The sequence below is a fragment of the Podarcis tiliguerta genome (genome assembly GCF_965153285.1).
Source record: "Podarcis tiliguerta genome assembly, chromosome: 2".
NCBI lineage: Eukaryota > Metazoa > Chordata > Lepidosauria > Squamata > Lacertidae > Podarcis > Podarcis tiliguerta.
In genome coordinates, this window is record NC_139535.1 from 58,943,129 (window position 1) to 59,065,024 (window position 121,896).

General features: G+C 42.0%; 3 protein-coding genes and 1 long non-coding RNA gene across 8 annotated transcripts; 2 read left to right on the forward strand and 2 right to left on the reverse strand.

The window, feature by feature from the left end:
- Positions 1–71,278: 71,278 nt before the first annotated feature.
- MRPL22 (mitochondrial ribosomal protein L22) lies at positions 71,279–82,651 on the reverse strand. The gene is made up of 7 exons (XM_083424047.1): positions 82,568–82,651; positions 82,382–82,427; positions 78,647–78,782; positions 75,520–75,585; positions 74,474–74,551; positions 73,710–73,779; positions 71,279–71,555 (listed from the first exon to the last, which is right to left on the reverse strand). Exons 1-7 carry the CDS (start codon positions 82,590–82,592, stop codon positions 71,344–71,346), a joined length of 633 nt encoding a protein of 210 aa, XP_083280173.1. The 5' UTR covers positions 82,593–82,651; the 3' UTR covers positions 71,279–71,343.
- Positions 82,652–82,685: 34 nt separating this feature from the next.
- On the forward strand, positions 82,686–110,039 carry GEMIN5 (gem nuclear organelle associated protein 5; the record flags this gene model as incomplete). Of its 2 annotated transcripts, none has more annotated exons than XM_083422521.1 (28): positions 82,686–82,998; positions 83,769–83,923; positions 84,093–84,274; positions 85,052–85,203; positions 85,363–85,476; positions 86,115–86,247; positions 86,498–86,660; positions 87,630–87,842; positions 88,183–88,268; positions 88,896–88,978; positions 89,771–89,907; positions 93,826–93,899; positions 94,205–94,386; positions 95,804–95,943; positions 96,625–96,796; positions 97,125–97,352; positions 99,376–99,483; positions 99,764–99,892; positions 100,340–100,435; positions 100,837–100,974; positions 101,249–101,396; positions 102,155–102,274; positions 104,116–104,326; positions 105,221–105,478; positions 106,509–106,671; positions 107,765–108,278; positions 108,825–108,921; positions 109,637–110,039. In XM_083422521.1, the coding sequence occupies 28 exons, from the start codon at positions 82,701–82,703 to the stop codon at positions 109,838–109,840; spliced, it is 4,698 nt and encodes a 1,565-aa protein (XP_083278647.1). In that variant the 3' UTR covers positions 109,841–110,039. The 2 variants fall into 2 exon arrangements, with proteins under 2 accessions (XP_083278647.1, XP_083278648.1); XM_083422522.1 differs by having other exon boundaries at positions 82,701–82,998; positions 85,366–85,476.
- A 763-nt stretch (positions 110,040–110,802) lies between these two features.
- CNOT8 (CCR4-NOT transcription complex subunit 8) lies at positions 110,803–120,978 on the reverse strand. 4 transcript variants are annotated; one of them, XM_083423844.1, is made up of 8 exons: positions 120,798–120,977; positions 118,245–118,441; positions 117,171–117,352; positions 115,815–116,008; positions 114,499–114,660; positions 113,641–113,785; positions 112,105–112,215; positions 110,803–111,928 (listed from the first exon to the last, which is right to left on the reverse strand). In XM_083423844.1, exons 3-8 carry the CDS (start codon positions 117,285–117,287, stop codon positions 111,779–111,781), a joined length of 879 nt encoding a protein of 292 aa, XP_083279970.1. In that variant the 5' UTR covers positions 117,288–117,352; positions 118,245–118,441; positions 120,798–120,977; the 3' UTR covers positions 110,803–111,778. The 4 variants fall into 4 exon arrangements, with proteins under 4 accessions (XP_083279970.1, XP_083279971.1, XP_083279972.1 ...); XM_083423845.1 differs by lacking the exon at positions 120,798–120,977 and adding an exon at positions 120,574–120,717; XM_083423846.1 differs by lacking the exon at positions 118,245–118,441 and having other exon boundaries at positions 120,798–120,978.
- LOC310669842 lies at positions 117,327–117,921 on the forward strand. Its single transcript, XR_014507416.1, has 2 exons — positions 117,327–117,466; positions 117,714–117,921. It is a non-coding gene; the product is annotated as an uncharacterized lncRNA (long non-coding RNA).
- Positions 120,979–121,896: the final 918 nt, after the last annotated feature.

Here is a 121,896-nt window from a genome sequence, read left to right on the forward strand (position 1 = left end):
TTTTTTCCTCATCTGTAATGAATGTATATTTGGTGCTCCACTGACATTTCCAGGGGATTCAGTTGTCTTTCCTCAAAGCACATTCTAGAGTTTCTGGTGTGGGAATATTACTTTTTTCCCAGATCCCAGAGCAATATTTTGTGTTTGGGGAAATACACTCTTCCCTCCTACATATTTGTTGCTCTACCACCGAGACCCTGGAGACTGATGTGGAATGTGGTTTTGCAAGAGTTAAAGGCTGCTACTGGACAACATCCATGACATCATCACTGTAGTAGTACATACCCTCCAACATGTTGAGTCCCAAAACCAGGACTTCGCATCTGTGCTCCCATGTGATTCATGTGACCTGCACAAGATCGCAACCCTGAAATCATGTGAGATCATAATGCCCCAAATAGCTGCTGTGCTCTTGGAGGAGAAAACAAGATGTTCTGTTTTTTCTGGGACACTTGCAGGGCATGGTAGTATGTCATAAATCTCCTCCTTGTAGCTATACTATTTTGTGAAAATTAAATTTTATACTAGGAGACATATTTGGGATTCCTCACATAGCTCTTTGGAAGATAGGTTTGGGATTACTCACATAGCTCTTTAAAAAGGATGAAGGTTTTCCCTTTCTCCTTTATATTAATTCCTCATCATCTTATTTATTTTTAAAAATATCACTTTTACTTAGCTCTTTGAATACATGGAATTCTTCACCCACCCATTCCTCCAGGACTAGCTGCATAATTCTCAGTTTCTAAAAGCAGCTAATTAGAGTATAGGTATATCTCTGCAGCAGAAGTGCCCTGCCTTTTGTTAAGATTATGCTGCTCTCCTTTAAACAGGGGTGGGTTTTGTATGGTCTTTGATCATGATCCAGAGAGGTCACACAACTACTGTACATGTTTGCACTTGGGGATTTGTCTATAGTCTCCCTCAACAAATGCTTACAATCCCACCATCCCAATTGTAAAAAAGGCTTTTTGATATGCCAAGAAAGTATGCATGATAAAACAGAGGAGAAAGCCTGTTTAGACAGTTAGATCAAAATAATTTACATACGCTATTGGTTATATATAGTTGACATAGCCCATTTGGTTGGGGTTTCTCAAGTCTTTTGTGTCTGTTTTGCTGCTTGGGCTGTATCAATACAAATCCAGAACTTGAAGTACTGCTCACACGTACCTGAACAGTGAGCCTTAAAGGCCTGTTTTTAAAGGCTTACAGGAGCGGTAACTTAATCCATAAGGAAAACCTCACAGAATCTCTCCAACCCAACTGAACAAATGCTTAGGTACCCTACCCGACTAAGTCCTCATCAGGCTTTTGACCAGGACAGAGGATAGGGCTAACAGTAGTCGTGTGGGATTGGAGGATTCACTTTAAACATACAGTATTTACTGTGTGTCACACAATCCAACCCCATGCTACAACTTTTCTCTCCCCACAGTAATGGCAAAGGAAAGAAATGCTCCTTGAATTTTTCTGCACATCCACTTCCCTGACGGCCGCCTTGCCACCTCACTGAATGACTGACTGGCTGATTTGGAAGAATAAACACAAGCAACATCTGCTCTGTTTTCTAAGTGCCCTCACTTCAGAATATGGAGACAGCTGTTTATGAGAAGACAATGTGCGCTTCATTCCCAGATGCAGGTTTTTCATCCCCATTTTACTGTTTTAAACAGCATCAAAGAAGCTACACGCTAACAAAACTTGACATAACAGATAGACAAGGAAAGGGAAACATTCGTGAAAGAACAGGCATATTGAACTCTGAGATGAATTGAAATAAACTATGGTTGAACTTGTCCTTAGTTTCCAGGAGAAAGGTTAGACATCAGTGTTTTTACGTTCATTGTTGATCCAGAATAAATCCAGAATTCAACCCACCACCTGAAAGGTTCTTCTGAAAGTGTACATAACAAAGAATGAAAGAGAGAGGTTGGAAGTACAGCATACTTTGTCTTACTGAAGGCCTGCTCTAAGATATGTATCAATATTCAATGTATCAATACTCAATGACTGGACATTCATCTTTCTTAGGTAATGAAGGGCTTCCCTTAGTTAATTTTCTTCACAGTATCCCCACAAGGTGAGAGGCAATCTTTTAAACACCTATTTTGAAAGGAGGGAACTGAACCATGTAATGTCTAAAACCTCATAAACACAACCAGTATTTTATTTTGCGAGTGATACTACACTACACTCTGAAAAAATCCTTTGTGTGTTAAAAATTCAGCCATCAGAAACCTGTATGTACTAATCTCTTTTATTTGTCCATTAGCTTCTTATCACATCTAGAACTATTTTTTTTTTTTTGTTTACTGTTCTTCTTCATATGTTTTCTCATAATAGCTATGCCATCCATTTGTGTGCTCTCTAGACGATATGAACATATCTAGTTTCTTCCTTCTTCCATTTTCATTTCCATCTCTTCTGCCATGGTGTTCTCCATGCCTTGAAAAACTTTCCTTTTGTTATTTAAGGCACTTACTTCTCCTCTATTTAGTGATAATGTATCGTACACATTCAGATAGAAACGCTTGTTATAGTTCATTTAGGAATCTACCACCAGAACAAATGTGGAGGATCACATGACTTAATCCTTACAAACTTCAAAAAATCCCTACCCCTGCCTAGTATGCTGGAATAATTCTAGTCTAGCCATTTGTTCTGCATTCTGAATTGGTACAGTCCAAAGATGTTTATTTCACATACTTTTTTCTGAGGGTGCAGATCAGGTCCAGAGTTCACTTAAGGAAATACCCTCCTGAAAACTTGTGCACCTTAAATGCAAGGCAAAATATTACAAAAAATAGAATAGTGTTTTTCACTTGAATGTATGTTGGTCAAGGCTATGCCTTTTTTAAAAAAAGAAAGAAAAAAGAAAAAGTAACCGTTTAATGATAGGCACCATTTCAGACTCAAGATAACATTTTCACACTCTCTTTCTCTCACACACACACAGAGCCAAAGCCAACAGATCTGTTAGAATAGGTGTAATTAGTTAGCACCCAAAACAAATAAATGGCATCAATCAAAGTCAGTAGCCAAAATTAGAAAGAAAGCTTGCTCAGATAGGAACCATTCTCTAAAATAGAGAAGTCCAAAATGAATGTGTTTCCACCAAATAGAAGAGCCGAATATCTGATCTGCTTGACTGAGAGGATAACAGACACTGTCATGTCCCTGAGCTAAAGAAGAAAAAAATAGCCTAATTATTGTCTTAACACAACAGTTTCGTTTTAAATCAATATCTTGAGGAAAGAGCAACAACTTCAATCAAAAATAAGGAAAAGTCAGTAATGGAACAGATTCCTAAAACTTTTCCTTGTTAAAAAGCAAGGTAAAGAAAAGATTGTCTTCGAAACTAAGTTTAGATCAGTGAGGGTTACTTCTGAAACCTTTGATTAAAGCACATTGTTAAGAACCTCAAGATTGCAGTGAATTTATTTGGTATCATTTAAGAGCAAGCTTAATGTGATCTGTTTCTCAGAATTACATACATCACCAGTCAAAATAAGATTCTGCTTTCATTAGAATCTTGAATGTGAATCTGACAGAATTTTTGCAATTGCATATTAGTACTAAAATACGATACTCATTTGCCAGAATTTATTTTAGGTATTTTTACCATCCACCATTTTCTGAAGGTGCAACCTAGTTGTTACCCTAAAAAACTAAAAGCATTGTAGAAAGAGGTCTGACTTCATTGAATTTCCTCTATCTAACTCCTGTGTCAAGCTAGCCATATGTAGAGATCACTTAAATAAGAAGAGCCCTCTTGGGTCAGACCAAAAGCCTATCTAGTCCAGCATTTTGGGGCCTCTGAACAGAGACTGAATATGAATAGCATGGAGGTGCTGTTGGGTAGGTACTTCCCATTTTTGAGAATGAGGAAGATGATAAATCTTGGGGGGAACTTCACTCCCTCTGACGGAAAAGATTCATATAGGAAGAAAAAAGAACCACTGAATTCAAAGAAGTGCAGCCAATCAATTTTTTATTATTTCCTCCTGCATTTCTGTTCTGTGCTACTGTTTTGCAATTTTGCTGTTTTATTTTATTATGTTAATGTAAATTGTACTTGTTTTAATTCAAACATTTAGTAAAAGACAGGTTATAAATACAAATAATAAATGAATCAAATCAAGGTTTTTGAACACCAGCCTCCTAAGCCTGATATTCTATCCTCAAGCTCAGAGTGGCTCTTGAGTAAACAGTTCTATGAAAGTTTCAGCAAAAAGTTGGCTGTTAAACATAATATAATAAGGCCTATTCTTTCATTAATTGCTTAATCCCTAAATGATTAACCTCTAATTATGCTTTTATTACATTAGCAACATATCCTCTGTTCTTTCCATTCAGAAAAATGGCACTGGTGGGTGGGAATTTACCTCAGAGACAAGGAAGGAAGACATTTGGTTTTCAGAGTTTAGTATTCTCCAGAGGATTCTTTACTCAAAGAATGGATCCGGATATGTGGTAGTAAATGAAAGCACAATGTGCAATTAAGATTTAAAATGCAACTTCATATTGTTTGTGGGGGTGGGCGACAAGTTCAGCATTTATTCTCCAGTTTGTTTGGATGGAAGGGGTAAAACCTGTAATTTAAACAGACCTTTCTGCATGTCAGTTAGATTGATTACAGTTTCCTGGGAACAATACTCTTTAAACAGATCTTTATAAGGTTTATATTACTCCCAACATCTTTTCCCCATTATATGAAAAACCCTTTGCTAACAAATGCAATCACATTTCTATTCAGTGCCTTTCAAAAGTCTCCATCCTTCATTGTCTGTGGCCACCTGTTAGCGCTTCCTTTTCTGTTTTTAGCTCCATTTGCTTTGCACTGTAACCTTTCCCTTCTGGTCTCCTGCCGTTGTTAGCCTAATTTTGTTCTCACTACAATAAAACTATGGACTGGTTTATCCTTCATCCAGTCAGAGAAACATTATTTAAAAGTGTCCCTTCCTTTTGTCAAATTGGTTTCCCTCAAGCCTTAAATGGCAGCCTGCCCTCTGCAAAGAACTCACAGGCTAACTAGAGACACACTTTTATCCTTCTTTATTTTGAGCTCTTGTCCAGCCTATGCTCATAGGCTACATTTCTAAGATCTTGAAACAACCATTGTATCTTTTAAGATCACATCTTCTCTGTCCATAGTGCTTTATAGCACTCATTGCTGTGGTGCCCCTATCACTCACAAGTGTATCTTCTTTTCTTTAAAACTCTCCTGTAAGGCCTGGAAGGTGAGAAAATAAGAGTACTACCATTGTTTGCTTGTTACATTTTATCCTGCTATGTTACATTTTATTTCTTCAAGACTCAAAGCGCTTTATGTTGATTGGGAAAGAAAAATAGGTATATCAAAAGAGAATTCCTGTGTGCCTAGATCCAAGTTTGGGGCAAGTACTCTTTGGGGAGAGAACCCAAGCAGAGATTTAAAATCACAAATTATGCAGCAAAGCATAAAAAATATAAGCCGTTAGACCTTTACAATATCCCCTTCTAAGTAGCTTCCAAAGTCCTCCTCTTCCCTCAGCATAGAAAGAGACCATACATTTCTTAAGTTAAAAATGGTTTCCTTACAAACTCTTCAAAGCTCATGTTCATGTGCTTTTTCCACACAGCAGTCAGAGAAACACAGGCAATAAAACTTAGGTTCCAAAGTGGTGAATGTTTCTAAATTATTTGTATAGAATTGTTTGTTCTGAGCTTGGAGCAACCAGTTCAGACCTCTTTACTGGTAGAGGTCACAAGGCGGAATGGAAGAACAAAAGCATGGTAACCCTTCTTCCCAAGGTGAGGGGGAGTGACCTAGCTACGTTTGGCAGGATAGCTTCCTCTATGGGCTCAACCCCTTCATGCATTACTTAGGCTTAAGCATGTTAGTTATATAAGACTGATTATCCCACATAGTACCCATTTTATACTCACAACTACTCCGTGAGGTAGGTGAACCTAGAGTTGGCAACTGGTCCAAGTGAGCTTCATGGCTGAGTGGGAATTTGAACCTTGCTCTCCACAGGCTGACACTCTACATCACAACTTTCTCATGTAAATAATTCCTACTGGGGAGGAAACAAGGCACTGAAAGATTTCACATTCCCTTGCTGATTGTATTTCTTACTGTCTACTTCAGTAAGGACAGGCAGGCCTGCATATCACTATGTGTAACAGACTGGGGAGGGAATGCATGTGTGACAAACACTATATTCTGAGCAGAGCAACAGTACCTCCTAAAGCATCTGTGATCAGACCACTTCTCTGGAAACCCTCCACAGACAAATCTCTTGCGTTTTGTTTCGGAAGGCACACTTTTAGCTTAATCCCTTTTCCACACTGCCTCAGCTAGCTGAAAACTGTCCAGTTATTTATATGAGAGCAAAATCATTACAGTGGTAGACCTGGCCTCTAAATAAATTCTCATGGCAGTGAGAGACAGTCACGCCAGATGGTTGAGAACTGCAAAAATCCAGCAAATTTAATTAGTAAGTTCAGTGCTTGAGAACCAGTAATGGCAGCACTTGATGGGACAAAGTTATCAGTCTAAAAGAGTGATGAGAATTGACTCCTGATTTCTGGCTCTTCTGGAAAGTCGCATGTCTGGAATTGCTTTCATTGCCTGTTTTCACCCAGAATAATGTCATGGTAAGTTGCATAGTAACTTAAAATAAGGCACTTTTTAGTCCAAAAGATGACTAAACAGAGAGAGTGGTGAAAGGTTCACCCATTCTTACATCATTTTTTAAATGAAATATGAGCTGTTACCAAATCTAATTGAATGGAGCTGACATAGAAATTCAACTGCTATTATTGAGCTAAGACTAGATTATTTATAGCCGGGAGGAAGAATGGACTTGTTTTCAGACTGCATTCCTAGTGAATCTCCTCAGAGGTTTTGAGAAAGGAAGCAGATTGGTGAAGATTAATGACGCTAAGACTGTTTTGATGTATGGAAGTGATGTTATATGGAAAACGTCTGGATATGGCTACTGGATAAAAAAAATAATATCCACGCAGGATTACAAACTGTTCTAACCAGCTTGCGGAGACTATCAGAGGTCACAAAGAGAAAGGAAAAATATATGAAAATAACAACAAGAGATGTGGAAAAATAATAAGAAGGACTGGATAGTACTGTGAACATCATAAGGTTAGATTTGTGGACATTAAAACAGCAGTAAGAAGCAAGAAGTTAATTGGATCCCTTCGGAACTTGAAATATGGGTACCCCCAACAAAAATTTAAAATTTGGCTGTGTAATTTGGAATTTATGTAATTTGGTTTGATTTGATGTGTTAATAAAAAATTATTCTAAAAAAAAAAGACTAGATTATTAATTTATTTATTTTTATCTCTTTGGAATGAAATCTCAACAATTTATCAGTCTTACATACCTCCTGTAAGATAAGGTGATGTACAGTGGTACCTTGGGTTAAGAATTTAATTCGTTCCGGAGGTCCATTCTTAACCTGAAACTGTTCTTAACCTGAGGTACCACTTTAGCTAATGGGGCCTCCCGCTGCCACTGCGCCGCCAACCCCGCTATTTCTGTTCTCATCCTGTAGCAAAGTTCTTAACCTGAAGCACTATTTCTGGGTTAGCGGAGTCTGTAACCTGAAGCGTCTGTAACCTGAGGTACCACTGAATATCAATTAAAATATTAATATGATATAAATAATTCCATAACTCAAAGATACAATAGGAAAAGGCAGTATTACACTACTCTATCACTTCCATATGAATCTAACTGTTGGCAATCAAGAAACAACCCTCATCTTATCCTTCCTTCAAAAGCCTGCCAAAAATGATTCACCCCAACCTGCTTCTTGAAAGAATGTAATGAAGGTGCAGATACATGTCAGAGGGCATGGAATTCTACAGACACAGGGCCAACACCAAAAAGGCATTGCCTAGCCCTCCCTCATAGTATGCTATATGCTTCACCTCTAAACACACCATAACATGTCCACAGGAGCTTGGGAAGCATATCGATTGATGGGAAGGTAAGATTCTTAGGCTAAGATCATTTTTCAACATGTTTCTTGGAGCATAACATGGTTATTATATATATATTTGTTTGTTTTGTCACTCTGTTGAAGTTGAAAGAGCACTAGAGCCCCAGCTCAGTTCTTGGCCATAGTGATTTACTGGAGCATTTATAGTTATCAAGATCAGTGGTTGGATGGATGCTCTACTAGTTGCCTGCAACTCTCTAGGGTTGGATGGCCAGTTGGCAGATTTAAACATAGGGAGCTGATCAGATATTCAATGTATTGTTCAGGGGGAAAGAAAGAAAAGTGTATGCAGAATGAATAAGACCCTGAGCAGCTCTGACTTTAGGACAAAGCCATTCTAATAGGAGAATTTTGTCAGCTGCCATTTCTCATCAAGGGTAATAAATGGTGGAGCGCATTTATGCCACTGAATGATGAATATGTTGCTCTAAATCATTTCACTTTGTTTGTCATCGTCTCCATTCCTTGTGGCATCTTCATCTAAGTTAACGGTATGAAATGGAACTTTTGTCTTCAAGGCTTAGAAAACCCGTTATCAAAGATGGTGAGGTTATTTATTAATTTATTCATTATTAGTCATTTCATTTCTATATCGCTTTATATTTTCAAGGGGGAAATATCTTAAAGTGGTTTACATTAAAACAAATAGAAGATGTACCGAAAATATATGTCCCGTGCAGTTGTTCATTTTTTATTATATGCTAGAAAGAAAAGAGATAGGGGTGGTTTCCCACCCATTATCTGTTGCCTGATAAAAAATAAATAATGCACAGGACGTTTTACATGAATTTGGGTATATATGCATAGGTCCCTTTGTAAATGGCACCTTGAACACGTGTAGACCAGGGGAAGAACCAGTGATGGAATGATTGACTGCTCAGGGCTATGGTTTTGAAATGGCAGCAACTGGGTTTTTAAGAGACATTCAAAGCATCCAACCAATGGGACCTTTCTGGGTGGCACTGGGAATTTTTATTTTTTCAAACCCTTAATATTAATTGCTATGTTAGACAAAAGTTGGATTTCAAAAGGATCGGAAGTGGCCTTTATGTAGTTATGAGATTTCTGAGAAATTGAGAATGAGAGGCAATATGATAGGTGTGATACTGAAGTCCTACATTGCCATAATGTCTTTTTGTAAATAGTTGGGGTGGGTTACAATGTATGAGTATTATGGGTGATATCCAGTGGTAATTGTGCACAAGCAGAACAGAATTCCACTCACACAGCAGAACATCACCTCCCTCTTCTCCCATTGCAAGCCCCTCACATTATCCCCAAATTTGCTCCATAGGGCTGAAGGATCCTTCAGAGCAGATTTGGGAATGGGGGAAGGAGAGGAAGTGGATGTACTGTTGAGCAAGCCGGAGTTCACTCTCACAACACTGATTTCACCCCAATTATAATGTGACTATAAAAAAGGAGGGACTATCTAGTTTCTAAAAGTGGACACTCATTTATTGTGTAGAATGTTCCCCTATAGTTATTGGTTCTTCTGTTGTGATATAAGGGAGCATTTATGGGAAATACTTTTAAGGCATGGGAAGAGAAGTGCCACAAAAGTGTCGAAACTGTCCAGGCTTGCTAACCCCCTGGTCAAATTAGCCAGTATCAATTACATACCACTGCCATGACATTGTCAATTTTCATGCTTCCCCCCACGCTGCAGCTGTCAAAGTGGGAAGGGACACAGAAACTTCCTGTACAATGGTGTCAATTATCTGGATTGGAAGTCATTCCAAACATTAAAAGACAGGGTACGAATAGCTCACCACTTCCCAAACAGTGAGAGCAATGTGAGTGGCAACTCTTTGCAGGTTGGACTGAAGCAGGTCATGGCACTTTGTGTATGTGCCTAACATGAAGAGCCATGCTCTTTGGGTTCTATGCCTGCCTTTAACAACAACAAAAACGAAAACCCTTCTGATTCCTTTATCGTTCACAGTCCGATTGATGTTTTCCGTGAGAAATGAATACAGATTATTCAGATCATCCAAACAGCCTATGCTCTATGCTGACTTCTATTCTGTGGAGTGAGTGACAGAAAATGTGTTTCCCCCTCTTCTCCCTCCACCCCTTCTATTAAACAGTTTCTAAGGTGAGTCCTTTGTAAAGGTCTTTGCCTTGGCAAAAGGCTGTTTGTTAATTCCAAGTGCATTCAGGCACATTCTGTAGTTTGATGTGACCCTATGTCACCAAGCGTGACACAGAGCAGCAACTTGGGCAACAGGGAAGGATAATCAAGATCCAGCCCTACATGGAAGGAATTTTATTAGCAGCAATCTGGATCATTTCAAGACTAGTTAATGTGTACGCTTGAGATAACATCACTGTGCTCACACAAGGAAAGATAACATCACTATGCTCACACAACTGCCAAATTCCTTTTGCATGTCATGTTTGCTGTCTTACTAATCTAAAACACATTTTGCCAACTTTTAACTGTTACACAACAATTATAAACCTTCCTGGAAAGTACAGAGCCTTGTTGAAAATCTAAGTATGGGTCAAATTCCAATCCCTGGCAAGTGGTAGCAAGATTCCAGGAGTTGCCCATACTGTTTCTTCGTTCCCCAACACAAAAGTATTTCCCATGTAAAACCTGAATATTGTCATCCTATGTAGAGCTGATGATACTGATGATAAATGGTGGCATTTTCTGTAAATCTGACGTGTTGCCAGGCCATGTCCAAGGTCTTGTTACTGGAATGGATACAAGGTTACCTGTAATTCATGGTTGGCATCCGTCTGTCTCAAGAGGCAATGGAAGAGTGCACCTTTGGGGGTGAAATTAAACCATAAGAGGGTTACAGCGCCTGCTGTGGCTGTAAAGACCAATATGGAAGAGACATGCTTTGTTGCAGGTGTGGCAGCTGAAGGTGTCCATTGTGCTGATGCAGGTGTACCATGAATTTCTTCTTTCTGCACTCCTGTCTACAGATTTTTAAAATATTAAGTGGTTTAGAAATGCTTTTAAATAAATAGTAATAATCCATGTATTAACTGTTTTATACAGGCAGAAATAATTAAGACCGGAAACTACAGTGCGTGGCATGAAAGGCCGCTTCTTTAGCACACTTGTCTATTTTTTTAAAAAAAGTGTGCAAATCAGCCCTGCCAGTTGCACCTTCAGTTTGCTGCTCTAACTTCAGAGGGAGGAAGAATGCTTCTATTCAAAGAAGTCCCTCCAATTCACTCACTTTTGCAGCAGGTACAAGTAGAGAAGGCATTTTTATTGCACCCAGACTACCTGGCATGACAGCAGACGTTGGTTTAATTTCCTTCTTGTTTCTGCTCGAAGCCAAAATGAGTCATCTTCCCCATGAAATACAAATTTGTACACAATGCTGGCTGTTAATTACATTCCCTGTCTCCATTAAAGAGTGAAGTGACAATTTCAACCTGTCCCTGGGTGGCCGTTGTGTGTATGCTTGCTCACTTTCTCTCTCCTACCACGAAAGCTGCTGTTGTAACTCAAGTGCCACTTGGAATAATCAAACTAGCATTTCAGAAGGCACATCACAGCCAGCAAGCTGACAACGCGAAGGCATTGCCGGGTAAGCACAAACCATTTATCCTTCCAGCATGAAACAAATGTTGAGGCAATCTAGATAGATCTTTCTGCACCTCCCTGCTTTCCCCTAGGAGCTAACCACTTCCCCTGGTCTACATGGAGCTCATCAGCCATGCACCATAGCATTTTAGGAGAGGGTAGCTGCTGTGAGCACTTGAAAACGCAGAGATAATGAACTGCAAGCTCTTGAAGAGACCTGAGTGAGGGAGGTAGTATAGTCCTTCCACCATAAGCTACATAAAAAACCCACATGTCCTAAAAGTTGTGATGGTGTTTGATGGATGTTTAGAGATTGCCAGTTGGCTCTAATGGGAACAGGGGAAGTTGTAGCATATAGTGTTTATAGCCCATATTTTTCTCCAAGGAGCTCAGTATGATGTACCCCTCCTCATTTAATCCCCTGTGAGGTAGGTTGGACTGAGAGGCAGTGACTGGCCTAAGGTCATCCACTGTGAGCTTGTGCCTTAGTCGAGATTTGAACCCTAGTCTCCCAGGTCATGGTCCACCATTGGCTCTGTTTGCTCAAGTGGCATTGCAAAAGGAAATGTTTTAAGACTCGAGCGGGGAGAAAGAGTGGCAGCTCTCATGCAAAGGTTCTTTTGTGCAGAAAATACATTGCTCTGCTACAATCAACTGGACTATTACAATCAACTAAGTCTATTACTGCAGTTCCATGTGGCACCCCCACAACCCCACCCCCTGGACAGTAAAATAATTGATTAATAAAATAAAATGCACAAATGATAGCAGATGGTGGTGGTGGAGTGGGGGCTATATACATGCATACATTCAGACATATACTGTACATATACATATATATTCTAGATGCTTGGTAATACCCCATAGACAATAACAGAAGTAAACATATACACAAAGATTTGAGCTGCAGCTGTATTAACATTGCCTACTGCATTCGAGGCATTTGGAGAAGTCATGTTAGGGTAGAAGAGAGCAGGTGGGCTATGAGCTGGCTTTCCCCACAGTGAAGGGAAAGGTATAAGCCTGGAGGGAGGAAGATGTCTGGTGAGAAGGGTCGAGGTTCACAAATGGGCTGGAGAGGTTTTGGTAATATTTTGCAACGTTATGGATGGTTGCAGGGTTTGATTGCAGCATTTATATGGGGCCAGAAATGGGAGCTAAAATACATGAGTACATATTCCATTGGTATGCTGCCTCAACATATGACCGAAGGAGTTCACAACATCTAAAATCATTTTAAAACCACATCTGAAACATTAAAATGGTCTTGGATTCCCTATCTTCCAGCTTGGCAGGGGAGCTGTCCAGCACAGTGAGGAGCTGGTGTCAGAACCAGGCTGCAGAAAACAGCTGAGGAGCTGTCCAGGAAGGTAACTTAAGAGCTGGAGTCTCATGACAAGAAGCCGGTTAGAAAAGATGTTGCCTTGTTTTCTGCACGAGCTAACTATGATTAGCCGTATATCTGTGCCAGGTTGAATGCTTACAAGAATGAACTTTAAAGCACCATTTGAGAGCCATTTCAAACTATGGTTTGAAGCTATGGCTTGAAATGGTTTTTTAAAGCTAACTCTCATTGTGGGTGTGATGCTAAGCAATAAAACACACATTGCATGAAATTGGAAGGTTTTGTGCCTACTCCTGCTCACACACCTACCTATGCATACACAATGTTGTACAGAAATGCGCATTGATGCATATGCATAGATGTTGGGGCCCAGCAAATTCAGAGGCAAATGGTGTGATCAAGTTCTGAAACAGGCAAGCAACGATTCAGAGGACCAGAGGCAGATGTTGTTGCCAAAGAAGGGTTGTGGGTCTAGTTCCTCAGCAGGCCAGGCAAGGTATGGCATGGCAAATCTGTTTAGCACATTATCTCATCAACATATTTATCAGACTGAGGAATCAGGTCAGGTGCAATAGTTATACAGGGACAGCAAAACATTTATTTAGAATATGGCTGGGCTGACAAAACCATGGTACTGTCTCTGGCCATTAGAGGAGAGACACTGAAGTGAGGTCCTCTAGAGCTACCTAGGTGACACAAAGTGTAAGGCAAGGAGTAAAGAATTCAGGGTCCTCCACTTGAGACCTAGTGCCTTACAATAGACTCTTTCACAGATCATGCTGAATGTGTATATGTGAGGGAACCCCTGTGTGTGTTCAGCATAATGTGTAAAGAGTCCTAAGGTTAGTGCTGAAAAGGGAAGCAAGACGAAGTTCAACACTGAGAGGAAAAGAGAGGGAAAGCAATATGTATCACTTCCTTTCATGCTGATAGTCCCTTCTTTCTTCACAAAATACAGTTACAAACCCAGCATAAGGTTCTACTACTGTATGGAACAAGGCTGAGGTGTCCTAATGGCTGTGCATTCAGAGTAAAAGGAGCAGCTGTCTTTGGTGTCTCCAGATGACTTAAAACCTGGTCCAAGCGAGATGCTCCAAATTCACAACCCTCCATCTTATGAGCTGGCCAAGTTGAGCTTTCCAACTTCTCTAAAACAGTATCAATAATGCATCGGGACTGTTGGCTGGATGTGCTCATGAGCCAAGGCTTCCAAACCAAACAGATGCTTTGTCATAAGCTGCATTAGGAATTGCTTAATCACCATGTGCAATAACTCTGCTGTGAGCTTTGAGCAATGCATTTGTCACTGGATGTTCTCCATTGCGTCCGTGTGAGTTGCAGAGGCAGTATGTTACGCACCAACTGTGACCTATTTAAAATGGCTATTGTTAAACTGACCACTCAGCCTGAGTGAAGGGAAATTCAAGCATATCTCTCTGCACACCCAGATGTAGGTTGCATTAAGTCAGGCTGTCCATGAGGCAAAATGTGTAAGCCAAATGGATCCTGCAAAACTTGAATGCTGTGAGTCAGGAGAGAGAACACCCCCAAACTGTCTCAGAAAGCTCAAATAAGCAAAAGTCAAAGAGGTGAAAGTCATATCTGTTCGAGCCAGTATCAAGATATTCAGAAAATTGGATGGGTTTTTAAAACTCTGTGCTGTGGGCAAAGGAAGTGATTGGCTCAAAACAGGCTGGGTGATAGCAGCCTCAGGTGCTCTGTATTGTAACTCTGCTAGAATAATTACTTTTAAGGTCTCTGACCTTCAATAGTTTGCACCACAAAAGCAGTAGCAGAGGATATACAAGTGGTTAGTGCATTTTTGTCCTACACTTCTGGTGTCTCCTGTGAAAAAGAAAGTTTCCACTCGCAAGGTAAGCCATGCAGTTTCTCCATGTGGCCTAAGGGAGTCAAGATATCTTGATTTCCCACCAGGTTTCAGTCAGAAATATTATAGCAGTTCTTTGTTCACTGCCAATGTGCAATAAAATTATTATTATGTACAGAACACCTAAGAATTAGCTAGGGGGTCGACATGATTTAAAAAGTTAAGACAGTTCCCTGCATTGTAAAGGAAGAAAAGGAGAGGAAGGAAGGAAGGAAAGAAAGAACGAAAGCAATGAGGATTATTATTTCAAAAAAGTTGGAGAGAGAGAAAAGGGATTCTTAAGAAGAGGCAAAGCAGAGATCTGGTGACAGAGAATTATAATGACAGTGAGAAGCTAGAGAAAAGGGACAGAGGTGAGAGATGGCAAAAATAATTCTGGATTTCACAATGAAATTGGTACCAGTGGATTGAAAGGTACTTAAAGAACAAGGGGGAAAGAAGCAGAGTGAATGGAGACATTCGTGTGTCTTGAAGAAGAGAAAAGAAGAAGTCAGGGGAGAAAGAGCATAAAAGAGAAATAACGCAATTAGTCTGACAAATGGTAAAAATTAAGCAGAGTTAAGAAGTAAAGAAAGCGTGGGGAAACCGGGGCCAAAGAGTAGGCAGCCACAAAAGTCAAGACCATGCACAATGGCAAAGTAAATTACACTCTGGTGATATAAAAAGGAATGGAATTCTGGGAATACTGAGAAGTGTTGGGATTTAGTTAGCAACAGACTGAGTGTTAATGGGAAAGTAGAAATATGGGAGCAGGGCTACAGCTTTTTCTTTAACACATGGTAGGAAGGGAGAGGAACAGACAAGTTCTCCTTCTCAGAAGCCACTCACAAAGGATTGCTGCACTGGAAAATGAGAGGATTCAATCCTGCAGAATGCTGTCATTCTGCAGGTTGAAGCAGCAACCAGCACTATAGAGGATCAAATATTCCCACTTACGAGAGGATTAGATCCTGTACAATCCTGCTTCAGTGAACAGTAAGGAGAGGTCAAGTAAGGAAAGATACTAATCCTTACCTTCTCCCATGAGGCTGCAGCTGCCCAGTAGGTCCATCTTTTTTGCAGTTTCTCCTTCTTCCTGCTTATGCCCACCTCTCCTTCCTGTCTGACATCCTGCCCACTTGCAGCCCCAGTGCACTCTGGGCCACCCAACCTGACCTGTAGAAAACTGGTGTCTCAACCTGACTTGACTGATGCTCAGATCCCTCCAGAGAGGCCTCATTTGGTTTACTACTCAGCAGAATCTGGTACACAGCCCTGCTAGAAAGCATATTACGAAGCCACTGCCCGTGAATGTAGTGATAGCCATATTAAGGAGAAATAGATTGCTCAAATAGAATCCTGGCAAGATGATTCTGCCTAATAACTAATGACTACTGCCCTTGTGTGTATTCTGTGATGCAGAGCAAGTCGGGAGACAACTGAGCTTGGTAAAGCAGGCTTGTAGTAATCTCTACAGCAGAAACCCACTTATTAGTCAATGATTCATAGCTTACTTTGCACTTGAGATGTTCTCAGGAGCTCTAATGCTTGAGGGCAGGACTGAGAGAATGCCTTGTAACTGTCACGTTTGGCTCTAGTGGCACCATCCGGTTGATGTGCCCTCTTGTAAGTGTCACATTCACTTTGAGAACCTGCCATTTTCACCATCATTTGATTCTGGATGAAGCGAGCAAGGCTTTTGCTTCCAGCTTGGTGTGACAGAAACAGTGATCTTATTCCTATATAGTAGAAGTAAGCAGCAGAGGCCGTTCTGCAAAAGAGATTCAGGAAGGAGGAAGGGGAAAGTGCTTCCATGTAACACTAATTAGCAATTCTTTTTTATTTAATATTGTTGCTCCCGATTTCTAGTTATTCTGGAAAGAAAATGATACAGAGACACAGCTGCTCCATGTTCTCATGTAGATGAACATTGATTTCCACAGCAAGGAAGAACACACATACTGCATGAGCATTTCGTGAAACTGAAGTCTACTGAAAAATACTGTTGCCCTGCTCTCACCACAGTGGGAAGGAGGGAGCAGAATTGTGAAGCTCTACAAAGTCAGTAAAAGGTCTGAACAGAGCCTGGGTGTGTGTACACGTTCTCTCTCCAAGGGGGCAGTCTCTGATTAGGTGTGCAGGACTTATGCTCATGCATAGGCTCAGTTCAGAACTTTGGCTGCATGCCTGGGGGTTGGGAGTGGTGACAGTGATCCCCCTCCCCCTCCATACATTCAGTGGTAGAATCATAAAATCATAGAATCATAGAGTTGGAAGAGACCACAAGGGCCATCGAGTCCAACCCCCTGCCAAGCAGGAAACACCACCAGAGCATTCCTGACATATGGTTGTCAAGCCTCTGCTTAAAGACCTCCAAAGAAGGAGACTCCACCACACTCCTTGGCAGCAAATTCCACTGTCGAACAGCTCTTACTGTCAGGAAGTTCTTCCTAATGTTTAGGTGGAATCTTCTTTCTTGTAGTTTGGATCCATTGCTCCGTGTCCGCTTCTCTGGAGCAGCAGAAAACAACCTTTCTCCCTCCTCTATGTGACATCCTTTTATATGTTTGAACATGGCTATCATATCACCCCTTAACCTCCTCTTCTCCAGGCTAAACATGCCCAGCTCCCTTAGCCGTTCCTCATACGGCATCGTTTCCAGGCCTTTGACCATTTTGGTTGCCCTCCTCTGGACACGTTCCAGTTTGTCAGTGTCCTTCTTGAACTGTGGTGCCCAGAACTGGACACAGTACTCCAGGTGAGGTCTGACCAGAGCAGAATACAGTGGCACCATTACTTCCCTTGATCTAGATGCTATACTCCTATTGATGCAGCCCAGAATTGCATTGGCTTTCTTAGCTGCCGCGTCACACTGTTGGCTGGCTCATGTCAAGTTTGTGGTCAACCAAGACTCCTAGATCCTTTTCACATGTACTGCTCTCAAGCCAGGTGTCACCTATCTTGTATTTGTGCCTCTCATTTTTTTTGCCCAAGTGCAATACTTTACATTTCTCCCTGTTAAAGTTCATCTTGTTTGTTTTGGCCCAGTTCTCTAATCCTTCAAGGTCGTTTTGAAGAGTGATCCTGCCTGTCCTCTGGGGTGTTAGCCACCCCTCCCAGTTTGGTGTCGTCTGCAAATTTGATCAGGATGCCCTTGAGTCTATCATCATGGTAGAACTGACAACAGGTGGGGAGCATTGGTTTGGTTTCTTTGTTACGTATTTTTGTGTTTTTATACTGTAAACTGCCCTGATATCCTTGGATACAGGGTGGCATATGAATTTAGTAATAAATAAATAGCTAGAACGGCTGGCAGTGGAGTCAGCTCTTAGGCTATTGTATCCACTGCTACAATCCATTCCTCTCTTGCCTACTGAATCCAGTCCAGGGGCCAACACATACCTGTGCACATATGCTACGTTTCCTCTCACACACAAAGATGGAAATAGCTGCATGTGAGGGGACCTGGGTTATACCCTTTATCTTTACCCTGTCTTTTGACACCTGAGATATTTATTTTTTAGGAAAGTAGAGAATGGTATGTGGACCTATGCCAGTCACTTCTGACCGGCACCTGCTACACACTGGAATGGGGAGCCAGAGAAGTGAGGTGTTGAGGCCAGTGCAGTGAAAATGCATGGGCAAGAGGCTTCATTTTGAAACAAAAAAATGGCATCCCCCCCCACCCCCACCCCCTACCTTTGCCCCTGATAATCACCTACTGGCATGTCATCAAGTGACAACAATGTGGCACTAACAGCCCACATAAGACTTGTTCAGCTGACACTTCTGCCAATAAATGAGAGTGACACAGCAACCTGGCAAGTCACTTAGAGAATTAAATCATGGCCGGGACAAGCAGAACCGCTGCCGAAGCCATCGTGTGTCCGTATTACCTTGTTTGACAAGAAGCAGCTTTCTGTGGCTGTTGCATCTTTAATGTAGCAAGAATGCTGTTAGCACTTTCTCCTGAAACCTTTGCTCTCTGAGAAACACACAACAGCAGAGATCACATTACCAGGGGTAATGGAGTAAAGATATGTGGGAGGGGAGTATTGTTTTGTTGTTTTTGTTTTAACTATTCACTTGGTTTTTACCTTGTATTTTTACCCTGTGAACTGCCCTGAGATCTTGAGATGAAGGGTGGTATATTAATCTAATAGATGATGATGATGATGATGATGATGATGATGGAGTTTTCCCTGTGAATTGCTGCTTCTGCCCTGTTGTCCTTCTGTACATATTATGAAGAGGAGCTTCTCCTAGAACAACTTTCAGTCGAAATTGTTGTTGATATTACAACCGCTCTATCATCATCTATCATCTTCGTTACCCATGGCTTGGGTGCCCTTTTGCAAGGAGAAAGACTCTTACGCTCATTGAAAATGTTGTTTATGGCACAGAGAGTGACATGGAAAAAACATGCATTTTTATACAACACGTAGTCCTTATTAAAATATTATGCAATTCAGAAATGCCTTTGATTAAAATTAGAATCAGGATAAAGATTCTGATGCGCTCAGGCCACCTGCACTCATTTTACACCATGAAGCATGGTGGCCACATTTTCCTCTCTGGTGGCCAAGGCTCCGCTGTGAATGGTTGCCTCCTCATTTCCAGCATCTTCCTCCTGTAAATCACACCCCAGAGCAATGCTTAAGAGGAGACACCTAAATCACAAAATAAAACAGGTCAAAGTTGCAATTATGATCAGCGAAGCAGGCACCAGTATGTTGTGCATAATTAAAATGACTGTAGGTCTTCCCCATAAATTTCAGCCAGAAAAAAGTGCCTCTTCATACGTTGGAATAATAACAAGATGTGGAGGGAAGTGTCTTACTCCACTTCATGACTTTGGAAGAACTTTGTTGCCTCTGTGGCAGACTAAGCTCCCATTTGTTAACATCTTAGAGGACATTCCTCTTCTGACCGGGTTGAAAGGGGGCTCAGAACAGTAACTATTGCATAACTCTGAACCTGGGAAGAAGGATCTGGAAGGTGTTCCCATTTTTGAAGAGCTATTCATCTAAAGTGACATGCTTAGGAGCTAAGATGCCATACTGGCCCTTCATAACTCCCAAGCTAGATCTGATAGGGAAACATGTCAGAATGAGAAATTAGACTCCAAGTAAACTCTCATCTTAATGCTAAATATATTTGAAACTAGTTTACTGAGTACTGGTACACAACTTACACTGGTAGTATTTACTCATTGTCAAAATACCTGAATATTAACCACAAATATCCCAGCCCTTAATTGTATTAAATATAAACATATTGCAGCTTTAAGTTCCAGGTTAAAGTGAGGATAACCCCAGAATTCAAGAAAAAGTCTCAAGTTTTAAAAAGGAAGGAAATTACCAAGCATGCACAAAACCATTATGTCACAGAAGAGCCCAAAGTGAAGGAAATAATTTCCAGGGGAGGGTTAATTGAATTTGCATTCCGCCCTTCAGTCCTAAGGCTCCCAGAATGGTACATAACAATATATTAAGAGATACAAACAAATACATAAATAAAAGCAACACTGTAAACAAATATAAGAACACAAAATATGCACACACAAAAATAACACCAAAGTTTGGGCTTTGGGCATTTCACAAGCAACACTTAAGGCTGAAAAATTATGATCCCTATGATAAAGTTAACTGACTTTTAACTGAAAAGCAGCTTTGAAATTGTATTTCAAAATTTTAAAGAGGGAGAGAAAACTCTGTGACATTTGCATTGTTGGCGTGCAGGGTTATTATTTTTTACACGCTTATCTTACATTTGAAGTGGATGGTGTATATTTCATTTCTACAAATAATCTTATGAATGGGCTGTACTCTGCAGTCTTCCTGGGTGCTCACACTACAATCAAAGCCCTGGAAAAGACTTCATGAGGTAACTCCTCCTATGGATAAGGAAGCATGGAGAGCCAAGAAATGGAAGCCTCCCATGCTAAGAAAGAAAGCTCTCCAGAGTCTGGAAGACAGGTTTTGGCATAGCACTAGTTCAAAGGATCTGAATACTAGGTCCTGGGGACAAATAACAGAGGGTAGCTGTTACTTCAATGACCTCCTCATCACCTCCCCAGAGGCATCCAGCTCTTCACTATTGGAAACAGAATACTGTATTTGACTGGCTGGCTATTGGTATCACCCAGCAAAGAAATTCTTATATTCTCATGATTTATTAGGTTACTTAACATATATTTGATGAGATGCTAAACTGCATAAAGAAAAAAGTGTGAAAGACCTTTCAAAAGTGGTTGGGTTCATTTTACACAACTCAACAGTAAGATTACAAGGTTTATATCTTTACTGGACATAAAGAATAGTGGTGCACCTAACACAACTATCCACTGAAAGCAGATGTAGTGGGCATTAAATTCTACAAGCATATATAACACATGATTTATTAGTGCTGCATGTGTAGGTCAACATCTCTTTTTTAGGTGTTACATAGCTAAAGCTTCTGCTGGGAATCCTTCCCAATAAATTCAGTTTTATGTTCCTTTTTCAATCCTAGCACAAAGCGAATTTATGATAACAGAGTTTGGAAAATCCATGTAATGGAGCTGTAATCTCTATCAGAAGATACAGTTGGCGGGTCAAGGCTGTGAGAGACCACCTCCTACCTTGAAGAGTTGCACAAGAAAGGAAATTTCCACCAAGTACAGGTTCTTCCAACAGTATAGTAATACGATGAGAAAAATCACAACTGCCAAAAAATTCCCTTCCATTTCTTGTTAAGAAATGAATCTTGAAACTCAAAAGGAAAAAAAAGTCAATAGGATTATCCAAGTGTAGCAGGGATGCCATTGTGTAATTGGCCTCCGTTTAGATTTCAGCCCTTGATTCCTGATCTGAAAAAGCCCCATAAGAGGAGAGCTCCATGTGGGATTCTGTATGGTCCCCCAATCAGTGATCTGATGTAGGTCATGGTGCTATCAGGATGCTGATTCAGGTGTTGTAGAAGGTGTCTTGGAGTCAGTATGGACTGATTGTAGGCTAAAAATCTGAAACTCAGTGCAGGGAAGATGGAGGTGGTGATGGTGTTCAAGCATTACTTTAATAGGTCTGTACTTTACCTTAAGTTTCAGGTTTTACTGTCGAGAGATGCTGTTAGACCCAGCTGTTCCCAACTGATGCCATAACCAAAAGTGCCTTTTATCAAGTCTGGCTGGTAGCAATGGTGGCATCTGGGCAAAGAAGAGTAATTTTGCTGCAATAATTCATGCCCAGATAACTTTCAAGGTAGAATACTTTAATGTGCTTTGTATTGGGCTGCCTCCGAAAAGCAATTTCAGCTGCTTCAGAATGTGGGGACTAGAAGTCCACATGTCTTCTCATGACAATTCCTTTCCCTTGGGATGCATATGAAAGAGCTGTCCATCTTATGGAAGCTGATGCCTAGGGTGGGCCTGTGTCCTGATCTTCCAGACTAGGGTTTGGGTTGCATTCCATTCCTAAGTCTATAGATCACATTATGTTCTAAGTGTAACCAGAACAGCATGTCTCTTAGCTCCAGATTACGGATATAAATCAGTCCTGCCTACAAATGGTTTCTAGTGTCCTACATTATCAACTTCTCTGCTGCACCCTATATCCCTTGTGTTCCCTGACTTGTGGAAAACTTAATTCAAGTCAAGTAATAGACACACACACACACACACACACACAAAGAACTTTCAAACCCTAATTTCCTTTTAAACTTATTTACAAGTTTTACCATTAAACATTATGCAAGCCCTTTGCAATCTTCCCTTAATTCCCCAACTTTAATTATATAATTGAACAACTCCCCCCCTCAAAAAACTAATTTTTTCCAGGAAACATTAAACATTACCATCTTAATGAAATTCTTAATGAAATGGTCCACTTTGAATGCAAATGAGTGGTTGTGGATCCGCCATTTGCTCATCATGCTGTGACGCAGAAGGACAAATGCCCTTTCTTTTGTCAGTCACTAGGAGTGACAGCCATTTTGTAAATTTGTTTTTTTGCCAGCAGTTCCTTGGGTGGGAAGAGCAGAGAGAACAGTGGGGTTGGACAAAAAAAAAGGTGTAAATGAAAGTTTACCAAAAGCTAAGAAAATAAGAACTGACCAACTTAAGCCAAACCACTCCTTTCCCTAAAATTTACATGCTTACTGTTTTTCAGCTCTAAAGTTTTACCCTAAGTTGCCTTGCAACTACTGCTCAGGCCAATAACTAGGCAGAGATATATTGTGGCACTGTGGGTTAAACCACAGAGCCTAGGACTTGCCGATCAGAAGGTCGGCGGTTCGAATCCCTGTGATGGGGTGAGCTCCCGTTGCTCGGTCCCCGCTCCTGTCAACCTAGCAGTTCAAAAGCATGTCAAAGTGCAAGTAGATAAATAGGTACCGCTCCGGTGGGAAGGTAAATGGCATTTTCATGCACTGCTCTGGTTCGCCAGAAGCAGCTTAATCATGCTGGCTACATGTACGCCGGCTCCCTTGGCCAATAAAGCGAGATGAGCGCTGCAACCCCAAAGTTGGTCATGACTGGACCTAATGGTCAGGGGTCCCTTTACCTTTGCCTAATGCAACTCCACTTGCTTCCATGATTACAAAAAACTAGTGTGGACTTCCTGAAAATTTCTTACCCCATTCTATCTCTCAGGGAAATGATGACAAGAAAATAGCTTCCAATCACGTTCCATTGGCCCAAGTTCTCAATTAGAAGTGGAAGAGCACATCCTTTGTATGCATAAAGTCTTAGGTTCAACCCTGGACAGCCACTGTCTTGGTATAAGGCATCTTCCTATGTTCTGACTCTGAATATTCTGGGCAATTCCACATTCTGCATCTTTCTTTCTTTCTTTCTTTCTTTCTTTCTTTCTTTCTTTCTTTCTTCAAGCTCTAATCCACTCAGACTGCACAGAAAGCACATTTTAATTAAGATGCCTCTAATCTGCAGTATCTGCAAAATGCACATCAACAACTGTTGTGGATTGAGGAGGATGTAAATGCTATGGTGAAACCAAAAGTGCTATTCACCTTTATGAGATGATATGGCATGTCTCAGTACTTCCTCCCTGCAATGCTCCTGTCACCATTTCCTTAGTACAAAGAGTGATATTCACACCTTTGTGAGCCCACTTTGCATTTGATTAATGGAGCTTTCCACTCTTGCTATAGTTTGTTTCATGATAGTATGCCCATTCAAATTTACCATATGACTTACTAAAGACGTTTGAAGGTTGTTGTGATAGTGCTGTCCCTCTATATGCACCATTGAACTGTTTTCAACACACATTGGAGAGGAAACAAAAGGAACCAATTGCATTCTAGGTGATATCCACCATAAGCCAATAATATTCAAACAAACAATTTTTTAAAATGGAATGCACACAAAACACGGCAAGCAGCAGACTATGCAAGGCAAATAGGCCATGACTGATGCACGTTCAAACTGCATAAAATTGACTCTAGAAATGTTGCAGTACAGAAAAAGCTGGTGGTGGCTCACAATTGCTGTAGATGTTTCCCGCAGAAAGGAAGTAACATATAAATGATACGTGTGTGTCTTTAAACACCTGTTTACATATACAAGACAGCACTGGTAGGGTTAGGGTTCCTCAGCACGGAAGCACGGCTGTTGAAAAAGATGCAGATATATCATCCACTCTATTTCTGTTTGCTGCAGAATACCCACACCAATCATGTATGCCACATCAAGTGGGGAACTGCCCCGGAGCATCCCTCATTGATTCCTTGTCTTGAATTAAATTGCTGGCATTGAAATACTTGGCTTCCCATATTCCAGGGCTTTCCAGCGCTATACCCTTGTAGGCATGTCTTCCATGAGTCTATTTGCTGTTAATCTCCCTCTTGCATTGTATTGAGCACTCCCAAGGTGAAGAAATTCTGCCATGAACCCTGCAAGGCAAAACAATGTCTTACATTTAGTTCATGCCTTCTAGTCCTTGTGTTTGATAGAAACTTAAAGGGCCTGGGAAATGCCTTTAATTTCAAATCCAGTCACAAATGTGCCTTTCTGAAGGAGGTCACCTTGGCGTATCTGTAGTTTCCAAAGTTTCAAACATAGCGTGCCCTTTTGCTCTGCTTTCAGGTTCAGAGCCTGAATACCGAAGGTGTGAAGGTTATTCCTCTTCTCAGTGAAGCTGCCCTTTATTGTAAGATGTTTGAGAAACCTGGATGTACACTCTGTTGTTTACTCGTATCAAAAAGGCTGCATAGCTGTCTCACAGGCCCTTCCAGCTGACTAATTGCTACCAGCTACACCATATGGTACCCCTGCCTATAATAGTGAACACCAAGACTTCAGCTTGCCAAATGCAGACACTCGCAAACTAAAGTCTGGTCTACATCTGATATGAAATATCCATGTCCAGGTGCACTTTGGAAAGTACTTCCTTTAGTTCCAGATATGTACTAAAGGAGCCTTTGTAGAATGAAATGTCATACGGACATGGAAGATAATCTCTCTGCTAGATGCCAAAACTGATAAATGCAATGGAATGCCTCCCAAGTCAGAATACATAAACGACAGTTTTCAGATGCTGACATGGATCTGTTACGTGTTAATCTCTCATTGTTGAATATGCCTGCATGCACTCCTTAGAGCAGGGACCCAAATACTCCACCCTGTAAATCCCACTTACCTATGCTCTGTAATCCGTAAAGGTTCTAGCAGCCTTCCTTAATTAAATATAGTTGTACGTTCTGGAGTTTGTCTTCTGGGTTTTTAAATTTTACTTTGTTGGTATTTGGTGCTCTATCCACTGAAGGACACATACCCTTCTCAGGTTTGCAAGATTCTTTTGTTGGCATAGTAAAAACAATATCCCACATATAAATACAGCTGCCTCCATTTTTCTTTTTTTAAAGAAACCTCATTGTAAACATGGACAACTAGGGTTAGGTTTAATATCAAACTAATGCTCCTATTTTTAATATTTTGTGTTTTATCCACAGTTGCTCATTTGTGGGAAAATGATGAATTCTTTATGTTTTCATGATGTACTCTCTTCTGTTCTGTAATTTTGTGGTTTTGGTTTGTTGTAATACCTATTATTAAGATAAAATTCAATAAAAAATATTTTATAAAAACACTATGCCACTCTCCCCTTCCCCTGGATTTATTTTCTTTATCAACTGGCTTGCCCGTGACATTGAAAGGGAGAATAAGCAATAAAAACTATGGAACTGCAAACCCTAGGGTTGAGGCTACAGTGCAATTCCATGTTCATGGCATGGGTAAGCCTGGCATTTGCCAAGGAGATCGAACTGTGGGCCACCAATGTATGTGGACACTGACCATATAAATGCCTGCAATAGTTATTGTTATCTCTGCAGGACTACTTCCAGATGACCTGTCTATTGAGCATTCATCCCGATTTGTTTATGGCGACATTAGATGACATTAGCTATTAAACACGCTGTAAACTTTGTGTGAGAAATCGGGTTGGCAAAAACGTAACTCCGCAGCGCCATCTGGTGTCACAGTGTTATAATACATACACAACGCATATAAAACGCTTTCTCTTTACCAATCTAGCTGAGTCCCTGGTTTGTCTGTGGAGAGGTTATATGACATTGCATCAAAGCAAGTGTTATCCCACACTTTCCTCTTCTTCCTCTCCCTCCTATCATTTGAAAAGTTTTGCTGTCATTAATACGGCAGCACCCTGTCAATCTGCCTCCGCTTCTTCTTCCTTTCTGCCCCACTCAGAGTGAGGCATTCTAGGTGAGGTGACCTAAAAGAGTCCCTGTGCCATCAATACTTTTCTGCAGCAGCTAGAAAATCTCTTTTAAATTTTCTTAAAATTGATTCTGGAAATGGTCTGGCTTTCAATGGTTTTTGCCTAAAGTGACCCACAATGGGAGTTAGGGATGTGACACAAAAAGGACCTTTATGCTCTTTAATGATTGGAAATGTTATTGTTTTTTAATGGACAATGTATGTGAAACATAACAACAGGTTTGCTGGGGGAGAGAGATGGGTTAAGGCTGAAGCTAAAACAACTCAGGGTACAAAATCTGTCTTCCCATGAAGGAGTCTGGGAGATCTGCTTCCAATATAAGAGAGTTCCACTTGAATATTTGTAAATGATGCAAATATCATTATGGAGAGCTCCATCAATTCCAGGAGTGCTCTCAACTGAAGGAAATTAAACCCTGCACAGCTGCCCCTGGAAGGCTTAGGGAAGTGATAAGTGTGTGAACAGAATATTTAACACATCTTGCTCATGCTGGGATCCATTTCAGTTCCCAACACTAGGCACAACCATCAGTTCTGCTGCGCTAGTGCTATAGCTCACCTTCTGTCTAGCTCAACTGAGCCACAAAAAAAGTGGGTTGTTGTCATGTTATCCCCCCCCCCCCCTTCTTTCAGGGAGAGAAAGGAAGCATTTCATTCTTGGTGAGGCTGCAGTTTGGCTGTGCTCCAGATCCTTTTCCATTACGTACTCCTTAACTCCTTTACCACTGAGCAAACCTAGTGAAATAAAGTTAGGAGTTGAAAGATTGTTCAGCAGTGTTGATCAAGGAATCATTCAGACTGGGGTAGGGTTGAGGGAATGCCTCATAACTAACACTTGTGCAGCAATTGGATCGGATCCAACACAGACAAGAGTCTTAAAATCTATCTCACAGTAGTCAAGGAGGAGACCGTTATTGACTACAATGGAATTTAGATTAGCACTATCCAGAAGGGCTTTTTTATGCAGAACGTAAAAAATATGAAAGAAACTAAAAAGGTGTATAGTGTCCTCTATAACCCAAGAGCCTTATATGGCTCAGAGTTACATTTTTCACAACATGATACATGCTGTACTTCCTTGCAGTATCACCTTCATCATTCTTGTCCTTGGCACTATTCCGTTTCAACGAATGACAAGAGTTCCCCACACCCCTCTCTGCACACACTGCTCTTTATGAGTCATTCTGCGGTGGAATGCTCTGAGCTATTTATTAAAGTGTCTATTATAGTAGTATTTGTCCTCAGAATTTCAGTTCTCTGCATCTTTCTTGCCCAGAGGACTCAGGCATAACTAGACCAAGCGGCTTAGCAAACAGTCCAGCTAATTTTAAGAACTTCTAATAGAAACTTTTCTGACCAGGCTAGGGGGTGTGCCTAAGAGAGTTGTTGGGTTTTTTATTTTGTTTTGTTTTTTTGCCTGTCAGAGGCAAAGTGGAGCCTTTACAAAGGAGCACAAGTCAAAGTGAAAATCCCTGAAGTGTTTCGTCATGCCTCAGCAATGCATAATTTTTGAGATTTGGTGAGGTAAAGTGGAGGAGGGAGGGGAAATGTGTCTAAGTTTGCCATAGCACCCAGATGGGCTGATGAGGGAATACTGTACAGAGCAAACACTAGAGAGAACAATGGCTCTGTGTGTGACTGACAGGCCTAGTTTATAATCACATTTTACAGGGAAAGCAAATCCATTTAATTCTTCCCACCCCCAAAGCAAACTGGAATCCATTTATAAAAAAGTATAATGGCTTGTTAATAATTTTACACTTGTTGGAATAATTGTATTATTTAGATACCCATATATTGTATCACAATTTCAAGTACAGTGGTGCCTTGGGTTTCAAACGTCGCCATTTCAGGACTCGGACGCCGTAAACCCGGAAGTGAATGCTTTGGTTTTCGAACACTTTTTGGAAGTCGAACATGCCATGTGGCTTCCGTATTGAGTTTTCTGTATTGCATTGAGGCTTCCAAATTAAGTTTTCTGTTTTTGAACATTTCAGAACTCAAACGGTCTTCTGGAACAGATTACGTTCGAAAACCAAGGTACCACTGTATTTCTTTTCTTTTCTTTCTCCCTTTTCTTTCACTTTATTTCCTCACTAAATATTTCCAGTAATTTTTTTTAATGTTTTTTTTTTAAAAAAATACTTTAAAATACTTTTTAAAATAGTTTTTTTAAAAAAACCAACAACTTTAAACTTTAGTGCAACTTTAGAGCCTAGCACTAAAACCCTTGGACCTAGGGCAGATTCAAATGGATCCTGAGCCAAATCTGTCAGTCTACAAAGTGCTTTGGGCTGAGGTGAGCTATGCTCCAAAGCACTGAATCCAAGCAAATCTTGTACCTACATACTCCTAGTTCAAATCCCCACGAATGTCAAGAAACTCATTGGGTGACCTTGCCTACCATCTCTCAGCCTAACTTTCCTCACAGTGTTGTTGTGAAGGCAGCCCTTTTTAGGGAAGCTTTTAATGTTTGATGTATCACAGTATTTTAATATTCTTTTGGAAGCCGCCTAGAGTGGCTGCAGAAACCCAGCCAGATGGGCGGGGTATAAATAATAAATTATTATTATTATTATTATTAGGATAAAATGAAGAGATAGAGAGCTATACATACCACCTTGAGCTCCTTGGATAAAAATGAAATATATAAATGCAAAAATAAAAGAAATAATGAAGTCTATGGTCCTAAACATGCTTTCCTAGGGGCTATTCTGGATCAGGAAAAACATGCATTTCTCCTAATGTAATGTATATTTCTCCTAATAGACACTTTTGCATGCACTTTTGCCTAAAATACACATTTTTTTAAAGCAATTTCCCCTACTATAATGTATTTCTGCATGCTATTTTCACTAATACTTGCATTTTTAGTATACATATTTCTGCACATAACTTGGCAGGAGAGCTGCACTGCAAAATTTGGAGAAGTGAAAATTTCAAAAGATAACTCACACAAATTTGGTAGGTTCACCTTTAAATACAAGCCAAATTGCATTTCTCCCCCATCTCTAGCCATGAGTCAGGAGGGAACTGTACAGCCTCAAGCAGCAGTCAGGTTATAAATGATAACATAGCAAACAATTTTATTGAAAAAAGAAATATGCAGGGGGGAAATTCCTCCATCCCATATAAGTTTCTCAAAATGCACCAATCAGCTGCCTGGCCAAGGCTTTTACTTTTCTTTTGGGTAAATGTTTTCCAGTTAAATAATCTAAATTACAGTGACAGCTGCTGCAAATGTTCTGTAGCATCCCCTTCCTTCCTCATACAGCATGTCAAATTTATATTCACATTGGCTGACTCTGCTGCCAACTGTACCTTTTGTTGTCCGTTACCAACATTAAAAAAAATAAAATTGGCTTACATCTTTACTTTCCAAACTGGGGCCCAGATCCTCACAGCTGGTGCAAGCACTGAAAATTACACCGAATGGATATGTGGACATTTTGTTCTTGGGCTACAATCAAATGATCACGGCCAGGTCATTACAAGTTTGGGAGTTTGCCAGAAATTACCTAAGTGATGCTTTCACTGGTGCTCTTCCCTCTGAATTGGCGATGAGACAGATGAATTCTCAGCTTAGCACTAAGACAAAATGGTGTGCAAGACTTTGTGTCCAGAATGATTCATATGGAACTGGTCCAGTTAAAAGAAAACTCCCTCTTAACTCTTATTCACAAAACCCTTTGCATACAGGGACCCACTTTCCTGTCAAAGCAGGATTCTGTGGTGCCCTTGCAAAGAGATTGTACAAGCACTGTAACACAACAAAAACTGTGTTACAGTGCACCACTACAATCAATTATAAAGTTGTTTGAGCAAGGACATTTGGAATTATCATTTGCACTTGAGGGACAGTGGGTTGGGTCCAGATTGCCCATGGGCAAAGTTCCAGTCACATAAAGAGTGCCCCTGGTTGGCACATTCTAACAGGAGGATGAAAATCATTTATGTTGTTGGTGATTTCTCCTCCTTCGAGGTTCTGTGCCACCTCCCATGGAGTTGTGACGGTCTGGACAGGATTGGGATGGGGGGAGCACAGGAGGCTGCAGAGTGTCAGGTGTCTGTCAGGGAGTGCAGGTTCCTCAGCAGGTCAGAAGGGAGACTTGAAGTAAAGTTAGTGGTTTTATTTAGGAAATTAGCACAGTGGTACCTCTGGTTAAGAACTTAATTCGTTTTGGAGGTCCGTTCTTAACCTGAAACTGTTCTTAACCTGAGGTACCACTTTAGCTAATGGGGCCTCCTGCTGCCGCGCAATTTCTGTTCTCATCCTGAAGTAAAGTTCTTACCCGAGGTACTACTTCCGGGTTAGCAGAGTCTGTAACCTGAAGCGTTTGTAACCTGAAGTGTTTGTAACCCGAGGTACCACTGTATACAACAGAGATTACACAGACATGGCTGCCTCCATGAAGACGTTGCCAAGACTGGCTCTCGGCACCTCCTCTTCCTGCTACCCCTCCTCTTCTGGACATCTTCCAAGCAGACACCAACTCCAGCAAATAGGAGGGCTCCCTCCCTTGGGCTTTTCTAGCTTTCTGTTCACCTACATGTAACACTCTGCGAGACCTCAGAGTCAAAGGGAGCTCAAGGCAGAAGGATCAGGCAGCTGCTGTGAAGCTGCTGCAGTGTCTTCCCCCTCTCTGTCCTCTCCTTCATATTCTGAGCTTGAAGTGTTTCTCTCCTGCATCCTGTCCTTGCAGAGCATCCTGCCTCTGGCCCTTCTTGTTCACTCAAGCCTCCTGTGTCTTCCACACACACACACACCCCCCCCCGGCTTCCTCATCTGATCTGTCTTCTGTGTCCCACCACCACTGCCCTGGCTCTGGGTCTTCTTCCCCTAGGGGGTCATGGAACTTTGAAGTGTCAGGCATAGCTCTAATGGCTTTAGCCCAAACGTAGCAGAGTTTTCCTGCACAGCGAAGAAGCTAGTTGAGGTGGAAATGACTAGTCAGCTAGACTCAGAATAACTATTTACAGGATTTATTAAAAAGGGAAAAGAAACCAGCAGAGTTTCTGCATACAAAACAAAGCAAAATAAATCCTTTCTCTCTCTCTCTCTCTCAACCATACACAGCACTCCTACACCTAACACACCCAACAGAGCAAGCATTCCTAGATAACAGAGTTGAGTGCTGGTCGTTAACCAATCAGAGTCAGTAGTTTCTAGGTCAAGCAGACCTTGGCTTTCTGCCAAGAGTAAATTGACACTGCCTTGAGTTAATTGTGTGAAGCCAGAATCTGTAAGTTTTCATGAGAATCAATTAACAGAAACTGAACAGGGGGTTCCTCCGCTAGCACCTCCCACCATTCTTGGTCATCCAGCCAGCCCCCGACACAGAGGGGAATCTACAAAAACCTTTTATTTGTTTCAATTTATGTCCATCTAATAAAAATATTCTCTGGGCAACATGCATGGCAAAACAGACAAAATTAAAACAGGCCGCACAACCTCATTATAACCATAAATCAATAAAAATCACCACACTACCCCCACTTTCTATGAGCAGAAGCCTACCTCAGCTGAAGCAAAGGTATTTGTGACTGCAGCATGAGTCCTTCCATGGAAACTTGGGATCCAGCTTCTAACAACTACTTTGCACACTTGAATCTGAGCTTTCAGCCCTTATATAAAAGAAACAGCCCATCAGACACATACGAGTTATTATTAACTGGTCCTTAGTTCACACTGATGGGTTTAAACTATGCTAATAGCCTATTTTGTGCAGTGCCGTTTAAGTTTCAAGTCACTCCCATGCCTAAAATTGTAAGCAACAAGAAATAAAAGGGACCAGCCCAAATGTGATATTAAAATGTCATTAATGAATTCATCCACAAGTAGGGATGTCAGAGAATTTTGACAAAAATGGAAATGGGAGTGGAAATTGCCTTTGTTCACTTATTTGTCCTGTGTCTGGAATGGAAATCAATCCAGCGATTGCAATTGGTATTCACTCTTGTTTTCCGTCTGCAAATGATACGTAGGTAATTTGCACTGTTTTTTGCTGGCACTCAAATTAATGGCGTGGAATAATGTAATGACAATGAAATTAATTATGTCAGATTTCACCTATAGCAGACAGCGAGTTGAATAGCGTAGGGGGTTTTGGAAGCTGAATTGCAGTGGAACAGAAACAGGCTGCATGTGACCAATACCAGGCAGAATGGAAATGGAAGCCAAGAAAGAGGATATCACTCACACCAAGTTAATGTTACCAGGTATAGAGTAGAAAGATAATGAGCAGCATTATCTCTGTGCCTCTGGGACATCTTATTTTGCCCTCAGTTGCCTAGTTCATTATGAGTCACTTTACCAAACTGTTCTACAAGTTGTGCCTGGTTCTGTTCCGTAAAACTGGCATTTCCCAACCTTTTGAAAGATTGGGTACAGTGTTTTTTGAGGAATCAGACCAGATGCAGACTTCACTCTTATCGTATTTTCTTAATCAGATCCCAGAACAAAGGAGATATATCCTCCTTACAACTATGGGATAGCCCCATTAATATTGCCTCCCAGCACCTTTGTGCCTTAGGTCAGGGCTCAGGGGTTGGGCTCATACTTCCTGGGGCAAAAATGATGCCTCTGAGATTTCGCCACAGCTTTCAAGTGTAGACTGCAGGCCATGCCTAGGAATCTCTGTGCATTCTTACTTACTTCCCCTGATGTGGTGTGATGTGTGGGCAAGGCTGGAATCACTGCTGCTCAGGGACTTGGCACTCTGAAGGGCACAGAAGAGGGCCTGGTCCAGAAGGCTCACGATCCACTAGGTTTGGTCAGTGCTTGGATAAAAGACAGCCTGGGAACATTTGGTGTCTTACCTTGAATTCTATCATGGACAAAAGGGGGCATATAATGATAATAAACAATCAAACACATTCACTTAATTTCCTGAGGCACTGCTTCTTCTCTTGTGGCATACAGTTAAGGAATTATGGGCATAGATGGAAATGGACTTTTATACATTTGCTTGCTTCCTTGCTTTAAAAACAACACCCATGAGGAGATTTTGAGAACAGTTGGAGCAGTTATGTATTAGTCTTTAGAACAATGGGCAGAGGCATGTTTAAGGCATCACAACTGGTTCCACTTCAATGGGTGCCAAGCCTAGTGGGTACCATAGGATGTTGCAACTGTGATGTAGTGAATGGAAGGTGGGGGGGGTCCCAAATTTGGGGCTCACAAAGGGTGCCACTGAAATTTGAAATACCAAAGTCTGCCCCTGCAATAGGGGCAGGGTATTCTTGGAACAGCCATTCTGTAAATATTGTTTAGTTTGCGTGGGATACTGTTAATTACAGTAATTTATCATACTGGCACAAGGTAGGATTCACAGGCATAGAACGATTGTTCCTCCCTGCTGTTGGAATCCTATGGTTGTCGTTTTTTTAATATGAGACGGGATAGTGCTAATTGAATTTTCACTTGGATAGATAAAATCTTTAACAACTCTGGAATAACTAGATGCTCTTTGTTTAGTGAAGTGGATCAGAATGATTTACAACACCTTTCACGTAATCATGCTAATTTTGCTTTCATATGATTAATTAAAACAATATGTTATTCCTTTGTAAAATGGAATTAGCACACCCAAGGAGACAGGTTTTATTGCAAACTTCTCTTTCTTGTAATAAAGCAATTTTCATGCATCGTATTGTGTTGTTGTTGTTGTTTTTTAACAAAAGTAAGTAAACATGCTTAACTGGGCAAGAAAATAACTCTGGGGGCCAAATTAATCCATCATGAAATAATGCTAAATTTAGTAGTTATCATGCCAAAAATAATTTGGACCACAATGTGTATGATAGCAAAACACAAAGGCCATGATCCATAAACTGGGAAATAACTGCCTCTGGAAGCCTACCGACTCTCTTCCCAAAATGTTCATGCCTTGGTAATAAGTAGAGAGAGATATAGAGAAGTACCAATTTGTTTCCTCCAGCAGAGCAAACAGCAGCTTTGGAGCAGACATTGGAGTAGACATATGGAAAATGGGGTAAGGGGAAGTGTTAATTCCCCACTCCTGTTCAGTGGTCATAATCCAGTTACCCCCATCTATAACTGCTCTGGTTTTATTTATTTTTTAAAGTAAATATAGAGAGATTCAATCATGAATCTCAAAGCTTTCATATAGTGTGGCCCTCAAACCATCTTGAGCCTGTGATCAAACAACTTCAGAAACCTCTCTACTACAATGAGGTACTTTCAATGAAACTGAATAGCATGTAAAGTAAAATAGAACACTTGTGTGCATCCTCATTGTCCATGCACTTTTACTGCTAAGCATGGATAAATTTCTCAGATTTAGCAAAGACTAAACCGAATTTCGTGCCCCGTCCTATTTCCTTCCTACCTTGTGAGACCCCACTCACAGGACAAGTATGCAGAGGTCGTATTTCAGTAGGGTGGCTTGGCTGAAAAACCTCCTTCCTTGCTTTTGCTTCAGGGATTTCTGTAACTCAGGCAGTGTAGGAACATTTATGTATTTCTCAAGTTCACTTAGAATGCAATAACCATTCCGATTTGCCCATCTGGTTATAGTGACGAGGGGAATGACGTGACAATTCACTCACTTTCAAACTAAATCTAGACATTCACTGGATGCTGCATGATAATGACAACTTGATACGAAAGAGCAGCAAAGCATATTCTGTGGTGAGGCAAATGATCGCCACAATGTCAGAAGAGCCAAGAGGGAGTCTCAGAGGCACCCCTCACTGCCCCAAGAGGATCTTTTTACAGCTTGGTGCACAAGGAGACAACGAACCCACTGTCATTAGTAATAAAAGCATTCAGGTTGGGCAGCTAATGACACCTCACACCATACAGAATATTTGTCTTCTAAGCACTCCTTTGTGTCTCATTTGGCTTCAAGCATGGGTGGAGGTGGCAGTCATAAAAAGTTACCTGTTCAAGGTGTACTTGAAGCAAATACAGTGACCTAATCATGTGTGTGTCAGTAAAGCTTGCCCTGTTCCATTAACTAACGAATGCAGGGAATATAGATAATGTTTGTTCATTGCTTGGGTTTTACAGTAGAAAAAGTGCCTATAAACTTTGTTTGTCCAGTGGATTACAGTCAGGTTTCTGCTGTTCCTCCATTTTTAGGTGTAGGTCACAGTAGGTCTCCAGGAGATGTCAATAACACAATAGAATCCCTGAATAAAGTGGACTCCCATCCATCAGGTACGGTAAGTTGACAAGCTTAAGCCTCTGTAATGCCTTGAGGACAAGAATTTTAACTATGGTGATAGCAAGCAAAATAGAGAAAAGAGCAACCAAAAATCACCAAGGGGGTGAAGCAACTCTCCTAGGAAGAAAGGATGCAGCATTCGGGGGGTTTTCGTTCAAAGAAAAGGTGTCTAAGATACGACACAATAGAAGAAAAAGTGGCATAGAGAAAGTGGATGCAGAAATGTTTTTCTCCATCTCCAATAATGTTAGATCTCGTGGACATCCAATCAAGCTGAATGTTGGGAGATGCAGGACAGATAAAAGAAAGTACTTATTCATGCAATGCTGTATTTTAATATTTTGTTGGAAGCTGCCTAGAGTGGCTGGGGAAGCCCAGCCAGATGGGCAGGGTATAAATAATAAATTATGATGATGATGATGCATAAGTAAACTATGGAACTTGCTCCCACTGGAGGCAGTGATGGCCACCAACATGGATGGCTTTAAAAGAGGATTAGACAAATTCATGGAGGACAAGACTATCAATGGCTGCTAGCCATGATGGCTATGCCCTGCCTCCACGGTCGGAGGAAGGAATGCTTCTGAATACCAGTTGCTGGAAACCACAAGAGGGGAGAGTGCTCTTGTGCTCAGGTCCTGCTTGGAGGTTCCCCACAGGGACCTGCTTGGCCACTGTAAGGTGTTGGGAGTAGATAGCCCATTGGATTTATCCAGCAGGCTCTTCCTGTGTACTGATATACTAACCTAAAAAAAAGCAATTCTCCATCTTGTAGCAGATTTGGTTAGGATATTCATTACAAAAAAATGATCTCAAGTTAGTCGTGAAAAGCTGAACAATTCTTTAGGCTAGCACGGAAAGAGTCATAATAATAGTCTTCATATCTTCTATCCATCATGAGATCTGATAGGTAGAGTCAGTTCCCAGAGTGTCGCCTTCAGAAGAACATAAGGCACCTGACCATCCCTGCTCTGGAAGAATGTCAGCATATGCTTCTGTTATTGTGGTATAACCTCATGCTGGGCACTACTGAGCATTCCGTTGATCTAGCCTGAAGCAGATTTTTATCACTGACTATCCTGAAGGGTGATAAAACATGGGAAATGAAAGCTCAAAATATATCTGTTAGTAGCTTTGGTCTAAGAACTGCTTTATTTGACCCTTTTTCATATACTGTAATTAGCTAGGGAAAGTGTGTACCATTCATACCATAAGGTATGAATGAATACATGGCATGGACTATTTTTTGTTTGCTTGCTTTAAAAGGGGGGGGGGGATGGACCTTCTGCTTGGACCCTAAAGGCAAGCAAAGTATGTCGTGGTCTGTCTTGGCAATCTCCACTGAGCTCCAGTCCAATTAATTTAAAGCATTTCACAGGCCATACACCATGTCAGTGCTGTCTTCCTCTAATGCCTGGCATTTTTCTGCTTCTGCAAAATTAATTTGATGACTATGTTAAACTAATAATTGCCTAATTTCCACAAATGGTCTCCTGGTACACTCCACTCAGAACTTGTTTCTCCTGGGAGATGCACTGGGATCCAAGCGTATTATTTATGGAATCGCAGCTAATTTAATTAATTTTAGATGGAAAGTATTCGGTTTCACATACTATTGCTGCCTGCTGGACTTCCTAACAGGGGCCAAATGCAGCCATTATTGACTTCTCTTTGTCTTTTCCTTTGATTAGGCAGTAAAACCCAGATTAACAAAGTCACCTTGAGAAGGAACCTGCCTTTGGTTTTTAAGAGCTTCTCGTGATTTACAGTTCACTAGAATTCTGAATTCCTTACATTTGATACAGCAAATTGCATTTCTAATACAGTGAAACACTCAAATGATGTTCATTTCAATGCTGTCTCTTTAATGTGGAGAAATGGTGCCAAAGAAGTAGGAAAAGCACCACATCTCTACACTGAAGATTTATTGCCCCTCAATCACAGCATGCATCCAGTTTCCTCCATTTAAAAGTCCCATCAACATCTTCTCATTCAAGAGACAAAACCAATTCACTGGGTACAGCATCACTTTGGGAAATAAATTGCTATTGTAGAGGCAGATCTATATGAACGTGCAAAGCTGCCTCTGCCTCCAGTTACCTACCTTCGCTGAGGTTTTTGATTTTGTGGACCTGATCCAATCTCAGTTTAGTACTACTAAGCCTTGTTGGTTTCAATGGGAGAATAAGCCTGTGCTTAAATCTTTTCAGTAGAAATCAATGGGGCTTAGAATCACTTAACTTTGGCCAGATGATGCTTAGCATTACTATTAACAGCATAGAGAAGAGCAGCTTTGCAAGTGCTGCACTACTAGAGAAAGAGAGAGCTCCTTTCAAGACTCAGTTGCATGGAAGGATAACAAGAAGAGTAACTGAAGCATTGCAGATGTCTTTATTTTATCTAGCATACTATTACATTTATACGATCCTTATTTCCATGGAAAATAGGAGGCCACACAATCAACATGACACTCTTCTGGTCATTCCAGCACAAACATTTCAGCTTGCTCCATAGAATGATCTCCCCTCTCCTCACTACATGTACTGTTCTGGGGATTCTCCAGACTCCCCAGAGCCAATTTTGAGGTTGAGGGCATGTCAGTAACATGATGTAACTAGGTCTAATGACTGCAGGTTATCTATGGTAAATGGGTTCTCACAAAGCTAAGGCATGGACCATTGCTCTTAAGATATAATGAAACCAAAGAAAACAAGGTTTTGAATTGTTGCAAGAGGCACAATAACACTTTGGGAAATGCATCTCCCCATACTTCCTAGGGTGTGGGTGTGTATGGCAAAACAGAGATGAACAATTCTGCTAGAATGACTACGCAGTGTGCCCAAACCAGTATTAATTAAGAGCTTGGGGCCACACACTGCCATAATTTTATATATACAATTGCACTTAATAAATAAACCTTTCAAATGAGGCAGACTACCATAGCAAATAATTAATTTGGTGTAGCTGTCATGGATCATACTCTAACAAGAGCTGCCACAGTGCTGTGAAAGTATGGGAAATTAGTCGTTGGAGAGCAAGAAATACAAGAAAAGACAGGGGAAATATTGACCTGCCAGTGAAATGTTGTGAGGCACTTCTACCACACCCCGCCATGTCACTTAAAGATTGCTCAGTGGCTTCAGCCCTCCATCATGTTCAAATGCAATACAATACACAAGTTGAGTAAAGAGTTCCATCTGACAGAGAAGTGGAAATAAATCCAACAGTAGTTAACACTGTGGCAGCCTGCCCCCAAACTTTCCAAAAGGTGTTAAGGTAAAGGTAAAGGACCCCTGGACGGTTAAGTCCAGTCAAACTTGACTATGGAGTGCAGCACTCATCTCTCTTCAGGCCACGGGAGCCAGTGTTTGTCCACAGACAGCTTTCTGGGTCATGCGGCCAGCATGATTAAACCGCTTCTGGCACAACAGGACACCATGACGAGTGCCAGAGTGGTTTAACAAACAATTTCTCTTCCCAGGGAACTCTGAGAACTGTAGCTCTGTGAAGAGAATTTCCTTGCAACCCTCAACACTCTTAACAAACTAACCTTCCAAGATTTTTGAGGGGTAGCCAGGGCTGTTTCAAGGGGGGAGTTCCTCTCAATGCAAATTGCTTCCGAAGAGCAATTTTCCAGATAATAACACTATAGTAGGGAAAGAAACAACACAAGGGAAGGAAAGGGTTAAATTCCCCTGCCCCACCTGCAGAGATCCTCATCCTTATCAGCTTCCCACTTTCACCCCACAGAAGCTATTTGCATTTTTAAAAAGCTCATGTTGAAGGCAAATAAGCACTTAACATCAAAAGTAGTTTTGCCCTCAAGCAAATCAGTATGTGCCTCCTTATGTGCCTTCTGTTTCAAAAAATGCACCTTTCACTAAACTGGCTGAAGTAGAGTTTAACAGAGGAGATATGAAATTAGGGATATGGTCAGTCAGCAAAAAGGGGGTAATCAATCTCACTCTTCTTGTATTACAGACAGAGAGGAATCGCCATGCAGGACAGCTTAGCACTGTAGTTTCCTGCCAGTATGTACATCTCTCAAAAACATCACTTAAGTCAAAAACACTTGGGTATGAAATTCATCCATGCAAAGAGGGTCAGTGCACTGCTCATATATTAATGTTGCCATTTGTCTGTCTTGAGAGACAATGGAAGAGTGTGGCATCCGGGATAAAATCAAAACACTGGAGTGTTATAGTGTTTGCTGTGTCTGTATTTTGAATTATGGTGCTGGAGGAGACTCTTGAGAGTCCCATGGACTGCAAGAAGATCAAACCTATCCATTCTGAAGGAAATCAGCCCTGAGTGCTCACTGGAAGAACAGATAGTGAAGCTGAGGCTCCAATACTTTGGCCACCTCATGAGAAGAGAAGACTCCCTGGAAAAGACCCTGATGTTGGGAAAGATGGAGGGCACAAGGAGATAGGGGACGAAAGAGGATGAGATGGTTGGACAGTGTTCTCAAAGCTACGAACATGAGTTTGCGGGAGGCAGTGGAAGACAGGAGCGCCTGGCGTGCTCTGGTCCATGGGGTCACGAAGAGTCGGACATGACTAAACGACTAAACAACTAAACAACAACAACAACGTGTCTGTATAGACCAATACAGGAGAGGCATGTTTTATTGCAGCTGGGGAAGATGAAGGCATCTATTTTGCTGTTACAGGTGCACCATGACATTTATTCTCTCTGTGCTCCTCCCAGATGTCATTTCTGGTCACAGCTGTGGATCTGCAGCCTGTCTTCAGGCACTGTGGTCATCTACAAGGGATTCCCACATGGCAGGGTTAATGTTGCCAGCCTTCATATCACAGTTGCAGCCATCTTTGTAACACAGAGTTGATGTACCAACAGGCCTGGTACCTGAAGCCAGCTCCCTGTAAAGCACATCCTTGGGGATCCTACCATCTTCCATTCTGTGGACTTGACCAAGTCAGTGTAGACATCCCTGAGACAGGAATGCGAACCTGCTGGGAATGTGGGCTTGGGAGAGCCCATGTTTGTTTGAGACCCTATCCTGCCATGCGTTGCCCCAAATCTTCCTGACTGAGCACATAAGGAAGGCATTGACGTGCCGCTTCTGATGGGTGTAACTTCCATAACACGGCATGCTCAACACACAAGCCTTGTAGACCATCTTGGTATTGGATGTTAGCATCACATTCTCCCATACCCTTTCAGAGAGATGAGCTATTGGCATAGCTGCCTTGCCAGTACACTTGTCGAGCTCAGTCTCAATGGAAAGGTTGCTGGTTATGGTGGAGCACATGTAGATAAAATTGTTTATTGTCTCAAGCATGCAGTCATCAAAGCTGGTGCATGAAGTGCTGCTGATGTTCTGACCCAAGATGGTGAGGCCAAACTCCATGCAGTCTTGGGCAAAACAATTGTTGAGTCGTTGTAGAGTTTCTTCAGAATGCGCTGTCAATGCTGCATCATCTTATTGCAGATAAGAACCTGCCACACTTTTGTCTTGGCTTGGAGATGTACCAGGTTGAACAAATCCCTGTCACTCCTTGAATGAAACTGCACACTGTATTCAGTTAAGCTGAATGCATATGAGAGCTACAGGGAGAAGAATATGTCAGAGAGAGTTGGGGTAAGAACACAGCTCTGTTTAGAGAAGGTAAAAGTAAAGGGACCCCTGACCATTAGGTCCAGTCACGGACTTCCAGGGTTGCAGCGCTCATCTCGCTTTATTAGCCAGCTTCCAGGTCATGCATGACCAAACAGCTTCTGGCGAACCAGAGCAGCACACGGAAACACCGTTTACCTTCCCACTGCAGTGGTACCTATTTATCTACTTGCACTTATGCTTTCGAACTGCTAGATTGGCAGGGTCCGAGCAACGGGAGTTCATCCTGTCGCGGGGATTTGAACCACTGACCTTCTGATCAGCAAGCCCTAGGCTCTGTGGTTTAACCCACAGCACCACCCATGTCCCTTTAGAGAAGGTATCTGAGGGTAAACCATCATACTGGATGGTACCATGTATGTTCTCATGAAAGGACAGGATCATCTTGTGAAGCTTAGGTGGGCATCCTCTCTTGCTGAGCAGAGTGAATAGTCCTTTTCAGCTGATGAGGTTAAAATGTCTTCACCAAGTATATGAAGGTGATGTACAAGGAGCATCTCTGTTCTCAACATTTCTCTTGCTGCTAACTAGGTTTTGTGAAGGAGCCCTCATGCCTCCTTCTCAACACTGTCTTCTGGCCAGAATAAATCAGGGCACTACGGCAGCAAGGCAGAAACCGTGATGACTTTAGGAGAATCATGGCCATCCAGACTGTTGAGGGGTATGGGTAGGTCTAGCAGAGACCCCCATGTGTAATTCTGGGGAGCGGCTGACAGTCAGTGTAGACAATACTGAACTAGATGGACCAATGGCCAGACTTGGTGTAAGGTAGCTTCCTAAATAATTCTGTGGAGAGCTCTCCATGATGTGTGGGCTTCCTGTGCTCCCTAAGAGGCCTAGCAATAGAAATAAAGCCTAGCACTGATATCTGTATTTCATACTGTCTCCTAACCTGAACTCAGTTGCAACCTGTCACCTGAGGACCAGGTAGCTTCTCCACTTCCATTGACACATCTCAAAGCAGCTTTTCAAATTGGAAAAGGTCCATCCGGACACTGTTACATACTCTTGCCTGTATATAATCCACACATTTAAACCCTTACACTGTGTGTCCACTTGGAACCAAGCCTCATTGACCCTCAGTGGGACTTGCTGCCAAATCAGTGAGTGTAGGCTTGAAGCCTAAATTCTGTACCTAGGACACAGCTGGAGTAAACCACTGGTTTTTCCTAGGCTGAAGATGGTACATTGTCTTCAGGGGATCTGCTAATAATCCTCTGTTCTTTCTCCGTGTTAAATAGTATATTTGAACTGATGTGATTTTGAAGGTTCCCCACCCCGCCCCCACCTTTTAGGTTTTTGGGAAAGATCAAGAGGCTGGAAAGGGAATGAAGCCAGAGGCAGAATCTGTTCCAAACATCAGCACTGCAAAATAGCTGTTAATTTATAGAGAAGAAGTCTGGAGCTTCTTCTTCCAGAGCCATACATCAAAGCTCCTGCTCGCTGATACCCATTGTTATTTGGCCTTCGCGGTATAGGCCAAATGGGATTTCTTCCGTTCCTGAGCTCCTGGGTAAGCACGAGACAGTATATGATTTATTGCTTTGAGCATTCAAAATGCTACACACACCAAAAATTTATTGTGACCTTATTACTTATTTTTTAAAACAACAGCAGCAGCAGCAGCAAAGTAAATAAGTGCATCGGCTAAAGGTTAATGTACCAAATAAAGCAGATACAAAACAGAAAGGATGAAACTTCCTTGCTTCTTAACTTAGATAGGAACAAGGTTGTTCAGCGCTGCTTGTTGCAAGGGAGAAAAGAACCTGAGTTGCAGGGAGAATCTGACAAGGGAAAAAGATGAGATGGAGAGGGGCAGATTCTTCAGTGATGAAGAAAAAGCCCTTGTATACAATAACTATCTCTCCAGGAATACAAATAGGTTATAGTTCATCTTTTCTTTACTTTTCACTTCTCTTTTTCGCAAGCCGAATGCTGGAGGGAAAACAGAACTCCTTTGTCAGTTGATTTCTGACCAATTTATCTTTTATGAGCAAACCAATATAATAGACAATCTGCATCAACATAGAACCATAGAATTGTAGAATTGGAAGAGACCCTGAGGGTCATCCAGTCCAACCCCTTACAATGCAGGAATCTCAACTAAAGCATCCTACTCAATCTCTACTGAAAAACCTCCAAAGAAGGAGAATTTTCAAGGAGTTCCTTCCACTGCTATACAGCTCTTCCCATCAGAAAGTTCTTCCTGACAGTTAGTCATCCAAGTAATTTATAAAGACGTTGAACAACAACAGGCCCAGGACAGAACCGTGCGGCTCCCCACATGTCACATTAGTGAGAGTACTGTTTATGTCCATGTGCTCAGAATAAGGAGACAATATGGACAAAATCGACAGCAGCCACGAAATTAAGAGACACCTGCTTCTTGGGAGGAAAGCAATGACAAACCTAGACAACATTTTAAAAAGTAGAGACATCACCTTGCCAACAAAGGTCCGTATAGTAAAAGCTATGGTTTTCCCAGTAGTGATGTATGGAAGTGAGAGCTGGACCATAAAGAAGGCTGATTGCCGAAGAATTGACGCTTTTGAATTATGGTGCTGGAGGAAACTCTTGAGAGTCCCATGGACTGCAAGAAGATCAAACATATCCATTCTTAAGGAAATCAGCCCTGAGTGCTCACTGGAAGGACAGATCGTGAAGCTGAGGCTCCAATACTTTGGCCACCTCATGAGAAGAGAAGACTCCCTGGAAAAGACCCTGATGTTGGGAAAGATGGAGGGCACAAGGAGAAGGGGACAACAGAGGATGAGATGGTTAGACAGTGTTCTCGAAGCTACAAACATGAACCTGACCAAACTGCGGGTGGCAGTGGAAGACAGGAATGCCTGGCGTGCTCTGGTCCATGGGGTCACGAAGAGTTGGACACGACTGAACGACTAAACAACAACAACAACAAATGGACAAAATTGGGCCACAGCTTTATTAACATTGCAAATTGTTAGCTGTGCAGGAGCTGGCTTAGAAAGTGTCGTGGGCACCACACACACACACGCATTTGCTACACACATAGCAAACTTAATTGGAGGGAGGATGTGATCTTCCTTCAGAATGCAGCTGGGGAGGCAAGCATTAACCTCCCTTCCCCAACTGCAGTCAATGGGATTATCATACATACATACATACATACATACATACAGTGGTACCTTGGGTTAAGAACTTAATTCGTTCTGGAGGTCCGTTCTTAACCTGAAACTGTTCTTAACCTGAAGTACCATTTTACCTAATGGGGCCTCCTGCTGCCGCTGCGCAATTTCTGTTCTCATCCTGAAGCAAAGTTCTTAACCCGAGGTACTATTTCTGGGTTAGCGGAGTCTATAACATGAAGCGTCTGTAACCTGAAGCATCTGTAACCCGAGGTACCACTGTACATACATACACAAAATTAAGGAAACTGGGAAAACAGACTCCAAAACAAATGACATCATTCTGATAATGACAAAAATAGGCTTAATGACTACAGAACTCTTTGTCATATTGTGTTCACAAAGCTGTGCAAGAGTAAATATACATTCATATACATTAATAAATCATAAGATATTTTGGTTTAAAGGTATTTCATATGCAATTAGGCTTGTTGCAAGATATACATTTTAGTTAGCTGGTTAGCTTTTAGCTGCATCCTCGCATATGCACATATAAAAGTTTATATTATCTGTATTAGGGCTGATCATCTTTTTTTCAGATTTCAGAAGAAATAACATTTGTTTCTATGGAGTGGTGCTCATGGCTGCTCCACCCCTCAAGAAATTGGATCACCTTCCCAAAGGGTGTCTTTTTGGAAGAAGATGCCTAGGATCCTGTAAAGCAGAAACTTGTCAATAAATATTTCAAAAGAGACTAGATGCTGTGAAACACTGAACAATATCCTCTGTTGTTTCAAGGCAGGCAATTGTGTATTTGGAGTGGGTGTCAATCAAAAGTAACCTTGTCTCAATTTTTTCCAAAAAGTGTCTGGCAGGTTATTCTGCATCTCAGTATAATGGCCTTTTGTTTGTCCACTAAGCTAAAAAAAGAGAAAAAGGCTTTATGCCATCACAAGATCTGTATGGCATCACCTAAGAAGGAATAATTAATGAAATCCCATTTTCTCCTTTGCTTTTGAAAAGACAAATTGTCATTTCCTTCTGAAGCGCTCTAAATTATAAATGTTAAGAATCTGGTGCTTGGAAAGGAAATCAGTCATAATAATGGACTGACATTTCTATGCCAAAATGTGTTTTTCCACCAAGAGGGCTTTGGACAAAAAGCTCTTTTGCCTGGCCTGAGATCGCCATTAGGAAATCTCATGTGCCAAATGACAAAGTCTTGCTAAATCTCCTGTATTTTTTTTTCACTTTATAATAGTGGTGTGTCAGACTTGATCTAACATTTTGGACAGTAAACAAATCGTCATCATATCCCAGTATCAGTCAGTACAGGTCAATAGCCTAACATTTTATTTTCTACCTCTCAAAATAACAGCATTTTAAGATATGGCGTGTGGACTGAAATATTGGGGGCATTGTTTAGGGATGTTTGTTGCCATTGATTATATATTTTTTGGTATCTTTATTTTTAGATCTTCTTATTTATGTGGAAAATGTATTCTTCCCTCCCCCCCCCCACCCTGATTAAATAAGATTGTCATTACCTATTGTATCTTTAATCTTTTTTTAAAAAGTCTCCCAAATAAATCACAGTGCTGAAATCGAAAACATCCAAAGCACAAATCATTATGGAAGTTGTAAATATGTTTTCAGTGAGTTGCCATCATTCAAATGGAAGTGAAACTGGATTTCATGTTAAACTATGCAATTTGCTTCCACAAGATGCAGCTTGGGTATCTTTTAAAGAGATTACATTAATTCATGGAGGATAAGGCTACCAATGGCCACTAGTCACAATGGCTATGTCTTACGTTCTGTAGCATATGTCTCTGAATATTAGCTGCCGAGGAAATTGGTTGGCCGGTGTGGGAAGCAGGATTCTGGATGAGATCTGATCCAGCCAGGCTCTTCTTACGATCTATCTATACTGCTCATACGTTTCACACATTTTGATTATTAGATACACAGATAGCAGGATTTTTGAGGAGCTTGCAGGCTGCTGGGGTTCACAAATGGGGAGAGTGCTGTGGCTTCCCATTGGGATCTGGTTGGCCGCTGTCAGAAATGTTGCTGGTTTAGATGGGCTTTTAAAGGCCTGATGCAGCAGGACTCTCCTTATACTTCTTTCCACACTTCTCAATATCTACTACTCTTCTGCTAAGATATTCTCCCTAATTTGGGTTTCCCATCTGTGCAGAGAGGTTGTTATTCCCCTGTCAGTATCGCTATGTTCTGCCACCTGTTCTGTAACCTAGCCTTCCTTCATTCTCTCTTCCTCTCCTTTTCTGCTGCATCGCTCCAGGCTTCAGATACAAGTCTTGTAATTCAAACAGCTTACAACCTTTATCAGCCCAACTGGTGTGATGTCCCTCTCCTGACCTTCCACACATGCACTTCGGAATCAGCCTTCACTTCCTCTCAGAAGAAACAACCCTACATATTGGCTGTAATCAAGAGGGAAAACTGTGTACTATTCTTTGTGTAGTCTGTTGCCATTGTCATCATCAGCCCCCCCCCCCCCCATCTTCACGAACCTCTCTCCATGAACCTTCCCCTCAATCATTTCCAACAAACAGTTTTTTAAAAACTGGGCAGTGGTCCGAAATTTTACTGCAGTTTAGGTGTTCAGAGGAGAAGGATTCTCAGAAGGAACCTCTCCTTAAAAAATGGTGGTGATAATAATAATAATATGTGGAACACATGTAGATGGCGCACTGCACACATGCCTCTTCTGTATTTTGGACTGACTTTTTTTTCAATTAGCTATTGCTACTCTATGGTTAATTTCAGAGGGTCACAAGACTCTCCCAGTAGCGTGTCTCAGTTTCGGGCCTGGACATGTTGGAGGGTTTGCCTTCCCAGTCTTGTTACTGCCGAGCTTTTAAGTGGAGAAGCCAGGCATTGCACCTGGGACCTCTGGTCTCATACATGCCAAGTATCTGACCTATTGCCCCTGTTTTACCACTGACCTATGGCCCTTAACCCTCAACATGACTGCCTTACTGCTTTCAGTGCAAGGACGCCCTACGATGGGAGAGTGTGCCTCTGTTTTTAGAGATACCGTATTGGCCCAAACATAAGCTGTTCCTGAATATAAGCTGCACCTTTAAAATTGGAGGGGGGGGGAGAGAAAAAGAAAAAATACCCGAATATAAGCCACTCCATTCCTCACTGCTCCTGGCTGCGTACTGGGGGGGGGGGGCTGCGCTGCATTGCCAGCGGCCGTTCCCCTTCCTTGCTCTCTCCCACTATGCATGGGGCAGGCACCGCTTTGCCATGCTCCTGGCACTGTTTGCCCCACACTCCTGGCTGCATACCGTGAGGTCGCGAATATAAGCTGCACTTTAACTTCCCACGGTCAGAATTTTTCTTTTGGGGGGGGGGAGTGCTGCTCATTTTTAGGCCAATACGGTACTCTCCATGTTACTGGTTACCAGTGGCCAGATTGGTAGACAAATTTTATTCTGTCATACCGTCTTTCAAATTGTGCAGCTACCTCCTGTGCTTGTTGCATACATCAGGCTTCTCTTTGTCTCAAAGCCATGCACTGCCACCTTCCTCATGGTGTCACCTTTCATTTATATTGGCCTCAACCTGAACACAACACACAGCTCCTCTTGCAAATTAAAACAAAAAACAAAAACCCACACACTCCAAACCAGTAACTGTATGTTTAATCAACAATATCTTTATACACAATAATTTCCTCTAAGCGCTGAGGGGTTCTTTGCTGTGAAATTGCTGTAATTACCATCAAAAGTATGCATGAATAATATTAGACACTCCCTTTGCTTTTTAATTTGGCCGATTTGCATGAAAATATTTCCTGCTTTCCTACTGTACTTGCTTTATTTGAATGTGTGCAGTTTGGCTAGTGCCTTCCGTGCCATGTTTTCCTAAAGAACAAAAGGGTACGAGCTGCCTTGTAATCTAGGGCAAAACATTCCAATCTGGCATCTATTTAAAATTTCTAAAGAGGAGCAGATTGTCCCAAAAGCTATATTCAACTTCCTGGGAAATAGATTTATTGCTTCTCTAGGCAGGTTCTCACTGAGGTGATCAAGGGCCTGCTGTAGACGTCTTTGACAACATCCAAACCAGCTGCACATACCTATCATTCATAAAGTAGACCCATGTGAGTTCCCAAGTTAATTTCATCCCTGAATGAAGAGTCGTTCTGCACCAGTAGACTGCAACAGGCTACATGAAATAGATTTTATTTACAATACAGCAAGGCCACAATAACTGCCACTTCAATAGCTCCAGTTGGGCAAACCTTCCAGGGGACGCTCTGCAAAATTCACCTGAAGTTCACTTTAGTAATAAACAGAGAGTCAAGAATGCAATTGTTCTTACAAAAGAAAAACAGTTCAATATAAACGCCAAACTTATTCAACACATTGGGGAAATGGGAGAAGCAGAAGAGATGGGGGAATCTCAGAGGCAAAGAACCAGCACAGCCTTTACTTCTGGTCCTTGGCATTTTCTTGCGTACTTGAATACAAAATACACACTATGGCATGCCCATTATGAATGGCACATTGAATGGCACATTCAGTGAATGTCATGACCCACAACCCAGAGACCATGCACTCAGTGGAAGATGAAGCTACAACTTTGTCTCTGGGGAAAGAGCAGCCAGGATGGTCCTCAAGACTCTCCCAAGCAGAGGCTAGAGCTTTGTTGTCCTTCTCTGATTCAGAGGAGATGTTTCCCTTCATACCCCTGCAGAATCAAAGACTGAGAGCCCTGAAATAGTCAGCCAGCCAGCAACCCTTGGGAGGCAGGTCTTACTGCACTACAAGTCCAGACAATGTCAACAAGGCTTTAGTTCTAGCTAGATGTTTACACAAATAACACTTACACCCTGGGAGCTCTTCAAGGTCCTGCAGATTGCCTTGAACTCCTGACAGGACAGCTCTTGGGACAGGACATGGTTTAGGACAGGATACCATGACTAGGAATAAAACCCTGAATCCCAATGAGCTTCCTCCAGAGGAAGTCTTCATTTTTTGAGGAAGAAAACCTGCCTCCAAACAAATGATGCCCTTCTAGATCAGGCTTCCTCAACCTCAGCCCTCCAGGTGTTTTGAGACTACAATTCCCAGCATCCCTGACCACTGGTCCTGCTAGCTAGTGATCATGGGAGTTGTAGGTCAAAAACATCTGGAGGGCCAAGGTTGAGGAAGCCTGCTCTAGATCCAGCCCTGTGACCAGCAGCTTAGACCAGCAATGGCCGGAAGACCAGAAGTTGCAACCAGGCCACACCATGATTCTTGCAGGGGCTGACTTGAACAGCACAACCTTCTTCAACAACTTTGTTCCAAAAAAAAGTGCTGGCCAAGTCAAACTAGTGGCAGCGTTCCTAGCACAAAATGAGGGGCAGAGCTATAGCTCAGCTTGGCATGCAAAAAGGTACCAGGTTCAGTCCCTGGCATCTCAGGTAGAGCTAGGAAAGACCCCAGTGTGAAACTCAGGAGAGCCATTACTAGTTGGTGCAGACAATAATGAGTGAGATGGTCCAATGTTTGTCCGGCTCAGCATGACAGCTTCCCTTGTTGGCAGACTAGATCCTGGAAAGGCATTGTCAGATAATGTAGATTATACTGAGCTAAATGAACCAGAGGTCAGACACATTATAAGGTGGGTTCCTGCATATTCCTGGAAAGGGACACCAAAAGGACTTCTATACACTCACAGAGGTCTCTGGGACATCCTCTCATTTACTACAGGAAAGGTTTGCCATCCTGAGGCATCATCGGGGTATATATGTGACATGTGAGATTTTGGTCAGGAAGGAATCTGGCCCCCAAACAGGTTGGCTGGGGATTATCAGCTGTAAAAACCCAGCATCAGCTTAGATAGTGCTAGTTCATTCATCTGGAATAAATACATTTCAAAAAGGAACTTTCATGCCACACTCCTGAATCCAATTGCCTGGAAGTCTAATACCATTTTGAAAGGGTCTATTTTTTACTTGAAGCATAACATTTTTCTGGGGGAAAATATTATTATTATTAAACACCTTTTTATTCTAAAAAAGACAAATTTGTATCCGTTGTCTCTGATGTGCAGAGTGCACTTGAAATTGGGTTTTAGAAAATTAATCTCGAGGTACTAGACCTTAGTCTTTTTAAAAGAACAGATTGATTGTGCCATTGGATCATAAAGTCTCATTCACGCTATATTGACAGATGTCCTATTTATCTTCTTGCAGCACAGCTTCCCATGAACTATGCTCTATGGAGGCGGCAGAGAGCAAATTCATTTCTGCGATCAACGCACCACTTTGTTTTTGTTTTCTACGCACAACACCAGACTAACTGTAGCATTACAGATGGATTGGCTGATTGCCAGCTTCCCACCTTCCCATTGTGTGGGCCATGCTAGAGGAAGAAATGAGTGCTATTTACAACTATGTCATCATTTTGGATAGTGAGGGCTTTGAAAAAAAAAAGGTGATTTGTTACCGACTAGGGCTGACCTAAATATACCAAGTGCTTTAGCCAGCAAAATTGAGCTGGAAATGTCCCCAGAATCGACTTCTGATTTTCTGTCTTGCCAGCATCAGCCAGAAGCACTGTGAAATCAACTTTAGAGATGCATCCTTAATAATGAATAGGTGGGTGATGTGGTGATGATATGAAGAGGAGGAGAAGGAAGAAGAAGATTGTGCAAACATTTCAGCTTTCTGGAGTATATTCAATAAGAGATGAGATTCGTTCTAAATCTGGAGAGTTCTATGTGCATACCTTATTGTGCCCAGTCTGCACTGCCAAGTTAAGGAGGATGGGGTCAAACAAATTGGCAAGGAGACAACTTTTTCTACTTCTGTAGGGGTCCATTGTTCATCTAAATAAACCCCTTGGAGAGGTAGCATTTTGATTAGTACATCCCATCTTGTATCCCTCACATACATTGAAAGAAAACCCTAATGCAGAAAGTGAAACTGCTTTGTGGTAACTGCAGACCATGTCTTGAGGGTCCTTTACTGAAATAGAGTTGCTCTGGTCTGATTTGTGTTTCATTTTTTAATTTAGAGGCCAGAGGGGCAATGCCGTTGCTTTTGCTATTTCCCATGAGAGTGTGGCTTGAGGTACGCTGTATGAAATAAATCAAAATAGGGAAGGTGGAAGATATTTTCTGCTGTCTTAGCAAAGTAAACACACACACACATTTTAAAGTCATTAGGTAGCACAGGGAATGACTGAATTATTAAAGGACTCAGGGACAAACCCAATCCACACCTGTTATCAAAAATGGCCTTGTTTCCAATCCACCCTTCCTTACATAGGAAGATGCCTTATACAGTCCGTCCAGCTCAGGTTTGTCTGATGGGCAGCTGCTCACCAGGGATTCAAGCAAGTGTCTTTCCCAGCTGCCCCTGGAGTTGCCAGGGATTGAACCAGGGATCAGCAAAGCTTAATGTTCCACCAAACAAGCTATGCCCTCTCCTCATCCTTGATATCACATAGGCGTGATATCACAATGTTTTGCATTTCCCTCTACCCCATTTCAGCAGTTCTCAGTGCTTTGTATCACTGAGTATCAAAGGGTTTTGATCAGTGCCAATAAAGGGTTTTGAACAAGATACACCTGTTTGTGCAAGCATTTCCCTCAACTGAAATTGTGATTTGATTATTTCAACTGTTCCAATTGTTATCATAGAATTGTAGAACTGGGCAGGATCCCAAGGGTCATCTTGAAATGTAGGAATCCCAACTAAAACATCCATGGCAGTGTTGGGATACTGCCAGGGAGACAGAGGCATCAGGCAGCCTCCACGTCGTCTCCAGACGATCTCCAGTCTCCCGTGGAAACAGCATCAGTCAATTGGCGACACGAGCCTCAGACACATTCCAAGACTCATGCATGCCCTTTTCAGCAGTCTCCGCAATGGAAGATTCAGACAGAAGAGCATATTTACAGCTTTATTCAACGTAGGTCAGAACAAAGGAAAAACATGACTGCTTGCATCCGTGTCGAGGAAACAGCCAGAACAAAAACTATATACAAAACGGAAGTTCACAGCGAGAACAGTGCTGGGAGTAAACAGGCATGTGACACACAACAGTCATGCCTGACTCATTTAAGGAGGAACGGAACTATATCCTAACAGGCAGATGGCCACCCAACGCCTGCTTTATAAACTAAAATGAAGGAGAATCCACCACCTTTAGAGGGAGTCCGTTCCACTGTTTTTCAACTGCTTGTTTTAATGTATAGTTTAATTAAATGGTGTTTTAATATTATTCTGTATTTCAATTGTAGATCAATTTGTAAACTGCTAAGGAGTCATTTTGACATAAGTGGTAAATAATAATAATAATATGCTCAAAACCCAAGCCTAGAGCCAAATATAAGATTGATTGTGTGACCCAATACAATTTACATACAGTCATACCTTGGATCCCAAACGCCTTGCGAGTCGAAGGTTTTGGATCCCGAACACCGCAAACCCAGAAGTGAGAGTTTGTGAACGTTCTTTGGAACCCAAAAGTCTGACGTGATTTCCACAGCTTCCGATTGGCTGCAGGAGCTTGGTTTCCGAACATTTCAGAAGTTGAATGGACTTCTAGAATGGATTCCATTCGACTTTCAAGGTACCACTGTACTAGTAAACCCAAATGGGGGTGTAGTTAACTATGCATTTGGTAACATTTCATATTTTAGTGGGAGGGAGGAGGGCAAGGTGAAAGATCCCTTTTCTTATAAAGAACGCCTTTGGAGCATGCATCTAGCCCAGGTTATAAAATATTCAATGTCCACAACCATGGAGTTGGCTATCAAAATAACAGGTCCAGGATGGAGCCATTATGAGTCCTCTGCTTCATGGACTGGAGTGTAATTATGCAGTGTACCAAGTCACCATGGTTCATGCAAATATCTGGATGTTCAGTCAGTCCCCCACCCTCCATCTGTTTGCAGGGTTGGAGGAACCGGTAGCAGAACTAATGTGAGATTGTCCACATAATCCAGGATACAGTGCCAGCTTTTGGTGCAGGAGAAGCTCCCATTCAGGTACCCTGTAGCTTTCATCCTAATTTAAAGGCAACAGATTCTAAAGACTTGCCTCCCAGGATGATGGTGTGAGAATGTGGAAGAGGCAAAGATTTCCATAGCCCAGCATAAAAGGATAGCTGTATGCTGATATAAAGAAAAAGGTTACCAAACACTCTAGGATTTTCGACTTCTTCATGTAATTCTGCCTGGTTTGGTTCCAAGGAATGTTGAGACCTAAACATAAGAGTGAAAAGGGGCCTGAATGGTTTCTATTGCGTTTAATAACCACTTCATCTCTGTCACAGGAAGGAAGTAGTACATCAGGCTGTTTTGCTGCTGACAGCACTGGGGAGCTGGAGGACAGTCTTCAATTAGGAAGATAATGCCATTTCCTTTCCCGGTTGAGGAAGGATGGATTATGCGAGTCAAACGGGAACAGAGCTTGGCAGTTCTCAAGGACCTCTCAGTTATGTGCTTGTCAGTTCCAAGAGGGCAGGGATGGGGAACCTCTCCCTCCAGAGAGATATGTATATATATACATACATATATATATATATATATATATATATATATATATATATATATATATATATCTCCATTCATTCATTCATTCATATCTTGCTTTTTAGCCCCCAAGTGGTTAACAGATTAATATGAAAGAAAATGCGATGAAAACATAGCCACTACAAGTAGAGAAGTCCAGTAAATAAATACAACAGATCAATAAAAATATGGCATAGCAAAAATCAAACAAACCCAGATTTGCCATCAATCACATACATTTGTGAACTAAATTTGTGCTGTCCCACAAACACACCTCTAGCACTGACTTGGAAATCTGATTGAATCAAATTTGCCTTCACCCACCCCGACATTTCCCATTTCTTATCTAGGAGCAAGCCAACCCACAAACAATTGTCCAAGGGGGCTGCCCTCACTCTCGTTACACATAGCCTCCAAGTAAATAAGCTTCTCCCTGGAAACAGCTGCAATCGTGGCAAAGTTCTTCCATTTGCTTTCCTTGGGCAAGATTGCTTCCATTACTTTCCATGGGCTGCTGTCATTTACGTCTACCCAGAGAAAGGTCTCTAATGATGAATTAATCTTGCTGGCCCTCAACACACTGAAGCCTCTTACTTTTGCAATAAGGAAAGTGATGGCGGAAAGTGCTGGATAAGACTTGCTCTTGAAGCAGTGTTGTCTAGTCTCCCTGCAAACAAATCAGAAGGAATGCTCCTCAAATAGCTACCATCATCTAATCTCCCTGCATACAAATCTGGGTGAATGCTCAATAAATAGGCTGCCTGAAAGAGCCCCAAGAATGTTTTCACAGAAAACATTAAATAGGAGTGATTTTCCATCTATTTCCCGTTACTTGAGCCATGCAATTATATAGAACACTGGTTCCCAGTCTTTTTGGTATGGTGATCCAGAAGTCCAAATTCACTTGGTATGATGGCTTAACATTTTATTGTCCCATGAATTTGGATTTAAGTCTTCAGCAGCCATTGGTTTTGTGCATTTTAACTTCAAGATTGCCTATTTTATAGCCGCTACATGAGGCAGAAAAACTGTCTGCGGACAAATGTTGACTCCCTCAGCCAGTAAAGCGAGATGAGCACCGCAACCCCAGAGTCGTTCGCGACTGGACTTAACTGTTGGGGTCCTTTACCTTTACCTTTTACATGAGGCATCCAAGCAAATAATGTCCTTAACACCCCTATTAAAAATGAAATTTGTTGAAATAGTTATAGTACTTACAAAGTTATTCATTGTTCTGTTAATTATAATATGCCAGTCTGTAAAAGGGATCCGTCACACCAGTTAAAGATTGCAAGCCATTATTTTGGGTTTACTTACAAAGTGGGCTTACCCACTTGCAGAGGCTCTGAGATTCACTTGTAGGTTGCAGCCCACAGATTGGGAAATGCTGGCATAGAACGTAGGAAAGAGAAAGGGGATGTACAGTATGTTGTTGCCAGTGCTTTGTGTTTGTACAGTATTACACAGGTGGATTTAAGTCCTACTTGTGAAAACGCTCCAACCATAGCAAAGAGAAGCAACAGATAGCATCACAATCTGTTAAGACACTTCCTCCATGAATGATGAAGTGACAATCCTACAAATGCTATGCGCCTAATTTGAAAGCATTTGCACAGTGACCCACCGCGGCTGGCAGGGCACTCAGAGCCACATCACACTGATCTCTGCTAACAATCTGATCAAAACCCTCCACCGAAAGAAGGATGAAAATCCCTGTGCTCTCCATCAAGACAAGATGCAAAAGCTGGCTAAGTTGAGGGGAGATTACAGCTATCAAATGAATAAGTCTAGCATGTGATAGATAAAACAAATACTCATTAAAATATAAATCTCTCCACACTGAAAAGAGGGGGGAAATATCCCCAGTCTACACGCAGAAGGCCCCTAAGACGCAAATATCTGGCAGAAGAACAGATGGGGAGAGACAAGCAAAGTAATCTGTTCAAATCCAACTACCCCCACAGAATAAAGAAATATGGGACCTGATGTGACACTGATATGCTCCAAAAAACGGTACAGAGAAAAAATAGCTCATCTCGTTGCTGCTGGAAACAGGCAGCAATTTCCAATTTTCAGTGTAATTCATTGAAAAGTAAACCAGACTGCTGAAGTCAAGCTCCCTTTCTCCCCCTTTTATTCATTTCTTCTTTTCCTTTTCTGTTTTCTCTCTGCATGCTTAGACCATAATTTAGATCCACATGACCAGCCAAGTTTAAAACTATGGACGAGAGGCTACAAATCCATTCAAGGTGCAGATTGGAGGGAGGCAGATGGTTGCAATAGCCAGAGAAAACCCAGGTTAAAACCCAGGTCATCCTTTAGGCATATGTAAATGGGACCACCAGATTTTGGTCTGTTGGCAGTTTTCTTTCTCAGAGAGGAAAGGAACATGACAGAAATGTGATTGGACATGATGTATATACTCCAGGCCCCTCTCCTCTCACTATTGTCTCTGGAACTACATGGTGGAAATTAGCATGTGCAAATCATAGAAGTTATTGATGTCTCCCATCACAGTAGTTTTCAAACTGTGTTCCCAGGAACCTCTGGAGATTGTCAGAGGTCTTATATAAAGGGGTTGGTGATGGTAAACAAGCAGCCGTAAACATCTTCCTCTGCAATGCACAGCTGCCAGACCCAAAAGCCTCCTCATGATTTGGCTCCCAAATCCTCTCTAACATACTTCCATGTCAGATGTTCAGGAGTTTCTTCTTTGAAAGGCGTTCCTTCTTTGATGTGGAAAAGTTTCCATAAAGATAGAAAGTTAGAAAGCCAGGTGCTTTAAATGTATGGTGACGATTTTCCTGTTACAAAGCAAGGTAGGAAGGATGTTTGAATAAGTACGCTACCCCTAGGGCCCTTCCCCTTTTTATGAAGATTACCCGCTGTGGGATCCCACAGCTAATTCTCCCCTGGTCTCCTCGCTGGCCCAAATAGGACAAATTTAGCCAGCTATCCCTGGTGATCATCTAATGTTTCTTGGATGGATTTTCCCCCTAAACTGATTTTTGAATTCTGAATTTATTGTTATTCACATTTTATGCTGTATTTTAAGCTATTTTTGTTGAATCAATGAAGTGTTTTAAATTTGTTGTTAGCTGCCCTGAGCCCAGTTTTCTGAACAGGGAAGGGCGGGGTATAAATAACAAATTATTTATTTATTATTTAGAGCAGGGGTCAGCAACCTTTTTCAGCCATGGGCCAGTTCACCGTCCCTCAGACTATGTGGTCGGCCGGACTATATTGGGGGGGGGGGATGAACGAATTCCCATGCCCCACAAATAACCCAGAGATGCATTTTAAATAAAAGTGCACATTCTACTCATGTAAAAACACGCTGATTCCTGGACTGTCCGTGGGCCGGATTGAGAAGGCGATTGGGCAGCATCCGGGCCCTGGGCCTTAGGTTGCCTACCCCTGGCCGAGAGGCAAGGAGGGAACATTATTGGCATAATACAAAAGTTACTCATTTCTGTTTAGAGAATCAAGGCATGCTAATATAAAAACAGCACTGATTTTCTACCCCCAGTTGTCCATTGGTAAACCAAGATGAAAGGTTCTAGACCTCACACGATGTTAAGCTGCAAACGCTGCATTTCACAATACATTACAATTAGAAAAATCAGAGCATTGGAGCTGGGCTTGTTAATGCCTCCTCCGTTTTGAGAAATCTAGCTCAGCATGAAGCACTATGGCTCATGCTCTCAAGCTGTTCTATTATGCTTGATTTATGGCATGACAGCCCTTGTCCTAACCCATAACCTTGAGCTTGTAAAATGCACAGGGGGGAATTTACTAACTACAGCATTCATCTTAATGCCCTATTGGGAATTACTGTAGAGAAGAAGAAAAAGCAGAGAGAGGCACAAGGTGTGCGGACACCTTAACCAGTAAATTATGAAGAGCAGTCCTCTAACAGCCAGTGTCGTAGATCATGCAGTCCATTCTATTTTTCATTTAATTCAATCTTTATTTATGCAGGCAGTTTACTGAAAGAAGGGATTGCATTTGCCATCTTCTGAAGCAAATAATTAATGAGAAAATGTTACACTCGGGGACTAATCACGCAGGTACAGAAATACTTTCAATGCTTTTTATCTCGTTTTTAGCAGTGTCGTTGAAATATATGTGTGCATGCATATTTATACGCATAGCCACTTATGAGTTGGCTTTCTAAAAATAATAATATTCAAAATGGATAAAATATGAACTAATTTAAGTTAAAGCATTCAAAAATATATAGAATGAAACAAGAAATGCGCTGCAAGATGCGCAGTGTATACTTAAACGTAAGTCCCGCTCTGTTCAGTCTCAGGCAACCATGTATCGAAATCACTGAAATAGCCAAATAGCTAAAATGAAAGCACAAAATAAACAGATGTAAAAGCATGCTTAGCAACATGCCATCAGATATTTAACAGATAACCAGCTGAAACGCAACCCGAAATAAAAATGCTTTAAAGTGGTTAGCAATAAAGATCAAGGGAAGAGAATGAGTGGACTTCTCTAGGGCTCCTGAGTCTAGAAATTAGGTAAATGGTTGGTTCTGGATGAAGGTTCACATGAAGGAGCAGGTATGTAGTTTGAGGGTTCACCTCAATACAAAGTGGTCAGAAAGTAGCAGGTGTGGGGGTGGGAATGGAGGCGCTTACCTAACCTCCCAGCAGGTGAATAACTACTGCTTACTGGGAAGGGCAAGGTGGGAATGAGGCTGGTGTGGTGTGAACACACAAGTGGAGACAATGCAGCATTCCTGCTTGCATTGACCTCTATACCACCTCATTCCTCTCCCTTGTGGTTAGCAGCAGAGGCTCCTCTGCTAGGAGGTCTCCCCGCCCCCCGCCGGCATCTGCTACTGGCTGCCACTGAAGGTGCAGGTGTGCACTGCCCATTTCCTCTTGCCATTCCATAGTGAGACGAGATCAGGGCTTCAGCAGAACCATCAGCTTTCTGGAAAATCTCCCAGAGCGTTCAGCAATCCACCAGTCTCTGGGGGCAGCCCATCTGAACAAGTCTACTGCCCTTGCAGAGGGGAATTGACGCCGCCAATCCAAACTTCAAGAGACATTGGTCAGAACACGACAACAGGATGCATTACACACACACGCCAACCTTCAGGCCACCCCTCATATCACTTGGGGCAAAGACTACATGAATTGTAGCCCTACTGGGGCTGGTGACCATTTGAGATAGACCCATGGTCATCATATAGGCCATTAAGTCCCAACCCAGCTACAGTGCAAGTTATGGAACTCTCTCCCTTTAGAAATTCATATTTCTCCCACAGTACATGCCTTTCAATGGTCTGTAAAGACTGTTTTAGTTCATGGTGCTTTTGGTTTGGAACTATTTGTCCCCTAGTTCTTTATCGTCTTCTTCTTTTTTAACATTCTATCTTGTGTTGTATACTTCAATTTTACTTCCTCGCTGCTGCCGCCCCCCCCCCCCCCCGGCCCCGCCATGGATTCTGTTTTGTTTCAAGTTGATTTTAAATTGTTTACTTTGTAAGCCACTTGGCAGGCCCTCAGGTTGAAAAGCAGCCTAGAAATATTAATATAAACCAACACAGACTTTTTGTGTGGTGTACAAATGTGGCGACAAACAGAAACTCAAGCTGGTGGCACCATTTCCAGTCCCACTGACTGATGCATCAGGTCTGGGGTAAATCAGCAAAGAGGTGCTTAGACAGAGATTATTTTCCTCAGTGAGAGTCTCTGAGGTGGATGGCAGACCATCGAGGAAAATGCACAGCTGTCCTGTGCCTGCTCCAGTCAATGGCAGCCTGCCCTTTGTATCTGGGCTTGAATTCTTGAAACAAGAAGAGATTGTTGATGTTGTCCACAGAATATAAAATCAGTCCTGTTGATGCAGCTCATGCCCTTGAGATATTCCGGTTCTTATTTGAGTGTTAATGTTCAACAAATCAGTCTCTGGCACCAGCTCCAAAGATTTACATTTTGTTGTTGTTGTTGTTCCCTTTCTTTTACTTTCCCCAGGAAAGTCTCCAAGCAGTGACTTGGGTAATGACCAAAAGCCGCACTGATTATTATTGTTGTTATTATAGGCTCACTTTTATTTCTGTTTAATTAGTAATTATTTTAAATTACATGTGGTTGAAGTGCAGCTGGATTAATGTGGCTCAGCCATCAGGATTTTGTTCTTGAGCGAGCCAACATTACAGGAGGATATATTTCTGAGGCTCAGAGAGTGTGTGGTGACAGTTGCCATGCTTGATTTCTGTTGTTCATTATGGATATTTGAATTGTATTCACCTCAGTTCTCTAATATGAGGAAAGAAGCAAATGTTGCCGGCCCATGAGAGGCTGAAAGAGTAGAAATATTATAGTAATTATAATAAATATATGTAGTATGTATAAATAAATAAACCAGCTAGGCTGGTTGCCAATTGCTTTGCAGGACCAATTCAAGGTGCTTATTTTTATGTTTAAAGTCCTAAATGGTTTGGGACCCAAATATATCATAGCCTAAATAACTGACTTTGTGTCCATGTGTAAATAAACACACTACCACATGATTTGCGTAAGGCCTCTTTTCTGTAGATGTACTAGCTCCCATTACTAGGAACACAGGGAGCTGCTTTCTATCATGTCAGACCATTGATCGCTGTAGCTTGGTAGAATCTGGCAGTGCCTCCCCAGATTTTTGAATCAAGATCTTTCCCAACCCTACCTGGAGGTGCCAGATGGAACAAGTGACCTTCTGCAGGCAGAGCATGTGATCTACCACAATTTGGCCCTTCGCAAAATTGTGCTCAACCAGCCAATGATTATTACATTCTATGTACGTGAACGGCTGTGTATTAATACCTAGTGGGGGAAAGAATTTACACTTGATCTACAATAATCAGTGCTGAAGCTGTTGAACATCTGGTAACCACCCACTAGAGTAGTTGTGGAGATATGACCTCTTTCTCTCTCTATGGCTGAACTTTTGCTTTTCCTTTCCAGACACTAATGCTTTATATCCTTGGATCTTACTACTGTCAGTCACAGATACGAGCTGTAATCAAGGAAGCCAAAGACAACTCTTAAGGCCAGTGCATTTAACCAAAAAAAACCAGCCCTGGCTGCTGTAAGAATTCACTGTGCATTAGAGCTTGCTGCACAGCCAAGTAGTTATCTGATTGCTCTTTTGTGGGGCCAAATTGATTTTCAGCCCATGACGAAGTGTGTGGGAAATACAATCAGTATCATTAGCAACTGAAAATAAATCTGGCCATGTGTTGTACTATAATGTGCATTAGGCTCTCTCTGTAGCCAAGCCCAGTTTTCAGCTACTCTGCACGTTGGCCCTTAATTAGACAGGCTCACTAAACTTGAACAGGAGTCAATCCCAGCATGCCACTCATTTCTAGCTAATTTGGGTTGCAATGATGAGAAGCAATGGAACCACCAGGAAAGCAAACTAAAATGCCAGTATGTTGTGGCCCATCAGTACCTTCTAGGGCACCCATGGAAGGTCACAGAAGGTCACCAATGGAAGGCCAGTGTGAGAACAGGAAGCTGGACTTGATGGGCCATTGGCCTGATCCAGCAGGCTCTTGTTATATGTTCTTAATATGCCCTCAAAAATCCACAGTACAAGAGAGACTGTTTGTTCTTCCTCCTTGGTTCATGTTTGCATGGACTCATACACCCCATAAACATGACCACATTTCACTGGATGCCATGACTGAATGCCCGCCTTCCCATCTAGTCTGAACAGAGGAAAGGTGCAAAGAGCACTTTGGGTGTGAGCATGGTGGTGGCTTATGCAAGTGCCTTTTTCCTACTGATGGGCTCCATGCTCACTCCGTTTTATTCTCCTCTTTTTCTGCTATTTTAGATGTGCCACCTGTTGGAGAAAAGCAAATACATTTCCTTCTCCTGAGTTTGTAGTCTATGCATATGTTACTTTAACCCACAAGAGGGCACTGTTGGTCTAGTGATCTAGTCACCCCATTTGTAGCTTTTCTGTCTGTTAACTTCATCCCTAAATGTTGAGCCATTTTGTTAATTCTCTCCAGACAAGATGTCTGCTATTCCTCTTTCTCGTCTCTACCCATCCTATAAACAGCTTCTGCATGAGTAAAGCCTTTGAACCCCAGAAACTCTTTTCAATCCAATTTACCCAAGCTGTGAAGTCTGCTATAACCACCTCTTGGTGGCAGCCAATTTGTTTTATGTCATGCCTCACAGCAGCCATTTTGTAATACAGTGGTACCTCAGGTTACATACGCTTCAGGTTACAGACTCTGCTAACCCAGAAATAGTGCTTCAGGTTGAGAACTTTGCTTCAGGATGAGAACAGAAATCGTGCTCTGGTGGCGCAGCGGCAGCAGGAGGCCCCATTAGCTAAAGTGGTGCTTCAGGTTAAGAACAGTTTCAGGTTAAGAACGGACCTCCGGAACGAATTAAGTACTTAACCTGAGGTACCAGTGTATGCTATGCCCCGTGGCAACCAAGTTATGACTGGCACCCACAGCACTTTTTCAAATTTTCAAATGTGTCCACTGACCCAAAAGGTTTTGTGCCCAAGCTACCTCACTGGGCTGTTTTGAGGATAAAATGTACCGTATTTTTTGCTCTATAAGACTCACTTTTTCCATCCTAAAAAGTAAGAGGAAATGTGTGTGCATCTTATGGAGCGAATGCAGGCTGCGCAGCTATCCCAGAAGCCAGAACAGCAAGAGGGATTGCTGCTTTCACTGCGCAGTGATCCCTCTTGCTGTTCTGGATTCTGAGATTCAGAATATTTTTTTTCTTATTTTCCTCCTCAAAAACTAGGTGCGTCTTGTGGTCTGGTGCGTCTTATAGAGTGAAAAATACGGTATATTAAGGTGATAAGTAACAATGATTACCAGTTAAGAATTGAAAATTGAGATGAGATCCAACTAAGTCCTACACTGAGTTGTTTTGACATCTTAGTCATGTTTGACTCTCTGTGACCCCATGAACCAGAGCATGCCTTGGAAATCTCACTTTCTTCTCAAAGCTTCTCATTTTTTATGTCCATGGAGTTATTTTGGCATAATACTGGAGTGGTTTGCCAGTTCCTTCTCCAGGTGGATCACATTTAGTCTAAACTCTCGGATATGACCTGTCTGTCTTGGGTGGCCCTGCATGGCATAGACCATAGCTTCTTGGAGTCATTTGAGCCCCTTTGCCATGACAAGGCAGTGATCCATGAAGGGGCCTACAGTGAGTAGACCCGCTGAAATCAATGGATTCATGTTTTGTGTTGGTAAGTGGTTAACAGTGTAATCTTGTAATAGCTATGCAGAAGTAAGCACCATTTAGTTTGTTGGAGGAAGACGAAGACGAAGAAGACGAAGACGACGAAGAAGAAGAAGAAGAATTTATTATTTATATCCCGCCCATCTGGCTGGGTTTCCCCAGCCACTCTGGGCGGTTTCCAACAAAATATTAAAATACAATACTCTATTAAAGATTAAAAGCTTCCCTAAACAGGGCTGCCTTCAGATGTCTTCTAAAAGTCTGGTAGTTGTTTTTCTCTTTGACATCTGGTGGGAGGGCATTCCACAGGGCGGGTGCTACTACCGAGAAGGCCCTCTGCCTGGTTCCCTGTAGCTTGGCTTCTCGCAGCGAGGGAACTTCCATATAGTTGTGCACACTACAAATCTGTATCAGTTTACTTGGGATTATCCTTCTGAAATCAATGGGACTTCTAAACAGACTTGCATAACATTGCATTGTAAAGGACCCTGATTTTTTTACTTGAGCATTTAAGAATGTCAGAGTTGGAAACAGAATTGAATGGAAGTTTCATTGAAGTTTCGTTTTTCCTTCCATTAAACTTCATTATACCAAGCACAGTTTACAGCTTTAATCTGTCTCTTCTCAAAGCCTAGTCTGCCTTCATGCATGCTTGCTCTTCAGTTTTTGTATGATCAGCAGATATACATAATGCTGAATCTACGTTGTTCTCTGCATCTGATTAATACAATTAGTAGGCAGTAGAGACCCAAAACACTGACCCCAGTAGGATCCTTCTTAAAATAACTCCTTTATTGGAGGTCACACTACTAATGATCACCCTCTGCTAAAGGTCTGCTACCATTCTTAGCAGAGGATTTTCTTCCATAATTAGGACTCAGATACTCAACTCAAATACAGGCATGTTAATGACTGAGAAATTAGAACATCAGGAAACCTATCTCTGTGTTATCAACTAAAGTATATCACAAGGGAATAAAATATCTACAACAAGATTCAAGATAGCTTGTTCCCTTGTCAGTTTAAAGCGTTCCCCACTGACACTCCTGCTGAACAAGCTATGCTTTGCCATTGTAGGTTAAGAGCCATATGTTCTGTAGTTCAGGTTTGAACATGATACACAGGAGCGTATTCATCAGGAGGGTAGACCGGTCATGTATACAAGACGGGTTGATTATGATTTCCCTAAATGCAGCTCTTTGGACCAAGACCAAAAGGTGGGAATACATCTCACAGATGCAATTTGGAGTGCCATCTTAAAACCTCATAATCACGTTTATGTTTGCACCACTGAGAATCCAAGCTTTGCATTTTTCAACATTTCAACTCAGGGCAAGATGGCAAACTTGCTTTTATACCACTTGGTTATTTTAAGCTTTTTATCCCATCCACGATCTATTTGCATTGGCTTTGAGATTGGAATACATTTCACAGGTTCTTAAACTTTAGCCACTGGTGCACTTTTGTCCAAATTTATCATCCTCGTCATTTCATTTTGTATGTTGCCTTTCCATAGTTAAAACCATGCTCCATAGTTCCGTTGGTTAGAGTGTGAGGCTAATAACGCCAAGCTGTATGGGAACAGCTGCATATTCTTCCGTTGAACTAGATGGTCCTCAGGGTCCCTTCCAACTCTACAATTCTCTGATTCCATGATTCTATAACAAATTAGAGTGGTGGTGCCCACATGGGTTGGGAACAGGGTTTCTGAAGGTATGCCTGCCTCCACATCAGACTGCACATATGTTGAGATAATAAACTGAGGCTTCCGCTGTTAGAAGTGAGTTAGAGTGGCAGTCGTAGAGAGGCCTTTCTCCATGATGGAATACAGAATATTCTACCCAGGAAGGCTTACCTACTAGCAACTTTGCTATCTTTTTAGGAAAGACCTTTTTTCTGAGGCTTTTGATAGTTAAGACTGTGGTAATTTTATTCCTGCTAATTTTTATTCACTCTTTTTATATTTTTTTTAATTTTGTTGCCTTATTTTACTTGTGTAAGCCTCTCTCTCTCTATCTATCTATCTATATATATATATGATTATACATGCTTTTATTTAGAAATAGGAAAATTTGAAATACAGTGGTACCTCGGGTTAAGTACTTAATTCATTCTGGAGGTCCGTTCTTAACCTGAAACTGTTCTTAACCTGAAGCACCACTTTAGCTAATGGGGCCTCCTGCTGCCGCCGAGCCGCCGGAGCACGATTTCTGTTCTCATCCTGAAACAAAGATCTTAACCTGAGGTACTATTCCTGGGTCAACGAAGTCTGTAACCTGAAGCATATGTAACCTGAAGCGTATGTAACCTGAGGTACCACTGTAATAGGCAAAACAAAAATATCTACAGTGGTACTTCAAATTAAGTACTTAATTCATTCCGGAGGTCCATACTTAACCTGAAACTGTTCTTAACCTGAAGCACCATTTTAGCTAATTGGGCCTCCTGCTGCTGCCGCGCCACCAGAGCACGATTTCTGTTCTCACCCTGAAGCAAAGTTCTTAACCCAAGATACTATTTCTGGGTTAGTGGAGTCTAGCTGTAATAAGAGATGCCTCCAAAAGCTATGTGGTTCTCATCCTACCACATGCAATATTTTGGAAAGCTTTACCACCCAAGTGGTATTCCATTTATCTGAACCTCATCCTCATTCGCAGGTTGCTTTTCGTATTACCATTACGAATACCCTTTTCACACCATGTATATGCAGGCAAACACATATTCTGGAAAGGCATGGGTGTAGCCACGGGGAGAAGGGGGCAGCTGCACCCTATCAATAAATGAAAATAACTAACTGAACAATTGTGTCACAGATAACTCAGTTCTGTCCCCCTCCCCCCCCCAACATAAAGCCTGCCCTCCCTCACAAAAAATAAATCCTGGCTACACCTATGTGGCAAGCTCATATAATTTAGAAAACAATCACATTGTGTGATATAAACAGCTTTTCAATGTTGAATTGAACTACGAGCAATAAACTACAGTACTGGTTAATCAAAGCTTATGTGCCTGACCAGTGACTAAAACTGTGCTTTTTAGTTGCATAAGAAGCACTTTAGACAACTTTCTTCCCTTGACTAGAGGATGCTAATAAACGCCTTAGGCTAAATGGGCTGGGTAATTTGATGGAATGTGATCCTCTTCCTCTGAAGTCTCATCATGCCGAAATCTCTCTGAGGTATGGCAATGCAAAATGACACGAGGAAGGTTGGCACTTCACATTTTTCCATTTTTAAAAATGTAAGTAAGAATACAATTTGGGGCAGAGATGTGCTTGTTAAATATAAACTAATCACATTCGGAGGAAAGATATTGCATGCTTAAGCATCTCTCAGATGGAATCAGCCGCCCTGACGATGAAAAAGTGAAATATACATGCCTCATCCAGATAGAACCTACCCATGTGGCAAGAACATTATAAAAAATATTGACCACTATTGAAGGTAAGCTCAATGTATGTCAATATCAAAGAAAAATAGCTGAACCTTCTGAAAATGACTTTGAAAAACTGGATGATCAAAGAAAATTATGGATATTGATTGCCAAGCAATTCCTTGCCGGAGCTGTACTCATTAGGGAGTTTTTGCCACACGTGCACAGAAAATACGAACAAATTGCCTTTGCTTTCTGGCAAAATTGCTTTAAATAAAACATAGCCTAGTTTGTGGGTGATTATTAGAATAAGAATGCAGGAAGGAAGGGATCTATGAAAATCCATGGGTGGTACTTTCCACCACGATTAGCCTTGGGCAGGAAAGGAGAAATTGCTTTTTGGGGAGAGAAAGGATTTGGGCTGTAAGGATGATTCCCATGTTCACTTTACTGCTTGGAAGGCTCTTTGACACCAAAGTGATATTTCGGTGGAGGTGATGGGAGGCTTTGGATTCTTAAGGATATGCATCAGAGGGCACAAATCCTCAAACACCAAACTCCTCAATCCTGCCCAATCCTTTTTGTATGAAAAAGGGCAGGTCCCCTTGTTCCCAAAGCAGCAGTGGTTAATCTGCGGCCCTCCAGAGGTTGTTGGCCTCCAACTCCCATCAGCCCTAGCCAGCATGGCCAATGGTTAGGGATGGTGGGAACTGGGAGTTCAACATCTAGAAGGCAGCAGGCTAGCCTCCCTCCCGCACCGTATAGGATCCTTTTGCAGGAAAACAGGTGAGAGAATGCAAAGTCCTAGTGGCTGGTTGTATTGGCGGAGTGCAAAATCAGCACCAGACAGCACACTTCTCCTCTCACTGTAGTCTTGAAGGTTTTTGAAAAGTATTTGTTTTCCCAGTAACAACGCAAGCAAGCAACATGATACCTTGTGTGCTTACTGCCTTCTGCTGCTGGGGATATTTTGAAGAGGTGAAGAGCTTGTTTTTACCTATTTTTCTGCAAGGATAACAGGTCTCAGTTGAACCAGGTGAGTCACTAGAATGCAGATCAGGTCCCGGCAGTCTGTAACTGACTAGATGATAGCTAATAAGCTCAGTCCAGTCAAGATGAAGGTAGCGTTGATTATGGGCTTTAGAGATTGTCTTCAATCTGTTCTTGAGCAACGAACTCTCCCTAGAATCAAGTATGCTGTTTGCAGATGCTGTTAGATCCAGTGCTTCACTTGTATTACCAAATAATATCCATGGCACAAATTGCCTCATGGACAGAAGTCTTGCTATGGGTATTGTCAGGGAACTGCCATTGGAGCTGGAGGCAGAGAGAAGGCTCCAGAGGGATGCCGGAGAGGGTCCCAGTAGGGAGAGAGGCAGCCCATCCGCTGGGGAAGGAAATCAGCGTAACACCAGTGGAGAAGGGGGGCAGATGGGGGAATCGGAGAGGTGGCTCCAGGACTCCTCGCCGGAGACCAGCGGAGAGAGTACGGGTACTCCGCTGCCCACACCCTCCCTGCGCAGAAGACTTCCACGCAGGGAGAGTAGGAGAAGACTGGGCGTCAAACAGCTTTTATGCTGGAAAAGGTTCAAGAAACGCCCACTGACGGATTCTGCCAGCGACTGAGGCAGCCACGGAACTTGAGGCTGTCCAGACAGAAAGGGTTCAACCAGGTAACCTAGCCAGGAGTGGCGGCAACTTACGCATGAGCAACCATTACAGGTATCTATGATCTAGTAAACATTTGAACTAGGTTGCTTCAGTATATGGGAACAGAGGGGAGGAGTGGACCTTCAAAGCTGTTTAGAAACTTAGGTTGGTTCAAAACACAACAGCCAGGTTGCTAACCACCACTGGCTATTTTGAACAGAACTTGCCAGTACTAAAAAATCTTGACAAATTCTAAATTTGTTTCCACATTCACAATGTTGGTATTAACTTTTAAAGCCCTACACATCCATATAATCACCTAGCCCATATAAGCCCACCAATTTGTCAAGATCTACATCAGAAGCCCTATTTCAGAGATGGGACCTTTTCAGTGATGGTACCTCAGTTGTAGATTGTTCTCCAGAGAGACACTTGGCTGTCAATGATTTTGCTTTCTGGCACTGTGCAAAGAGGTTCCCACCTTTCCATGGATAAATTTTACTTCTACCATTTGTTTTTTATTGCTTGTGTTTTGTCATTTTTAAAATATTGCATTGTCTTGTCAGCTTCCTTGGAAGCCATCAGATGAAATCAGCCTACCAACAATTAGCAAATAAAAAAACTACCAAAGATTCTATTTTTTCTGCCTCATGTTTAGGCAGCAGCAAAACTCCTACAGACACCCCACTTTAATAATAAAGGAGAGCTATTTACAAAAGGGAGGGATTTTTTCAGTGGTCTAGCAGGCACTTGGAGAGGAGCGAAGGAATAACTTTGTTCCCCTCAGACTTTGAGAAGCTGGGTTGTATACGAAAAATGAAGGCAACATGGAGCAATCTACAATTTTGTTGGAAACCAATATTTAGCTTATGGTAGCTGGAAGGAAGGAGGTGGGGAGGAGAGTGTGGTTCTAGCATTGGATATAAAGGCTTTCTGTGGAGGATTCTAGCTAAAGGCCCGGAAGGCTCCATGGGAACACAGTGAAACTATCTTTGCTTACTCTCCCTGAAGCCCCTTCCACATGTTGCCTTTGGTGGACCTTGACATCTCAAATTTCAGGGGCGCCTGGTGAAACGCCAAAATCCAGCAGCCTCCCCTCTCCGAGCCGTCAATTGGAGTAATAGTGGTGGCACTTGCTCTGATGCCCCAGAAGCTCTGTACCTGGTGTGACTCCCCTAGAACTGTCTCTGTTTGAGGGAGGAAGTTTTAAATCCTCAAAAATCAAGTTACCCAAGCCAACTTTTGAGGATTTCAAGCTTGCTCTAGGCTAATAAATGCCACTCAATAATATATAGGTCACACAAATTTCAGTTCATACAGCTATACGTTTTCTTTAAGCCAGCTGGTTACAATTAAACAAAAAGCTAAAAGTAGATTAGATTACCTCACCATCTAAAACAGGAGGGGAAAAAAATTTTCAGACTGAAACCCACATTCCCGTCAGCGTGGTTGGAGCCCATGGCAGTGGTGGGTGAAGCCAGAGGCAAAAGTAGGAAGAGCAACAATTGTAACCTTTGTGTATTAGGTTAGTTTTACACCCGCCCTGCTCTATCCTCCATCCAGATAAGCAAGAGGAGTTGTCAGAGTTCCAGGATAGATTCCAGCCAGGCAAACACTCAAAAGTAGGGCTGGTAGGAAGTGGGACCTAGACAGACAGGTGCGGCTGAGGAAGTGTAGCCTAGGGAGAGTCACAGGGGCCCGATAGGCAGGCTTGGTGGGTTGCATTCGGTCCCTAAGCCTCCTCACCCTTGACCTGAAACAAAATGCACCATTATCCGACTTTGGAGCTGGAAGAGAAGGCTGCTCTGTTATACGCAGCTAAGAGCACAAAATGCATAGAGAGTAAGTTGCTTCCTATCAAAAATAAAGAACTGTATAATCACTGACAATTTCCTTTTGTAATCTAGGTGCACATGCTCTATTACTGCTAAGCATGTCATTTCCTCAGAGATTAACTGGCTTCTGCACATACCAGGGACTTCTTAGTGCAACTGAGCGCCAAGAGGCAACTAAGAAGGGCTGCAAGTTTTCCATATTTCTTTATGTACCCCCAGAAAATGAACAGTAGCATCATCTGCAGTTACACTGTACTAAACTGAAATTTCTCCTCATTACTTGTTTACTGTGCAGCTGCTCGGAAACATTCCCCCCCCCCCTTCTGCGATGCATGAGAAGATATCAAAAGCAATCATCAAACCAAATGCATATTCCCTGCCAGTTCTTGTCAGTGAACAAAACTGACTGCCCATTCCATATTCTTTAATGAATTATTATGCAAAAGAAAAGAATGAAGAAAAGGCAGTTGCACTCACAGAGCTTTGCCTGCTAGTCGAACATGAACAGTTGGCGTTTTTGTTTGTTTTTTATTCCCTGCATTTCCTGATGGAATTCAAATCGTGTGTACCTACAGTTCCCAGGCAAGTCTCTCATCCAGGTGCTGACAATAACCAAAGCTCCTTGACTACAGCATGGCAGCTGAATCATGTGCTTTCAGAATATATTGTAATTTGAGACATTCACCCCTCACAAATTTGTAACTAGCATTAAGCATATGCCCCATGTTCAGGCTGGGACACTTTAATGAAGTAGATCTATAATGCTTTAACAGTGTTTCAACTACAGGGCGGAAATCTAAAATAGCTACAAACCCAAAACACCATTAATTGAACTAGGGCAGAATCCATTTACTATCATTCCAGTAGCTAAAAGCACTTCTGTCAATGCAAGCCCCCTTTAGATTGGATATCCCATTAAATCTTTTTTGCATTCTCAGCATGTGCTAAAGCATACTTGCAGACTAAAAGATCAAGAAAGGCAATACTCCCAGTGAAAGTGCTACTGGGAAAGATCCAAACTGAAAAATCAGATTGTAGCTTCCTCATTTGAGACCATTCCCTACCACTTTTCTCAAGTATCATCTAGATCTGAGGCACTGTACTTGCCTAGTGCTTGGTATGCTTTCCTAGTCACCGTACACATTTTTGTGTCTATAGGAGACCACTGAGCCTAATAAGAAACTGATTTTTAAAATGTACTTTATTTACATGGTTATCACAAAAAAGGGAACAACACAGTGGGGAATATTACAATGTGTTAGTAATGGTTCTGTTACGCAGCTGCTGCACATACTCCTTTGCGTGATCTAAAGCAGTCTTTGGTATCTCTGGAGGTGGAGGTGGGCCTTCGACTAATTTCACAAAGTAATGGCACTTGACTTTGTCCATAATGCCAAAAAAGCCTTTGCCATGGTAACGGATCCTTTTCAGGTAGTGCCCTTTTCCAGAGAAGGATTCAGCTAGAAGACATAAAATAGACATTAAAAGAAAGGGAGAATGCAGGCCATAACATAAATTCTATTTTTAAAAATATCTGGCTCACTCAATGCCTTGACAGACCAGGATTTCTCTTTTTAATGTGCCACGTCAAAAATTAGAAAAAAACCCATAGAAAAATGTACCGGTCCTGTTTATTTATCTGGGCCTACAATAAAGCTATATGCAAATCCTTTACCTTCAGAATGCCCCAACCCCCATTTAGGCAGACCACTAACTTTATTAAAGAAGTGTGGTAACAACATGGCACAGAAAAAATTAGTACACAAGAAAATATATATTTTTTTTAAATGGGTGAAAAAACAGGACCTGTGTCAACCAGAAGCAAAAACATTAAACAAATTAATGAAAACTACTACTGTTACTCATATTTCACTAAGTATTTCACTAAGTATTTCTTCTATAACTGTGAGTTTCATCTATCAAAGGTTTTTGTGCAGCCAAAACCCACCCCACCCATTTTAAGCCTTCCCCTAGGAAAGCATAATTCACTAAGCTGGTCAGTCACTTTGCCCTAGAACGTCCACTCGAGGCGTTATGAATCATGACGAAGTGACATTTTATTTCCCCCTTTGCTAGAAGCCATTTCTATACTGCTTTTTGTCATCATATGTTTAAAAGAGAAATGAGCTTCCTATGACAGCAGCATTATAAAGGTAAGTTAAAAGGGTCTATTTGATATGGAGAACTCAGAGGGCTATACCTAAATGCCAGATCTAAATGCACTTAATTTAGAACCTTTTTACCTCAATTAAAGGTTGAAAGATGACCAGTTGCTGGGAAGTGAAGTGTGAACTGCTGGCTAACCTGCCACAGCAAAATGAATTACAAACCAACAGAAATGGGCTGATGATGAAAAATGGATTATTGTGTTTAAGACCTATATGGAATAATGCACTTTTCATGTATACAAATGCTAGGGCAAGTAATGTCAAACAACCACAGCTGCAAGAACTGAAGTTATACTTAATCCACATGCAGGTTGAATAACTTTTCAAAGGTCTACCCAACTTTTTATGCAGCTATTGGTAAAGTATGCTGATTGTAAAATTGCTGCTATCCCCAACAATGCTAGGAAATTAGAAGCCTATCTTTAATCTATTGGAAGATGTCATCAGGCAAGTCTACTCCTTGCTAGAATTTGAGAAATTAAATATATTTGCTCCAAGGAATCTGTACTCTGCATAAAATGGCTAGTAGGCCAAGAACTCCCAATGAAGTTGAAAGTACTCAGTAAAACTTGTGAAGTCTTGTGTATACAGGTAATCAGTAGGCTTTACATGTTGTGTTGACACCTTTCCCCTATCTAAGCACACAGATACTCAAAATCAACACAATGAATCTGACATCCTCATCTTAGACATATCCCACTGAGTTTTATGTACCGTATTTTTCGCTCTATAAGACGCACCAGACTATAAGACGCACCAGACCACAAGACGCACCTAGTTTTTGGAGGAGGAAAACAAAACAAAAAATATTCTGAATCTCAGAAGCCAGAACAGCAAGAGGGATCGCTGCACAGTGAAAGCAGCAATCCCTCTTGCTGTTCTGGCTTCTGGGATAGCTGCGCGGCCTGCATTCGCTCCATAAGACGCACACACCCTTACTTTTCAGGAGGGGAAAAGTGAGTCTTATAGAGCAAAAAATATGGTAATAGCTCTCATGACATTTCAGTACTTAATAAACCAAGAAACTGCAGGACACTGAGAGATATAGAAAACCCTCCATTTTGAAGCTTTCATCGATTTTTTGTGGGATTTTTCTTTGTGAGGGGGGCAGGAATAAAAAATCACAACATTTTCTGATGGCCTTAATCACCTGGGATCAGTTAGGTTGTGTTTAGTAAGCAAAACTGGGGGTGGGGGGGTATGTCATGTGTATTTTACTTGTTGTATAAATGGAAGTTTTTCCAATAAACAATAATATTTGAACCAAAATATTTGTTTGGAGTGGGAAATAATCAATCATCCTTAGCATGGATTAAATTTTTTAAAACCCAACATTTAATTTGAAATTTTTTAATGTGACCTTCCAGTAGAGAAATTTTCTCATGCCAAGGCTACTCAGAGATGCCAAACTTTAGAATATGCCTTCTATAATAATAAACTATTTACCAATGTGTAAGTTGGATCTAAATTCTACATTATGCTTCCTCACCGCAATTTCTTGGGCTTCTAGAAGGACCTATTGTAAAAAAGGAAAAATTACAAATTAAGATTATGTAATTTTTTAACCCTGGAGTTTTCATATGCACAGTAATACCTACTCACCTTTAAATTAAAAAAGGAAACAATGTATTTCTTCAACTTCCTTGCCTTAGGGTACTTTGCTTATTAGCTTCCCTACCTCATAGCAACATGTCCTGTGGCAGATTTTAACCCCAGCCAAATTGAAAACTTTCTTTTCCCACACAGAAGTCTAGTTCCCAAAATCTCTCTACATTCTGTGCCACTACATCCAGAGTCAGAGGCTTCCCTGCCAGAGGTGCCAAACAATATAATTACACTTTTGCCAGCACAAAAGTGGAAGTGCCATTTCAGGCATAAAAATCCTGCCAGGAAAATTAGATATACCCACATCAACTAGCACAACACTGAGTGAGAATGAGAGACTTCTGCAAGATACTATGCAAGCTCTCAGCCACACACATCCCTCTGTGTGTGTGTGTGTGTGTGTGTGTGTGTGTGTGTTGTATTTAACAAAGTTCTCTAAGCAGTTCACCAACTTGTTCAAAAATACAGCATACAATCCAAAGCTTATAAAAGAATAAGCCAGTTATAAACAATATGAACTAGCCCAGAAATATCATCTAAAAGATAGAAATATATGGATTTAATAGAGAATGGTAGATTAAATTCTAAAGAAACTTGTAACATACCTCTTTTATCACTTTTGCTCCCTTTTTGTCATTGAATTCCAACTGAGCTAGTGCCTGATCTATGGACATGCCTCGTATCTGAAATGAAAAGCAACACAGAGATGGGAGAAATTCTCAATACAGTATATAATTCATATATAGTGAAACAAACCACATTATAACCATCAGTTTCAGTGTAGAAGAACTATGCAACACTGAGTTGCTTTACACAGTTTTATAGAAGTGCTATGGTACAAAAAACTAAAACAAACAAAAACTCTGACAAAGAGCATTAAGGACTACCAAATCGATATCGAGAAGAAAAATTCCTAATCTCAAATGCGCTGCAAAATAAATAAATAGAAAGCTTCTGATGAATAAGGCTTTCAAATCTGAAGAACTGCAACTCCTGTTATCCCTGACTGCTGGCCATGCTGGCTGGGGTTTTGCAGAAAGGAAAAGGCTATTTAAAACTATTTTCATGTGCAGCTGCTTGACACAGCAACCTATGCAATTGCTGTATGATCAGCCCCCACTATGTGGCTTGCCTTCACCTGGCATACGCTGTCACTAATAATGTTTTCCACACATAAATAAGAGTTTAGGGCATGGATAAAGTTTCAAAAGGTTTCCACATGGAAACTGTAACATGGGAAACCATAGTCAACAGATACAGGTGACCTGACTTGACCTCTGCAGATGATCATGCAATGTTTTTGCTTTTCCAGAGGAAATTTAAGCAATTCTTCATTTTTCAGTATTTGCTACACTCCATGCATCACACCAAAAAGTTTATATTATCTATATCTTCTCCTGGTATATTCCCCGCCCACCCCCCAACCAGGACAAAATGGCAAAGCAGGATATTCTAGCACAGTAGCGCAAAGCATCCTCTGCTTTTTTAAGTAAACTTATGTAACATTTTATCCAGGGCTTTTACAAGGAAAGGGTTTTTTAAAAAATCAAATGCAACCCCGTGTAAATAGGGCACGAAAATACAACCATCACCAAGAAAAGAAATCTCATAATCCTAACAAGATTAAGCCTACAAAAATCAATCCTCTTACCAGTTTTGCCAGGTACCACATCTTGTCCTTACTGTATTTAATGTGTCTTCGACAGTGGTATATTTCCTATATAAAAGAGATGTTTATGTTCTAGGGACAACAATGTCTTTTGTTTTCTCCCCACCACCCCCAGTTCCTCTACTACTTTGAAAACAGAAAACATTTCCTCCTCCACCTGCCAAAAATTATGTCAGACAGACTTTACATGGCAACAGGCAAGAATGGAAGCAGCGAAAACTAATTCCAACTATGTTGTGTTATTTGTCTCTTCCTACATAATAAATAACGCTTAGTATTTCACGTGGGCAGCTTTATGGTCACCAACTATAGCCTGGCTGACTTGTTCCTACCTTTAAACAGTGTTATGCAATGACTTGGTGCAGATTAAAAAGGTATCAGAAATGGTGCATCATACTGCTGTCCCACCTACCCTACTTGGCAACATCTCTCCAGGTTCTCAGGAAAATATATTTTCTGAGCTTGCTAGAAAATATAATTTTTTTAACCTCCAGTTGCCAGGAATTGAATTTGGGACCTCTTGCATGCAAAATATGCACTCTACGTCTAAGCTATAGTCCCTTCTCAGGTGGGCACACATTAGTACAGTGGTACCTTGATTTGCGAACAGCCTAGTTTACAACCATTTTGGATTACGACCAATGCAAACCTGGAAGTGCGCATCCCAGCTTGCAATTATTATTATTTTGGGATTATGGCCCAGTTTTTTTGGATTACAATTTTTTTGGTTTACGGACAAATTTTTTTGGATTACGACCTGTTTGGAGGCCCCATTGGTGAAAGCACGACCTGTTTTGGTTTACAAACGGACCTCCGGAATGGATTATGGTCGTAAACCAAGGTACCACTGTATACTGAAGCAGTGAAATTTAATACAGACTTACAGATAACATAGGGAACAGCTGACCAGCTGCTTGCTTTGTCTAGCTATGCACTGCCATGGGTCTTCCCTGACCCCACTATCTTCCAGTACTCTTCCCCCACCGCAGTGCTGAATGGGTCTGCTTGCCTCTCCCTCTCCTACCTGCAAACACCTGTTGATCTTTGCAGCTGGCCATGGAAGGAAAGGACCCATGCTCCACATGCAGTTCACTCCGTGTTGAAATGAATTCATCCTTTCCATTTTCCAGGTGCAAAAATTAGCCAACAGGCCTTTGACACATATTTTTCTAGCATTGCTCAACACAAAGCTGTTCAACTACCATACAAATTTTCAGCTGTGCCTCAGTCAGTCTTCATAGGTGAGATACATTTCATGAAATTAATGCACAGAACATAGGGTTGGCATATGTCTGGAATTTCCTGGACACTGCCAGGATTCGGCCGTCGGAAACAGCGTCCTGGCAGTAATTGCTGAAATGTCCAGGAAAATCCAGATGTATGGCAACCCATGCTCAAGAAGCTCAATAATTTCCGCCCCCCCCCCAAAAAAAAGCTCAACAATTTATTGTTGTATGGCAAGCCTAACAAAATAGGTCAGTGCAGGTTAAGTTCTCAATATACAACTGATTAAAAAGCTGCTTATAATAATCCCTTCACAACTACTGTTTTGCTAACACACGTAAGGTCCAGTACCAGCTACAGAATGGGAATGCATTTTTATATATATTTTTAAAAAGCTTTGGAAAAGAGAAGCAAAATTCACCCAGATACATTAATCATTTGAGAAGTGAAATTTCATGTGTGCTTTGTTGCTCAAAAATAGTGTGTATACTTCAAATCATATTGCTCGCAGAGCCGATAAATGCGCACAGAAGACAAAAATGAGGAACTTAAAAATAAATACTGTATTTGTCTGCAGTGAAACCATTTTTCATTTTAGCTGCGCTCAGCAGCAAGCCAAACCATCTGACAGTAAATTCATTATTTAAAGGTAAAGAAAAGCTGTAAAAAATGCAAGACCAAGATTACTATACCTGATGGGAAAACTTGAAAGAGTTTTCATACAAGTCTCCCAAGTGCCCCATATATCATGCTACCAGCTAGTGATTTCAAGCTTTTTTAAAAATAGCATCTCTTTCCTGCAGTGACCAGCCTTTTAATATTTAGTTTATCTAGTTCCGCACACAATGGAAGCTGACAAGGGTACCACTACGGCTACAGTTTTCTAAGTACAGCCCAAGGCAGGAGAAATAAGGATGTGATCACAGTGAAATTCAGGCCAGAATAAAACCCATTAGCTGTACACAGCAGACAGAATGAGACTCAATTTCTACAGAATTAGGGATACATATGCCTTATCCTATGATGTCTATTCAAGATGCAGCATCTATTTTGTTTACCAGAGGGGGGAATAAAATAAATGATACTTTACTTAGTATGATGTGCTTGGCCATCTAGCCAGGCACACATATCCTTGATACTAACAGCAAACTCAATTTCCTGAGACTGGATCCTTATGTAGCCAAAATGGAAGGAGGTTTCAACATGTTCAGGAAAACCACAAGGTCTGCAGAAGTGCAGTACATCTTTAGTGAAACAAAAAAACACACACAAAATAATGGCCACTGAGCTTTTTATTAATATAAATTCTAAAGTACAAACAAATCAGAAAAACATAACCACAGTTACTAAGCAAAGTTACATCGTTTGTACTTTTGACCTTACATTAAAAAAAAAACTTTAAAAAATCTTTTTAAAAAGCCAGTCAGTGAGGACTGACATGCTAAATAGCAAGACTGACTGGCCAATACAGAGGACAAAATCAAAATCGGAGGGCTGGAATTAATAATAATAATAATAATAATAATAATACCCTGTCCTTTTCCCTGACAGAACTCAAAGAGGCTTGTGGATGAAAACTGAGTAAGGATCCTGAACAAATCATGTTTTATTTCAGTCATTAATTGTGCCAAAGAGCTGCTGGGATGTGGTAAGTCTGGGAGTCACTGCTTCCTTTTTTGTGAATTAATTTTTATTGCTTTTCAAAAAAATTAACAAATTGTTGTTGTTTTTAAATGGGGGTCAATGCTTCCAACATTTAAGCCTGTGCGTTTGATACAAATGCGGTGCCAACCTTGTTCTCGGAAATTACAACCTTGCAAAAATAGACAAAATGAACCCCTGTTCATTGCTCTACAATTCTGTAATATATAGATGTAAGTCTTACTGCAGGTCTTCGAGGTTCTCCTGGTTGCTGTGGAGGATAAACCATCCTATTCTTCTTTTCCCATCTTCCAATATCCCCCAGAGATGCACTTGTATGGATATTTGACAGAAGAGGAACACTGCAAGGTGCTAGTAACCTGTGAGACAAGAATTTGTCATTCCACCAAGATTATAATAATCACTTAAGAAGTTGATTGCTAGATACTTTTCATCCCAACATATCATAACGCACTCTTTCATTGTCTCTCCTAATCAATGAGCAACATACTCCAAGATGGCTCAATTGCCCTGCTGGTTTGAGGGGCAGGAAAGGGGGCAAAGATAGCCCAATAGGCAGCATCCATAATGCTATCCTATTTATACATTATGGGCATATGCTCCTAATAATATATTCAATATCAATTATTAAATGAAGTGGTATTGATTCAGTTAGATACACTATATGGGAAAAGCTGAGCTTGAAGTAACTAACAGAAACCACACACTAAACGTTTTAATTTGGGCATATGTCTCCCAGTACTTCTCTTATTATTCCAACTAAATGATTTAACTTCTGGACTGGGATTGGAGACAGGAAAATAAGAAAGCTGGGTCTTTCTGGGGGGAAAGGAAAGAATTTCAGTGATTAGCAGTTTTTATAATTCAGCTTTGCTTACTTCCTTGAAGAAGATTACACACTGGTTAGTTGTGGGAGGGACACTAAAGCTGCCAGGCATTCATAGCATGAAAGGTATTATGAGAAGGCAAATTTCCAATGCATATGGAGTTTCCCCTTCTGAGCTGTCATTGAGAATTCTACGCTTACAGTCTTGTGAATCACAATTGTGGCCTTTTATGTTTACCTTTTTTGGCACGTACAGGTGCCGTGTAGAATATGTGCAAGTTATTTATAATTTTATTCAGATAATGACAAAGACCTAGAATTTGTTAGTGATACAAAGTGTGCCTGGCATCTTCTTAAGACTAAGGCCCTTTAAGTTTCCCTCTGGAACACTGTAAGAACTTATTGATGCCCAAAAATGACTATGCAAGAATTCAGGCCCAGTTGTTCTTTGCAGGGCTACATCAGTTCTTGCCACTTGCAGGAAGAGGGAAAGGTCCCAAGGCTGAATAAAATGCTCACATGGGGCCATATTCAACACTGCTGCTCAACTAGTGTGGTAGAATTCCACTTGCACAATTGAACATTTCCCTCCTTTCCCCGCACACACACCCTTAAAATCTGCTCCGGAGGGTTGGAAGACCCCCAAAGCCGATTTTAAGGGTGCCCGGGGAGAGCAGCAGAAAAGGAAGTCCTATTGTGTGAGCAGAACTCCCCACATGCACTGTAGGATGCAATTCACAGGCTGTGAGACGCAGCCAGTAGTTCCATGTGATCCATTCGCACAGCTGTGACCCATAGAAATAACTAAGGCTTCTGCAGTATCAATGGTATTTAAAACAAGCAAAACAAATCCACTCGTTTCTGAAGCACAGAAGCTTATGGAATATTGCAAAATTCTTTTTATAGCCTCCTCAATTTCAGAAGCAAGGTGCCATATAGCATAGGAAAATTTCTGTCTGAGAAACACAACTTGAGCACTGGAATATTTATTTTTTGTTTAGTTTCTGTCCACTGTCTCCATATCCAGTCACATTTCAGCAGAGACAAATTACCCATGCGCAAAAAACCGTTAGGTGATGGCACCCTCTAGTGCTCAAGACACCCCTATAGAGACAACACAGGAAATATCTACTGCTATTCGTATTTACAGATACATATCTTTTAAATTATTTTCATAATTAAAAAAGCATTTATCCACCTTGGGTCTCAGCTAGTACTATCAAATCATGTTAATGTCCATAAAAAGCTATATATATATATATATATATATATTTCAAATATATATCAAGTTTCCTGAAATGTTCAATTTTTCCATCTGTAAAAATATGCACATGCACATTTGTATTTTGTGTCTTCACAATGGTATTCAAATACCAAGAGACAGCCTGTAAAATTAAAAGCAGGCACAAGCTGTCTCCCAGCACAGCCCAAGTTTGTTAGATCCTGTTGGTTGGACCAGTAGCAGAAATATTCCAGAAGAATTTCAACTCTAGAATTAACTTCTCCAAAGGAAACAAGTGGAAACTATTGCTTATTTTTGCCATTAGGATGCAAAATACTGGCTTTGGATTATACTCATTAAAGCCATCTTATATAAAGGTGTGATTCATTGACCATGCAGATAAGTGTAATCCCACTGAAATAAAATAAAATAAAAACTGTGCATGTGTTTTTATTCTTCCCAAATCTTTCCCCTGTGATTCTTCATTAATGAAGATCAGAGCCCTACTGTTCCTCTGTAATACTCTACTGAATGAGAATGGCTTCTCATTGTGCGGTAGAAGTGTGCTCCCTCCTGGTCACCTAATGAAATGCTAGCCTCCACTTTTCTTTCCTAGTAACTCTGCAGCTAAGGGACAAGGAGTGAAGTTTCATAAACATTTTTGTACCCTATCAAAGGCTCCTGTGTTCAGTGATGATGATGGGGGGGGGGCTTTCCATAGTAATCACCTGCTGCACGTCAACTTGGAAGAAAAACCTCTAAATACACATCTTAACCACACGTGGGGAGACACAATCCTTTAGATATTCTGGTCCAAAATTGTGAAGGGATTTAAACTGAGCCCAGAAACTGATCAGGAAGCAGACCAATTGACTTATAGTGCCTGGTCCTTTCTGGCAATTTGGCAGCTGTACTGTGAACTAAATGTAATTGTTGGACCCTCTTCAAAGCAGTCCATTCTAGAGGTTACCAAGAAATGACTTCCAAGGCATGATAACCTGAGAGTGAAGACTCTACACATACCTTCATTCACTTAAATATTATCTGTACTCAAGCACAATCTGAGGGTGTTTCATTTCACCATCAGGTGGATACCCTCTGTTGATTGATTGCATTTATATACTGTCACTTCAAGGCTGCAAATTCCTCAGCCAGGCAGCCTAGTAGCTGCTGATGAAAGATGTTTTCTGTTCCTGCACTGATTTAAGAAAGCAGACACACAGAGGTTGGATGACCACCTGTCATGGATGATTTAGTTGATATACCTGCATTGCTGGGGGTTGAACTATTTGACCCTCAGGGTTCCTTCCAGCTCTACGATTCTGATTCCATGATTCTAGAGGCTGGTTTGGTACAGTGGTACCTTGGGTTAAGTACTTAATTCGTTCTGGAGGTCCGTTCTTAACCTGAAGCACCACTTTAGCTAATTGGGTCTCCCGCTGCTGCCGCGCCACCAGAGCACAATTTCTGTTCTTATCCTGAAGCAAAGTTCTTAACCTGAAGCACTATTTCTGGGTTAGCGGAGTCTGTAACCTGAAGCGTATGTAACCCAAGGTACCACTGTACAGGGCTGTTAAATCGACCAACCTCTCTTAAACACGGGAGTACAGAAACCTTTGGAAGATTTGTTTAAGTCTCAGTGGTTACTGCTGCTGGTCATGCGCTCGAACTCCTGGATACTGACTACGACCAAAGTGCTGCCTTGGGCGCCATAATTCTACACCACCAAATGCACAAAAAGTGCCCTTAAAAGAAGAAGACGACAGCTTTGCATTAGCTGTTTTCGTGCGCCAGAGGCCTCTTCATCACCCTGAGAGAGAGAGAGAGAGAGAGAGAGAGAGAGATACTGCGGTCTCCTCCGCAGCCACAACAGCGACCGGCCCCCAAACCCTTTCGCAGGGCAGACTCACCTCCCGGTCCGGACGGAGTTGAAGAAGCTCCACAATCGGGCGGCCCCTGAAAACGAGAAACGAACCATTAAGGGCAGGAAGCTGGAGGTTTTGTTTTGTGGGGTGGTGGAGAAATGCTCAGCCCCCCTCCCCTGGGCACATTCCATCATCGTTTTCCTCTTCCTCCCTCCCCACTGCCAAACTCACCCCCGAGCATTGCGGGCGCCGCCATCTTCGCAGCCACAACCCGTCTGCCTATTTTACGACAGCAGGGAAGGGCGATTTCCCCCACCCTCCCCCTCCGGAATGTCCTCAAACAGCCGCCGTAGCTCGGCGCGAAATGCTTTGCGGCACACGCGGGGAAGGAGGGCCAGCTGGGCGGCGCTTTGCGGCGGCGCGGGGCGACGGCCGCTGTGAGCAGCGAAAAAGAAAACGTGAGGGGGAAGCCGCCTGGGAAGAAGGAGACAGGATGGCGGCGGCGGGGCGCCCCGGGGCAGCCGAGCGGGTGCTGACGGCCTCGCCCAACTGGTACTGCAGCCGCTGCAGCGACACCTCCCAAGACGGGCGGCTCTTCGGCTTCGCGGCTCGCAACAGCGTGTGCCTCCTGGAGATCCGCCCCTCCGCGCCCTCCTTCCACGGTACGGAGCCGGCGCCTCCGCTGCCTGCATCCTGCGCGGGGCTCCCTTCAAACTTAGGGCTTTTCCACCCGTGCGCGAGTTCTCAGGGCGGGCTTTCAATTCTGGGGGAGCGGCTGAAGTAGAGCCTCCTTGTCCAGAGGCAGTATACCAGATACTTGGGATCCCTCGCCAGCGGGTGTCTCTCTTATTTCCAGCGTGCCCTCCAGCGCAGCAAGCCCTAAGCACACTTAGGACCGCACGCGCCTTCCTTTGCAAGTGTGGGAGGTCTCTGGTTCAGCCCCTGGGGGAAAGATCCTGACTGAAACTCTAAAGCTGTGGTTCCCAACTGGGGGGGGGGGTGCAATTTGATTTTTAAAGGGGGGGGGCAATTCGAGAATGAGACTAACAGTGAATGGAATATAGAATTAGTCAAACCGATGTGGGGAAGGGTAAGACACACTGTATGAGAAGACTATTACTAAAGCAAGGGTTTTTAAATTGTGGTCCATGAACTCTCTAGGAGTCCGAAACCAAAAGGTTAAGAATCACCGTACTAGAGCAATTGCACAATTGTGCCTCCTTTAGCAGGAAATAGGTTGTAACTTTTCACAAATAATTTTTAAATAGAAATTAAGAAAGAAGAGAGGGTGTGGAAGCTTTAAACTTAATTTGGAAGTTATGCTAAAAGTGTAGACAATAGGCCTATGTTAATAATAAGCTTTGTTTTCCCCCCAAAATGCTTGAAACCAAACGTTGCTTTATTTTACAGCCATAATGTTTTCTCATCACAGGGGAGCTAGTCGGCCACACTGAAAGAGTTTCGGGTTTCTCGTTTTGTTCCTATCCTGGTCAGAACAACTTCTGTGCCAGCAGCTCTGATGATGGAACTGTGAAAATCTGGGATACACAGACATTGACTGTCATGACTGAACATACGTTGCATCAGGTAAAGCAGTTGACTGTGGTGCCACTGTCATTTGACAAATGGGGAATCAGGCGGCATTCTCCAGGGAAACTGCTGCTGATGTCTACTCTACAGAACAGTGTATACAATATAGCTTTCCAAAAAGCATCCATGTTAATCTTCTTTCTCAATTCTCTCCCCCGTCTCCAAGAATACAATTTCTGCAGTGCACTGGTCGCCGAAAATGAAAGACTTGGTTGTGTCTGGTGATGAGAAGGGAATAGTAATTTGCTACTGGCATAATCGAAATGACAGCCAGCAGTTCTTCCCAGAGCCCAGAACTATATTTTGTCTCACCTGTTCTCTGCACCATGAGAATTTGGTAGCCATTGGGTAAGTATAATAAGGCTGCATACATGATTTACTGTGCAGCTCTATATTCAAAAATCTCATTATTTTATCCGGGACCAAGCCTGATTGAACTCATTGGCACTTACTTCTTAGTAGACATACAGAATTGTGCTGTTAGATTATTTAGAACTGTACTCTGCCCTGCAGAAAGAGGAATACAGAATAAATGAAATTCTCACTGACTTGAGTGATTACATGTTTCACTCAATTTTCACCAGGGGAATTTTCATCCTCCCTTATTGGGAACCAATGGTTCCAAAGTCTTTGCACCAGTCTGTGGGAGGAGGTTTGGATTGAGTGGTGATGCCCCTTTGCCAGGCTAAACAGGTCACCACCAACAGAGTGTCTGTATCCTCTGAGTGGACTTCGAAGGGTAATGGCTGATCAGCTGATCTTTGGGTATATCAAGTCCCTTTGAAGGCACTTGCTGGTTACAGTGATCTCCTTTGAATGTTGACAACTGTCAGTTGCCTGGCATCATTATTATATTGGGTGGTTGGCAGTATTTTGCCCATGAACAGTGGGGAAATCAACTATTCATTCCACTGGCTGTATCCAGTTCCCCACCCCTGTTCTAGACATACGTTGCTCTTTCTTTCCTTGTATAATGGGAGAGGAGGAATGTGTGTGTGGAGGAGGGACAGTAGACTGCACAAAATATTTATGGGTTGCATCTTGTACTGACCTAACTCGGTAAAACATTATTGATAGCTTGAGAATTCAGGCATCCCTCCCCTAACGTATGCCCTTTCTTTTAAGCTATAAAGATGGAATAGTGGTTGTGATCGACATCAGCAGAAAGGGAGAGGTTGTTCATCGACTGAGAGGTCATGATGATGAAATACACTCTCTGGCTTGGTGCCCTGAGCTTGGGGACGAAGGTATATGTGGTCAACAATATGACTTCCAAGGTATGTTCCTGTACATGGGGCAAAGGGATAGTGTTTGTTCTTGTGATCATCACCCTGTATGTATTGGGTACTCTAAGGGCACCTGAAGACTATGTAGAAGATCTTTCATTCAAAAATAAAGTAGTACTATTTAACTTGATTTCATGGTACTCTTGGAAGAAGACACTGCTGTTGGAGGTGTGATGGAAGAGGCAGCTGTAACAAAAGGCTATTACTTGGCATCAGGAAGCAAAGATCAGACTATCCGTGTGTGGAGCTGCACCAGAAGCAGAGGTAAGTGTATAAAAATTAGATTTGTTTTTCTTTGGCAAGGCATGCTTTGTGCGTGTTTCTCAGTTTGCTTGCTTTGTGCATCACCATTTTGACAGTTCACAGCATAGTACTGACATGTTGTAACTGCATTTAGCACCCCTGACATGCTATGTTTTGCTTCCCTAAGCAAGTATGACAAAACCTCTTCTGATGCCATGTAATTTGTGGCACTGTTGTCATCCAAGACTAAGTGAAACATGAAGACAGAGCAGTGCCTTGGTTGAAGTGAAGGAGACTCTTAAACCGAAAATGCAATCCTTTGGATGTTCAGTCAGAAATAAGCATTCTATGGATTTTCTTCCTTCTAAGTGTGCAAGAAATTGAAACCTACGAAGTCTGGTCTAGCTAGTCCTAAGTTTTGGTGCCTTGTACTCCAGAAAATCAAGGGCCAGGAGTTAGATTGGATTCTAAGAACTGAGGCAAGAACATTTCATAAAGTTCCTGGTTATTCATAAGTGCACTTCAAATACATGTGAAGAGTCAGCTTTTCATTTTGGAAGATAGTTGTTTCGAGCTGTTCTCTCCCTTGTCCTGATATCAGTGGAGCCTGGCAGCACTTGTGGGTAAGCATGCTGTAACCGTTCCTTCTGTTTCTGCAGTGGTAATGACTCTGAAATTGCCTTTTTTGAAAAGAAGAGGTGGAGGTGTTGAAACACCTGTGAAAGAACGCCTCTGGTTGACACTACATTGGCCCCCAAGTCAGCCCACACACATCTTATCCAGCTGCTTTGGGTGAGTACTAAATGCAATGCAACAGTAATAGAAAAATAGCATGGGATTTGGGAATAATTCCTTGGCATTCTGTAGCCTCCCCATTTCTGAAGACTTCCTCCTTTCTCGGCAGCCTGAGCCATATATAGAATGTGATGTGTGAGACTTGGTATGATGCAGTCTTTCCCATTCTTAATGGAAGGATTTTGTGTATATTACCATTACCATGTCTAGTGTTTTTTTGCATGTCTTGCTATTATTTTCTTCACAGAGGTGAGCTGCTGCAGTGGGATTTGACTCAACATGGGAAGCGGAAATGGGAACTTCTGGGAGCTTCATCCGAAGGACAAAACCACTCCAGAATAGCGTTCAATTTGTGTTCCTTGCAAGTAGAGGCTAGGCAGCTACTTCTCTCCATTTCAATGGACAGGGATGTAAGAACCGCAAGTCTTTTAAAATTCTCCAGAGTTTTACTGTTTTGCAGGGTTACCCTGCTAAGTTGCTGTCAGTAGCCATGAATCTGTTCCTAGCAAGCACCTATTCTAGCCTTATGCAAAAGCACACAACATCTCTCCAAAATAATTACAGTGGTACTTCTGGTTACGTACTTAATTCATTCCGGAGGTCCATTCTTAACCTGAAACTGTTCTTAAGCTGAAGCACCACTTTAGCTAATGGGGCCTCCCGCTGCTGCCGTGCCACTGCCGCACGATTTCTATTCTCATCCTGAAGCAAAGTTCTTAACGCGAGGTACTATTTCTGGGTTAGGGGAGTGTATAACCTGAAGCATATGTAACCCAAGGTACCACTGTATCCACGTATTGCAAATAACTCCAGAAGGGGAGGGTGCTGAATGAATTAATATGGTGTCTGTCAAGGGCATTTGAGGGTTAACTGTTCCCATAATTCACCTTGACTCACTTTCCAGCTTTATTGTCTCATTAACATTGTCTCTGGACCTCCCATGATTTGCTCTGGTCTTTGCCTTCTTCAGCCTTCAGTTGTTAACAGCTCAGCTATCAGTGCAAACAACTGTCTGTCTTTTGTGTTACCTGTGGTTTTGGAGATTGTTTTCCATCTTCTGAGGATTAGTTTCCTTGATAATGTCAATTTTAAAGAAGCAAAAAGTGATTGAAAGTCCTGTAATCTTTTAAGTTTTCAGCCGGGAAATAATCAGACCCAGCCTGGCTTATTTTTCCCTTTCTTGTATTTTGTGGAGACAGGGAAATGATTTTGGACTGCAGGTTCTTAAAATTCCATATAGGACCACTTAGTCATCTTTGGAGCAGATATCTGCTCATCAGCACTCCTCCCCTTTTGTAAACGGCATGCTTCTGGAGAAATGTTTTGTTAATTTCCCCCCTAAACCTTTAACTCCCCCCCCCCCCCATCTCTCTCTTTAGGTGAAATGTTGGGACCTGGCAACTTTAAATTGCTGCTGGACGTTGCCTTCTCTTGGGGGTTTTGTGTACTGTTTGGCCTTTTCCCCCGTGGATACAGGCTGCCTTGCTGTAGGAGTTGGGGACGGCATGCTTCGGGTGTGGAACACCACGTCTATCAACAATCACTATGATGTGAAAACCTTTTGGCAGGGCATTAAATCCAAGGTCACAGCTGTAAGTGTGTGCTTTGATGTTTCTCTGTTTTTTAAAAAAGTTCTTCTGATTCCGAGATTGATATTGGTAGCAATCTAAATGGGGGTACGACTAATGCTTGCTGTACCAGGAATGTATGGAAGCACCTAGAGTAGCAGAGTCCAATACCTGGCAGATTTGTAATAGTAAAAATAAATACATTTTCTCCGATGGCAAATCTGATTTAAAATGATTGACTTTCCAATTAAAATTTTCGCCTTTTGATACCTGACGAATGTGGAAAGCAGCACCTTGTATAGATATAAATGAATCCCAGACACCCACAAAATGTTGAAAGCCTTGTGGCTCTTTCTGCTTGCAGTTGGCTTGGCACCCAAAGAAAGAAGGCTGTTTAGCTTTTGGAACAGATGATGGGAAAGTCGGCATCTATGACACCTACTCCAACAAGTAAGAAATGACTTGGCTTTTGTTGGTCTGTGTGAGTCGGCAGATTATAACCAAATTTAAAAAAAAATTGGAGGAAATGTTATAAAGGTGGGGGGGGAGTATTTTTTAAGGAGATTATAGAAGGTGGATATGATAGAAGTCTACAAAATTCACATTCTAATGCAATAAAAGGAACTGTGTGCTCCTGAAATGTCATCCCGAAAATATTTACAGATATTCCAGTAAACATAATTTTCTGAATAAAGCTTTGAATTTGTTTTGAATATAAAATGTAAACCTTTTTTGTTAAGCTGATTTACTTCATTTAAAGTCATTCATAAGGTTAAAAACTGAGCAAAACTGACATTGGAAAGCTCACAGTGATTCACTATTCTCTGAACTGAGACTCGGCGTAAAAAATTGCATATGCAAAATAGAGCACCAACAATCTCCTAAAATTTGCCGTGGAAGAATGCAAAAGTATCTTGAAAAGTTCTGCCGTTCTAACCTTTGCTTCCTAACTTGCTTAGCCATTTTCACACTTTGATTTCTGTTTGCAATCTTTTTCAATTATGCTTTGCATTTTACACCAGATAATGCATGCTCGGTGAGCTTTCTGTTAAATATGACACCCAAATTCTCCTTTAGGCCCCCACAGATCTCCAGCACCTTCCACAAGAAAACGGTGTACACGTTAGCCTGGGGACCTCCCGTCCTTCCGTTGTCCTTTGGTGAGTCTGGGGAATCCATCTAGGATCACTGAAATAGCCTTTAAGAAGCTAACTAGCAGACAGTAGGGTGTCTATAGTCTCCAGTGTTAAGAATCAAAGCATAGTACAATACTTGTTTCCTCCTGCTCTGGAGGGTAGGACTTGAGGCAACGGATTCAAGTTACAAGAAAGGAGATTATGACTAAGCATTTTTTTGGGGGGGGGGACTTTTTGATAGGAAGAACTGTTAGACAGTGGAACAGACTCCCATGAGGGGCGGTGGACTCTCCTTCCTTGGAGGTTTTTATGCCAAGGTTGGATGGCCATCTGTCGTGGATGCTTTAGCTGAGATTCCTGCATGGCGGGGTTGGACTAGATGACCCTTGAGTCCCTTGTTCTATGACTTCTGATACATTCTATGTACTGTATGCCTGTCCCTGCATTTTCCAACATTACTGTGTACATAGAAAAACAACTGACGTTTAAGAAATTGGTATTCATTGTGCCCTGTCTAAAAATGTTGCCACACAGTGTGAATCGTGAGTCAAAGAAATTGCCATTGCCCGTTAAGTATCAGGTGGGGCAGTAGTGCATCTGGCTTAATTCTTCAGTGATTTTATTGTCATGGGGAGAAGAGCCCTGTTGCATTAATGTTAATCATTGCATGGGGTTTTGCTAGCAGGATTTAGTTAGTTGAATCCCCTCCGATATGTTTTGCTAAGCTGGTTAGCACACTTCTTTCTGTCAGTTGTATTCAAGGTGTCTGCTTTTAAAAAGACTAACCGGTTTAATTTCTTTGTTTCTCTCTTGCAGGAGGGGATGGTGACAGACCTTCAGCAACTTTGTATAGTTGCGCAGGAGAGGGGATTGTCTTCCAGCACAATCCTTGGAAACTTGGTGATGAAGCCCATGACATCAACAAACTAATCAGAGAAACTAATTCAGTCAAAGTGAGTAAGAATAGTTAAGTCTTCTCCATCTGTTCTGTATTGTGCTTGTGGCAGTGCAGCCTTTGATACTGATGGGCTGAGTTAGATGTGCTGCTGCTCAGGGAACCGAACAATTTGCAGCACAGTTTCTGAAGGAAAATAGAGTTGTCAGTTCAGCTGGAATTAAAACTGTGGGCCAGGAAGAGCCTCCAGGGGGTTGGGAAGCTGAGGGAGTCCAGAGGCAAAGAGGCTGAAGGAAGGACAAGGGAATGGTAGGGCCTCCGAAGACCTAGTATGCTCAAGTTCAGGAGGTGGAACAAAGTGATCTGAAAAGCAAAGACCTAAGAAAAGGCTTGGGGTTTGAAACATGGAACTGAAGAAAAGTGAAACCATGATTAAATTAGAACAGCAGGGAAATAGCGTAGGCATGAGGGGGAATGGGAATTGTGGACTACTAGGAGGAAGGCAGTGGGAAGGAAAGGGAGTAAAAGGATCAAAGGATCGCTAGGCCTAAGATTCCAGAGCTGGAATGGGAGTTTGATGGAGGAGGGAGTGTGCACACAGTGTCATCGCCATGAGTGTGTATGGGGCTCTGAGGAAAGAGAACCATCTTTTCCTTCCTTGTTGAGCAATGACGAATGAAATCAAAGAAGAGGTGCTAGGAGGAAGGCAGCCACAATTGAAGTGAAAGCTGTGTAGGTTAATTGTAGGGACACTTTCCGGAAGACATCTTTTTGGTCTTCTGTACTACTATTTTTTATTTTTTTATTTTTTTGGTCAGGCTTTATTCTAAATTTTCAACTATGGAATTTATTCCCACAAGAGCTAGTGATGACCATGAACTTGGATGACTTTAAAAGAGGATTAAACAAATTCATGGCTATTGATGGCTGCTGCCCTTGATGACTATGTATGTCTCTGAGGCAGTATGTCTGAATACCAGTAGCTGGGAAACTGCTGGAGAGGAGAGCTCTGTTAAGCTCAGGTCCTGTTTGCGGGCTTCCCATAGGCATCTGGTTGGCCACTGTGAGAAGAAGATGCTGGACTAGATGGGCTGCTGGACTGATCCAGCAGGCTCTTTTTGTGTTATTATTCTCTTTCTTTTCTAGCTTTCAGCTATTAAATTTATTATTAGTTTATTTGTATTTTATATAGCATTGCATGGATCCGTTGTTTTGTTGTAAGCCGCTTTGAGCATGGTTTTTGTGTGTGTGGAAAACCAGCGTACAAATAAGATGTATGACTGATAAACAAAACTTTGAGGTGTTGTTTTTCACTATATATAGGGGTTTTTTTTAAAAAAAATGTTTTTGCCATTTATTTGATACATTGTGGACCATTTGGGGCACAATCTTGTGGAAGAAAGCTACATACAAATAGACAGATGAGTGAATGAGAGGAGAATGCCATCAGCTGTCACTACAGCGCTATGACTTAGTAACCCTGAGAGGATTACTGCAAGAGCAAAGTAAGAGGCTGCTGGCAAAGGGGCTGAATTTCACACTTCCAGTTCTTAAGCTGCAGGCTGCTACTCTGATTTCCATCCATCCCACAATTGCAAATCGGTTGTAGATTTAGCACACTTGAAATTCCAAACCTTCAATTATGAACTTGAGCAGATGTTTTAAAGACCTCCCCAAACCTCAGCACATCTGTCCCTTGTTGGGGCTCTCTTTCTGCATGTTGGGGCATGGCATCGTCTCTTGTGGTGAGGCTGCCATCCATTGTTCTTACTCTTCTGTAACCTATTTGCACAGGAAAGCCTGGATGAACAATTGACATGCCTTTGGCTTCTGGGCCAGCCATGTGTTGGCTGGTGCTGGCCTGAAGCTTTTCATAGTCTATAAACACTCGTAATTTAGTTTCAAAGCTATAGTGTGCGCCTCCTTCTTGGTGTGAGCAAATGTCCTTAACGCCATTCTGCCGAATTAAGGAAGTAAGGCAAGGAGATGAGAGGCCACAGAACAGGGGTAGAACAGAGAGGTTTTGAATTTCCCCCCCTTTTGGGTTGTCAGACAATGGCGTGTCTCCTGAATTGTCCTGTTTACTTTTGTCATAGCATTCTACATTCAGGGAGAAGTTGCAGTTGCTTTATAGGTTCCACACGTATGCAGCAAGATGTATGGCTTGGAACTCCTTAACTGCTCAGTTAAGGAGTTGTTTGCGGTTCTAGTTCCCTTATGGGAAGAACAGTCCAGATCAGTTAAATCCAACTACAAATGGAAAAACATAATCAAATGGTTTCAGGAGATTGTAGGAAGGCAGTAGTTATATGGCCACAAATGGCTTTTCTGCGCTGGTGTATCTTGTGGCAGGCCATGTTGGCTGACTGAAATTGTTCACTTGTGCAGGAAAATTTGTGCAGGAATTTTATGGATTCCCATCTCCTCTGTGCCCCCTCTCTTAACCCAGGCAATTTTGGAAGAAACTGATTTTCTGGATCCATTTCAGTTGGGGTTTAGGCCTGATTTTGATACAGAAACTGCTTTGGTCGCCCTGTATAATGACCTCTGTCGAGAGAGAGAGAGATGAGGGAATCATGTCCCTGTTCTCCTCAACCTCTTAGCAGCTTTCGATACCATCGACCCATGGTATCCTTCTGGAGCAACTGTCCAAACTAGGAGTGGGTGTCACTGCTTTGTGGTGGTTCCATTCCTACTTGGATGGTCATTCCCAGCGGGTGTTGCTTGGGGAACGCTTTTCAGCCCCATGGAACCTCCAATGTGGGGTTCTGCAGGGCTCAATCCTATCCCCTACATTGTTTAACATCTACATGAAACCGCTGGGTGGGGTTATCTGGAGGTTTAGAGTACGTTGTCAGCAGTATGCTGATGACACTCGGCTCTATTTCTCCTTTACATCTGCAGGTGAGGCAGTGGAAGTTCTGGACCTAGTGTCTTGTCTCAGTAATGGACTGGATGAGACCCAACAAACTGACACTCAATCCAGATAAAGCTGAGGCACTGTTAGTGGGTGGTTCTCTAGACCAGATAGGTGGGAGATCACCTGCTCTTGATGGGGTTACACTTCCTCTGAGGGAGCAGGTTCGTAGCTTGGGGGTCCTCCTGGATTCTTTGCTGTCGCTCAAGGCTCAGGTGGTCTTAGTGGCCCGGAGTGCCTTCCATCAGCTTCAGTTGGTGGCCCAGCTGTCAGGACAGGGATAGCCTAACTACTGTTGTCTATGCTCTGGTAACTTCAAGGTTAGATTACTGCAATGTGTTATACGTAGGGCTGCTTCTGAAGACAGTTTGGAAACTTCAGCTAATGCTTCAGCTAATTCAGCACCAGGTTGCTCACCAGAGCCAGATGGTTTGAGCATATTACGCCGATCCTGGTCCGATTGCACTGACTACCAGTTAGTTTCCAGGCCCAATTCAAAGTGCTGGCTTTGACCAATTAAGCCTTAAATGGCTCAGGGCCGCAGTACCTCACGGACTGCCTCTTTCCATATGAACTTACCTGGTCCCTGAGATCATCTTCTGAGGCCACTTCTTTGTGTGCCTCCTCCTCGAGAGGTCAGGAGGGTGGCAACACGAGAACGGGCCTTCTCTGCAGTGGCTCCCTGTCTGTGGAATGCTGTCCCCGGGGAAGTTCACCTGGTGCCTTCATTATCCACCTTTAGATGCCAGGCAAAAATGTTCCTTTTTAACCAGACCTTTGGTTGATTTGATTGACACCCTATGCCCTTTCAAAATGTGGGGTGTGGTTTTTGTTTGGGGGGGTTATTGGGTTGTTGTTTTCATTTTGATTGTGTATTTTGTGGTTTCATACATTGCTTTTATTATTTGAACCGCCCTGAGACTTCTGCATATAGGACAGTATATGAATTCTAATAATAATAATAATCAGTTCTCATGTATTTTATTTTTTGCTGGTTATATAAAAAGAGTGTCGGGACCATTGAGGTAGCTCTCTACTTCTTTGTCTATTTCATTTTAGCACAAACTACCAGCACACACAGAGATCAGCTGGAAACCAGATGGCAGCATCTTGGCTATTGGTAATGAAGATGGGTATGTACTAACATTTAAGTTCATGCTAACTTTATATATGCAGTAGGCATTGTGGATTTAAGGTCAGCACAGGGTGTACTTAACAACCTTCCAAATCTAACTTAATTTTAAACATGACAAAAATAGAAGTGGCTTACTTGGACGTACTAAGCTGTTTAATTTTTATTTATTTTTTTGCTAGCCTAAGGAGTTGCATATATTGTTTTGGGAAGGCAGGTGGCAAACGTTTTTGTTTGCCACATTATTCAACTTGTTAATTGATCATCTCTTCCTTTCTCCCCCCTCCTTTATTTTTAATATTGCAGTTCTATTGAAATACTTCGGGCTCCTGACTTGAAACTCTTGTGCACCATCCAGCAGCACCACAAGCTCATCAATGCTATTCGCTGGCATCACGATCATGGGGCACAGCCAGAACTGAGTTACATGATAGCTTCTGGCTCAAACAATGCTGTCATTTATGTACACAATATCAAGAGTGTCATAGGTAACTCTTGCTCATGCTTTTAGAACCTGCCATCAGTCACTCTGTTCAGACAGCAAACTGGCGGTGCTGCTATTTCTCCTCTTCCTGGGCAATGTTGGTTCCTTCGTGGCTTCAAACACTAAAGTATTCTTCCTTCCTGTGCGTCATTGCACAGATCTGCTTTTATGGAAGTGTCAAGAGATAACAGCAGCTAAGTCTGGAAACCTCGTTTTTTTGTGTGGTACAGCAAAAACCTGTGTTCCTGTGAAACTATTTTCTCAGTGAAGTTTGGCATTCATGGGAGATTTCTGAAAAAACTGTAAACTATATGATAAAATTAGCCTTAATGTTAGCATGTTGTCTTGGGTTTGGGGGGGGCACTGGAACTAATGGGGTAACGGAGAACTGAAATGATGACAGTAACACAGAACTAGCATGTTCAGGAGCTGATTGTGTAGTACCTGCTCAGATGAAACCATTAATCTTGGTAGATTCAAATTTGCTGAGCAAATAAGATGCAAGGAGTATATTGTTATTGAGTCACCATTAGCTTTGACCAGGAATAGGCAAACTTGGCCCTCCAGATGTTTTGAGACTACAACTCCCATCATCCCTGACCACTGGTCCTGTTACCTAGGGATGCTGGAAGTTGTCCCAAAACATCTGGAGGGCCGAGTTTGCCTATGCCTGGCTTTGACAGTACAGTGGTGCCCCGCAAGACGAATGCCTCGCAAGACGGAAAACCCGCAAGACGAAAGGGTTTTCCATTTGCAGAGGCGCTTTGCAAGACGAATTTCCCTATGGGCTTGCTTCGCAAGACGAAAATTGACGAAAAATTTTGATTTATTTTTTTCCCCGCTCCAAAACCCCTTTTCCTGAAGCGCTAAGCTGCTAAAAGCATTTTAGCAGCAAAACCGCTAATCCCTTAAGCCTTAAAAAGCCGTTTTTAGCCCTTAAAATGTCAACAGCGCTAATAGCTCTAATCCGTCAATGGGCTTGCTTCGCAAGACGAAAAAACCGCAAGACGAAAAGACTCGCGGAACGGATTCTTTTCGTCTTGCGAGGCACCACTGTACGCTTTGCTTCCCTTACGTTGTGATGGTTGCATCCCCCCCCCCCCCCAGTATTGTTGTGTTAAATCCACTGAAGTCAAACTCTTCAGAAATTCAAGCATTAATATTGTTGCTGTCTTGAGAGAACTGTGCAAGAAAACTATCCTTGGGAACACATTACTTAACAGCACATTGGTGTGTATGGCATTAGCCATTGTGACAGAAGATTTCTAGAGTGTGGACATGGGCTACTGTTCCCTTGTGCTTGCGCTGCCGAGGGTCTCTGACCAAATAACATTGGCACCTTTAGAAGCAATTTTTATTCTCTGACATGCGTTTAGGAACATTTGTCCAGCTGCTTCCAACACCATGTATTTTGTCTTTAGAAAACTCTCCAGAGAGACCTGTGACAATAACTGAACCTTTCCGTACTTTGGCGGGGCACACAGCTAAGATTACTAGCTTGTCTTGGAGCCCACATCATGACGGGCGGCTCGTATCTGCTTGCTATGATGGCACTGCCCAGGTATGATTGTGAAAGGGTTGTGATTTTTGTACAGTTCTTCCCTCTGCCGCCGCTAATTAAATAGATAAGGGATTTAGGGATGCCTATTTTGCTCTTTTTAATCAGGGAGAGTTATATCTTGAATAGTGGCTTCTTTTGCTACATTTTGTACAGAGTACGCAATATGTGTGTGCTTTGTTAGGTGTTAAGGAGGCACTTGTGTAAATAAATGGAGGCAGCTGCCATGAAAGGGTCCTGCTTTAGGATATTTTGTAGGTGAAATCAGCACTTTTATAGGCGGGTGCATTCTTGTATTTTGCCTTTCTTGCAAAACATAAGTAATAAGAAAAAACAACATAAGTTTCTTCCTAAGTGTACTTTGGTGTGTGTGTATATAGAATTCAGGAAGTGTACATTGGGTGTGTGTACACACACAGAGAGAGGAAACTGATCTTGTACAAATATGCCATGAGCAAAAAATGGCAAATTAAGAAAAATGGGATGTGGGTGAAGAGAATGCCTATACAGATAGTAGGCATTCTTTGCACAGACTCTGTTGGAAGTGCTGCCTGCTGTACTCCAAAGTGGAGGGGTCTGGAGACTCAGATGCTCCTCCTTTGAGATGACCCAGTTGCATTAGCCTTCTTACTGAAAACAGGAAAAGTTTTGACTGCTTTTCTTAATGAGAGGTTATGTTTACAGGTTTGGAATGTTCTGAAGGAAGAGCCTTTGCACAACTACAGGGGACACCGGGGCCGTCTGCTTTGTGTACAGTGGTCACCTGTGGAAGCGGACTCCATTTATACTGGAGCAGATGACTTCTGTGTTCATAAATGGGTAGCTACAAAGCAAGAGCACAGCCGCCCTCCCCAAGGTCAGTAGATTGCTGATGTGTTGACACCAGGGGGACTAGGAAGGGGGTGAGGGGAAGTAGATGCATTTGCTTCATTTAGTTCAGTGTTTCTCAAACGTAGCCCTAGGGAGTGTTCCTAAGTCAGCAGGAATGGAGGCCTCATGAAGTGTGATGAAGATGAGAGCTCACCTGGCAGCATAGACAGAGCTCCAAAGAATGATGGTGAGCACAACTCATCAGTGCAATTCGTCTGGTTCACCCTCCTTGGGTGAGGGTGTGTGGCTATTCTCCCAAGCGCATTTTGAACGCACACAGCTTTTATTTTCAGGACATTTCTGTTATTTTGTAGGTAAGAAGAACATTGAATTGGAGAAAAAGAGAAACACTCAGCTCAAGCCAAAAGCCAAGAAGAAGAAGAAGCCCTTGGGAAAGGTGCCTTCAATACCGGATGTAAGTGACTGGGTGAATGGTGGTGAGAACGCAAAAGAGTCTTTCTTAGAGGAGAATGGCCTGTCAGACCAAGAGGGAGAAAAGGAGCAACAGGAGCAGGATACAGTTGAGAGGATTTCCATGGAAGGTATCTACTTCGTTTGTATGTTTTCTTACACCATCTGTCCAAAGATTCCCCAGATCTTGTTTAAAGAGCAGAAGGTCCCTCTCTGGTCTGCAAATGGAACTGTGGATATAATCATTTTCATACTAGCTCAAAGAGCGGAGATTAACTTTTAAGTGGTTATGAGAATGGCTGTCATCTTTATTCATTTTATTTGAAATTTGAATACCGAAAACAAAGTAGGATGAACCCTTCACATCTGGCACAAGTAAGATCTCTGGGCTCTTAGTTTATGTAGCTCTGAAATCAGACTGTGTTATCTTTGAGGTAAACTAAACTGAACTGGAAGTTGGCCTACACTTCTCAGCTCTCTTACACTTTACCTGTTTTTCTTTTTTAAAAAAATGATTTTTATTAACAAACCAATCAAATCACATTAGTTCCAAATTACAAAACCGAATTTTAAATTTTTGTTGGGGGTACCCATGCTTCGAGCTGAGAAAGCATCCAATCATCTCTTATTTTATGCTGCTTTGATGTTCACAGTTCTGTCCATTCATCTCTTTGTTATTTTCCTTTACAAATCATCTTTCAATTTTCTTGTTGTTATCGTATTTTTTTTCCTTTATAACCTCTGAAAGTCTCCACAAGCAAGTTGAAACGAACGTTGTTATAGTCCTGTGTGGATTTTCACATTAATCCAAAAGTCATATTCAGACGGCAGACGCCATTTCGACATTTCCATAAAATGCAGTTTCAGCATCTGCTCATTAGCTTTCTCAGACATGTTGCTCCGACATCAATCTTTTCAGGGGGTTCTGCCAGATCAAACGCAGAGTCAAATATGATAACAAAACCGTGGCTTCCTCCCCCTCTTGACCATCAATCCTGCAACAGAGCCTGTCTTGTCATGGCAGTTCTCTTTTAGAACTGTGTCATCCCAAAAGCCTTCCATTTCCTTTCCAGATCTTCCACAAAGCAAAGCCTTTGGTTAATAATTCATTTCCACACAGGTCATTATTTGATCTCATTTGTTATCGGTAATTGCAACGGTTCTTCTTAGGGGGGGTTGTTAGGCAATCACATAGAGAAAAAAAGAAAAGTCCCCCCCCCCCTTTCCGCCGCGTTCCAGCATACTGACATCTTTGATGTAGTCTTCTTTGATATATTTTCCTGTTCAGTCCAACCCGTCGCTCAGCTTCACAGAAGTCAATTCAGTTAGCAGTCAATACTCCCTTTCTTCACTCGAAACATGTGCATTTGCTCTTCCTAATTGTTTATCTTGAGCTCCTGCAACCAGGTCACGATCAGACGTAGCGTCCGGGAGAGCAAAAAAAACTCACACAAGGGCTTTCCGTCTAGTGCCCTCACGTCTTCCTTCTTTCAAACTCGGGGGTGATTTATAGGCAACTGCAGACGAGGCAGGGTTTTCCCAATCCCCCTGGGAAAACCTGGGAGGCTAATTACTCCCATAAGGTAAAGGTAAAGGTACCCCTGCCCGTACGGGCCAGTCTTGACAGACTCTAGGGTTGTGCGCCCATCTCACTCAAGAGGCCGGGGGGGCAGCGCTGTCCGGAGACACTTCCAGGTCACGTGGCCAGCGTGACATCGCTGCTCTGGCGAGCCAGAGCTGCACACGGAAACGCCGTTTACCTTCCCGCTAGTAAGCGGTCCCTATTTATCTACTTGCACCCGGGAGTGCTTTCGAACTGCTAGGTTGGCAGGCGCTGGGACCGAACAACGGGAGCACACCCCGCCGCGGGGATTCGAACCGCCGACCTTTCGATCGGCAAGCCCTAGGTGCTGAGGCTTTTACCCACAGCACCACCCGCGTCCCTAGCGGCCCTCTACACTTTACCTGTTTTTCAACCAGCGTTGAAAGCCAGAGGCCATGAAATATTTCATAGGAAATAAGAAGCATGTGAACATCAGTTCTATTTTGCCCAGCTTTTATTTATTTTTTCAAGTTTCTGTTTCCATAGCATGTATAAAGTTGGCCATTTTTATGCTAGACATTATGCAAATGTAGTTTTGTTATTCACTGTAGTTCATAAGGATTCTCCAGTGTGTTCACCGCTTGCCTGTGTGACCGATATTCCAAAACCACCTGTGATCCACAAGACCCCGCTTGTGAGGAAGGATCAGTTTAAACCAGGTAGGTATGCATCCTGTAGGAGAAATCTAGGGAGGCTACATAGGATGGGGACATGTTAAGCCTTCTTTGCTTTAAAAAGGAAATACATTTGCTTGTATTACTAATTGTGGTTTAGCGCACCTGACCATCAGCCATGCTGCTTGGGGCTTATAGGAGTCCAAAATACCTGGCGAGCACTAGTTTGGGGAAGGCTACTTTAGCTCTTAAATAATGATACAAGCCTGTGGCTAGAGATTCCCACTTGTAGCCTAGAACGATATTATGGCAACTCTCTTCTCAGGATCAGATTCTTCTATGAAGAGGAAAAAGCCTCGCTCCATCCTACCTCTCAGCACATCTATGGACCATAGGTCAAAAGAAGACCTGCACCAGGACTGTATGAGACTAGCAGCTTTCTTGCACTCCAAAGGTATGGGCAGAAAATTCAGTAATGATGGCTACGCTTGACTGTGCTCAGCTGAAATGTGTGTACTGTTAAATAACACGGGTTGAAAATATGCAAAGTAGGCCAGGGTGTCTTTAATAAATGAATACATATGAAACAGTAAATTGCCATTCCAGAGATTAAGCAGAAAACCTACTTGCGAACAAAAGGACATCAAACTGAACATAAGAAGAATGTGTGTATGGGAGAGCCTCAATCTGAGTGGTCATCTGGAATCTGTTCTTGGGCGGGGGAGTTCTTAAAGTAATTATGGTTTTAGGCCGGGCCGCAAACTTCACTGAGTTCTTTGAATATTAATAGTGCTTTATAAGTAATCGAGAACTGTAAAACTACTCAAAATATTTTACCCTGTCATGAGGAACATAAACGTATATGTGAAACAGAAGGTGATTTTGTTTTGTTTTCTTATAGCTCAGAATGAAGATATATCCTCTTGTTCAAAGGATTCTATCCATTTGGGGCTATTCACAGACAGACCTGCCCTGTACAGAATGATAGAAGCAGAAGGTTAGTCCTTGAATCCTAACTCAGGTTTTCCCACCTACTTTTTTTTTTGGGGGGGGGGGTGATATTTGTGTGGCTGTTTAGTACCTCGTGAATCCATCAAGCTTTAACCTTGAAATAAGTGGCTCCTCTACATTCTCTTGTACGCTTGTATGACAGATTGCCTAATATTCATTCCAACTACAGAAAATAAGGATGGTGTGGGTAGGGTGGGTGTTTAAGGGGCTGAGGTGGCAGCATGGTCTCAAAATTTCACCATTAAACTTGAAGAGCTCATAGTAGAAAGCCGGTATAGAAAATTGTGTTCCAGTGGTGACTTGAATATTTTATCATTGTTTTGCTGTACGCATTTTTCCGTTCTCCTTCTGTGGCGCTAACCAGGGAACACGTTTTGTTTCCCACAGGAAAAAGCCACTTGGAGAATGGACACCCGGAATTATTTCAGCAGCTCATGCTGTGGAAAGGAGATCTGAAAAGTGCTCTTCAGTCCGCTGCAGAAAGGGGAGAGCTGACAGACCAGCTGGTGGCCATTTCGCCAATGGGTATGTTTTGATATCCCTCACCCCGAAAGAAGCACCTGCTACTTTGCTACCAAGCAGGCTTAATCCAGACACAGCAAAACCAGGCTGCTCTGAGGGCTTAGTGGCTGGACTCCGGAGAACAGAATAATTCTAAAGTGGTTTCCTCCCCCACAGTTAAGAATGCTGCGTTATCTTTACACTACAAGACAAGAATGTTTTTCCGTTCTTGTAGGAAGTCCTTTCTTGTATGTGTTCACTTCATTGTTGTATTATAACTTTGCTGTCACTGTTTCAGCTGGCTATCAGACCTGGGCATGGACTGTAGAAGCCTTCGCAAAGCAGCTCTCTTTTCAAGAGCAGTACGTTAAAGCCGCATCCCATCTCCTCTCCATTCATAAAGTGTATGAGGCTGTGGAGCTGCTGAAATCACACAACCTTTTCAGGTTACTATACTCCTGTTGTTTTGATGGGTTACAATGTAGAACACACACCCACACCCTGGCCGCTTAAAAACTAAAATACGTTAAATCCTAGTTATTAAAAGTCCTGGGAATAGTGAACACTCAGATCCATTCCTTCAGTTGCATTTCTGGATATGTAACGAAGGAAAATGTATTGCCGGATAAATCCATAGCTTTTAAGTGGCAGTGGGCAAAGATGGATATCAAGTTTAGCGCCAGGGTGTAATAAACGGTTGTGTTAGAGCTGCGTAAGGAGCTGATGTAGTTACTTTTCTCATTTTAAATAACACTGTATTCTATCCCACCTGGTAAAGAACCTGGCCCAATTCACACATGTGTTCAAGCCCCAAAAGATCAAGTGATTACTCGCTTGTACATGAACCATTGCAGATGAATGGTCATAGATAGGTCATATATGCCTGTTACTACGCAGATAAAATCCTTCCAGTGACAGTAATTCACACATACATGAAAGACTTGCCAACTTTTGAGCAATCGTGTGAATTCTCTACTGCTGTGCATGTGTATGTGAGCCTGTAAAGTTCACAGATAATGCAACAGTGCTACAAGTCATTCAAGTTAAACTGTTGCTGGTTTAGTGAATGCCTTGGCATCTGAATGAAGTAGAATCAATTCATGATCATTGTTGGGATCAACTTCATTTTGAAGTAAACGGAAACATGCTCGTTTTTCCTGTGCATCAGTGTGGTGTATCTAAATGGTTTTCTCATTTCCTCCAGGGAAGCCACTGCAGTTGCCAAGGCTAGGTTGCGTCCTGAAGATCCCGTTCTGAAGGATTTGTACACCAGCTGGGCAGCAGTGCTGGAGAAGGACGGCCATTATTCCATGGCAGCCAAATGGTATTGGTGCTTTTCTTACTTTAAATGAGAGCTGTTTTGAACCTAAGAGCCAGGATCTCCTAAATAATTTGGTTGTTTTGGAGAGCCTTCCTTCCAACATGAGACGTTGGAGGGCACAATCATTTAATTGGTGCAGAGTACTGTAGAACTGTGATCCACAGATTTTGGAATGTGACAGCCAGCTCAATGCTGTTCACTTCAACCTGATCTTTGCCATCCTCAGTGTGATGTGCAGTAATGGCCATGGTGAATACTGAATCACTTCCCTTCAGCTGCTTCTTAGGCAGGGGTGAGGAACCTGCAGGTTGCCTGACGTACTGGGCCCACAAGGTCATTTTTCCAAAATTCCAGCCACCTGCACCTGACATCATATGCAAGGTAGAAATGCCAGCTGCAGACAGCAGGATGGATCTGATGCATAAGGAGTTGAATCCTGCTCCATTCCCTCTAGGAATGTGTGGATTGCCCCAAAGTTTCAGCAAAGAGCACTAAAACACATACCTCTATTCTGATTGCTTCTTTTGTGCAGGGACATCAGTCCTGCTCAGTTGGGTCATGCAAGCCAGTTCCCACCAGGAAATGCTGCATAAAACAGGAATGAATTCCCCATGTATCAGTGATGGGCTTGAGGAGTATCTCCCCCCACCCTGGGTGGGCCAACTTTTGATAGGTGTGTAGTCCTGCTCACCTGTCAATAGTTGGCCCATCAAGGTCAAGGGAGATAAAGATTTGCCCCTTTCATGCCATAAATAAACCTGGGTCTTAGCAGGATGTTGCACTGGTGGTGCCAGACATTGTTTGTTTGTTCAGCGAGCTTGATTCACATATGTATCTTAAATCTGATTTTGACCATCAGAATTGGACAAGCGTAAGCAATCATTTTAGTGATCTCATTTTGAGTCACCCAGTACCCCCTGAACCAGCCTTGATATAAAATCAGGTACTTCAAGAAAGTGAAAATGATTTTTTTTTTCCATTTGTGAATTGCTTCCCATATGTTTTAAAAATAAAAACAATTTCAGATTTGGTACAGATGTAGACTGGGGTTAAGAATCTCCAGTTATAAACCTTTCTGGAAGAGGAAGGTCTTCATCAAGTGCTGTAAAGATAATAAGAGAGGGCACCTGCTGGGTGTTGCAGAGGGTGGGTGCTGCCACACTGGGTCCAGTCCACTGCAGCGTACAGAGATTGGTTGGGTGTCTAAAGGGACAGACATTCATTTAGGCATTCTAAAGCTGCTGTAGCACTTTGCAACCAGAACCAGCATGCTGAACTTAGCTTGGTAGCGAGTCCAATTCTTTCAGCAGTGTTTTAACATGGCATTGATATTCTACTCCAGTCAGCAGTTGAACCACAGCGCCTTTGCACTTGTTGTTTAGTCATGTCCGACTCTTCGTGACCCCATGAACCAGAGGACGCCAGGCCCTCCTGTCTTCCACTGCCTTCCGCAGTTTGGTCAAACTCATGTTTGTAGCTTCGAGAACACTGTCCAGCCATCTTGTCGTCTGTCATCCCCTTCTCCTTTTGCCCTCAATCTTTCGCAGCATCAGGGTCTTTTCCAATGAGTCTTCTCTTCTTATGAGGTGGCCAAAGCACTGGAGCCTCAGCTTCACGATCTGTTCTTCCAGTGAGCTCTCAGGGCTGATTTCCTTAAGAATGGAGAGGTTTGATCTTCTTGCAGTCCATGGGACTCTCAAGAGTCTCCTCCAGCACCATAATTCGAAAGCATCAATTCTTTGCACTAGATTAGACTTAACTTTTGACTTGGGTGGTTAAGTTCTCTTGAAAAGAAGTGTCTGCTGGTGAAATAAGAGTTTCTTTTGTTGATGGTTCCCTTTCAGTTACCTGGGAGCTGCCTCTCCCTATGATGCAGCCAAAGTGCTGGCTAAAAAGGCCGATACCACCTCCCTTAAAGCTGCTGCTGAGCTGGCTCTGATAGCTGGAGAGAAAGATCTGTCAACGATGTTCTCCTTCAAATGCGCCCAAGAACTTCTGTCTTCCAAGAATTGGGTTGGGGCACAAGATGTCCTCCAGCAGCATGAGAGTTTGTTGGTCAGTGTGTGTTACTCCTTTTACTGTTGCACCATGGATGACTCTGGAGTTGTGTCACCTGTTCAGTCCTGTGCATTTTTGTTCAGAGGGAGATACTGGTTAGCTTTGCAAGCCCAAGTGATCATTCCTACTCAGGGTAAATGTGAAAAAGTGATTTCTTTTTCAAAAAATCTGAATTTTAAAAGTGCTCTTTTTAATGTATATTGTGTCATTTAAAATAATTGGTTTAAATAGTATATCTCTTTGTAATTCAAATAACTTATTAAAGTCTACCATCTTAATTGCTTGAAAACAGAATCCATGGCTACAAATAGAGTTAAAGGCTGCTTTTTCATGAAAAAGTTATCAATAACACAACTTATCTAAAATGTGACAAGTTATACAATACAGTCAACCATTCAACATGGTAATCTACTTCTTGTTTCAAGTAGAAACACTGTTTTCACAACTATTAGCACTTGCCTCTGAAGTGTTCATTAGTTTTAGACACTTCATGCTGGTCTGCTTAGTTGTTGTACGTGTATATATACAACTAGAGCCAAACAGAAATCCTTAAGCTACAGTCCAAATACATACTTACTAAGAAGTACTCTTCATTCAATACAGTGGTCTTATTTTTTCCTTATTGTTGTAAAATCAGAATTTCAGTTCCTGCCATAGGAAAATTCTGCTAATAGGAAATACCTTCATTATTTAAGTTTCCAATAAAATATTCCTAACTCTCCCAAGAGACATTTGTATTTGTGATGTGACATCTACCTTTCAGCCATATAACCCCATTGAATACATTGCATCAAGTTTTACGAGAAACGTTCTGGATTGCTTTTCCTTTTCTGTTTAAATGAATCGGTCCCTGGGTGCCTTGTTCCTCCTGACTATGGTTTTAATCTACAGGGACAAAGGCTGGTGTTCAGCGTCAACGAATTGCTCCAAAAGTGCCTTGCTGAAAAGAATCTGGTGGAAAACCGAAGCCCATCCCTACCTTGCTACCACAGCTGGACAGTGAAGCAAGGCTGCTCTTTCACAGAAATGGTGACCGATGTGTGGCAGAGCATATTTGGTGTCGATACTGCTGAGCAGTCCAAGAACCTGCTTGAACAGCTGAGAACTATTGAGTATCCTCCCGCTACTAGCCATAGTCATCCCAGGCAGGTAATTTGCATGTGGGCTCTGCCTGTATGGTCTCTCTGAATTGGAGAGAAGGGTGAGGAAAGGTGATCTCACTGCCATGAGTACAGTGCAGGATTAATCATAGTTCTTAGCCATGCTTTTCCAAAATGGGTCAAGAGGTTAGTGCTGTAAATCCCCATTTCAATCAATGCATTTTGTTCCTTCTGTATTTAGGAAAAGTACTGGTAGGGCGACTTTATGCTTCATGATGTATGCATTGTGTGCTTTGAGAGAGAGCTTCAATCAGTTTTCTTGGCTTGCGTGTTTTCCATCATTTGGCGTTGTTTGCTAAGCAGGGGCGTCTTGAAGGAGTGAGCTAAGTGAAGAGACTCTCATCTCCCAAGGACTAGATGTCCCACTGGACATTCAGTATCCTGTTGAATTAAATGGGACTTGCTTCTGAGTAGGCAGGCATGGATGTTGCTGAATATCAGGCTGGTTCTTTGGTTGCCAGTCCCTTAAGTTAATGGTGCAAGCCTTCACATACTGTCTCCTGTGGACAGGCTTGCGTGATAGTTCATGGGGTGGAGAGACAGCTAGACAGAGAGAGCTTCATTTCCTGCTTCAAAACCGTATTTTTTTGGTAAAAACGGTGCTTTTAAAAACAGCCCCTGTGATCACCAGAGCTAAAAGCATCAAGGCACTTTCTACAGCAGGGGTGGCTACCCTTTTTTGGTCCACATTGACTGACCCACGGTCAACCAAAGTGTCAAAGTCCACACTCTGGAGCTCCCAGGTTGCCACCAAATGCAAACTTCACTGCTAAGGAGCAACTGGGGGCATATTTTAAGGCTCTTTGTTGTCCCTTTGGAGCCTGTTCCACACCTGACATCACATGACACTGGGTCTGGGGCAGATGCGTATCACTCAGAGGGAGGAACCAACTTGCGGAAACCAGATTAAGACCTCTGGTGGGCCTGATTTGGCCCATAGGCCAGAGGTTCCCCATGTCAGAACTTCAGAAACCTTTTGTTTTCACGGTCCCTCCCACCCCACCCCACCCTCTCTCTAGGTTTTGTTCCATATTTCCCACGATCTCACACTGGCAATTCTGAGCCATCAGTCTGCTTCCTGGGAGGAGACAGTGAAAGCCACTCTTGCAGCTGTGACCCGTAGCTACGATGCTGGAAACTTCAGACTTATGCAAGAAATCTGCAACCTCCTCCTCCCTACAGGTATAAAAACTCATCCCACATTTAGGTCAGTTTTTATATAAATCCATTGGAACAGATCAAGACTTCGAGCCCCCCAACTTACAAAGTTCCTATCCAAGGATGGTATTCTGGTAACTTTCCTATAAGAATTTTGCTTTCTTGGATCTCATCATTGGCACCTCTGGCTTCCCTTTTATTCATTAAAAGGGCATAGTTCAATTTGTCACTTAAGCAATATTGAGCAGAGGCTGCATTTGCATGTAATGGGACGCCAAGGTTCTTGGGTTAAGAAACCGTACTCTGCATGCAACCATGTTCCTCCAGCTTGGATGCACGTTGATAAGCAAACCAGGAAAGGGATAGCTGTGTTGCATCAGAAGCTAGGACCATGAGTTTGTATCCATCTCAATCATTGCATACACAGAACATCTACTGTTGGGGCATCGGAACTTCCCCTGTGAGGGCACATGAAGGAGGAGAGGGAAGGAAATTTTCATCATGCTCACGTAATGATTTAGTTGGATACAACCCATGACTTTTTGCCCTGGTACACCACAATCCGTAAGTTGAGCAGAGAATTAAATATAATTAATAGATTAACAAAGCAGTTGTACTGAACTGTTGAAAGGGAGAGGACTGCTTACGTCCTCCTTGTTCTATACAGTATGCAGATTATGGATAATCAGTGCAGTGTCCTAGAGAAGTTCTGTTGTGTAAACCAAGGCATTGTTTTAAAAAATAACTAACATTCCACTCTGTATCTGACCCTGATTAGGCTGGCATAGTGAGGCATCTACAAGGCCACTTCCAATGACACTCCTTGTGTTTCATTTCCACCAGTCAAAAGGGAACTGGCCTCTGCTTAATGACGGGGATGTCTTCTGTGTTTTACTTCTTTTGGATACTACTAAGTTGTAGCTTTGTCACAGATGAAAAACTGGAGGGTATCTAGGGGGAGGAGGTTCTACATTAAATCACCTGTCATGTAGTCCCTCCTGAGTGAATCCAGGCAAGCAGCCCATCACATGAATGCCTTCCTCACTGTGCCAGCCTAGAAGGTATGGTAAGTGAACCCATGTTCCTTTCCAACTGTGCATATATTATGTTTTGACAGGTTGCGCTCATCTAAGAGAGAAGCTGGACAGCACAGATTTGCAAAGTATGGCAGCCTGCAAAAGCCTGGAGGCATTTGTAGCTTATGGGCAACTATACGATCTCTGGTGGAACCCGGAACGTGTGGATTCGCGTGTCGTGGAACAACCAGGGCTGACCTCTGAGGCTTGCACTTTTGAGCTGCCCACTCCTGGCCAGAGTAACATCGAAAGAGTCTCTTTGCCTGAAGAAACTGAAGTTGAAGATCCGCTTTCAAGAGGACATAACAATTGCACACACTCAGAGACTGATTCAGTAGCCAGCTCAAGCCTTTTAATGGAAAGACAAGCAAAACTGAGGGGCTGTAGAGTGCTCCTTTCAGAAGAATATGCTGCAATCCAAAGTACAAAGAGAGAGATCTCTAGAATTCAGCAGACTTTGGCAGACATGATCAACCAACATCAGAAAAACAACCTCCACCAAAGTGCCACCAACAGCCAGGATTTAGCTGAATCCCCAGCAAGCCAGAGTCAGAAGTAAGTGGTGCATTTTAGTGATGATGGCAGTGCTCAAAGCTGGCTGTGGAATCCCATTGAACTAGGCCCCAATTCATAAATTTCTGTTGTGTGATAGTTGTAAAAAAAAAACCAAGCAAACCCTCAGACCTTCTGTCGGTGTGGTTGGCATAACCAGTTGAGAGAAGTTCTGTTGTACTTGCAGAAGTTGTTCCATGTTTGCATTGATTTAGTTGGATATGACACATGGAAAAGGTGTTAATAGTCTCTCCACTCAGTGTGAGCTTTTCAGGGAGACCTTGGCTGTGAATATTTGATACACTAACCCTGAGAGAAACCTTTGACACACTTCACAAAAAACTGATCTGATTTTTTTGCTTCAGACAAGTTGCTGCATTCCTTCTATAGTGGTATTTATTATACGGAAGTCAGTTTCATAATATTTAATGACACAGTTATCAAGCCTTATAATCACACTTTAATTTCTAAGTTAAAGTGAGTGCCAGGTTGGGAATATTTAACTTTTTTGTATTTTTGAAATTGTGATCTCTTAAAACTTCTTTACAGTAAGGAACAAGTGAATGAACCAGTTTCTCTGCTAGATTTGACAAAACAACTAACAGAAGCAAATCAGAAACTGGCAGAGTTCCCAGATAGTATAAAGGTAAGTCTGACTTTAACATGGAGCAAAATCCTTGTTCCCCTGCTTTACTTAACAGCACAAGCTTGTGGGAAACTCAGCCAGATGGGCAGGGTATAAATAATAAATTATTATTGTGATAACTTGACAGAAGGAAATCAAGAGATTTGGGTTTCCTTGAAGATATGTTTGAAGATGCTTGTTTTGTTATAGCAGTAGGTGGCTAACCTGTGGCCCTACAGATGTTAAGATTCAATTTCACCAGGGAGAATGGGAGTTGTAGTCCAGCAACAGCTGGAGGGCAAAATCCTGTTTTTTACAAGATCAGTTGGTTTTAAAAACTGCATAACACTCGTATCAAGCTACCCTTTCAATGATGTCAGTCACTGGTTGGCAAAACAGCTGACTTGTACAGCTTCAAGTTGGAAAAGTGAATGAATTCTAAAATATGTGACCCCAGAATATACATGTGTGATAACCTATGAGCAAGCGAGTTATGTTCACCTGAAATATGCAGCAGTCATCACTGAAGATACCCATGCAGCTGAAAAGCTGCTTACTGCAGCAGCAGTGTAGCTTTAAAATATTGTGCTCTTTGGAATAGCAATAAATCTGGCAATGCCGTTATATTGATCGTATAATGCAGCTGGGAAATGTGGTAAGATATATCACCTCAGCTTGGAATTATACATAGGAGTTTCCAGTGTGTAAAAATACAATTTTTTTTTCTTTTTTCCAGGTTTCTCCCTTCCCCGACGTACTTGAGTGCTGTCTTGTTGTGCTTCACATGAGTGTCCAGCACCATGAAGTAGTTCCAGAATTACAGGAGAAGTCATTAGAACTACTTAGAAAATACAAAGGAACTCACATTTGTAAGGACGAAATATGTCTCATTCTAGAATCGATGAACAAGATACTTTTACATAGTCATGCCGGTCCGTGAGAGTTTTCTGAAATAATGTGCAGAAAGAAAACCCAGCCTACCAGAAGTATCCATTTTTTTTCTAGTGCTGTCAACTTATTTTATATTTTGAGGCAATACTCTGTGGAAGGATTCTCTAATGTACATTCTCTAACCTACATAGTTTCTATGAACTTTCTGTGCACGACAATTGACCAATAAATAGTATATGTTCTAAAAATGAAATTTATTTTTTCATCACTGCTTTCATAAGCAAATTTTGCAAAGATTTGAGGATGGATGCTGCCTACTGCACGAAGGGACCTGCAAGGGCACCTTTAAAAAATGCTAGTATGGATGAAACAAAGCACAGTTGACCGCTCATCATTGCAACCTTGTGAAGATATCTTACACCAAAGTAGGATGGGAATAAAAAAAAACATGCATGGATGGTGCTAGATTGTAGTATGCATATCAATTAATCTTGCGTATAAGGTAAGGCAAGATATTCTTGACCTCCCCTCAGTATACCATTTTCTGTAAGTACAGTGGTACCTTGGTTCTCAAACTCACTCCGTTATGGAAGTCTCTTCGACTTCCAAAACATTCACAAACCAAGGCGCGGCTGATTGGCCCCGGAAACAATGTCGACAGTCGAAATGGAGGTTTGGCTTCCAAAAAAATGTTTGCACACTGGAACACTTTTTTGTTGAAACACGTTTGTGGCATTCAGGTACCACTGTACATTACATTTGCCACAAGTCTTAGGAGGTCTAAGGAGACAGAAGCCACTAGCTGAGGGTGGGGTGGAAAACAGCAGCCTTTTAAGACCCCCAAAGATCCCAAAAACTCACTTGATATCACTCATTGGCTAAAACTACTGAAGGGGGGGTAGCTTATCTCACAGAAATCAGTTGGCAGATTAAGGCATGCTGCCAGCTTTTGATCTAGGAGACCTTTTTAAAACACAATTTCAAAAGAAGTGTGGAAAAAGTCAAAAAGTCTCATGCCTTAAGAAAATTCTTTATTTTACAAAATTAAGAACCAATCATATATACATGAGCATTTAACTGCAACCAGTGAATACTTTTACATAATGGGGAGTTATTAAGCTTGTTAAAAATACCACACTATCAGGATTTTCTCTCTCCCTCAAACAGATTTTGGTTTTCAAGATTGTACGAAAATTGCTATTAAATGCACTTTTAGTCTGTAACCATTTAACAATTTTGGGTTGCTCTTTAAAGTACTATAAAAGGGACATCTAAAAGCTAAACTAGCCTTCATTGGTAGGTGCGTGTGATTTTATCCATTTACTCAACAACTTGGTAGAAGGGTAACTTGGAATTAATTTTCGGTCCACATTGTTATTGTAGTCTCAATCATGCAGGCAGTTTTGATTCTATGGTAGTTAAGATGAAGCATACTGCTATATGACACATGGCCCGGCAATCTAAAAGGAGAAGCTAGCTATAATACAAGCCAGCACAAACCTTACGGCTGCTACTAAGATGTAAGCATCTCATGCATTATTATGTCTCCACCACCAGGGCTGAATGGATCACTTTCACAGAATTACTTACACAAAAGATAAAAGCTAGCAGAGGGCTCAGGAACACATCACCCTCACAGAGAGCAAAAAAAGGTTTAAAATAAGCTTTCAAAAGCTAAATCTGCAAGTGCATGAGAGAACTGCAGCACTGCTGAAAGTTCTGAAATGACCTGCGCCTTGCAAATTCAGCAAGTTTTAAAAGAAAACAGAGGTATATACACTGTAGTTTGTATCTGTTTTTACTTATGAGCATGACACTCTACCAGCCATTATGAAACTGCTGATTAAAATCAGCCAAGATTCATAGCAAAGATGCCTTTTGCCCTCTGTAAAAACGCTAGTTCTTCTGCCATGTGTTTGAGATTTAACACTTTAAAGGAGGAAGCTTGCCCTCATGGACCCATGTTCTGTTGAACAGCATTCTGTTGTCACTGCTGCAAATTGTTGATAATAGCCAGAATACTCATTTTCTCTTGAGCTGCTTCTACATCTTCACTCTGTTTCTGAGCCACTCCCGTACCAAGGCCATAGAGTCTCCCACAGTACTTTGCATCATCAATTGTGTCCTCAAAGAACAACTGCAAAACAGAAAAAAATACACGTCACAAGTTGTTTCATATGACTAACCAACTGCAGAAACCATGGAAAGGGAAACTGTCTAGTCAAAGGAAAGCTGGAGATACCAAGGTGGTTAGAATTTGCTGGCAAGCTACTGCACACTCTCACTATTTGGTAGGAGACAAGACACGCCTACCTCTTTCATTCTGAAGAATGCCATCCCAGTGAGTAGCGAGTCTGATCCAGCTTGGTGCTGCCGTCCAATCCGCTGTAAATCCAGCTGGTCAGCAACTTCCTGAAGGCCTCCCTGCAAGAGAGAAGAAATCAGACCTAATCCACCTCACTTCTTGTCTTCTCTGCCTATGACAATTAGAGAGCTCACAGCATTTTACAAGAATTTCAAATCGAAGGCCAAGGGTTAGGCTTGTATTTATTAATAAGGTTAACCTTGGACAAGAATTTATACCGTATTTTTCGCTCTATAAGACGCACCAGACCACAAGACACACCTAGTTTTTGGAGGAGGAAAACAAGGAAAAAAATATTCTGACTCTCAGAAGCCAGAGCAGCAAGAGGGTTCACTGCACAGTGAAAGCAGCTATCCCTCTTGCTGTTCTGGCTTCTGGGATAGCTGCACAGCCTGCATTTGCTCCATAAGACGCACACACATTTCCCCTTACCTTTTAGGAGGGGAAAAGTGAGTCTTATAGAGCAAAAAATACAGTAGTTACTATACCAGCAAGCTTTAGAAACTACAATACAAACACAGAGCTATCAAACAAGTTCAATTTTGCTATCGGCATATCTTAGTACACGCCTCAGGATTGGCATTTGGACATTTGCCTCCAAACTCAATTTGATCAACCCATGAGTCATAAATTTAAGTGAACAGTAATAAAAGTGCAGTTCACAAAATGTAAAACAAAACAAAAAAATTCTAGGTCGCCAGAGACCAGTCGCAAACGTCTTTCAGAGTACCACATCAGATCACAGGAAGACTCCCTATAACACTGGTGTGAAAACAGATTGGTGAATGAGGCATATGTGCATGATTACTCACACAGAGCAAGGATCGAGTGCACACTTCTGCCATTTGTATTGAATGACACCATGGTACAGTAGGTTGCCACTCACACAATGGTTGTTTATTGCAAGGAGCATGTGACACTGGTCATTAAATAGTAGGCCAGTAGCAGGGAACCATTTTTCTGTGGGCCATATTAACAGTGGCTGAGGCTGAGTCAGTGTCAGCTCTTTTTCTCCATCATTGTTTTCCACACCCTATACCCATCTCTAAGAAAGCATAAAGGCAGCTTGGTTTTATCTGCTTTCAGCTGTCCCCAACCCCCAGTCCCTCTTTCTGTCCCTTCTTCAGCTCTATTCAAACCTCCATTGCAGTTACCAGCCCACACTCCCTCTCAATGCAAGGAAGATTCCCACACACACCCCTCATCTTGGCAAAGCTCATCTGCTCTGCTATCAGGGAGATTTGGTAGTCTGGTTAATAGGAAGGAAGTGATGGAACACTGTGAAGATGCTGGTCATGTACCCAGCCCAGCAGTAAGAGGGAGTTGTAATTCAAACCAATTCTACTATTGTTATACTATTTATTATTTTAAAAGTCATAAACCTACCAAATAATCCATATTTCAGCTCACTTTGTTTACATCTATACAAAGCAGCAACCAATGTATCTCAAATTTTGCAATTACAGTAAAATCAAGTACTGTACCTTTAGGTTTTTGCAGCTCTTCATGAGGTACTTAACGTCATATATAGATGGAAAGAAAAGGTTCAAGATATGAAAGAACTCATGTTCTTCTTCTGGAAGCCTTGAATCTGTCAGGAGTTTTACCATATAACCGAAGTCATAGCCACTGAGGAAGGAATTACGCAAAGACAGATCAACCAGTGGTTTAAATGCATTATTTTCAAACCTGGCTGGTACTACTAAAATGCTGTTACCAGGAGATATCCTAGAAGCAGTTACTAGAAGGTACCTTGAAGCCAAGGTTATCATTATTATCAACATTAATTAACAGTACATGCTCAACTACTGCAGATTTCTGGCAGGGAAAGAACATTTCCCAAATAGGGTCTTTTTGGAATTCATAGTGAATCATGTACTTAAATTTAATCAACCAGCAAGCACTTGTGTGCTGGTAATCCTGAAAACTAAAAACAAGACAATGCTTCACAGAATTGTAGGATTGGAAGGACTCTGAGGGTCATCTAGTCAACCCCCTACAGTGCAGGCTTTGTTCTGCAGGGGGGAGAACTAATAAGCTTATATTTATTTGCAAAGGGCACAGAACAGTGATGCAGAATCCTACACTGTGGAGTCTTACTTTAGCACAAAGAATTTCATCACCTTTCCCATCTCTCATAATTACCTCACTCAATAACCCGTTCAAAGTTAAGGGGACTTAAGCAGAAGGGGAGGGCGGAAAGCACTTGCTCCCAGCTTCTCTGTCAAAGGCCCCCAACGTAAGTTTTAAGGGATATGCAAAACTCTAGAATCAAGCATAAATTTTTCACAACATAAGATAAAAGCGGCTAAATGTTAGGAGTGAAATGCTATTTGACAAACCTGTGAAATGAAAGCCACTTGACATTGTCACAGAGCACCACACCAGAGGTCATAAGTAGTTCAGCAAAATGCAAGGTATCAATCCCTTCCTCTTCATGCTTCTGAAACTGCAATCCAGAGCTTGCAAGAAGGTCTATTGAATCTTGAGAATACATATCTTCCCTAGTGAGAAGGACAAATAAATGTTATATATCAGGTCTTCACTGTGCCTAAATGAATCAATGGAACTTTTATAATATTTATTTATAACCCTCCTTTTCTCCCAAAGATAAAAACATGAACCACTAAAAACACAGGGGGAAAACAATCATCTAAAAGCAATTAAATATTGATAGAATTAAAACTATATACATATATAAAATCAGGGTAAAACATGGAAATAATTACAACAGAAACAGCACGACAGTAGCCCTTTCATTAAAAGAAGTCAATTCCCAAAAGCGTCTTGGAGCAAGAAAGTCTTAAACCCACCCCAACCCTGCTTCAGAAGGACAGCAAGAAGGGAGCCAGTCTTGTTTCTCTAGGGAAGGTGTTCCCAAGTCTGGGAGGAGCCACCAAGAAGGCCCTCTCCCATGGCTCCACACAGAATGCCTGTGAAGGTGATGGGCCTCCCCCTAAGATATCAAAACCCAGGCAGGCTTATATGAGGAACAGCTGCTATCCCTGTGCAAAGTGAGAGCACACTTCCAGACTCTCCAGCATAAACTCCTCACTGTGGAATGAGAGAGGAAAGTCCACAAAGAAATAGGAGATTGGGAGTGTGTAAGTACAAAGCCCCCAGAACATTTGAGTAAATGCAGGGCCACTATGTCTACATTTACCATAAAAAATGCCAGCTTCTTGCCATATACTTGGGGTAAAAAAAAATGGAAGACATTTTTGTTTTGACAATATTTTCCAGCTGAATAAAAAAGTATCTCCTTTAGGTTTAAAAATAATAAACATTTGCCTTGAATTGTTTTTTGTGCTGCTTGTATGGCATATTTGCAAACTACCATGAGAAGCATGTAAAAGGCAATTCGTATATTAAAAAGTTATAATGATACTTAAAAGAAATACTTTTTCCTGATTAGGGTGAAGGGCCTGCTAAAGACTTAAAGCCCGAACAATTTGGCAATAATCCTAGGTTTAAAAGTGATTTTTAATAACATTTTGACAAAAAAACCATCATTCTGTGCTGGCACATTGATTTGAAACATAACCCCTTCATATTGAGATGGGATTTTTTCCTAGCTGGCAAGCAGCTCTTCCTCCTATGTGGGAACAACCTTTCAGAGAAAAACTGATTCACACATTCCCCAACTTTGAAGACTTACGTAAGATTGAACTTGAAGTTAAACTGCCATGTGTTGATCCCAGCAGGGTATTCGCCTTTCTCATTTGTGAAGGTCAGGCCTAGCTGGATGATTTTCAGCAGATCAACATTGCATCGGAGCAACTGATACTGATAGTCTATAGAGCTGCGAAATTCACCTATTGGTCGAACAACCACCCCAGGAAACTCTGTGTCCTAGAAAAACAAAGAGAAGTCCAACCCAAACCTTGTAAGTTCTATTCACAGATATAACACACACCAATGCAATAAACACCACAGAATTCTGCAGTTGCCGGCTTCCTGGCATCAGCGTCACGAAAAGTTAATTAAGCATGCATAAAATAATGCCTATAGCCAACTGCAGTTTCTCTTTTTGTGGCCCTTTTCCTTCTTTGGTGAAACATCTGGGCCCCCCCCCAGCCATTCTAAAATGGGAGATAAAGTAAGAGAATGCCTGCAGCACTACAACTGCATAGCCACTCTTCCCCCTGGATACAGAGACATATGGTGATTCAGATGCCCTTGGCAGCTGTTTTTCCAGCCTGTTGCAGGCACTATCTGTGCGCTATCTGCAAAGTGAATCCTTCATGTGCCATTGGCCCTGAATTCAACGGAAGGAGTAGAGATACAAGGCGACTGGGAGGGACAAGGGAATGAAGGACAACAGGAATGCAACAACAACAAAAAAAGGTTCTCTTCGCCTACAATTTAAACTGTAGTGGTCTAATTAGCTTAATAAAAGTTAAAAAGCAAACCTCAGACTGATTAGAGTCCTGCTCCCCCAACTCTAAGCCATGTTCCGGAACATGTGAACTGTTCCTGACTGAAATACAATTTTTCAGCTTCACATAGGATTTGCATAAGCTAAAGACAAAGGGACATGGCTCTTTCGCACATGAACACTACATATTTTCAGATTCTGGAACAGAAGAACCCGTTATCTTAGGTTGTGGTCACTCAGTGAACTAGAGACTATTTAATCTACATAAACCCTACAATCTTTTAATAACTAGGCTATGGTGCACGCTAAAGGCATCTTCACATACCATGTCTTTTATCAATCTAGGCTGTCATATGAGTTGGCTGGGAAGGAGCTTCTCTTAGGTTTAACCTCATTGCAAAAGGAACTTTGTACTTGCTTATAGCTTCATCCCCTACAGCCCAAACCAATGAAGCTAGGCATTTGCTCATCTGATATCTCAATCTGCATTAAGGACACTGAAAATCCTTCTAAATTTCATCAGGTGTTATATCACATCTACCAATTAGCTGAACACACTAATTTAAGCTATAATAACTCATTTGTCTACATATAAATCCTATATTTAGAAAGCTGAATACTGGAAGACATATTTACCATTGCGATGTAGCTGTAACTAAGAACTATTTCCCGAATTTTTCTCATTTCCTCTTCTAGATTATTTGCCCATACTTCGCAGATCACCTGACTGTTTTCTGCAAGTGCCGCTGGCATCCTGAGGGATTTGCACCACAATCACAAGAGCAGGGGGGAGCGCCAAAATGTCAAGATAAACCACCCTAAATATGTAGGAAAAATGGCAAGTGCTTATTCCAGCAAGATATTCATTTCAGAGAAAAACAGGGAGAAAAACATCAGGGACAGGGAGTCCAATCCTATACATGGTTACAGTGGTGCCTCGCAAGACGAAATTAATCCGTTCCGCGAGTCTCTTCGTCTTGCGAAGCACGGCTATTAGCGGCTATTAACGGCTTAGCAGCTTTAAGAAAAAGGAAACAAACTCGCAAGACATTTCGTCTTGCGAAGCAAGCCCATAGGGAAATTCGTCTTGCGGAATGACTCAAAAAACGGAAAACTCTTTCGTCTAGCGAGTTTTTCGTCTTGCGAGGCATTCTTCTTGTGGGGCACCACTGTACTTAGAAATAAGTCACAGATGGCAGAGTTCCACTCAAGACTTCCCCTTGCTCTCCCTGCATACTCTCAAAATCAGCTCTAGGGGCTCCCCCCAACCCCCAGATCAGATTCTGAGGGGAAACAATAGCAAAGCTGTAGCCACTGTCTGGTAAGCAAGTGGTTTATTACAGTATCTTCCTTAAGGGTATAAACACTAAAACTATTGCATTTTCTACATTTGTGTTTTGCTGTTTCAAAACAGGCGTTTGTGTAATTCTTATACTGACTGGAAGACAGATCCGCTTTCTCCAGCAACACCCCAGAGACTATGCGTAAGGCTTGTGCCCTGGATCCTTGTAGACTGCAGCAACTAGAGACAGAAACAGGACATATTCCTTCAAGGCTCCATATATTGGCCACAGGATGTTCTTTTTGAGCAGGCATTGTACACAATTCTACCACTGCATACACATTCTCCAATGCATCTTGGATATTACAATTTAAATAGATCCATTCCACACAATGCAGGAATTGGGCCTTAAATGTTGTGGCACTTACCCTTTGGAATTTCCTCCTCTTGAATATTAGACAAGTCTTCAGTAGCCTTTTCAGTGACTACCGAAGACCTTCTTTCAACAGCCTTTTTAAGTTGAGATCTTTTCCAGTCTGATTTTGTGCATATCAGAACTGTTGTTAAAATATTTTTGAAGATATTTTTGCTGTTTTGCCTCTTGTTGTTTGCTGCCCAGGTTCCTCTGGAATGAAGGATAGGATATAAAATTAGTAAATAAGTATGCATCTTGACCAGAGAATGTACAAAAAGACTGGTGTTTTTAAAAAAAGAAGTTCAAAATGCACAAGATATGCATTGCTGCTTCTGCCTCCTGAAAAAGTCCATTGAAAATCACTCTTCTTTCTTCCCATGCAAAGGCAAAAGGCAAATAACTTGGGAGAGGAATATTTAAGCTGGGTTCACAGAACAGGGTTATTCAATGTGGCCAAGTTTGTGGGTGGCACCAATTTCTTTTACAATAGTGAACACCAAAACGGATCACAAAGCAATTCAAAATAATCTTTCTGAATGGAGTGAAACAGCAGTATAAGAATTGGCCTCCACAGTCACTTATGGACTCACTATTATGACCATATTCATGGAAGACAACCTTACTCAGCTACAAGTGATCACCAAAGAAGGAGGCGCAAATGAAGTTGTTAAGAGTAGTATGATGATCTTTGGTGCAAAAAAAATATCAATTTCATATATATACCAATGGGGGCTGAACTGGTGGTAACTAACCAGGGAAAAAATATTTCCATTTAGAAAAAGAAAGATGAAACATAATACAGGTTTATAAAAACTAAACACGGTATAGAGAAACCAGAAATAAAAACACATTTTCCCCTCTGGAATTCACTACAAGATTGGTGACGATATTTACTTCCAGTCTCAAGGTCTAGTAGTAACTTGGCTTCCTCTCTTATCATGCTATATTTCACACTATTTGTCTATCCTTTTGACTATGAAAACTTTAGGCTTCTCAGAATTGCTTGTTGTGAAACAAGGATTTTGTTTTAAGCCTGCTGCTCTGAGTGTCCCTAAACACAACCAAGTGAACATTCTTTTCACTATTTTATATGAATCTGCCAGCATCTTTTTCTAAACCCAAGTAACCTTCAGTAAAATTATCTGCCCTAAAAACCATGCCATTATTCTGAACATTCTTCTTGCATTTCCTTATTTATATTTGCTTTTCAGAGTAGCAGTAACAGTACTAAAAATGCATAAAAATCAACAGGGTCATTTTTCCCTCACAAGTTTGAGAAAAATAATCTTTCCCTTCCTACAGATGCTTCAAACTGTGCTGTTTCCAAAATATTCTCTCTATTAAACCAAGTTATATCTTAGATATTAAGAACTATCATTATGTATAATAATTTTTAACCCAACAGTCTTTAAAGAAAACCTCATGTAACAATCTCAAAATTCTTAAACTATGTCCACTAGTTCCAAGTATATTATTATATTTGTTAATTACTCTTCACCGCAACACTCCAGAGTGTTACATCTAAAATAGGCAATACAATACTGTACAGTACATCATTTTAATCACTGTTCCACCTCACCCAAACAGCAGGTAATACTGTTTACTGATCAATCTACTTCACATTCTGCTTTCAGTGAGTTATACAAATCCAAAAAAGCAGGATTTCCAAATTATGCTCTGAATCATCCCTCAAACCCCTTTAACAAGGCAATCCACCCAGACATTTCTTTGCCAGAATTAGCTTCCTATGCTCCACCCCAGAAGTTAAGAAATATCTGTATTTTCTTGCAGCCTTCGCTCTCCCTCTTTGGTTCTCTCATTGCCCTGGAAGCTTCCACCCCTCCAAGCATCACCCGCATCCAACACCCTCCTCCATTCGTTCACCTGTACTTTTCGGCTACTGTCTCAACTCCCCCGAGCGGGAATACAGACTGGAGTAAAAAAAATACCAATTTTCTGCTTAAATGCGAGGCCTCCTTCGATCTCCGTAACAGGGAAGGAAGCCGGGGTTAGAAATGTAAGGAAACAAGGACGAAGAAACAAATCGGCTTAATAAAGAGCACAATATTCTTACACGCAAGAGAGTCTTTTGTCGCGACGAAATCTAGACCGACCTGGACTATGCGACTTCGCAGCAGAAGCCTCTCTCGTCCCTGATCCCTTCCAACAGAGAAGGAATATTCTCTCTCACGGAAGAAGCATTTGCAGGACAACTTGCGTGCGTGTGTGTTTCTTCGCCCGCCCCCTGCGATGCAAGAAAAACCTCTCCGCGCGGAACTTTAGGCCCCCGCTTCTACTTGCCTTGCGCGGAAGGAGGAGGAGGAAACGACGGCGCCACAAACCTCTGAGGTGCTGGAGCCCCTGCTCTGCCTTCCCCACCTTGTGAACTACGCAAGGGAGAACCGAGGGTTTTAAAAAAACACCACCCACAACCAGGAAATCCGGTCAGCAAACAAAGGAGCTTTCCCGCCCGAGACCCTCCAGAGGCTCCTCCCCCTCCCCGCCCTCTCGGCCCCCAACCTCCCCCCGCCTGGTCTGAGGCCTAAATGCGAGCCCAACGCCTCACCAGAAGCGCGGGGAAACCGAGCGCCGGGCCGTTGCTCCTTTCCGCCGCCTTGGTCTTCCTCAGCTGGGGTCCCTTCTAGGCTACCGATTTTCCATCGCTCGATGGTTTGCTGAGCTGGGCGTCTTTTTCTATCGCTCTGTTTTTCTCCCTACACGCATGCGCTCTAAGCGAGCCTTTCTGAGGCAGCAAGCATCCGGCTTTCCGTAAGAGACGCCGGAAAGAGAGCGCCCTTTTGCACGTGAACACTGCCTGCAGCGGCTCCTCCTCCCCGCTGTGTTCCAACTGCGCCTGCGCCTGGGAGGCGTTGGGTAAACCCAATGAGCAACGCGTGTCCTGTCGAAAGGGATGGCTGAGTTTTTTGTTTTATGCGTTATGGAGCAGGATTCAACGGCGGCAGAGGCCGCCCAGAAAGGAGGAGAGGCAGCTATGAAAGGGATCGAGCTGTTTTTTTTTTTTATTCTGGCAAGCTCTGCTTCAGCAATTGAGGCAGCAATCCGAAAAGCAGCCTCCTTGAACCTCGTGGGATTCATTCCCATAATAAGCCTCCTTGAACCTCGTGGGATTCATGCCCATAAGATTTATTCCCGAGTGAGAATGCATGCTAATACGCCATGACAGTGATGTTAAGCACACTTGAGACCTGGTTCTGGACTTTGAAGTAAATCCATTTCAGGTCACTGGGAGTCATTCCCAAGTAATTGCATTACAGTCTTTAACCACAAGGCATTTTGAAACCATAAGGACTTTGCTTCCAAGTGTTGTAAATAAAAATATGCCCTTTTCCCTTATGCGGTATCCAAGAGCCCATATAGAGTCCTTACATAGGTTCCCTATTGGTAGGAGAATAACAGAGGCCAACCAGAGAATATTGAGAAGCAAAGCAACTAGTAAGCTTGATCTTTATTGATCTGTTGCAACAGGGTGCTCCCCTCACTGGAGGGAAGGAAGGGGACCCACAAAAATGCTGTGCAAGGGCTTATAAAGACTTTTGAAATTCCCATCCTGTAGACCAAGACCACCCCCAGAAACATGATACATACATCACAGAAGGGGTGTAACCTAAGACCACCCCTCAGATACATCACAGAAAAGGTGGCCT

Coding starts and splice junctions, on each gene's coding strand:
- MRPL22 (XM_083424047.1), bottom strand. CDS start 82,592: ATGGCGGCGCCCGCAATGCTCGGGG. Junction 82,428..82,567: donor GGCGCCCGCAATGCTCGGGG/GTGAGTTTGGCA, acceptor TCTCGTTTTCAG/GGGCCGCCCGATTGTGGAGC. Junction 71,556..73,709: donor TAGATCCAACTTACACATTG/GTAAATAGTTTA, acceptor TATGTCTTCTAG/CTGAATCCTTCTCTGGAAAA.
- CNOT8 (XM_083423846.1), bottom strand. CDS start 117,287: ATGCCAGCGGCACTTGCAGAAAACAGTCAGGTGATCTGCGAAGTATGG. Junction 116,009..117,170: donor GTTACAGCTACATCGCAATG/GTAAATATGTCT, acceptor TTGTTTTTCTAG/GACACAGAGTTTCCTGGGGT. Junction 113,786..114,498: donor AAGTGGCTTTCATTTCACAG/GTTTGTCAAATA, acceptor TTCCTTCCTCAG/TGGCTATGACTTCGGTTATA.